At 41.1% G+C, this 114,855-nt stretch overlaps 5 protein-coding genes across 5 annotated transcripts; 2 read left to right on the top strand and 3 right to left on the bottom strand.

Moving 5' to 3' along the window:
- The first annotated feature begins 11,740 nt into the window (after positions 1-11,740).
- Positions 11,741-39,493, top strand: LOC139451098 (uncharacterized). Its single transcript, XM_071232896.1, has 15 exons — positions 11,741-12,220; positions 26,999-27,131; positions 27,956-28,089; positions 28,248-28,409; positions 29,082-29,237; positions 29,959-29,999; positions 30,201-30,278; positions 31,166-31,207; positions 32,385-32,464; positions 33,459-33,586; positions 35,739-36,061; positions 36,163-36,252; positions 36,392-36,456; positions 36,600-36,846; positions 38,194-39,493. Exons 1-15 carry the CDS (start codon positions 12,167-12,169, stop codon positions 38,312-38,314), a joined length of 1,854 nt encoding a protein of 617 aa, XP_071088997.1. The 5' UTR covers positions 11,741-12,166; the 3' UTR covers positions 38,315-39,493.
- Positions 39,494-43,103: 3,610 nt separating this feature from the next.
- On the bottom strand, positions 43,104-73,533 carry LOC139449959 (uncharacterized). Its single transcript, XM_071231571.1, has 14 exons — positions 73,434-73,533; positions 64,727-64,874; positions 63,893-64,041; positions 62,767-62,922; positions 61,929-62,084; positions 60,954-60,994; positions 60,408-60,566; positions 58,463-58,498; positions 57,614-57,658; positions 55,910-56,028; positions 52,404-52,531; positions 51,658-51,916; positions 49,803-50,049; positions 43,104-45,241 (listed from the first exon to the last, which is right to left on the bottom strand). Exons 1-14 carry the CDS (start codon positions 73,485-73,487, stop codon positions 45,121-45,123), a joined length of 1,818 nt encoding a protein of 605 aa, XP_071087672.1. The 5' UTR covers positions 73,488-73,533; the 3' UTR covers positions 43,104-45,120.
- Positions 65,947-69,687, bottom strand: LOC139450229 (uncharacterized). Its single transcript, XM_071231904.1, has 2 exons — positions 69,257-69,687; positions 65,947-68,285 (listed from the first exon to the last, which is right to left on the bottom strand). The coding sequence occupies exons 1-2, from the start codon at positions 69,685-69,687 to the stop codon at positions 67,613-67,615; spliced, it is 1,104 nt and encodes a 367-aa protein (XP_071088005.1). The 3' UTR covers positions 65,947-67,612.
- Positions 73,534-83,427: 9,894 nt separating the features above from the next.
- Positions 83,428-89,860, bottom strand: LOC139449832 (CCR4-NOT transcription complex subunit 7-like). Its single transcript, XM_071231381.1, has 7 exons — positions 89,749-89,860; positions 89,047-89,252; positions 87,909-88,102; positions 86,292-86,453; positions 84,973-85,150; positions 84,375-84,452; positions 83,428-83,708 (listed from the first exon to the last, which is right to left on the bottom strand). Exons 2-7 carry the CDS (start codon positions 89,158-89,160, stop codon positions 83,517-83,519), a joined length of 918 nt encoding a protein of 305 aa, XP_071087482.1. The 5' UTR covers positions 89,161-89,252; positions 89,749-89,860; the 3' UTR covers positions 83,428-83,516.
- Positions 89,861-90,175: 315 nt separating this feature from the next.
- LOC139450288 (vacuolar protein sorting-associated protein 37A-like) lies at positions 90,176-101,444 on the top strand. Its single transcript, XM_071231967.1, has 11 exons — positions 90,176-90,352; positions 90,491-90,568; positions 92,283-92,397; positions 92,653-92,738; positions 94,152-94,326; positions 94,758-94,825; positions 96,616-96,743; positions 98,847-98,905; positions 99,115-99,277; positions 99,748-99,797; positions 101,086-101,444. The coding sequence occupies exons 1-11, from the start codon at positions 90,249-90,251 to the stop codon at positions 101,164-101,166; spliced, it is 1,107 nt and encodes a 368-aa protein (XP_071088068.1). The 5' UTR covers positions 90,176-90,248; the 3' UTR covers positions 101,167-101,444.
- The last annotated feature ends 13,411 nt before the right edge of the window (positions 101,445-114,855 follow it).

The following is a 114,855-nucleotide window of genomic DNA, read 5'->3' as shown; positions in this document are numbered from 1 at the left end:
TCACATCGTAAACAAACCTTTCAGCTCAAACAAACTTCAGCAGTGCGTGTTCTAGAGCCGGCTCGCAAAGCTGAGTGAACATAAACATCCCATAAGAGCAAAGCTGAGCGATTTCATCAATGGGCGTTTGTGATCTGGGTTGTACGCCCACAAATACGTTTAACAAAACAGTTCAGTTCATTGTCGTACGTTCCTCGAGATTTTCACGCCTCTGGTTTCGTGGGTTTGTAAAGTGGAACACTACAATGCGAACGCTATGAAATGAAATTCGCGGAACTCGAGTATCTGGTATTGCTCTAAGACAGCTAAAGGACTCGTGACAAAACGGTTACGAAACATTCGGACTCGGTTCGCCCCGTCGTTTGTTTTCGCAACTGTACCTTATATACCGTTAGAATCAATCGTCCTCTATCTTCTACATGAATCTTATTTTAACAAGCACATGAATCAGTATACTACAGCTCCCAAATTCGTTTTGTGGAGTTACGTCCCTTGGGCATGCCGGAATTCACTGACCGTGGTTATTCGCCACAATTATAATTCTTGGTTGGTCCGGACCATAACGATGGTGCAAATGGGTTTCACAACAGTGGCGAATGTCTCGTTAGGTTTTCCGCCTTTATAACCATACTTTTCAAAGCGGCTAAAAACTCGACTCACTCACATACTCATCATTGCATTAAATACCATGTAGGATTGTTGATGTTGACCACGGACAACATACTCTCCTCTGGATACAAAACACGGGAACTATTCCACAAGAATACTCACTGGCGTTCTCGAGTGCGTCCATATAGCATGGGAGTACAGTCTGATATCCACCATGATGTAGTCGTCTGTGAACAGTTAATTTCCCCCTTTTCTTCAACGCATCTCCTTCGTACAATGAAGAAGCCATATACCGTTTCTAAATGTCTGACATCTGTCAGCACCCACAGTACGTTGTCCTCTACAATTACAGATGAAGGAGACAGACCAAGGTGCTCAAGTGATTGGATGCAATATTCCGAAACGCCACCCGGGATCTCCCTTCTGATACGAATGAGACCCGTTAAGAAGCCTCATTCCACCCTGTGTTGCCGATAAGTGTGTTGCAGCCAGGCTTAATAGAAAATAACACAATATTGATTTCTACGTTCATAATTGAAGGTGGAACCATGCATTCATAATAAGAGGTAGGGAGCAAGGTTGCATAACGTAAAATATATTATTGATCAGCTCGTTGCGTTACATGTGACACTGTTGATTGAGCAAGTACAATCAATCTTGTCAATCACATTAGTGTCAAAAGGGACAGAAAATTCAGTGACATATATTATTATTTAATTGGACAAAAAGGACAAGATCAGGTTTGTTGGCGTGGAGAGGTCTGAGGCTGTATACGCGCCTATTCCAAAGAAGTTTATGTTTATCATTTTTCATGACGCCCTCTACATATTCATGGTCGTATCATGGATGGACCTTTGTGTCAAAACCACAAGCATGGAGAAGACGGTAATAAAAAGATCGAGCTTCGCCATCATATCGCTTAAGATACCTTGTTTGTGCCAAAGCTGGGTATCCACTGACAATGTGTTGGAAAGTCTCATTAAATTCATTGCATAATCTTCATTTCATATTACATTTTGATGCAAAATCACACATTGACGGTTTAAAGTGGGAAGTGACTGGTCCCGAGCAACAAACAGAGTGTTTCACTGTTCAGGCCAGCCGATTTCATCCCAGCGAAGGACTCTGCAGGGTTGCTTTTCTTCTAAACGCACTGTACATAACTCGATGCAGTGGTCGTTCAGAATGCCTCTCCCTGAAAACTGCGTCTGGGCCGATTTGATATTGCACTTCGCTTGGTTGACACACATTTCTCTACTGTCCAGCACTACAGAAGCATCAACAATATTAACATCGACATTTACCATTAATAAGTGTATCATCAGCATTAGTAGTGTTGTAGCACCAACGTCAGTGGCGTTGTCACATCAACGTCTGGAGTATCATCAACGCAACTGGTATACCGTCAATGTCAGTAGTGTGCCATCCACGTCATTAGTGTGTCATCAACGTCAGTAGTGTGCCATCTACGTCATTAGTGTGTCGTCAACGTCAGTAGTGTGCCATCAAGGTCGGTTTTGTAGCATCCACGTCATTAATGTGTCATCAACGTCAGTAATGTGTCATCGACGTCAGTAGTGTGTCATTAACGTCAGTAGTGTGTCAAAAAAATGCTCAGAAAACCACTAGCCAAACCTAAAATCCACCCCTCTAAAAAATTGACAGATTAATTACAAAACTCCAAACAGGACACACGAACCTAAATAACCACCTAAAAAAACTTAAAAGACGCACCACAAGCAACTGCCCCCACTGCAAACAACCCGAAACCACAGAACACGCACTCATCCACTGCACTGACTACCAAACACACAGCACCACACTACAAACCACCCTCAATCTAAATAAGGTTCCTACTCTAGATCAAATACTAAACCCTAAAAAAAAACTAGAAAACTTCAAGGCCCTAGGCGTATTCCTAATCAAAACAGATCTAATTAAGCGCATCTAAAAACTCCTTAATCTACCAATCCAAAATCCAATAAACATACAAACACCCACCTCACCCGGCTCCCTTAGTTTCCTCCTCCACCCACCTCGGCATTTATTTCAAATTTAAAAATTCCAAAAATTCAATATAAGCAACCCCTAAAAGCCCCCTCTTGGGTTGCACACACCACTTTCACCCTTTTCGGAATACACTAAATGGCCCGGCCAGGCCCGTGTGCGAAATACGCTACAGTCGGAAAGCGCACGTTAAATCTCCTATATCAGTCAGTCAGTCAGTCAGTCAGTCCCTCATTCAGTCTTGCTTGATAACGGTATAAGGATCTATACCGAAACGTCGCTTTTTAGAGTATTAAAGAAGTTGTTATCCATAAAGTTGTGTCTACCTTGTCATCCGCCAATTTCTAAGTAATGAGTGAGTGAGAAAATGTTGCTTTAAGCCGCATCAGCAATATTCCAGCTATTCGCGGCTATCTAAGTAATGCCTATCAAACAATTTATACAGTATGACTGAACACATTTAACTGTATCTAGGGAATATTTTTAGATGCGCGACATAGGTAAAATCAACAGTTATTCCCGAAGTACTTGATGTCATTCATACACGCGTTCTGATTGGTTCGTCGTATTTTCGCACCTAACATTCGTCGATAGGGGGACGAGTCTTCTTGAAGGTAACGGAAAGAGACGAGTAGTGACGAATGGAATTGTATGGTCCACATGCAATGTTTCACGTGTGTTTGGGCGTTAGGTTTTTGTTCAGAAACCGTTCTGTGTTTCTGATCTTTCTTCTCACGACCGATCATAACATTTGTATTTCATGATCCCGTACTATTTTTTAAGTGTATATATGGCCAATACTATATGCCAGTAACACTGAAAAGGAAACGTTATGCGATAGGTAACCATGTCGTTTCGAATTTGTAACACACAATTCTCGAAGAAACAACATGACTCAAAAAGTATGAGGTGAGGTGAGATGAAATTGGGTTTAACGTCGCGTCCAAGATTATTGCACTTATATAGCGACGTGTGTTTGTGTGTATGGCTGCTTGTACTAGTCCGGACAGATGCCGATTTATAGTGCTAGCTCACTGAGATACCATGCCGCAGTTTAACACGAATACCCCACTCAGACACAGTATACTGACTCCGAGCCGACCAGTCCTTGTTTTAGACCCTTAGTGTCGAGCGCAAGACAGGGTAACAGTACCATCTTTTAACGTCTTTTGGTATGACGCGGCCGGGGATCGAAACCCGGACTTTCCCCTCTCCGGGCGGACGCTCTACCACTAGACCACGGAGGCGGTTCACGAAGTATGAATATCCTTACAAGACCAAGAGACTTTCAGGTTCTCTCGATCTTTTGCAACGATGGGTATCTGTCATAATGATTGAACTGTTATTAAACATTGTCATAAACAATCAGTTCCTTTGCTACATTGACTAGTATAGTCGCATACCACGTTAGACTATAACTGGAGTGTGGTGCAACGGCTTACAACAGAAATATGTTCTCTGTTGTGGTGTGGGATTTCTGAGAAATGTGCTACCAGTGTATATAGAGGCTGCCAGCCGTGTCAATTCCTCGAGAAATCTAAACATAGACGTACATGCACGTGGCTGGTAACAGCTGCATTGTTTGTGTCGGGGTGTGGTGTGGTGTGTTGTATGTATCCGTTTGAAAAAATTAATGTATTATAATGTCAGGTTCATTCACGGGTACTGAGGCATGTATTTAGATTCAAACAAAATAATGATAGCCAAATTTATAATGTAGATAATACAAGTGATTTGATGTTAAAACCCAGCCACCCCACCGCCAACACCACCATCACCCCCGCTTGGGGCTTGGGGCTTGGGGCTTGGGGCTGGGGCCTGGGGGCTGGGGCCTGGGGGCTGGAGAGTGTTGTCTTAATTGATGATATAACACTTATTCCACAGAGTTCAACATTGACCATTAACGTAGATGATTTATAATGACGTCGATTCACCAATTGCGTAGACAACACAGACGTTGATTGTACAACACTGACGATGATTATACAGCGCGTACGTTGAGTATACAGCTATGACGTTGATTATATAGCTATGACGTTGATTATATAGCTATGACGTTGATTATACAATACTGACGTTGATTATACAGTGCTGACGTTGATTATACAGCTATGACGTTGATTATACAGTGCTGACGTTGATTATACAGCTATGACGTTGATTATATAGCTATGACGTTGATTATACAGCGCTGACGTTGATTATACAGCTATGACGTTGATTATATAGCTATGACGTTGATTATACAGCTATGACGTTGATTATACAGCTATGACGTTGATTATATAGCTATGACGTTGATTATACAGCGCTGACGTTGAATATACAGTACAGAAGTTTGATATACAGCACTGACGTTGATTTTACAGTAGTGAAGTTGATTATACACCTATGACAATAATGACAAAACACCGCTGACGTTGATGATACACATTCCATCAAAGATACAACACCGTTGAGGTCAATGATAACATGCCTTGATAATACACAAATAAAATTGGTTTCACAAAATCTCTGACGATATGATACACCACTCTTCTTTGATGATACATTAATGACGTTATTTACGTCGATGGCTCAGATGATACAGCGACACTGACGTTGGTGATACACCAATGATGATTATTACATCCCTAACGTTGAAGATACAGCACTTTCGTTGATAATACAACATATATTACCCGGATGACACATTGCTGACGTTGATGACAAATAACAGACGTGGATGATACAAAAGTGACGTGGATGACACACTACTGACGTTAACGACACACTACTGACGTTAACGACACACTACTGACGTGAATGACACACTACTGACGTAAATGTTACACTACTGATGTAGCTAACACACTGCTGACGTAGCTGACACACTACTGACGTAGATGACACAGTGCTGACGTGGATGACACACTACTGACGTAGATGGCACTCTGCTGACGTAGATGACACACTACTGACGTGGATGACACACTAATGACGTAGATGACACACTACTGACGTGGTTGACACACTACTGACGTGGATGACACACTACTGACGTGGATGACACACTACTGACGTAGATGACACACTACTGACGTGGATGACACATTAATGACGTAGATGACACACTACTGACGTGGATGACACACTACTGACGTGGATGACACACTACTGACGTGGATGACACACTACTGACGTTGATGACATATTAATGACGTGGATGACACATCACTGATGTAGCTGACACACTACTGACGTGGATGACACACTACTGACGTGGATGACACACTACTGACGTAGATGACACACTACTGACGTGGATGAAACACTACTGACGTGGATGACACACTACTGACGTGGATGACACATCACTGATGTAGCTGACACACACTACTGACGTGGATGACACACTACTGACGTGGATGACACATAACAGACGTGGATGAAACAAAAGTGACGTGGATGACACACTACTGACGTTAACGACACACTACTGACGTGAATGACACACTACTGACGTGGATGACACACTAATGACGTGGATGACACATCACTGATGTAGCTGACACACACCTGACGTAGATGACACACTGCTGACGTGGATGACACACTAATGACGTAGATGACACACTGCTGACGTGGATGACACACTACTGACGTGGATGACACACTACTGACGTGGATGACACACTACTGACGTAGATGACACACTACTGACGTGGATGACACACTACTGACGTGGATGACACACTACTGACGTGGATGACACATCACTGATGTAGCTGACACACACTACTGACGTGGATGACACACTACTGACGTGGATGACACACTACTGACGTTGATGACATATTAATGACGTGGATGACACATCACTGATGTAGCTGACACACTACTGACGTGGATGACACACTACTGACGTGGATGACACACTGCTGACGTAGATGACACACTACTGACGTGGATGACACACTACTGACGTGGATGACACACTACTGACGTGGATGACACATCACTGATGTAGCTGACACACACTACTGACGTGGATGACACACTACTGACGTGGATGACACATAACAGACGTGGATGAAACAAAAGTGACGTGGATGACACACTACTGACGTTAACGACACACTACTGACGTGAATGACACACTACTGACGTGGATGACACACTAATGACGTGGATGACACATCACTGATGTAGCTGACACACACCTGACGTAGATGACACACTGCTGACGTGGATGACACACTAATGACGTAGATGACACACTGCTGACGTGGATGACACACTAGTGACGTGGATGACACACTACTGACGTGGATGACACACTACTGACGTAGATGACACACTTCTGACGTGGATGACACACTACTGACGTGGATGACACACTACTGACGTGGATGACACATCACTGATGTAGCTGACACACACTACTGACGTGGATGACACACTACTGACGTGGATGACACATAACAGACGTGGATGAAACAAAAGTGACGTGGATGACACACTACTGACGTTAACGACACACTACTGACGTTAACGACACACTACTGACGTGAATGACACACTACTGACGTGGATGACACACTAATGACGTGGATGACACATCACTGATGTAGCTGACACACACCTGACGTAGATGACACACTGCTGACGTGGATGACACACTAATGACGTGGATGACACACTGCTGACGTGGATGACACACTACTGACGTGGATGACACACTACTGACGTGGATGACACACTACTGACGTAGATGACACACTACTGACGTGGATGACACACTACTGACGTGGATGACACACTACTGACGTGGATGACACATCACTGATGTAGCTGACACACACTACTGACGTGGATGACACACTACTGACGTGGATGACACATAACAGACGTGGATGAAACAAAAGTGACGTGGATGACACACTACTGACGTTAACGACACACTACTGACGTTAACGTCACACTACTGACGTGAATGACACACTACTGACGTGGATGACACACTAATGACGTGGATGACACATCACTGATGTAGCTGACACACTACTGACGTAGATGACACACTACTGACGTGGATGACACACTACTGACGTGGATGACACACTACTGACGTAGATGACACACTACTGACGTGGATGACACACTACTGACGTGGATGACACACTACTGACGTGGATGACACACTACTGACGTAGATGACACACTTCTGACGTGGATGACACACTACTGACGTGGATGACACACTACTGACGTGGATGACACATCACTGATGTAGCTGACACACACTACTGACGTGGATGACACACTACTGACGTGGATGACACATAACAGACGTGGATGAAACAAAAGTGACGTGGATGACACACTACTGACGTTAACGACACACTACTGACGTTAACGACACACTACTGACGTGAATGACACACTACTGACGTGGATGACACACTACTGACGTGGATGACACACTGCTGACGTGGATGACACACTACTGACGTGGATGACACATCACTGATGCAGCTGACACACTAATGACGTAGATGACACACTAATGACGTGGATGGCACACTGCTGACGTGGATGACACACTACTGACGTGGATGACACACTACTGACGTGGATGACACATCACTGATGTAGCTGACACACTACTGACGTGGATGACACACTAATGACGTGGATGGCACACTGCTGACGTGGATGACACACTACTGACGTGGATGACACACTACTGACGTGGATGACACATCACTGATGTAGCTGACACACTACTGACGTAGATGACACACTGCTGACGTGGATGACACACTACTGACGTGGATGACACACTGCTGACGTTGATGACACACTAGTGACGTGGATGACACATCATTGACGTTGATGACACATCACTGATGTAGCTGACACACTACTGACGTTGATGACACACTACTGATGTAGCTGCCACACTACTGACGTTGATGACACACTGCTCACGTGGATGACACACTACTGACGTTAATGACACACTACTGACGTGGATGACACACTAATGACGTGGATGACACACTACTGACGTGGATGCTACAAAACCGACGTTGATGACACACTACTGACGTGGATGACACACTAATGACGTGGATGACACATTAATGTCGTGGATGCTACAAAACCGACGTTGATGGCACACTACTGACGTTGATGACACACTAATGACGTGGATGGCACACTACTGACATTGACGGTATACCAGTTGCGTTGATGATACTCCATATGTTGATGTGACAACGCCACTGACGCTGGTGCTACAACACTACTACTGCTGATGATACACTTATTGATGGTAAATGTCGATGTTAATATTGTTGATGCTTCTGTAGTGCTGGACAGTAGAGAAATGTGTGTCAATCTAGCGAAGTGCAATATCAAATCGGCCCAGACGCAGTTTTCAGAGAGAGGCATTCTGAACGACCACTGCATCGAGTTATGTACAGTGCGTTTAGAAGAAAAGCAACCCTGCAGAGTCCTTCGCTGGGATGAAGTCGGCTGGCCTGAACAGTGAAACACTCTGTTTGTTGCCCGGGACCAGTCACCTCCCACTTTTAACCGTCAATGTGTGATTTTGCATCAAAATGTAATATGAAATGAACATTATGCAATGAATTGAATGAGACTTTCCAACACATTGTCAGTGGATACCCAGCTTTGGCACAAACAAGGTATCTTAAGCGATATGATGGCGAAGCTCGATCTTTATATTACCGTCTTCTCCATGCTTGTGGTTTTGACACAGAGGTCCATCCATGATACGACCATGAATATGTAGAGGGCGTCATGAAAAATGATAAACATAAACTTCTTTGGAATAGGCCCGTATACAGCCTCAGACCTCTCCAGGCCAACAAACCTGATCTTATCCTTTTACATTAGTCCAATTAAATAATAATATATGTCACTGAACTGAATTTTCTGTCCCTTTTGACACTAATGTGATTGACAAGATTGAGGAAAAACATGGCAAATATGCAGACATCGCTTTCGAAATGTCACGCTTGCATCCCAATTCTTCTCGGTGCCTTAGGTTTGGTACCTCCCAATCTGTTGGCTGACATTGGGAGAGTGCCCGGATTTACTGTCAGGAATACAGCTTGACAGACAACCTGGGTATTGCAGAAGGCTAGAGTGAGTGAGTGAGTGAGTGAGTGAGTTGGGTTTAGCGCCGCTGTTAACATTATTCCAGTTATATCACGGCGTGTCAGCTTAATCTGGGAGGAAAGCCCGAAGTGATGCAGGTCTCAGACGTTTTCCACTTCGGTGAAACCCACGAGCACGGGTATGGTGCTGACAAACCTAGGCGGACCGGGATTCGAACCCACAATCATAGTTTTCTGGCGTGCCCAAGGGACCCAACTCTGCACAGCAGGTCACGGCGCCTTAGACGACCAGGCCACCCGTGCCCCCGCAGAAGGCTAGAGTGTTGGTGAAAAAGTTCGACACCATGACATACATTTACATACATATAAAATAAACTTTTCTATAATATAATAGCGAGTACCCAATAGCTTCAACAAAATAACTATTTCAATACTGAGGAAATGACGGAAGTGGCCACAGCCTGATAATAAATGTGTCATCGTTAATCAATATGTTATCTGTTCCAGGGAATCTTGTTTTTTCCAAGAAATGGTGTTGTTAGCTTTCGTTGTTGATCAATACATTATGCAAGTCTGCTCGTACGGGTCTCAATGCATAATGCATCGATAGTCGCTTCATTATCTGGTGCCTTTCTGACAGTTTGTAAACATGAATATCTGTCAGTGTGACAATAATGTCACGTCTTTGATCGTGTTTGTGACCCCGTGAAACTAATCTACCTAAATTCCCACACTATCGCTCAATGGATAGACCGTCTCCGTGGTGAAATGGATAAAGCGTATGCCCGGAGAGCGTAAGGTTGGTGGTTCGATCACTTGGTCGAGTCATACCAAATGAAGTTTAGAGATGGTATGAAGACACAGACACACAGACACAGACAAAGACACAGACAGACTCACACGTGCATGCACGTCGCTATATAAGTGCAATAATCTTGAACGCGGCTTTAAAACCACATTTCACATAACCCCACATCACACTGGAGATGGTTGTTCATCAGTACTGGGATTATATCAATTCCAAAATGCACAAAGATGTCAGTAGTACGCAAATTTGTTTAAGTATTTATTTGAGCAGCCACTTAATTTGATTGGTCCTGGAAGAATACCGTGTCGTTCCAGCAGTTACATCTCGGCGTGTCAGCTTGATGTGGGAGGACCGCCAGAAATGATGCGGGTCTTGGAGATTTACGATGGACCAATGATGCGGTGCTGACAAACCTAGAAATTTAATCAGGGGTAGCTGGGATTCGAACCCACGATTATTGTTTCCCGATGTCGACCCGAAGTGTCTAAAATCTAAAAAGGCGGTAATTTTGTGATTATTCAGTTCAGAGCTGATCTTGAATTTTGTGCACCAAGTACTTATGACAGTTCAGAGCTGATCTTGAATTTTGTGCACCAAGTACTTTCGACAGTTGGGTGTCGGTTAAGAATCTTTGCACCAAGTACTTTCGACAGTTGGGTGTCGGTTAAGAATCTTTGCACCAAGTACTTTCGACAGTTGGGTGTCGGTTAAGAATCTTTGCACCAAGTACTTTCGACAGTTGGGTGTCGGTTAAGAATCTTTGCACCAAGTACTTTCGACACTTGGGTGCTGTCTAAATACAACAAGACATACACATATATATTGCCACCGTTAAATAATTGAATTAATTTAACATATGTTTAACATGAAAACCCTACTCAGACACAGCATACGGACTCCGAGCCGACCAGTCCTTGTTTTAGCCCCTTGTTTTAGATGCAAGGCTCTCTTGGCGAACGCTCTGCCACTAGACCACGGGGCGGTCTGGAAGTCTTTAAACCGTCGAAGCATGCAAAACCCGACTTTGGACTGGGGACATGTATTTGTTTAGACGGGGTGATTGTGTTAAAACCTGTCACAGCAACTCCCGCGCATCGGCTTGTACTTGCTCAATCAACAGTGTCACATGCAACGCAACGAGCTGATCAATAATATATTTTACGTTGTGCGACCTTGCTCAATACCTCTTATTATGAATGCATGGTTCCACCTTCAATTATGAACGTAGGAATCTATATTGTGTTATTTTCTATTTAGCCTGGCAGCAACACAATCGAATGAGCCTTCTTCACGGAGCTGAAGCCTATCAGAACAGGGTGGGCGTTTCGGAACATTTCGGCGTGTATTTGAGTCTCGGCGTCTAATAGAGGAAATACTGTATGTTCAATTAAACTTGGCGGCAATAGAGAGTGGATTGAGGCTTCTTAACGGGTCTCATTCGTATCAGAAGGGAGATTCCGGGTGGCGTCACCTTCCTCTGTCATTGTAGAGGACAACGTACTGTGGGTGCTGACAGATGTCAGACATTTAGAAACGGTGTATGGCTGCTTCATTGTCGAAGGAGATGCGTTGAAGAAAAGGGGGAAATTAACTGTTCACAGACGACTACATCATGGTGGATATCAGACTGTACTCCCATGCTATATGGACGCACTCGAGAACGCCAGTGAGTATTCTTGTGGAATAGTTCCCGTGTTTTGTATCCAGAGGAGAGTATGTTGTCCGTGGTCATCATCAACAATGTAGCATGGCATTTAATACAATGATGAGTATGTGAGTGAGTCGAGTTTTTAGCCGCTTTGAAAAGAATGGTTATAAAGGCGGAAAACCTAACGAGACATACGCCATTGTTGTGAAACCCATTTGCACCATCGTTATGGCCCTGACCAACCAAGAATTATTATTGTGGTGAATAACCACGGTCAGTGAATCCCGGCATGCCCAAGGGACGTAACTCCGCAAAGCGAATTTGTGAGCTGTAGAATACTGATTCATGTGCTTGTTAAAATAAGATTCATGTAGAAGATAGAGGACGATTGATTCTAACGGTATATAAGGTACAGTTGCGAAAACAAACGACGGGGCGAACCGAGTCCGAATGTTTCGTAACCGTTTTGTCACGAGTCCTTTAGCTGTCTTAGAGCAATACCAGATACTCGAGTTCAGCGAATTTCATATCAGTGTATATGGTGAATAGCGTTCGCATTGTAGTGTTCCACTTTACAAACCCACGAAACCAGAGGCGTGAAAATCTCGAGGAACGTACGACAATGAACTGAACTGTTTTGTTAAACGTATTTGTGGGCGTACAACCCAAATCACAAACGCCCATTGATGAAATCGCTCAGCTTTGCTATTATGGGATGTTTATGTTCACTCAGCTTTTCGAGCCGTCACTAGAACACGCACTGCTGCAGTTTGTTTGAGCTGAAAGGTTTGTTTACGATGTGAGAGTTGTTGCTATGGAGCTATATCGATACACTGATTATCCAAGCGCGCCACAGCATTGTGTATACCACGTATAATACCTGCACGTTTTACAGCTTTTTTTGTGTGTGAAACTGTATTCCCATAAGTAGTATAGGTAATGGGGGTTCTGCCGCAACTCCACTGGAGCCGGATTTATATACCTATACCGCTACTATAGGGGGAATTTTTTATGCCAAAATGATTATGTGATTTAATGATAGTCATAAGTCGTATTAAAGGAAACATCAATATTAATTGATAATGAATAAAATTTACTATAGCCCACGAGGATATTGGAAAGGTGTAGGAGCAATAAAAAAATTAGCCACCGTGGCTAAGGTATCTAAAGATGTGGCCAAGGATTGGTTAAAGAAACAAGCGGTGTGGCAAATATATTTACCGCGTTATATACCGAGGAAGAAGTTTGATATTTTTACAACGAATGAAGTTTATCAGGCTGACCTCTTGTTTCTTTCCCACGATAAGGTAAGACGCAAAACGTATAAATATGCTTTAACAGTAGTGGATGTGGCTAGTCGATACAAAGAGGCTGAGCCATTAACCTCGAAAGATTCAACAGAAGTAGCTAATGCACTGAGTCGCATATATAAACGTGGACCGCTAAAATGGCCTAAGCTATTTCAAGTCCCGGTCACGAGTTTATGGGATCGATAACTAAACTCAGCGCTCAATAATGAAGTAACGAGATTAATAGGGAAGAAACCATCCGATGCTATCAAAATGAAATCTGTGACTTCCGAATCTTCAGCACCGAGAAGAGGCAAAGAACGAAAACTTCCGGATAGAGTAAGGGTAAGATATTTATACCAGCCCGGTGAACTCAAAGGAGGCCTACGTCGCGCAACCGATCCCATACGGTCCCTTAAGCCATATAACATTAGTAGATTGGTTATGAAAGAAGGAGAGCCTATTCTTTATTATCTTCAAGATGGACCGAGTAGGGCATTTGTACGAGAAGAGTTGTTCATAGTTCCTGACGGTAGGGTATTACCACCATAACCATAAGCATAGGTAGTTACACCATCCTTATCAATCCATCTCTTTGTATCTAAGGGGGATAATGATGTCTTGTTCATTCTTAATCCATATATCCTATGATTGTAACTTCTTAAAGAGTTCATCTTGTGTTTGAACGTTCTACCGTTGAATAATGATTCTTTATACTGTTCGTGTTTGATATGCTTTTTTACAACATACTTCTTAACGCCCTTAGCTTTTCTTATCTCCCCATAATCGGACTTCTTTATAGAATACATCTTAGGTCTTAATCCGACATACTCCGCTATAGGGGTCCCAGCACATTCATCCTTCATCTTACCTAACACCTTTTTATTTACTACACTGTGCAGAGGATTATCTTGTGGGTAATCGCTCGTGTCGTACATATCTATTTTTTCTGCCATATCTTTATACACATCCTCGGTTTGTATTTCCATCAACAAAGAATCTGTGTCAGTATATAACACCTCACATCTATCGCCGTATTGCTTCTTAAGTTCGTTGTAATAAAAGTCATACATTAAGTGTTTTGACAAGTCGAGAATACTCATACCGACATACACCGGTCTGTTGAATTTTATATTACTCTTCTGCATATGCAACGCGGCTAAGTCGTTATCGAATATCTTGCTTCTGTTAAAAGCCGGACTGGCTAAAAGTTTCCTAAGTCTTTCTTCCTCACTAGATCTGACTAATTTAACATCAACACGCTTCCTTAGATTCTCCATAGTTTTACCAAATACTGAGTTATTCATGAGCTTATACAGATTCTTTTCGAAATCGCTGGTAGCTATCTGTCTTAAATCTGTGTTCAACCTTATATAGGGCTCCATCCAAGGGCTTTGATCAAACTTTAGAACTCTGAGTATTTTCTTTAATTTCATACCTAACGATGGATATAACTGGAGATTTCTGTAGTGAACTATATATTTTGTCTTATCCATCAAATTTGGTACGAGTTTTTCTACGTTAGCTAACCTAGTATTACCCATCAAGGAGCGTTGATATTCCGACATCCAATCTTTATTAACCATTAATCTTTCGGGAGCTAGCGGATAACTGTTATGATCTTTATGTAACGAACTTGGATATTCCAAGTCAACTTCTAGCATGTACCCTTTATTCGCATCATTCACATTGATATCATCGACCCACTCAAAACCACCCATGGGTAAAGATTGACTCATAGCCCATCCGTACAAATTGTTAGCGTCGAGATATAATATGTGCGTGTCGGGTTTACTCGGATCATATCCTTCCACTAATTTATTATTAGCCTTAGAATACCTTTTCGCTGCCATCGATATACCCCCTCTTAATCCTTTCTCAATAAACAAGTGCATATCGTAATCTGTGAGTAGTTTTAGTTCTACGCCGGTCTTCTTCAACAATGCATCCCACGATAGTCTGGGACTGGAATAGTACCATGCCGGGTCCAAGCCGTATTGTTTTAAACATGTCTTTCTAAATATCTCGAATATATCGGCGAGTAACAGTACATCGGTTTTAAGTACAGATCGTGATAATCACCTAAATTCTTACAACCTAATTTATCCCAGACTGTCAGAGCGTGTTCATAATCGGTATCTGTTATTTTAGATTCTGTTAAGTTACTATAGAATGATTCGAGGGGTGGTAATTCAGTTTCTTCGAATCTAGACCAATCATCCATATATTCGTAAGGATATACACCTTTTCTCAGCAACAAATGACGAGTTATCTTATCGGTATATTGATTTGTTATCGCAAAGTCATCGGGATTGTTCGCATTAGCTAAATTGTCCAGGGAAGATAACAGAAACTGTACGGAGTCTATGAATCTAAGCCCATTACTTTGCTTTATTCTAGATTTCCCATCCTTTTCCCTATAATGTATAGGTTTAGTCAACGAGAACGATATGTATTTTTCCATATTATTAGGAATGCACGTTAAACCGCCGTCGGTCTTTGAGATAGCTTGCATAATGAGATGTGAATCGTATCCCCTAAGGTTATGAAACACAACGGGGATGGGTATTGTTTGAGAATTCATTTTTAGTTTCAAGTTACACTCGTTATGCGTGGTCCCCGATAATTACCTGTGACGTGACAATGATCTCTTACGGAATCCCCATTCAGGGGTTTATTACAAACATGACAACTCGTTGACTTCTTATAGGCCCTCCAATCATCCCTCGTCATACACATGGGTTTCTTACACGATAATTTTTCCCTGATTATTCTCTCTTCATTTTGTAGATATTCTAGGAACTTTCCCGCTGCATCGGGACCTCTGTAAATCACGAGAGTGTTTGTTTTCCCATCATACCTTACAACTATACATCCAAACCCACAAGGAATATGTTCTTGAGTTTTGTACGTAAAACTACTATCAGTATTGCGTTCAGTATTTTCTATGGGTTTGATAAGAGCTTCGAAGTCGGCGTAAATTATGTACGGTACTGGCATTTGATTACAATAATGTTCAAATTTTAATATATTTTTCCCCTCTTTAGGCACATCGATTCTGATAGCGGTCTGTCCAACACCTCTACAGTCTTCTTTATGTGCTTCTAATAGATCTTGTCTGCTGTACCCATGTAGGCATCTTTCGCAGAAATATTTCTTTTCTTTATGTTTCGTTTGATCGTATAATAGCCTGTTTAAACTCTTTATCCACGTATAATGATATTTTCTATCTTTTTCGATCAGAAATGAATTGATTCTGGAGATATGTTCTGGAGCGGAGCTTATCCTGTGTACAACAATTCCTTTAGAATGTCCGAAAACATTTATAGTTAAATTGTTTTGCTTTTCCACCTTATCAATTTGTGATATTGGTGTAGGTTTGTCTATACCATCGAAGTTGAGTCCATCGTTTTGGGAATAGCTAGAAGGTCTATTTGCAATTTTAGAATCTACGGGGAACAATGCAGATCTTATCATCATTCTTAAACAGTCATCGGATTTATTTTTTACGTTAATTATGGCTTTTTTGTTCTTATAATACGGGGGTAAATCTATATAAGATCCACCTTTGAAGGGCATATAATTTGCTATATCTAAATATAAACTATCGATTTTATCCACACCCCAACCCGAACCTCTATTAGTCCAACGTTCTAAAGTTTCCTGTATTCTCTGAATTTATGTATCTAATGATGCGTTCATAGTATCGGATTCAGTTATAACTTCTTGATTGCTATGGAAATATGGTTCGGTATATTCGGTGCTATCGTCTGTGTTACTTTTACTCAATAACATTTTAATCGTCAGCTGGTATTTTATACTATGTAAATCATCTAACTCCTCGTTAATTTTACTCGATATGATGGGCTTAATATCGTTAACATCCATGTTGGAATTAATATCCATCTTCCAACCTCTTAGATATTTACCAACGCCGGTGGATGTGGGTACAAATATTAATTCTTGTTGTTTATTCTCAACATCATTATCAATATCAACATTATTATCATTATGTTCAACATCATTATTATCTAGAAAAGCGATCAATTCAGCTCTTCTCATTCGAGAATAACCCCTCAGCCCAGTTTCTTGCTTGAGCTTTGAGTTCTCTAACAGTCTGGGGTTTGTTGTATTCCAAACCGAGTAAGGTAATCAATTCAGCTTTTCTCATTCGAGAATATCCACGCAGACCACTTTGCTTTGCCATAGCCTTCAACTCTCTGACAAAAACCATTGTGGTTGAATGGTATATGCAAAATGAGTCAAATGTCTAATTGGTTGTTTTTAATAAATCTAAATACGCATTCTCCCCAACCTTTTCCTCTCATTGATGTAATCTCTCTTCCTAGCATAAATAATCTGATTCCTGACCCTATCAGCACCGTGTTCCTTACATAAACAATAAAGACCTTTGACCCCTATCCCGCATACAGAACACGTATAGTTTATGTTTCCGCGCCTGATGTAATAATTGTGTATGACGCAGTAAATATCACAGCGTCGGTTACATAGAGTTTTTTTTACCCATGAGCGTAAATCTGCAATGATTCATGGTTTATACATCTATCATATCATTTGTCTAAATGCAAATCACATCTACACTGGTGAGATATTGATTAGGCAGTCAGCCAACTCTATTTATAGATTAGCTAACTAGGTCATGGTATAGCTGAAAATCAATACAGCAGTTAACCCCATTATCACAAATGCGACCTCGCGGTTTTTCTGAGCCTCTGACGGTGTATAAAACTGACTCATTGTTGGTCTTGGTATTGGGTCAAGTTTTTTCCCATAAGCGAGGAAGTATTCGTGCATGGCAGCTTCGACATCTTTAAACATTGGAATTGAATGTCCAATGTTACGCAGTTCTTCATGAATAAAATCTAATCTTAATGTCCTATTTCTGGCCCATTGTGACTGAGCTTTTTCTAGTTGTTCTAAAGCTTTATTATGTCTTTTCTGCTCTGAACCTCTCATACTAGAAAATAAAAAATTACTCCCTGAAAAAGCTAGAGTATTAACAATAGCTCCACCGACCATCATTGCAATTGATGCCATAGTATATGAATAAAAAATATTCAAATGTTTAATTAATTACTTCATTATGTCTTCCGGGATAAGCCCTTGTTTGATGAGTATATCCTTCGTTGCCATAGATAATCCAATATTCAGAACCATCATTCCGATATCATATCCATTAAAATCTAGCTTGGGAGGTGTGGCTTTAGTAATCATTTTAGCTATACGGGCATAGCCAATGGCCAAGCCGGTGACCACCGCTGAATGATACGTTGCGTTTACCAACATTTTACCGTCTGTAACTGGAGTAGTCATGCTTCTTATAGCATTATATGGGGGCTAACCTCTAATTGAACTTGTTGTTGCATTGGGGGTGACGTTTTCTCTTCTCCGGTCTTATAAAAGAACCATACAGCCGCTATACCAGCAACTCCTACTAGTGCCAATGTTTTAATCGGATTAATATTTGAATTATTTATTAATTTCGCTTTCCTCGCCAGCCCACCCTTTCTTCCTGCGGCTATTGTCAAAGGATTCTTTGTCACACTGGGTTGTTTTTGTGTTTGTGGTGCAATCGCTGGTTTCTCATTCACATGTGGTGGTTCCTCATTCACTCGTTGTTCCGCAATCTGTTGTTCCTCGTTCACTTGTTGTTGCGTTTTCACAATCTGTTGTGGTGTCACCTGTTGAGTCTCCATTATTATTAAGTGGGCACATATGTTTAAATTGACAATACCTAGCTGTTATTAAAGCTGTGGTGAACGGAACTAAGAACATTCCGTATCTATGATAAAACTCACAGCTCACTGAGCTTATAGCGTGTTCGATGAATGGGTCTTTCACGAGAGATTCGCATAAATACATGCGATGTTCTGCCGGGATAGGGAGAAACGTACTAGCTACGACTGTGTATAGTTGTAACATAGCCAAACCTATCGTTTTAGTCATGGTAGCTCCCATGTAATGCGCATACAGTTTTTTAATCTCTTCGTCGGTCATGTTATCAATTTTTTCGATGGTATAATTTTCTCCCAAATATTGGGAACATTTTCCACCAGCTACCAAAGCGGCAAGTCTTTCTCTATGTTTATCTAAAGATTTATCTACATTTTGATCTGCATCAGATTCTTTGAGCATTTGTTCGATGAGTTCGTCGCATTCCATAATGTAATACTTAAGGAGATATTTAAGTCTAACATAATATGATATGGCATATCCAATACATCCCGTAATAATGAACAGTTGTGAAAGAATGATGATTTCGAACCACATTTTATGTCATATTAACCGCTAATGTTCAGTTTGCTATAATTTTGCTATAATTTTGCTACATTTTGCTACATTTTTGCTACATTTTGCTATAATTTTGCTAAGCAATTGCATAAGCAGCTGTTTGATCGGTTTTTAATACGAGTTTACAGTGCTTCTTTGCCGATAACAGTTTTCTGACTTTATCTCGTTCGAGCTTGGTATAAATGACATCATTTTCGCGTAAACATTCCTTGAATGAATCTCGATCGTGGCAATGAAAGAGTGCTACCCATTTGGTCTGCTCTCTGAGATCTTTCAGGACAGAGTTGTATTTTTGACTACGTACCCAAACGCTATGCTGAGTATGCCGTCCGGAGAATGCTAAATACGAAAGCATATCTTTCTTTTTTGTGAGTTCTTTACTCGCGCTGCAGTCGTCTATTACGAAAAGGGTTGATTCTCCTTTGTATTTTTCGTGACATACTCGTAAACAGTCTTGTAAACGATCGCCCGGATCGACTCTGTGTACCCCGTCGTCATTCATTACCCAATCTCTCGATAGGTATGTTTTATTAACGCTTATAGTCGGGCACAGAATAATAATATGATCGAAAACGCCCTGATAATGACTTTGTAAAATATCTAGAATAAAAGCTTTTTTTTCCACAGCCCGTTTGCCTGCATATGATAGCGCAGTGCGGATCTTTAGGTAAAAGATTATTAATAGATTGCTTGCACGAATCTTCCATTCTGTATATTAAGTTGCACGTCCATAATCATGTACAAATATATGTTTAATTTACAAGCCGTTTCCTGGAGCTTCGTTATCTGTATAGTGACACCCTCGCTAGCATTTTCTATTCTCCTCCCACTGTCGTGTAGTTGGTCATCGTCCGTTGTTCGCATGTCTAGCCATAGCGCGTACTTGGTGGTGAGGTATTCACCCATCGATACACTCCCGAGAGACAAATCTTTCACGACCGCGATAACTTTCGGAAGGAAGTTTTTTAATCTCATCCCATTGGTGATACGCTAGCATTCCTTGGCTTTATAGTTGATTAGGAACGCCCTTGATAGTCAATTCTACTTTTGTAATCTTGGGATTGTAGAACTTCTCGGTATTTCTTTTAAATGCATTGGAGGGGTCCTCGAACAACATTAAAATACCCTTCAACGACCTTCATGGGGACGTTTAGATGGATATTCCACATCGTATCTTTTTTGTCCCTCGTGATCTTTCGGTGTCAAAGCACGCGATCGTACCAAATGGCTAAACTTCCTGTATAATGGTTACGAATTTGTCTGGCTAATTCGGGATCTGTTATCATATCGTACACCAGCGAGATATTGTCAATGGAATAGCTAGCATCTTCACCACCGGTTCTGATTACTCTACCGTAGTCATTAAAAATGAGTTAGTATTCTAACCTATCGCCTACGGATGCTTGATAAAATGGCATGTGGGAATCTAGTAATTCAAAGTCTAGGGGAATATAGAATCGGTTACCTAATGCGTCAGCAACGGCTTTATCTATTACGACGGTACCATCACCATTTTCAGCACCTACGCGCAGTCTCAATGTGTTCTGATTACAAATACCTTGGTACTGTAAGTTTTCACGCTCTTTATCCGTTCTCCAGAGATCCATGTAGCAATAGCATACATCGCTATCGTCGATACTCAAAACCTCATTACCGCTAATTTTAATGGTGATTTTCTTAATGATAGCACGACCTATGTTCTGAACGGGCTCCCTGTTAACGTCGGTAGAAGACAAAATAATCATAAATGCTAGTCGGACAGTTCCCAGAACTAACACATCATGGGCGCCGAGATTAGGAAAGCGAACCAGAAGCGTTTGATTCTGATCGATGGTACTAGGGTTATAAGTTATAGTTACAGACTGATGAATTGCTTTGACCCCTAATGAATCTCGAAGTCTACGTTGTGGGTTTAACTTGCGAAGACATTGTTATATTGAAATTATATCACCATATGTTTAATATAAAAATGACTGATTTTGATCTACATTATTTAGATAACCCGAATCAAATCGAAGAGGGTACTGATGAAACCAGCTTTACGAATCTTAACGATGAACTTTTGAACCCAACCGTAAATGATGAACTTTTGAAACCAGCCGTCAATGATTATTACGATACCTTTAAAGATGATAGTCCTATTGTTCGTGACTATTCAAAGTTTGAGATAGATAGTAAAGGAATATTGTGACTGCGTGGCTCTCCGGATATTGATCTTATGCATTCTCGTACTCGTAAGCCCCTAGCCTTGTCTACAATAGCCGGTAAACACGGTATCAGCACTGTTCGTGATAAATTAGGTTTTGTAGACTACTCACGACTTTCTGTGAAGACTACTAAGGTTCTTCGAACTGTGCGTACTGAACTCGTTAACAACACAGATAATTTGGAAGCTTCCTCGAAGGTGGACTCGGACGGACTTGAAGAAATCTTGGGTACCTACTACGATAATTCCACGTTCAGTGTATCACCATATTCGGAGTCCAGTATTAGGGAATTACGAGGTCTTGACAAGGCAATGTGAACAATGCGGGGAGAACTCACCAATAATATGGCCAAGATATCCGAAATCGACAAGCATATAGTTAACGAGAAAGCAAAACTTGAAGAGGCGGGCGATGAGTTCAGTAGACGCCGCGTAGCGGAAAGATTGTGTAACTTAGAAGACGAAAGATCGGCCCACCTCGAGGCTGCTTCCACTAATAGAGAGGCACTTCGTTCGCAAATCAGTCGAATTTGAGAAACTATCGATCGAGTCCTCAACGATGACACTACACTGGTTGATAAAATTAAAACATTGTTCAGAGAACAGGGAATAACAATTGCCAGTATTTTAACCGCGTTGGGATTTATTATATCGACTTTGACTCTCGCGTTAACTGGTGGCACAGGTGGTACAGGTGGTGGCAGATCACCGCCTACGTCGGATGGTATAAAAGAATGGATAAAAAAGCATTTAAAAGCATTAGGTTCAGCACTGGGAAAGCTCGCTGAGAAAGCCGTGGCCGCACTTCCCGGTATAATAGGGAGTGTTGTTTCCTGGCTATTGAATTTATTAGCTAAGACCACCACTTGGCTTAGTGGGCACTGATCGTAGCAATTGCAGGGCTGTTGTACGTATCCCCTAAGAACTATTTAACCAAATCAGTTCGCTAACCAAATCATGAGTAAACCAGCCGCGACTCCACCTAATACAAGCGCTGTTTTTTCATCGATATGTTGTTCATTTTTAGCCGCAATATGCGTTGGCACTTGTGCGTCAGTAGATGTTTGTGCGTTAGTAGATGGTTGAGCAATAGTTGGTGTTTGCGGCTTGACTATTCCCTTTTCGCCTGTGATTGTTTGCGTTATTAATTCGACGTTAATATCTGAATTAATACCTGGTTTTTGTTGATCGGTAGCAATAACAATTTTATTATTATAACCTATCACTTGACTGATCTTAAGTTCCATATTATTCGGAGACATGTATAGTCTTGGCGCATAAACGTAGTCCACTTTTTGATTGAGCGTACTGTAATACATCTTGAAAACGCTTTATAGACGATGGTATGTCAACTGGTGAATTAATGGCGTCCTCCACGTTTGCGACAAACTGTTTTTGCGCATCGAACGCCGTCCCAGTACCGATAATGGACGTTCGTGTTTGCGATTGTGCACGAGAATTGCCCATACATAAGTTCTTATCGATTCATTAAATGTTACAACTCCTGGGTTAGTAAATTATTTTCCGTTTTATCATTAAGAAATTCATTCCAAGCGTTTGCGGTATCGTTCATTTGTATAAATTTTGTAACAATATAAGCCAAACCACCCTTAAAACTCATAAGAGAACCTCTCCAATCGTTACTCGAAAGTTCCTAGCCATGATTAAGATTATGCAATCTTACAAAAAGATTGTCTATCTGTAAGAATTTAAATGGATTGAATGGTTGATGAGTTTTTTTAACTAAATCATCGCTGACTTCTTTAACAGTTCTTTGTCCGCTGTACGGAACACCTAGACCATGGTTTGCTCCTTTAATGCACCAATCTTTACCCGTAGAAACATTAAATTCATTACAAATACGCTCATACGCGGACCTATCATAATTATTATTTGTGGAATTCCACGCTCGATCCTGCGGTAATGGAGCACTAATTTCTTTAAGTATACGTCTAATCTGATAGTACACGTGAAATGATATAACAGACTTATTTAGTTCAAATCCTGGGGAATAAAGAGATACGCCACATCCCGTTGTGGCACACCATATGCCAAAGTTTAACTGATTCCGCCAAAATTGTATCGGATTGTGAAACCAATCGTGCACCATTTTATCGCTAGTTGCCGTGACTCTGTACTCTTCAAAGATATCAGGGAATTTAACGATAAATTCAGCACCAGAGGCAGTTACTATAATCAATTGATTAGTAATGTGTCTCGATTTCATATTTAAGTTATGATATAGTATCATTGTATATTTAATATGTATGTTACACTCCCGGGAATAACAAATGGCCAGTCTATTGAACTGCTTCATACTATCGATAACTCGGATGGACAACTCGAAGTAGCTCCATGCGATGTAACGTATTACCCGCTGTGGACCAATAAAAGTGCTGTGAGAGATAATAATAAGATATGGATATTAGATAAAAAAAATATTATTGAAAAATTACAGCGTATGCTCACTCAATGATGAAATTTTTAAGCCTAATGGAATTAGTCTAACACAAGATGAGTCGAATGGGACAGTGAAAATCAACACTGGAGAAAAAGGTGTACGGATTTTAGGGAACTTATCACCTATGCTTGGATTTGTACGCGGAATTTTATCAATATTCAGGTCAACATTTGATGGAGAGACATTGCCCGATTTAGTTCCCTATAATGAGTTGTGCATCCATCTTGACCAAATAAGCACGACGGATAATATTCAACTAGAAAGTCCTTCAACTCTGCTCAGATCTATTCCAGGGAAAAATGAAAAATATAATAGCGGTAGAACGGAATCTTTCTCACCATTACAATATAAAAAATTAAAGCGGGGTATTATTTCAGACCTTAAAATTTCTGTATTATATGTAAAACACCAACCTGTACATATAGGATACTTAAGTGTAACACTCCATATTATAAATAATGGTTGATTCCATATTTAAGTTATGATATAGTATCATTGTATATTTAATATGTATGTTACACTCCCGGGAATAACAAATGATCAGTCTATTCAACTGCTTCGTACTATCGATAACTCGGATGGACAACTCGAAGTAGCTCTATGCGATGTAACGTATTACCCGCTGTGGACCAATATAAGTGCTGCAAAAGAAAATAATAAGATACATATAGCTGATGGAGTTAGTTTTCCCGAAATAATTACTATACCTGATGGGTATTACAGCGTATGCTCACTCAATGATGAAATTTTTAAGCCTAATGAGAATAGAGCGAATAGACAAGGATAGGGAGTTGAGACTTGGATTGTATAAAAAGTATCGCAGAGCCGTGAATGCTCTGGACGGAGTTGACACCGCGCTTGTAACAGCTGGCATGGGACTCGGCGTAGCTGGTGTTGGTTTACTATCAACTATAATCGCTGCGCCTATCGTGCTCGGCATAGAAATAGCCGCTGGAGTCTCGGGACTGGCAGGAATAGCGATAAAATTCATTTCTCATAGGTTACAAAAGAAAGCATTAAAACACGATAGTATTCGGATACTCGCCAAAGCAAAGTTGAACAGCATTGAGGATCATATTTCGACATCAATGGTTGATTGTAAGATATCCGAGGATGAGTTTCGTTTAGTGTTGTCAGAACTCACCAAATACAACGCAATGAAGCAGGAGATTCGATCAAAATCTCATAAGACCAGTGGTATTAGCGAAGACGAGAAAAAAAAGTTCATAGAATAGGGGATGCAACAAGCGCGTCAATTATTCCGTGCCAAAACCAAAGAACTGGTTGGAGATTAAAAATAGATTGCTTACTATCGTTAGATCACATTTAGACAAATGCTTACATAAATATATAATAATGGAGAATTACAACACAACAATCGAAAAAGCTATTAAATGGAGAGAATTACCACAAAGTTTTTATTATATTAGTGATGTCAAACCAATCAATTTACAAGAAGAGTGTAATTATAAAGTCTGGTCTCCTAGTAAAATGAACGAAGAACTTAATAAAAATGTTGAATATCGCTTTATTGATAAAAATAATAAAGAATATTTTCATAACATTTAGGCTCATCTAAAGCAATGATTGGCCAATTTAACTTAATCTCATGACTATCATTGAATCACATAATCATTTTGGCATAAACAATTCCCCCTGTAGTAGCGGTATAGGTATATAAATCCGGCTCCAGTGGAGTTGCGGCAGAACCCCCATTACCTATACTACTACATATCTGATGGATCAATGTTTCGAAAAGCTGATGCACAAATTGTTTGGCTGGCTCTGTGTGGCCATGAGGTAAGGCTATATGTCACCAAGGAATAAGTAGGTTAAGTTTGATTTAAGTAGCACGTCCGTGATGCTGTGTCTTCAACGTCAGTAGTGTATCATCAACGTCAGTGGTGTTGTGTCGTCAACGTCAGTAGTGTATCATCAACGTCAGTGGTGTTGTGTCGTCATCGTCAGTGGTGTATCATCAATGTCAGTGGTGTTGTGTCGTCAACGTCAGTGGTGTTGAGTCGTCAACGTCAGTAGTGTATCATCAACGTCAGTGGTGTTGTGTCGTCAACGTCAGTGGTGTTGTGTCGTCAACGTCAGTAGTGTATCAGCAACGTCAGTGGTGTTGTATCATCAACATCCATGGTGTTGTATCATCAACATCCATGGTGTTGTATCATCAACGTCCATGGTGGTGTATCATCAACGTCAGTGGTGTTGCATCATCAACGTCAGTGGTGTTGCATCATCACCAACTTGGTGTTGTATCAAGGTCACTAGTGTATCATCAACCTCAGTTACGTATCATCAACGTCACTGGTGTATCATCAACGTAACTGGTGGATAATCAATGGATATATCATCAGCGTTTTGTATTAACATCAGTGGTGTACGCATAGCGTCAAGGCCATTTTCCGTGTTGAAAATGTGTTTTCGTTTGTGTGTATGCGACCTTAAAACTCACTCATTCACTCACTCCCAGCCAATGATTTTCCCTATTGTCATGCTTCGATGTTTTAACCGAACAGATCTATACAGACTACTATCTGACTGACAAAGAGATCCGTGCCTCCAATCACCGAGGGCGTCCCTGGGGCTATAATCGGGTGAGGGGTCGAGATGTGTGGCGGGATTTGCAGGAGAGACGACGGTGGACAATCGGTAAGTACACCCACAGAAATGTATAGACATGACTGATCTTGAGTGATACTGATTTTTAGAAAATGACTCAAAATGGTAAATTTGAGATGTGCGACGATGATTAACATACTATTAGCGTGATACACCTGTTAGGAAACAACCCAAATAACTGAGTTGAGATGTGAAAAAACGATTGACCATAGTCTTATACACTTGTAAGTTAAAAGCTCAAATGACTGAGTTAAGATGTGTGCATACGATTGACCTAGTGTGACACACTTGTTTTTTTAAACAACTCAAATGATTCAGTTGAGATGTCTGGTGACGATTGAACTAGTGTGACACACTTGTTTGTAAATAACTCAAATGATTCTGTTGACATGTGTGTTGACGATTGACCTAGCGTGACACACTTGTTTGTAAATAACTCAAATGATTCAGTTGACATGTGTGTTGACGATTGACCTAGCGTGACACACTTGTTTGTAAATAACTCAAATGATTCAGTTGACATGTGTGTTGACGATTGACCTAGCGTGACACACTTGTTTTTAAATTACTTAAATGATTCAGTTGACATGTGTGTTGACGATTGACCTAGCGTGACACACTTGTTTGTAAATAACTCAAATGACTGAGTTGAGATATGTGCATGCGGTTGACCTAGCGTGACACACTTGTTTGTAAATACCTTATATGAGTAGGTTGAGATGCTGGTGACGGTTGACTTAGCGTGACACACTTGATGTAAATAACTCAAATGACTGCGTTGACATGTCTGGTGACGAATGACCAAAGTCTCAAACACTTGTTAGTAAATAATCCCAACAATGTTATGACTTCAGCAAGCGTACCCAACTGGTTGCTGAACATAAATGTCAACACAAGGGAAGGGACAACCCGCAGCAGTGGGAACATCCCAAACGGACATCCTCATGGCATCTACTTTACAAACAGGATCAGACGTCCGTGCACAGGGGTGAGTACATACTGCTTAACAGGTGTGAATGTCGTGTTGCATGAAACTTCAGTGGGTCCAAATAACTACCACATGTTGGAGATACTAGTTGCAGTGTGTCAATGCACTCTAATTCCACGTGTTGAGGGACTGAATGTCCAATTTACGTTTCATTACAGGTGATTCCTGATCCGTATCCCTTTCTTAATGTGAATATCCGAGACGGTGTCTTCCTTCTTGAGGAGCGGGCCAAGTTGGAGCCTCTCGGACGACAGTCACCGTTCTCTCCTGCTGTCATTGCAATACACCTGAATCTCCCCGATGAGGAACCTTTCCTAAAGGTGTTTCTATTTACACTGAATTACCAGAAACAAGATCGATATTTTCATTTATTTACTTATGACTGTTAATTAAACTTACCCGTCTCGAATATAGCTTCGAATGGGTTTGGTAGCAGAGAGGGTCGGTGTAGCAAAGAGTTTGGCTTATTGAGGGCCTGGTGTATTGAGAATGTTTGGATTGTTTAGATGTGCTCGTGTAAACATTGTTGTTGGTTGCCAGAGTGTTGAGTTACAAGGGGTCTTTGTAGAGAGAGGCTCTTGTGTAGCAATAGTTTTCAGATCCCAGATGGGACTGTTTAGCGAGGTTGTTAGGATACAAAGGGGAATGTGTAGCGATGTTAAGGGTGACGCGGTGTTTTGTGTAGGGAGAGTGTTCAGTTTGAGGATTGAGAAGGAGTGTTTTGTTAACTGAAGTGTAGAGGAAGATGTAGCGAGGCGTTTGGGTTACATTGGGGGCGGTGTGGCGAGAGAGTTTGAATATAGAGATGGCGTTTTAACAAGAGTGGTGGTTTATTGAGGGGTTTCTGTAGCGAGAGTCGTCACTAGTGTGTTGGATTACTCCGAGGTTGGATTAAAGGGTACACACACCACTGAACAAATATCCAGCCATATAACCGCTTTTTTCGCCTTTATAAAATTACACGTTTCAATAGCAAAGTCTTTAACCTCCAGTTTAAGGACTTGTCAAACCATCTTGCCCGTGTAGCGGAAGTACCGGATGATAGAGGGTTCTTCTTCTGGTTCATCAAACGTCAGAGAGGACAATGGAATACACCAGTTAAAGACTCATCTCTTTATTTCATAGATTTCAACGTGAAACACTTGAAGGTATTTATATTTAGTGAGGATCTTGCGATTGATATTTAACACCGGACACTATTTCACCTGTATGATGGCGGCTTGTAAATAGTCGTGTGTTCGACCCTGCAAGTCAGTCATTGATATTATCAGCCATGATCTTAAAGGATAAAAAAAATGATATGTAAAAAATGTACAGCTAAGATCTATCGAAGATGAGTATATTTTTTTATTTGCCCCAAATACAATATTACCCGTGGTATATATCTCGAGTAATATTTCAGTAAAGCCCAACATATATCAATTTATTTATTTAACAGTAATGTCCACATTAAACTTTAAATATACCACAAGGGGGCACGGGTGGCCCAGTCGTCTAAGGCGCCGCGATTCGCTGTGTAGAGTTGCGTCCCTTGGGCACGCCAGAAACCTATGATTGTGGGTTCGAATCCAGGTTCGCCCTGAATATGTTTCTAGGTTTGTCAGCATCATACCCGTACTTGTGGGTTTCACCGAAGTGGTAAACGTCTGAGACCTGCATCACTTAGCTGCGTTAAACACAACACACACGCGAACATACCACAACTTATCTACGTATGTCTGTCATACAGCGTTAAACAAGACATCGTGTAGTTAATAATCAACCCCCATTTTTGAAATGTAATGTGTGCTGTTGTCTTATAGTAACAGCAGATACATGATTGATATTGAATCCCAGGTTGATGACAAATACATTGTTTTATGTTTACAGCACGAGTTCCACGCCAAGGATTGTATCAAGTTTGTAGTAGTGTGAGTAACAGTAGTGTGGACCATCTCTCTCGACGTAATTGGGCTGACACTCTAAATGCATGAACTTGATCTATCCTGGTATTATAGCCACGCATGGTCTCATTCTCGTGAGCTGAATCTACTCATAACATACATTCAATCACTTCAATCTTCTGAAATACATTAAACGATACTATAGATGAGCTTCATGTTCCTTTAAAGGATCAGTGAGAGGAATCCTTTGTCTTCTCAAAGCTTTTCATCGACGCCTTCTCCAACTTCTCAACCTCGTCGTTCCAGGTATCTTCATCTTGTCTTCATCCTAAATCTGACGATGTGTATGATAAATCAAACCGTATTTTACCTCCCCTCAACTGAAGGTTTAAGTGAGCGTAAATAAGGGCTGGTTTTACTTCATCTGACCTTTCCTTCATCCCGGTATGCTGATACAGTATCTGCAACATCATCTTGAAACAATACGGCCAATAAAGGCGAACCCCGCGGGGATTACAGGTTACAATACGTTGGCATAAGAGATCTAATACTAAATGGATCGGGTGGTCAAACTCGGTTACTTGGTTGCCATCATATAGCTGGACCATTGCTGAGTGTGGCGTCAAACGAGAAACACACCCTAAAGATCTTTGAGATTTGCCACCGTCTCCGTGATCTACTGGTAGAGCGTCCGCCCAGAGAGCGGAAGGTCGGGGGACCGATCCCAAAAGACGTTAAAAGATGGTACTTGTTGTTACCTGGCACTCGGATTTAAGGGGCTAAGCAAGGACTTGTCGGCTCGGAGTCAGTATACTGTGTCTGAGTGGGGTATTGATGTTAAACTGCGGCATGGTATCTCAGTGGGCTCGCACTATTAAATCGGCATAGGTCTTGACTAGAACAAGAAGCCATACACGCACACACACGTCGCTATGTAAGCGTAATGATCTTGAGCGCGACGTTTCATTATGTTTTGTTGTTAATGTTTAAGCCTGTTGTTACAACATTCTGACATTCCTGTTTATCCTTTATTAACCTTAAACTGTTAATGTTGCAATTAGTACAGCGTGAACAACAGAATACACTTGTGTCTGAATGAATACTTTATAAAGTTTGTGGGCGGTAAGGTTTTGTTATGATTTTATTTATTAAGATTTCTATCTAATCTTTCCTACTTTAATACTTGTTCACAGCATTGGCAGCAGGGATCCTCCACCTCCTCCTCCTCCTCGAAGGTAATCATTATCTTGTCTTTATCAATACCCGGGCAATACCGCGGGCTCGTGGGTTTCGCCAAAGTGGTAGTTTAAGAACCCTTTCATTTCCAACTTTCCTCCCACGCTATTGTATAACTGAAATACAAGAGAAAATATTTCTGTTGTAAGCCGTTGCACCACACTCCAGTTATAGTCTAACGTGGTATGCGACTATACTAGTCAATGTAGCAAAGGAACTGATTGTGTATGACACTGTTTAATAACAGTTCAATCATTTTGACAGATACCCATCGTTTCAAAAGATCGAGAGAACCTGAAAGTATCTTTGTCTTGTAAGGATATTCATACTTCGTGAACCGTCTCCGTGGTCTAGTGGTAGAGCGTGCGCCCGGAGAGCGGAAGGTCCGGGATTCGATCCCCGGCTGCGTCATACCAAAAGACGTTAAAAGATGGTACTTGTTGTTACCCTGTCTTGCGCTCGTCACTAAGGGGCTAAAACAAGGACTGGTCGGCTCGGAGTCAATATACTGTGTCTGAGTGGGGTATTCCTGTTAAACTGCGGCATGGTATCTCAGTGTGCTAGCACTATAAATCGGCATCAGTTCGGACTAGTACAAGTGAGTGAGTGAGTTGGGTTTAACGCCGCTTTTAACATTATTCCAGTCATAACACGGCGTGTCAGCTTAATGTGGGAGGAAAGCCTGAAGTGATGCAGGTCTCAGACGTTTACCACTTCTGTGAAACCCACGAGCACGGGTATGGTGCTGACAAACCTAGAAACATAATCAGGGCGAACCGGGATTCGAACCCACAATCATAGGTTTCTGGCGTGCCTAAGGGACACAACTCTGCACAGCGAGTCGCTGCGCCTTAGACGACTGGGCCACCCGTGCCCCCATATGTCATTGAAGACCCTGGTAAAGGATGTATTAAAGGGCATAGTGTATCTCCTTCCATCCTTCATCACCGACCGACATGTCTGAAGCAGTTATGTAGTGATGTACAAAAGATATGTTTCTCATAAAATTAATTTACGTTCGTTATTTATTTTGCAGGGTAAGTCCCCAAAACAGACAGACAGTATAGGAAGCCAGCAGGGACATTAACATAATTATTTCGACAATTTTCCTCATGACACGTCGATAATTTGCAGTGATACGTGAACCATTGGTGTCTGTAATAATATATATTCCAGAAACCAATATCCTGATCCGACCTTTTATGATGGTGAGGAAGTTCTGGCCCGATGGGAGGATGACAGATGGTACTACAAAGGTAAGAAGCATGGCTGTTAGGATTGGTTTCAGCATGCGGTTAGCCCCGCTGTGTCAGTAGAAATGTGAGAGAAGCCACAGTTATTATTTATTAGTGAAGATGGGATATGGCAAAATACTTTTTACAATTCTCTTCCATATTTTTGGTCAGGACTGATATTGTTTTCATTGCAATTATTAACTATCTGATAACGTATTAACATTGAAAGACGACTCGAAGTTGGATTTTCTTTGAGAAATATAGTCACGTGGCATAAGCTGCTGATGGGTGATAGGGTATCCTAGTAGTTGAAGCGATCGCTCATCACATAGAAGTCAGGGGTTTGATTCCCCACACTGATACGTTTCTGATGTTCCCTGTTGTGATAATGCTGAAAAATAAATAAACTTGGCTTACTCATTCACTCACTCACTCACTCACTCGCTCACCTGCTATGTTGCTTTTTGTCAATCTCTGAGAATAAACATCTTTGCTATTTAACCATTTACTTCCCATTTGATAAACCTACTATTATCTGTACCGACACGTCGCATTGCAGAGTTACGTCCCTTAGGTATGACAGAATCCTAGGATCGTGCGTTCGAATCCCTGATTCGCACTGATTACATCCATCGTGGGTTTTACCTGAGCCGTTAACGTATAGGATCTGCATTGATTAGGGATTTCCTCCCACGTTAAGCTGACACACCGTAATATATCAGGAATACTCTTCAAAGTGGCACGTTACCTAACTCACACCCTCATTCTTCGTCTTTAAAGGAAGGTTGGTTGGTTTGTTCCAGCTATATGATGGCAGTCTGTAAATAATCGAGTCTGGACCAGACAATCCAGTGATTGACATCATAAGCATCGATCCATGCAATTGGGATACGATGACATGCATCAAACAAGTCAGCGAGTATGACCACCCGATCCAGTCAGTCACCTCTTACGACAAGCATGGTGGCCTTTTCCGTCAAGCATGGGTTGCTGAAGACCTTTTCTACCTTTTCAGGAAGGATCGCCCGGCGCTATGATGTGAACAACTACTACTGCTTGAAAGATAGCACAAGCCAATGTGACGTCATTAATTGGGAGGATATCATCCGGGCAACTGACCATTACGACGCTGTGTCTCCTGAGGTAATAACGGAAGAGCTTTAGTGAGGGCCATTTATGTGAAACGTGTTAAACGTCAGACACTATCTTTTCCCCAGCGGCAAAAATCTAGGGTATGATGTCCCAATCGTCTGAGGCGCCACACTTCATTGTGCAGAGTTGCCTCCCTTAGGTGTGCCAGAAAGACATTCTCCTGGATTCAAATTTCCGGATTCAACAGAATATTTTTCTAGGTTTGACAGTACCGCCCGCTGGTTTCGCCAAAGTGGTTATGTCTAAGAACTGTACCATTTCCAACTTTCCTCCCACGCCATTGTATAACATAAATACTGGTCAACGGTTTAGTGAAGGTTATTTATGTGTATCTTGCAAATGAAACAATTGTGCATGTGCTTGTGTGTTTGTGAGTGTGAGAATTTGTTGTGGGCTAGATAGAGTGCGCGTTCATGCATATTTGCCTGTTGTAACCATATCATCCAGACAACTGACCATTACGACGCTGTGTCTGATATCAAGGTAATACCTCGACAGGTTAAATAAGGGTTATTCCTGTGTAACATGCAAGGTGACCGTTTATATGTGTGCGTATGCCTGTATGTGATAATTCCTTTGTGCAGCGTTCGTACGTATTTGTCTGATGTGAGCTTTTGTCGTTGTACGTTGTCTTATATCTGTCCTTCCGGTTGTCCGTACATCGTTATCTTTTGTATTTTTGACATCTTATCCGAAACTACAGAGATCATATGCAAATGTCATTTTTGGCCATTACCCGGTCATTTCTGCATGCATCATCTTAAAACTGGTTCTCTGCATGTGGTGTGCCGTCTACAATATTTAGATTTTTGCGGTCTGTAAATAATCGAGTCTGGACCAGACAATCCATTGATCGACATCTTGAGCATCGATTCACGCACTTAGGATACGATGACATGCATCAAACAAGTCAGCGAGCCTGACCACCCGATCCCGTTAGTCGCCTCTTACGACAAGCGTAGTCACCTTTTACGGCAAGCATGGGTTGCTGAAGACCTATTCTACCCTGGAATCTTCACGGGTCATGTATCCCCCGACCTCACACTAGCCAGTCATCAAAGTATATCCACAAATTGGGCATTATCAGACGCGGTTGCCATGGAAATCAGACTTAACTGTCGGCTGTCGGGAGGATGGTCCAGGCGAAGGTTAGCCATCCTATATTTTGTATTTCCAGAAAATAGAGAAGTCCAAACAGTCCCAAACTTCTTTATTCTCTATCTCCTTGTGTCTGAGAATGGTGTTTCGCGTATTTGTTAATTTGTTAGAACCTCTGTCGTCCCCCTGGGACTTCCGGGTTAGCAAAGGGTCCATGGAATGAGTGAGTGAGTGAGTATGGTTTTCCGCCGCTTTTAGCAATATTCCAGCAATATCACGGCGGGGGTCACCAGAAATGGGCTTCACACATTGTACCCATGTCGGGAATCGAACCCGGGTCTTCTGCGTGACGAGCGAACAAGCGTCCATGGAACAAATACCCGTCATACGGTGGGACTTAATGGATCTGTTTGTCTGGGATTTGCATGATTGCGTGTAGTCGTACCCCGGCGGCGAAGGACCATTTGTCACCACCGGCATCCTTTCGTAACCTTAAGGGGCCACGGGTGGCCCAGTCGTCTAAGGCGCCGCAATTCGCTGTGCAGAGTTGCGTCCCTTGGGCACGCCAGAAACCTATGATTGTGGGTTCGAATCCCGGTTCACTCCGATTATGTTTCAAGGTTTTTTAGCACCATACCCGTGCTCGTGGGTTTCGCCGAAGTGGTAAACGTCTGAGACCTGCATCACTTCGAGCTTTAGCTCCCACATTAAGCTGACACGCCGCGATGTAACTGGAATACTGTTAAAAGCTGCGTTAAACCCAACTCACTCACTCACTCGTAATCTTAAAGAAGTGGCATGTCCCTCAATTACACGGGTTGGTCATGAATGGGCGTGGAACGTTGCTTATAATATCAGTCACTGGTTTGTCTGGTCCAGACTCGATTATTTAAAGGCCGCCGACTTATAGTTGCATGGAATGTTACCGACCGCGTGGATAAACACACACCTTCATGAACTTGTTAAAATGTTCAACCATTTTCTTCCTCTGTGTAACCCGTACTTTGTGGAAACCACGAGTGAGTCAGTTCCCTTTTTATCCCAGAGAGACCGTGTCCGTGTGCTGGCCCCCCATCCTGTATATTATTGGAGCTACGCCCCTGGCCGGGTCATAGAAGCGATTGGTCAGAAACTGACTGTCCGGTTCTATGACAACAAGCTGACAAACATCGAGAAATGGGACGTGTATCCTGCTAGGAACCGGGAGAAATATCTCAAGGACGTGGAGGACATTCAACAGCGAGAGAAAGACTGGGAGGGGAAGGAGGCCGTCATCAGAGACGAGTCAGGGGTGTACAGACTGGGTAGGTCACCAGGAGATGCGTCAGGGGTGTACAGACTGGGTAGGTCATCAGAGACGAGTCAGGGGTGTACAGACTGGGTAGGTCATCAGAGACGAGTCAGGGGTGTACAGACTGGGTAGGTCATCATAGACGAGTCAGGGGTGTACAGACTGGGTAGGTCATCAGAGACGAGTCAGGGGTGTACAGACTGGGTAGGTCACCAGGAAAAGAGTCAGGGGTGTACAGACAGGGTAGGTCATCAGAGAAGAGTCAGGGGTGTACAGACTGGGTAGGTCATCAGAGACAAGTCAGGGGTGTACAGACTGGGTAGGTCATCAGAGACGAGTCAGGGGTGTACAGACTGGGTAGGTCATCAGAGACGAATCAGGGGTGTACAGACTGGGTAGGTCATCAGAGACGAGTCAGGGGTGTACAGATTGGGTAGGTCACCAGGAGAGGAGTCAGGGGTGTACAGACAGGGTAGGTCACCAGAGACGAGTAAGGGGTGCACAGACTGGGTAGATCACCAGAGATCTATCGAGTAGAACATCAGTATATATCGGAGCCTTATAAGTGCCACGAACTGATCGGCGGTTCATAAACAAATACCATTGCGTTTCTAGGTAGAGTAAACAAACAGATAGGATGTCAGCCGATGTACAACGTAACATGGCAGGATGGTCAGTGCGGGGAACAGATGTCCATCCACATCTATGGAACCTACACCAAGACGATCAAGTTCAAGGTCGGCAGCTACATCCTGGCACTCGTTGACAGCGACAGCGCGCATTTCCTTCCGGGTCAAGTTAGGAAGGTCACAACCTGTGAAGATGCAGACGTACTCGATGTCGTCTTTATCGATGGCCGAAGGTATTTCTTTATTTATTTGTTTGTCTGCTTTTTTTTATTTCCATGTATGATGTTTTTGGTTATTTTGTCTGTCAGGCAATTCAAAGTTCATGGATCAGAGATTAAAACATTTGCTTCATGTAACGTATACTGGAGAACGAGCAGGTTGAAGTGACAAGGGTCCACGAAGATGGAGATGGTCAAAGGCTTCACGTGTTGTTTGTCAACAGGGAAAGGTATTACTAGAAGATGTATAACGGATTCAGTTCTATCTTCATCAAGACACAGCAAATAGATTCGCTTTTTTATGTTAACACTTGATGCTGCTTGTTTGCTTCTCAACATGACCAATGTCGCTTGCATTGTGAAGTTACATTCCTTGTCAGAAACACAAGGCTGTTTTATTTCCGCCCATGGTTTTTAATTTAATTGTGAGCCAAAAATGAATTCATATTTGCCTTCGTTGATCATAATAAGATATAAGGTTAAACTGAGACATTGTCTGCCTAGTTCTAGATTCTGTAATTAATACCTGCACAAACTGAGACATTGTCTGCCTGGTTCCAGATTCTGTAATTAATACCTGCAGAAACTGAGACATTGTCTGCCGAGTTCCAGATACTGTAATTAATACCTGCACAAACTGAGACATTGTCTGCCTGGTTCCAGATTCTGTAATTAATACCTGCAGAAACTGAGACATTGTCTGCCGAGTTCCAGATACTGTAATTAATACCTGCACAAACCGAGACAGTGTCTGCTGAGTTCTAGAGTCTGCAATTAATACCTGCAGAAACTGAGACATTGTCTGCCTGGTTCCAGATACTGTAATTATTACCTGCAGAAACTGAGACATTGTCTGCCTGGTTCCAGATACTGTAATTATTACCTGCAGAAACTGAGACATTGTCTGCCTGGTTCCAGATACTGTAATTATTACCTGCAGAAACTGAGACATTGTCTGCCTGGTTCCAGATACTGTAATTATTACCTGCAGAAACTGAGACATTGTCTGCCTGGTTCCAGATACTGTAATTATTACCTGCAGAAACTGAGACATTGTCTGCTGAGTTCTAGATTCTGTAATTAATACCTGCAGAAACTGAGACATTGTCTCTGTGTAGTTCCTGGTGTTGACTGCTGATTTCTGAGAGACGCCAGCAGTGGGGGTCGAGGGACTTGAAATGCATTGCTGGAACTGCCAATTTGTACGTGCCAAGTCCTCTTTTAAAACGTCCTCCATGCTAAAGGTTTCTAACCCTTCTATGGGTATATATATAAAGACAGGGAGGTTCGTCGTCGTGGGCTACAGCAGTATTGTATGGAGGCGTACACACCTACTCTGTCACTCACTGATTCTGGTTTCAGGTCAAAGGATGCCCTCTCCACGGATAGTTACTGGATGAATGCGATGGCCTACACTGAGGCGGAGAAGGTGTTTCTGACGCATCACCCCGACAGTAGTGACGAGGAAAAGTTATCTCGTTAAGAGTCGGCTCCACTCAGCTTATCGCCATCCCACATATGTCATCTCGGAAAGCATCTCTAGAGGAATCTATATTAGAACTAGATGCACTAGTTTCACAACACACGTGACTATGACATAATATGGTAGGTGTCGTGCCCCTTTGAAATGCCTCCATATGAAATTGAATATCTAATTCATACGAACTACCTGTACATACCGAAGAAGTTTAATTAAAACTATGATCATAACTATTTTTCAAAAGCATCATGCCACAAAATATATATTTCAGACATTCAGATTATCCTAACATACAAAAAGAAAATAGTAAGTAGAGTAAAACGTTACAGACGAGGAAGAACGGGGCTGTGGTTTAACCTTTTGGTAAAAGCGTTCGCAGAAAAAGGGATAACAATCTTCTTTGCAATTTTATCAGGCGCGTTTTCCAAGAGCGTCACACGACTCTTGCTCAAAAGTTGTTTAATCAAGATTACAACATTCAAAACCCCAGTAATGTTTTCCAATCGTTTTATGGTAGACACGTGGAGGACATGTAGATGCTCTATGCAGTTCCCTATTTTGACTTATACCATATGTTCCCGTGTTTTTATCGGGTGACGATTGCCTTGCCTTTGCATGTGTTTGTGACGGGTTCCACCTTTGGGACTGGATACGTTCAGCTTTTCCCGAACACCTGGTGTCATCACTTTTTGATAGTCATTCATGAACATGTGCTCTTGAATCTAACATCTAGTCTCTTAGAGAAAAAAAACAGTCGTTAAATTATAGTTGTAAAATATAATAAAAAGGAGCCTACAGACTTTCTTCATTCTCATACTGCAGTAATACGACTTATAGACTTGAATGGGCTGTATTGGCTATATTTGTTTCAGGGTCTTTATAATAGACTAGTACAATTGACTGTACGTTTAATTTTTTAATAGAAAAGTTTGACTTCGTTTTGAATATCAGTAAGATTATCGAGCAAACGCCCATTTGAATTTTCTATTTTAGTGAATGATTTATTCAGAAAATTTCGCGACTCTAGACTCAGAAAATAGGAGGTTGGTTTTTCACCCTTTTCTGTCCAGGTTGCTTTTGCTCTTATCATTTGCCCTTGAGTTTTTACCCTTATAATATCTTCTAGTTCTAGTTGCAATTTCTTGATTTCGTTCAATAAAGTTTGTTTCATATCTTCTTTTTCACATTCGTCCAATTTAATTTCTTTACATTGTAATGTTTCCAATAGTTCCTGTTCTTTTTTATTTCTCTCTTTTTTCTTGTAAGAAGAGTACTTTATGGTTTCTCATATTATCATTAATAAAAGTGTTTCAAAGAAAAGTTGTTAATCGATCGAAAATTCATTTGCAGAATCACTATTATAATTTTTGTATTGTCGTATAGTTTCTGATATGACATTTCTAATTTTTTCACATAATCTGGATCTCTCAAAAGCGAATTGTTGAATTTCCAGTACCCTCTCCCCCTTTGCATATCTGACAAAGTGAATGTTATCGATACAGGGGAGTGATCTGACTTGAAACTGGGTTCACTAGATGTATTAGTTACAGATGATAACATATTGTGGGAAACTAAGAAATAGTCGAGTCGAGCCTGTTTTAGCGGAGTTGGTTGTCGCCAGGTGACTGTATCGCCAAGGGTCAATTAGGTCGAGTTCATCTTTGAACTGCTCAATACGCTCTTGGGCATTTTTATTATTCATCTGCTTGTAATTATATGGATCCATAAAGAAATCTTGGACTACATTCTAATCGCCACAAATTACAATGTGATCGCTGCTTAAAGATTTTGTCAACAGGTTCAGTTCTTCATAAAACTTCGTATCATCAGTATTTGGTCCATACAAATTTATCAATCCAAATTTATGTGTATCTATCGTGATTTCAATTGTAATCATATTGCCCTTACCATCACAAAAGATAGTGTCAAGATTAAACGCAAGATTATTTGAAAAGAGTATGGCGACACCACGAGCGTTACTTTTATATGAGCTAAAGAAGCAATGTTTGTTACCCCATTCTTGGCATATTGTCTGTTTCATATCTTCAGTTAAATGTACATCTTGCAAACAGTATATTGTGGACCTTTTACGCTTAAGAAAATTAAACGTCTGTTGTCTTTTAACTCTTTCATGAATACCCCTACAGTTCATTGATGTTATCTTGATCTTTTCAGTCATTGCAGATTTTGATAGATTCATGAAACATGGCAGACTGCAGCAAAGTGATATAATGATATACCGTAATTGTGGCCATTAATCCTTGTAGTAGCAATAAAGTGATGGAAAATATAACTATACTTTTTTCTTGGTTCATGTACATTTGAATGAAGTAGTGCAACAAAATGAAAGAAATAAAACAAAGTAAAAAACAAACATTTCATAGGTATCTGGTAGTTTTCAGCCCACGGATAATAGCAATTGTGTGACTTCACCAGTTGAAATTTTGATTTACTAATGTAACATCAATTGGATACTCACTGGTATCTTGTAGTACCAAGTCCATGTGAATCGAACATACATAGGAATAATATCCTTCAAAGTAGTTATTGATCCGTCTTTAATTCATAATGAATAATATCAGCTCCACCAGTGATTTATCCGTAGGAATACACATCGGGAAAGAAACATTGATACAAGGCCTATCCTCGGCCACGTGGTAGCAGGTAAGAAAAGCCCGCGTGAAGTTATCAACTCCCGACAGGAACTACTTTTCAGGCAGTATCGTCTAGAGTGAGTGAGTAAGTATGGTTTTACGCCGCTTTCAGCAATTCCAGCAATAACACGGCGGGGGACACCAGAAATGGGCTTCACACATTGTACCGATGTCGGGAATCGAACCCGGGTCTTCGGCGTGACGGGCGAACGCTTTGACCATTCGGCTACCCGACGGCGGTCTGTAAGTAATCGAGTCTGAACCACACAATCCAGTGATTGACATCATGAGCATCGATCCACGAAATTGGGATCGATGACATGCATCAACAAAATCAGCATGCCTGACCACCCGATCCCGTTAGTCGCCTCTTACGACAAACATAGTCGCCTTTTACGGCAAGCATGGGTTCCTGGAGACCTATTCTACCCCGGATCTCCACGGGCCGGGGCACATACTGAACATTCGTGAGTGGTCCGACTTAGGGCCTGTTTTATATAATACTGCTGCCACATATGTGCCATTGTATTGCCTTTTATGAATGTAAATCCTATCTTCTTCTTTTTTAAAATAATTTGTTAATTTTTCATTCATCTTGTGTCCTTTTTTACCGATTTCCCCAGCTAGTTCTGTGCGTACCCATGTCTGTGTTGACCTTCGTGTGTCAATTTGGGGATCAACTCGCAACAATTGCAACTCTAACATTTCTGAGAATTAACCCTGAAAGAAACACATTCCTCAAAGAGGTTGTCTTGGAGAGTTACGTCCCTCAGCATACCAGGATCCTCTGTTCACGAGTTTGAATCCCATATACACACTAATTAGGATCCTTTATCTGTCAGCACCATACACATGCCGCGTCAACGTTAATCCAGTTCCCGGGGGCACGGGTGACCCAGTCGTCTGAGGCGCCGCGATTCGCTGTGCAGAGTTGCGTCCCTTGGGCACGCCAGGTCATGTTTCTAGGTTTGCCAGCACCATACCCGTGCTCGTGGGTTTCACCGAAGTGGTAAACGTCTGAGACCTGCATCACTTCGGGCTTTCCTCCCACAAGCCGTCATGTAACTGGAATACTGTTAAAAGTGACGTTAACCCCAACTCACTCACTCACTAATCCAGTTCCCTCACTCACACAATAAACTCACACGCCGTGATTTTACTTGGACACTGATCATATTGGCGTTAAATCCAACTCCCTCACTTACTCAGTCGGCGGTTTTAGATAAACTACCTCTTGCAGAAATTGTTTTGCAATTTTAGCGGTTCCTTCTATCTTTATTGTGTTCAATATATAGGTTGATTGTGTAGAACAAAACTGAACGATCGACGAAAAACAAGTACACACCGGTAAGAGCAACAGCAAAGTTATTTCGTTTGTATATTCCAAATATACACTCTTGATAACTATTGAAATTAACAGCTGTGCATGTATTAATAACAATAATTGATACAATAAATGTTTTCAGTCAGGATCAGCTTCATGTTGTGAATCCCTGCTTCTGTCCGATTATGATACAGGGTGTTCTCACTATAAATGTCAAAGGGCTCCGTCACTTTGGTTTTCGACGTTAATCTGACACGTTCTGATTGGACGGAAGTACTGGTCAAAGCGGCGCTAAACGCAGTTATTCTACTCCCATCCAGGGCTCTTTGAAGATTTGGTTGGTTGGTTTGTTGTTTAACGCCGAACTCAGCAATAAGCCAGCTGTATGACAGCGGTCTGTAAATAATCGAGTCTGGACCAGACAATCCAGTGATTGGCATCATCCACGCAATTGGGATCGATGACATGAATCAACCAAGTCAGCGAGCCTGACCACCCGATCCCGTTAGTCGCCTCTTACCTCTTTGATGGAGGGGCGGTCGGGTAGCCTAGTGGTTAAAGCGTTCGCTCGTCACGCCGAAGACCCGGGTTCGATTCCCGACATGGGTACACTGTGTGAAGCCCATTTCTGGTGTCCCCCGCCGTGATATTGCTGGAATACTGCTAAAAGCGGCGTAAAACCATACTCACTCACTCACTTTGATGGAAAAAGAAGAAAATACACATGAGACACATTTATCAACATTTAAACTGTATTGTACCAATTTATTATTTTTCTTTACAAAATCTAAAAAAAATACATAACATCATGTCATATTTAACACCAATGATAATTTCTTAACACTGCTGCAACTATCATCAGACACGATCATGATTTACCTGATGAAAATACCTGAACAAAAATAGTTAAAAGGAGATAATAATATTGAATCACAGAATTGTTGTTTGTTGTTTAACGCCACACTCAGCAATATTCTAGCTATATGACAGCGGTCTATACATAATTGAGTCTGGAACAGATAATCCAGTGATTGATATCATGAGCATCGATCCAGGCAATTGGGATACGATGACATGCATCAACAAAGTCAGCGAGCCTGACCATCCGATTCTGTTAGTCACCTCTTACGACAAGCTACGTTGCTGAAGATCAATTCTAATCCAGATCTTCACGGGTCTCTGAATCATAGAATATTTAAACTAAGTGAATGTGTTTTACCACGGCTGGCAAATTATATTTATCACTACAGTTTTAGTTCTTCAACGTCATTGTGTTCTCACACAATGCGTCATCGCTTGTTTGACTGGGCTCCTGTCTACCTCAGTAGGTGATGTGAGGTGAAATGGGGTTTAACGTCGTGTTCAAGATTATTGCACTTATAAAGCGACGTGCATACACCCATGTGTGTGTGCCGATTTTATAGTGCTAGCCCACTGAGATACTATAATGCAGTTTAACATGAATACCCTACTCAGACACAGTATACTGACTCCGAGCAGACCAGTCCTTGTATTAGCCCCTTAATGCCGAGCGCCAGGCAGGGTAACAACACGTACCATCTTTTAACTTCTTTTGGTATGACGAGGCCGAGGTTCGAACCCCGGACCTTCCGCTCCGGGAGGACGCTCTACCAGTAGACCAACGAGTTCAACCAGTAAAACTGGTCGTGGCCTATTTCTTGGAGAATGCGATTGGTCGGCATTAAACATGGGTTTCATTGGTCTTCGGTATCGAATGACACAAGTTGCAGACTACCTATGAAGTTACATACAAACTAACACCAGCAGAGCAGAGGGTTTCGGGTTTCAGAAGGTTAGTCGACAGAACGAAACCTAGCGTACATCAAATAGCCGTATATATAACAGAGTTTAACCACATTCGTGTCGCCGCAGTCTGTTGGCTAAAATCGCAGAGCCTTGTATCAATGACTACCGCTGAAGTATAAATTGTATAAACTGAACACCCCGTAAACCGGACTGTAAAAAACGTCAACATATAGATATGTTTCTCTGTACCAAAGATTCCTAATGTATATACAGTAAACTACGTTTATAACGATCACGCTTATAACGAACTGACGGATACAACGAACATATTGTTGGTCCCGGGCATTTGCTGTATATATGCTTTTACCGAACTACGGTTATATCCAACTAAAATCAGTGGTCCCTTTGAGTTCGTTATAACCGTAGATTACTGTAGTTGTTTTTTCTAGAGTCCACACTGTCGGGATTAACGGGGTTTTAATGTCTATGATACTATCAGCAATTGGTATACAGTAAACTACGTTTATAACGAACACGCTCATAACGAACTGACGGCTATAACGAACTAAAATTAGTGGTCCCTTTGAGTTCGTCATAACCGTAGTTTACTGTATTTGAAAACCACCCCGCTTGATTGAAGTAGCAATGATATGTTCATACTCTCAAATGTACTGTTGACCATTTGTAAATAAACGTAACTGCTCTTCAACGTTTGTTATCGTGTTTCATTTAAAAAACTCGTTGATGAAACAGAGAAGAAGATGTTTTAACAAGCTGCATAGTCCATTCAATTCCACTCGGGAAACTCCGTCACCTACATAATACCTCGGGCAGCAATGGTGTAGATCCATTGCATGAATTCACCGTAGACCGCACACCGACTGATCCCTTGGCGAAAAGTTCGTACAACATGGCGGCCGATTTTGAGAAAGAAATTGTGCCATATTATTATGTCATAGTCACGCGAAGTGTGAAACTGGTAAATCTAGTTTCAATATGGATTCCTCCAGATGTTATCCGAGATGACATACATGGGATGGAGATGAGCTGAGTGCAGCCGACTCTTAACGAGAGAACTCTTCCTCGTCACTACTGTCGGGGTGATGCTTCAGAAACACCTTCTCCGCCTCAGTGTAGGCCATCGCATTCATCCAGTAACTATCCGTGGAGAGGGCATCCTTTGACCTGAAACCAGAATCAATGAGTGACAGAGTAGGTGTGTACGCCTCCATACAATACCGCTGTAGCCCACGACGACGAACCTCCCTGTCTTTATATATATACCCATAGAAGGGTTAGAACCCTACATCACGGATGACATTTTAAAGGAGGACTAGGCAAGGGCAAATTAGCAGCTCCAGCAATGTATTTCAAGTGGTTAAATCCCATTAGTAAGACATCCCATTAGTGAGAAACCCATTGTAAGACAGTGGAGTAGGTGGGAATAATTTATCAAACACAGCCAGTCTACCCACTTAACAATGGTCACAGCCCATGATTAGCAGATTAATTAATATGAGTAGGCCAGTAATTCTGTTTGAATATTCTCAGGAAATAAATGAGTTTATCATGGCAGGTCTGCAGCAGGTTGAGTTCATTACCAGTCAAAGAGGTACTCTCCAGGTCCCCTTTCAGGGATATCTCCACTACAAGAACAAAGTAAGACAAAATGGTACTCACTGGCGATGTACCGTTAAGACCTGCATTGGCAAATGTACAACAGTTGGAAATTTTGTCAGAAATTTCACTGTACACAACCACCCACCAGAAGACACCAGCAGAATCTAGTTTCTTGGTAGCTTAAGGAAGAGAGCAAGAGAAGAACCAACCACTCCTATGCCAGCCCTCTACAACGATGAGGTCTTGAGACATGATCCGGAGGCCGCAGCTATATTTCCCTCCTTCAGCTCAGTCGGCAGCGCCATGTACAGACATCGCACACACCATCCCGGAACTCCCTAAAACCAGAGCTGAAGTCGACATTGCAGCACCCTGGAGAGAGACCCATGATGGTGAGCGGTTTCTGCTTTTTGCCGACGGTGAAGAAAACAAGATGATGGTATTTGCAACTGATGATCAGCTTAGAGTCCTCCAGTCAGCTTCCATTGTCTACACGGATGGTACTTTCTCCGCCTGCCCACATCTTTGGAATCAGCTTTACATACTGCATGCACGGAAAGGAAGCATTACCTATCCCCTAGTCTACGCATTGATGCCTGATCGTCGGACTACAACTTACCAACGCCTCTTTGCTCAGTTGAAGGTCCACATCCAACATCTACTGAACCAACCATTCAACCCAGAGACATTCCAGGTGGACTTTGAAGTTCCTGCCATTAGAGCCCTCCAGACAGAGTTTCAAGGTTCAGACATCAAGGGGTGTTTCTTCCACTTTACCCAGGCGATTTGGCAGAAAACACAGGAGCTTGGTCTTGCTGTTGGATACAGAGATAACCCCCTTGTGGAACAGTGGATCCGACGAGCTGCTGCCTTGCCTCTGCTGCCTCTTCAACAGGTTCAGGATGCATGGATTGACTCCATGAACCAGTCTCCCGATGTACCGAATGCTGACGAATTCAACGACTACATATTACATGCTTATGAAGCCAGATTCCCCCTTCACTGTGGAACCATCACCAGACATTCGGCCCAAGTACCATCAACAACCTGGAGGGTTTCCACAGTCGCCTCAATGCATCACTGAATCATCGTCATCCTAATCTCTACAGGTTCATCGAGATCATCACGAAGATTGAGAAATCTGAGAGGACCAAGCTATCTCAGTTAGACCTAGGTGCAGCTCCACCAGCAAGAAAGCGTGTGTACAAGGAGAATGACAATCGACTTTCCAGACTGAAGGATCAGCTATCCCATGGTGTCAAGACACCACTCCAGTTCTTGGATGCGGTGGGAAAATTCTGAAGATGGATTAAGGTTGTGTCAGAGTGACAACCTTGATGTGAACTATGATGTGAACTGTGAAATTAACTTTAACTGAACTCTAAGTGGCGAATATTTTAAAACAATGGATTTAAGGGATGGGTGAATTAAAATGTTGAATGAAATAAAGTAAAAGAGGGTATCAAGCATCTTGGGTCATTTCTTTTGTCTATAATAAGACAAGTCCATTTTCATGATAGGGGTTAATTACCTGATTAACATGTGCAACCAGGTATGACATTGTTGTTTTAAGGTGTCTCACAACTGGGCTGTCTTACTAATGGGAGGAGACCTTTCAAGTTCCTCGACCTCCACTGCTGGTGACTCCGAGATCAGAACAATAAACAACAGGAACTACACAGAGGCAGTGTCTGCAGGTATTAATTACAGAATCTAGAACCAGTAACTTGGCACCAGATATCTGAGATTAGTTCCCCTTTGTCACATATTGACTATTACAGGGGCAGTCGGGAAGCCTAGTGGTTAAAGCGTTCGCTCGTCACGCCGAAGACCTGGGTTCGATTCCCGACATTGGTACACTGTGAGAAGCCCATTTCTGGTGTCCCCTGCCGTGATATTGCTGGAATATTGCTAAAAGCGGCGTAAAACCATACTCACTCACTTTTCACTATTACATGCTACCACATGGGACCGAAAACACAATTCGTGAATCGTAAAAACATATATATGTCTTATCTGCTGCTGAAATGGGTCTTTTGTGATTATTATCAGGCATCTATTGTATGACTAACGAAGGCAAAAATAAATACATTTTGGGCTCATAATTAAAAAATATGAGGCGAAAGTAGTAAAAAGAGCCTAGAGAGACGCAAAAGCTTTTAAACTGGTGGAATACGAACTGTGTGATTGGCATTTTTAGGAGTTGGGAAATAACAGTAAAGACAAGACCGAAACGTCGCATCATAATATAATAAAGATGTTGTCATCCATCAAATATCTTGTTTTTACTGTTGGAGTACGAATTGTTGGTAATATGCAGTACCGAAAATTGCATATACAGTAACGTTTATAACGGACACGCTTATAACGAACTGATGGATATAACGAACTGTTCTTGGTCCTGTCCGTTTGCTGTAATTATGCTGTATATGTGCTTATAACGAACACGGTTATTACGAACTGAATATAGTGGTCCCTTAAGTTCGTTATAACCGTAGTTTACTGTATAAGGGAAGCAATGATTTCTAATATATAACATATATAACATATATAACATTTAAGATACGGATACACACGAGTAATAATCTCTTTGTCGTTGAGTGTCATTCTTAATAGTGATGGATGTGTAAGGCGTATTTTCGCTCAATAAAGCAAGTTTAGAAACCGTCCTTGTAACGAGATAGGAGACAGCAACAAAACGTATCGTGTGCTGTTTTCCGATATCAGCAACTCGTGTTATTGTCTACATACACCTTACATACTCCTCTTTGGGATGGAAATGAAATTAGCATCCACTTGTTAATGGGATATGATGATGATGATGATGATGACGATGAAGTGATGAAGTTATTAGATGATGGTAATCCGTAGCTAAACATTTGAATCTGATCACGATAAGAAAACAAGATTTCAAATCTATACTCTTCAAAAAAAGAAACTTGACACTGACTTTCAAAATGTAATATAATGCTATTGTTTCAAAATAGGACACAGAAACCATAATTGAAACACTGTTTGAAGATCAATGTACACAATGTTCAAAACATTAATTGTGTCACCTAGACAGACACACGTACACGATACAGTTAATGTCACAGGGGTACAGAAAATGTCAGTATCGGTTGTGCCCACCACGTCCATCAATCACCGCTTGACACCGACGACCCATAGATGCAATCAAGTTGTCAATAACACGCTGTTGGATGTGCTGCCATTCATGCTGAAGTCCATCAAGAAGCGCCGGAAGTGTTTGGGGCGGTTGATTCCTTCTGCGAACGCGTCGATCCAACTCGTCCCACAAATGCTCAATCGGGGACAAATCTGGTGACCGAGCTGGCCAAGGTAATGTCTGGATGTTGTTGTGCTATAAGAAGTCCTGACAAACACGTGCAATATGCGGTCGATCGTTGTCCTGCTGGAACTGTCCGCCATGAACGTTGACGTGAGGAAGAACGTAAGGCTGTAGGATCAAATTTCTGTAACGCACACCTGTCAATGCACCTGCCACATGCACGAGAGGCGTCCTACCACCGTGATGAATTCCGGCCCATACCATGACACTCCCGCCAAATGGGACAACCTGCTGCACACAGTTGGGGGCGTAACATTCACCCCGACGTAGACACGTGCGCGCCCATCAGCACGTGTGAGTAGGAAACGGGACTCGTCAGTAAACAGTACATTTCTCCACCTTGCACGTGCCCATCTAACCCTCTGTTGGCACCAAAGCAGACGGTCCGCCAGATGACGTGGGGTCAATACATGACGTCGAACAGGTCTTCGTGCAAAAAGTCCAGTTGATGTGAATTTTTATACCCATTCAGCAGGGGGACCTGCATGCCCAAATGCAGGATCCTGTGCTGCACGTTTTTTACAGGCGGTTGCGTTTGGATGAAGCTGTAAAATTGATCCCCAAACGCTACGTTTATATGCTTTGCACGTGTTTTGGCGAATTATAGACACATCATCTTATCTAACACTTATTTGGTTCTCATTTAATGTAATTATTTTAGATATTTGGCAAAAAGCGGTTTTACATCTATGTCAAGTTTCATTTTTTGAAGAGTATATTTGCCGTGCTTTGATGAAAGTAAAACAAAATCCTTTATCCATCTTCTAGTAATACCTTTTCCCATTGACAAAAACCACGTGTAGCCATTGAACATCTCCATATTCGTGGACCCTTGTCACTTCACCCGGAAGGAAATAGTTGTTGTCAGGGTCAGCAAGTGCCAGGATGTAGCTGCCGACCTTGAACTTGATCATCTTGGAGAAGGTTCCATAGATGTGGACGGACATCTGTTCCCCGCGCTGGCCATCCTCCCATTTCACGGTGTACCTCTGCTGACGTCCTATCTGTTTTCCAACTTTACCTAGAAAGGTAATAGTATTGTTTATCGACCACCATTTCGTTCGTGGCACTAGCTAGGATCACGAAGCATCCCAATTATCAAAATAGTACAGATACCCACATCTTATACCCTTCTGTGTCTGACGACGTCCACAGGTTGGACATCTCCTGATCGTCTCTGGTGACCTACCTTGTCTCTACGTGTGTCTGGTGACCTACCCAGTCTGTACACCCCTGACTCGTCTCTGGTGACTTACCCAGTCTGTACACCCCAGACTCGTCTCTGGTGACCTATCCTGTCTGTACACCCCTAATGTGTCAGGTGACCTATTCTGACTCGTCTCTGATGACTTACCCAGTCTGTACCACCCTGATGTGTCTGGCGAACTATTCTAACTCGTCTCCAGTGACCAACCCAGTCTGAACACCCCTGACTCGTCTCTGGTGACCTACCCAGTCTGTACACCCCTGACTCGTCTCCTGGTGACCTACCCAGTCTATACACCCCTGACTCGTCTCTGATGACTTACCCGGTCTGTACCCCCCTGACTCTTCTCCTGGTTACCTACCCAGTCTGTACACCCCTGACTCGTCTCTGGTGACCTACCCTGTCTCTACGTGTGTCTGGTGACCTACCCAGTCTATACACCCCTGACTCGTCTCTGGTGACCTACCCTGTCTGTACACCCCTGACTCGTCTCTGGTGACCTATCCAGTCTGTACACCCCTGACTCGTCTCTGGTGACCTACCCTGTCGCTACGTGTGTCTGGTGACCTACCCAGTCTGTACACCCCTGACTCGTCTCTGGTGACCTATCCTGTCTGTACACCCCTAATGTGTCAGGTGACCTATTCTGACTCGTCTCTGATGACTTACCCAGTCTGTACTACCCTGATGTGTGTGGTGACCTATTTTAACTCGTCTCTGGTGACCTACCCAATCTGTAAACCCCTGACTCGTCTCCTGGTGACCTACCCAGTCTGTACACCCCTGACCCGTCTCTGGTGACCTACCCAGTCTGTACACCCCTGACGTGTGTCTGGTGACCTACCTAGTCTGTACAACCCTGGCTCGTCTCTGATGACCAACCCAGTCTGTACACCCCTGACTCGTCTCTGGTGACCTACCCAGTCTGTACATCCCTGAGTCTTCTCCTGGTGACCTACCCAGTCTGTACACCCCTGACTCTTCTCCTGGTGACCTACCCAGTCTGTACACCCCTGACGTGTGTCTGGTGACCTACCCAGTCTGTACACCCCTGACTCTTCTCCTGGTGACCTACCCAGTCTGTACACCCCTGACTCTTCTCCTGGTGACCTACCCAGTCCGTACATCCCTTACTCTTCTCCTGGTGACCTACCCAGACTGTACATCCCTGAGTCTTCTCCTGGTGACGCACTAGTCTGTACATCCCTGAGTCTTCTCCTGGTGACCTACCCAGTCTGTACACCCCTGACTCTTCTCCTGGTGACCTACCCAGTCTGTACACCCCTGACGCGTCTCTGATGACCTACCCAGTCTGTACACCCCTGACGTGTCTTGTTCGACCTACCCAGTCTGTACACCCCTGACATGTGTCTGGTGACCTACCCAGTCTGTACACCCCGGACTCGTCTCCTGGTGACCTACCCGGTCTGTACACCCCTGACCCGTCTCTGATGACGGCCTCCTTTCCCTCCCAGTCTTTCTCTCGCTGGCGAATGTCCTCCACGTCCTTGAGATGTTTCTCCCGGTTCCTAGCAGGATACACGTTCCATTTCTCGATGTTTGTCTGATTGTTGTCATAGAACCGGACAGTCAGTTTCTGACCAATCGCTTCTATGACCCTGCCAGGGGCGTAGCTCCAGTGATATACAGGATGGGGGGCCAGCACATGGACACTGTCCCTCTGTAATAGAAAGGGAACTTACGTACTCTATGTTATACTGCATATCACATGCATGCTGCAGATCAGGCTCAAATGAAACACCCAGAAATGGCTAAGTAACGTCAAAAAGGACATTTTCAATATGGCTACCGTGGTCCAGGAGACGCTATAGCTGGGATCATTCATGCAGCCTCATCAGCACAGGCATTGTTGTCTTTGAGGAGCCGGATGGACGTGCAACCGACAAGGCAGACAATGGACAAACCGCAACGACATAAGCTCGCTTGACTTTCAATAAGGTGAGCTAAACACATAGATATCACATAGAGGCATTCGCACAACCGGAAGGACAGACATAAGACAACGTACAACGACGATACCTCACATCAGACAGATACGCATGAACGCTGCACAAAGGAATTATCACATACAGGCATACGCACACATATAAACGGCCACCTTGCATGTTACACAGGAATAACCCTTATTAAACCTGTCGAGGTATTACCTTTATAGTAGACCCAGCGTCGTAATGGTCAGTTGTCCGGATGATGTGCTTACTACTAATGACGTCACGTCGGCCTGTGACATCCTCCACATAGTAACAGTCCTTATCATGGCGCCGCACAATCTTCCCTGTTTAGATGAAGAGTGAGTGAGTTGGGTTTAACTCTGCTTTGAACAGTATTCCAGTTATATCACGGCGTGTCAGCTTCATGTGGTAGAAAACCCCGAAGTGATGCAGGTCACAGACGTTTACCACTTTGGTGAAGCCTACGGCCATCTGGGCGAATCTGGGATTCAAACACAAGATCCTAGGATTCTGGCATGCCTAAGGGACGCAACTCTGCTATGCGACGTTTCAGTACAGATGACAGTATCTTTATCAAGTGGGTAGGAAATGGTTAAATAGCAAAGATTACATATACACAGAGATTAACAATAGTATCAAGAAGGATTGCAAAATGACAAGGCATGAAGTTTGATGATGACGTACATAGCTTAACAAAAGCAGCAAGCAGGATGGAAAAATGACGACAAGGGATGAAGCTTGAAGATGAAGCACAGAGATTAACAAAAGCTTCAAGCAGGATGGCAAAATGACGACAAGGGATGATGCTTGAAGATGAAGTACAGAGATTAACAAAAGCATCAAGCAGGATGGCAAAATGACGACAAGGGATGAATGAAGCTTGAAGATGAAGTACAGAGATTAACAAAAGCATCAAGCAGGATGGCAAAATGACGACAAGAGATGAATGAAGCTTGATGATGAAGTACAGAGATTAACAAAAGCATCAAGCAGGATGGCAAAATGACGACAAGGCATGAAGCTTGATGATGACGAACAGAGATTAACAAAAGCATCAAGCAGGATGGAAAAATGACGACAAGGCATGAAGCTTGATGATGAAGTACAGAGATTAACAAAAGCATCAAGCAGGATGGCAAAATGACGACAAAGGATGAAGCTTGAAGATGAAGTACAGAGATTAACAAAACCGCAAGCAGGATGGCAAAATGACGACAAGGCATGAAGCTTGAAGATGAAGTACAGAGATTAACAAAAGCTTCAAGCAGGATGGCAAAATGACGACAAGGGATGAAGCTTGATGATGAAGTACAGAGATTAACAAAAGCATCAATCAGGATGGCAAAATGACGACAAGGGATGAATGAAGCTTGAAGATGAAGTACAGAGATTAACAAAAGCATCAAGCAGGATGGAAAAATGACGACAAGGCATGAATGAAGCTTGATGATGAAGTACAGAGATTAACAAAAGCATCAAGCAGGATGGCAAAATGACGACAAGGCATGAAGCTTGATGATGACGCACAGAGATTAACAAAAGCATCAAGCAGGATGGCAAAATGACGACAAGGGATGAAGCTTGAGGATGAAGTACAGAGATTAACAAAAGCATCAAGCAGGATGGCAAAATGACGACAAGGCATGAAGCTTGAAGATGAAGTACAGAGATTAACAAAACCGCAAGCAGGATGGCAAAATGACGACAAGGCATGAAGCTTGAAGATGAAGTACAGAGATTAACAAAAGCATCAAGCAGGATGACAAAATGACGACAAGGGATGAAGCTTGATGATGAAGTACAGAGATTAACAAAAGCATCAATCAGGATGGCAAAATGACGACAAGGGATGAATGAAGCTTGAAGATGAAGTACAGAGATTAACAAAAGCATCAAGCAGTATGGCAAAATGACGACAAGGGATGAATGAAGCTTGATGATGAAGTACAGAGATTAACAAAAGCATCAAGCAGGATGGCAAAATGACGACAAGGCATGAAGCTTGATGATGACGCACAGAGATTAACAAAAGCATCAAGCAGGATGGCAAAATGACGACAAGGGATGAAGCTTGAGGATGAAGTACAGAGATTAACAAAAGCATCAAGCAGGATGGCAAAATGACGACAAGGCATGAAGCTTGAAGATGAAGTACAGAGATTAGCAAAACCGCAAGCAGGATGGCAAAATGACGACAAGGCATGAAGCTTGAAGATGAAGTACAGAGATTAACAAAAGCATCAAGCAGGATGACAAAATGACGACAAGGGATGAAGCTTGAGGATGAAGTACAGAGATTAACAAAAGCATCAAGCAGGATGGCAAAATGACGACAAGGGATGAATGAAGCTTGAAGATGAAGTACAGAGATTAACAAAAGCATCAAGCAGGATGGAAAAATGACAACAAGGGATGAGGCTTGAAGATGAAGTACAGAGATTAACAAAAGCATCAAGCAGGATGGCAAAATGACGACAAGGGATGAATGAAGCTTGAAGATGAAGTACAGAGATTAACAAAAACATCAAGCAGGATGGCAAAATGACGACAAGGCATGAAAGTGGAGGATGAAGCACAGACATTAACAAAAGCATCAAGGTAGGATGGAAAAATGACGACAAGGCATGAAGCTTGAGGAAGAAGCACAGAGATTAACAACAGCATCAAGCAAGATGGCAAAATGACGACAAGGGATGAAGTGTGAAGATGAAGCATGTAACAACACGATTGTGATAAGGTGATATTAAGATTCAACGGCTAAAAGCGAGTGAGTGAGTGGGTATGGTTTAACGCCGCTCTTAGCAGTACTCCCCCAGTATCACAGCAGGGGACACCAGAAATGGGCGTCCCACATATAATCATTAAGGGAATCGAACCCGGGTCATCTGTGTGACGAGCGAACGCTATAACCACTAGGCTATCCCACCAACCCTCGGCAGCTTATAAATGATACCTGACTATTGCAAATAATTGATTTTTCTTTCTGTATTAATACGTTCTCCGATATGCCGATAGTTGCAATGAAAACAATATGGTAATGACAAAACGAGGCCTAACTAAAAATACAGAGGAGAATTGTATGCTGCTTTCTGCAATATCGCTGCACCATATTTACAAATACACCCAGATGAGGATTCGAACTGAGACATTCTGTTTCAGGGTAAAAGGCACCTCCACTATGTTTCCCAAACGTGTTGAAATCAGAACTAGTATCCCTTAATGATAATATAATTATACAAATGAAATTTAAAGTATTTTCTGTTCCTGAGTAGAAAGAAGCCAATTAGGAGTGTATATGTTTCTGTATATGGTGATCATCAATATATATTTATGTTAATAGTATGATAAACGAAAAAAAGGATGAGTTTTTGCTTCACCTTTTCAAAAAATATGTCATAAAATAACATAAACAGCCGGACTAATAATCTGATGGAATTGAGATGAAGCATGCAGCATTTTTTATGCTTATGGCATAAATAACAAGTTCACACACAAAAAAGTTAATTTTATTTCACTATTTGACGACAAAACCTATAAACCTAAAAGTTCACCTTTTACTTTAAAATATGTATATATTTTTAAGATTTCATGTTTTACAGAAATTGAATCTGAATAGAATAATGGTTATAGCTTATCTCACGCTGATGCCGCAATGGAGCTAACTGTTTGCTGACACCAATCCTAACAGCCATGCTTCATACCTTTGTAGTACCATCGGTCATCCTCCCAACGGGCCAGAACTACCTCATCATCATAAAAGGTTGGATCAAGTACGACAATTGACGGTTCACTGGTTTGTACTTGTTTGTGGTTTTGGATCCTGGAACAAATGATATATTTTTAGAACATGAAATATTTTTAAAGAGACAATCAGTCCAAATATCCCCACTAAATCTTATCACGATGGGTGAAAATGTCCAAGGAATTATTGACATTAATGTGACACCTCGCATCCTCCATCGTTTTTATTTCTCTGATTCTGGTCTGTATCCTTCTTGTTTGTTTGTTTGTTTGTTGTTTAGCACCACACTCAGCTATATGACGGCGGTCTGTAAATAATCGAGTCTGGACCAGTGATTGACATTGTCTGCGCAATTGGGATACGATGACATGCATCAACCAAGTCAGCGAGCCTGACCACCCGATCTCGTTAGTCGCCTCTTAGGACAAGCATAGTCGCCTTTTACGGCAAGCATCGGTTGCTGAAGACCGATTCAAATCAGGATCTTCACGGGTCCTGTATTCTGCAACATAACAGCAAACGAGAACAAAAAAATACAACATTGTTGTACCTCACTACTAGACAGCGCTTTAGACATGTGGGTATTGGTATGACTGGATGGTAAAAACAATAGATACACAAGGCCGTTTTAAACATGCTTTAACACATACCTTACACGACATGTACGTTCAGAAATGGTATTTTGCTCACTCGTTTTCTAATCAGACAACCCATTATTTCGATATCAAATGTACCAGTACCATCGAGCAACAGACTGAGATCAATTTCGTGGAAACAATTACTCAAAGACTAATATTTTCTTGCCCCCCATATTCATAAGTTCTACATTCTAATGACAAATGACAGATATATGATTATCAGAAATTTAACAATGTACATCTTTGAAGAATTTGAAGATATCGAAACAGCGTTAATAGTGTGTCTACTGTATATGTCACAGTCAAATAGACGCCTTCTACTAGTTATTATATAATAGACCTATAGCTTCTTCAGTATTATGAATAAGTCGTGATTGAGAAATAACTTTAAACAGTGCTATAAATAGTTTATTTCACACCTGTTTTCCTCTGTCGTTTGATTTTGTCGGGTCTTTGTAATTATCCTGCAACATGAAAAAAACCACCATAAAGCATAAAGATTACTTAATTAGGTCGTCAGTAGAAAGTAATAGAATAAAATATATAGGAATTGTTGAGTTCAAAACATCATGCGTTAGTTAGCAAACGATCATTATCTGTGTCGCACAAACTTGAAGTATAGTTTCTATTATCAAGGCCTAGATACGTCTCGACTTACCGGTCAGTTTGAACCGTTATGTCCCGTGTGGGAGATCTGCAACACAACACATAGAATTATACACCTATAGGATGAAGGATAAAGGATGAAGGACGAAAGTTAAGCATCACCTCTTCTTCATTTTCACATATCTCGAATTTCAATTTGTAAATATCTAATAGGACATATCTACATAGGTCATTGATTTCATTTTCTAATGACAAATGACAGATATGTGATTATCAGAAATTTAGCAATGTGACTATATGTCACAGTCAAATGGACGCCTTCTACTAGTTATTATATAATAGACCTATAACTTCTTCAGTATTATGAATAAGTCCTGATTGAGAACTTTAAACAGTGCTATAAATAGTTTATTTCACACCTGTTTTCCTCTGTCGTTTGATTTTGTCGGGTCTCTGTAATTATCCTGCAACATGAAAAAAAAACCATAAGGCATAATGATTACTTAATTAGGTCTTCAGTAGAAAGTAATAGAATAAAATAAATAGGAATTGTTGAGTTCAAAACATCATGCGTTAGTTAGCAAACGATCATTATCTGTGTCGCACAAACTTGAAGTATATTTTCTATTATCAAGGCCTAGATACGTCTCGACGTACCGGTCAGTTTGAACCGTTCTGTCCCGTGTGGGAGATCTGCAACACAACACAACATGTAGAATTATACACCTAAAGGATGAAGGATAAAGGATGAAGGATGAAAGTTAAGCATCACATCTTCTTCATTTTCACATATCTCGAATTTCAATTTGTAAATATCTAATTGGACATATCTACATATGTCATTGATTTGATTTTCACAAATGACGCACTACAACATTAATCATACGACTTTGATACTTCACAGCAAACTAGTCAGGTTTAGAAACATTTATTAGACCTGACTTACTGAGTGGATGAGTGAGAGAGTATGGATTAGCACCGCTTTGAACAGTATCATATACCACGGCCTCTCAGCATGGTGTGAAGGGAAGTCCGAAATTATACGGGTCTTAGACGTTTACCACTTTGGCGAAACTCACGATCTCGGGTGCCGTGCTATCAACCCTAGAAATATGACCAAGTTAAATATGGGATATGTAATAGAATAAAATAGATAGGAATTGTTGAGTTCAAGACAGCATGCGTTAGTTAGCAAACGATCATTATCTGTGTCGCACAAACTTGAAGTATATTTTCTATTATCAAGGCCTAGATACGTCTCCACGTACCGGTCAGTTTGAACCGTTATGTCCCGTGTGGGAGATCTGCAACACAACACATACATGTAGAATTATACACCTATAGGATGAAGGATAAAGGATGAAGGAGGAAAGTTAAGCATCACCTCTTCTTCATTTTCACATATCTCGCATTTCAATTTGTAAATATCTAATTGGACATATCTACATAGGTCATTGATTCATTTTCACAAATGACGCACTACAACATTAATCATACAACTTTGATACTTCACAGCAAACTAGTCAGGTTTAGAAACATTCATGAGACCTGACTTACTGAGTGGGTGAGTGAGAGAGTATGGATTAGCACCGCTTTGAACAGTATCATATACCACGGCCTCTCAGCATGGTGTGAAGGAAAGTCCGAAATTATACGGGTCTTAGAGGTTTACCACTTTGGAGAAACTCCTAAACGGCTACAACCTTTATAGGTGAGGTGAAATTGGGTTTAACGTCGCGTTCAAGATTATTGCACTTATATAGCGACGTGCATGTACGTGTGTGTGTGTGTGTGTGTGTGTCTGCTTGTACTAGTCCGGACTGATGCCGATTTATAGTGCTAACCCACTGAGATACCATGCCGCAGTTGAACATGAATACCCCACTGACTCCGAGCCGACCAGTCCTTGTTTTAGCCCCTTAATGCCGAGCGCCAGATAGGGTAACAAAAAGTACCATCTTTGAACGTCTTTTGGTATGACGCGACCGGGGATCGAACCCCGGACCTTCCGCTCTCCGGGCGGACGCTCTATCACTAGACCACGGAGGCGGTCGAAGGAAAGAATAACTAAATATATTAATAAATGTAATCGTCACATCTCCTAAACGGCTACAACCTTTATAAAAGAAATGGAAGTGTTTCCAGCCTAATTGCAAAATTAAATCATGAAGGGCATACAATGGTAAATAAGAAAGTATTAAATAGGCCGTCGTGGCACATACTGTTGCTCATCACGTGCATTGAAAGCGAGCCGACCCATCAGAAGAAGACAAATAATATACATCAGTTCTCAGTATTATCCCATTTGGTAGATCAGTTTTGGGGATTTGAGATAATGTGTTGTCCCGACATAGTGAACAAAGCGACCAATAATGAGTGCAGATGATAGTTACTATAGCAGAAACTTATAATCACTATAATTTACATAAAGGTTCAATAGTTAAAAATAATTTCATTTTAATCAAAAGCTCTTTATCCATATGCAGTGATTTATTCTGTGTCAGCATCGATCTACGCAATTGTGATACTATGCGATGCATCAACCAAGTCAGCGAGCCTCACCACTCGATCCCGTTAGTCGCCTCTTATGACAAGCATAGTCGCCTTTTACGACAAGCATGGTTGCTAAATCGTCACTGGATAAGAGGGGCCGCATCATAGCAAGGGGTCATAAAAGAGTAAAATATCAAATACGTGATATCACATCAGAAATGTATGTATCAGAAACAACTGATTAGTTTCAAAAATAACATTTTTAATCTGGCTGCTGTAGCGGATTCTGTGATCAGACTAAGAGGATCATCGTTCTGAAGTTTCAGCTTCGTTGTTTTTTGTTTAACGCCACACTCGACAATATCTTAACTATATGGTGGCGACTTGAACATAATCGTGTCCCAAGCAATAGAGAAAGATGGCACGCAATGGACTAAGTCACCGAATCTGACCTCCAGATCCATTTAGACGGCTCGTACGACCATGCAGCACGTGTTGTTGGGGACCTGTTCTAAACTGGAATGCTCAAAGGCCGTATGGTTTCCAAGGAGATGTCGCACATACTTATCATTAAACCGGGGTGAAGGAATGGTCGGGATCAGATGACGTTTTACCCCCTTTGACATAAACTCACGTAAACCTTCAGTTGGGATGAGGTAAAATAGGTTTGTTTTCTCACACACATCGTCACATTTATGATGAAGACAAGATGATGGTTACCTGGAAGGAAGAGGTGGAGAAGGAGCTGGAGAAGGCTTCGATGAAGAGTTTTGAGAAGGCAGTGGAGAAGACGGAAGAGGTGGAGAAGGAGCTGGAGAAGGCTTCGATGAAGAGTTTTGAGAAGACAGTGAAGAAGACGAAGGATTCCTCTCACGGATCCTTTAAACAAACATGAAGCACGTGTCGATATTATCGTTTCAGAGAGTCGGTGAGTATGGTTTTACGCCGCTTTTAGCAAGATTCCAGAAATATCACGGCGGGGGACACCAGAAATGGGCTTCACACAATGTACCCATGTCGGGAATCGGACCCGGGTCTTCGGCGTGACAAGCGAACGCTTTAACCACTAGGCTACCCGACCGATCCTTTTATCGTTTCAAATGTATAATAGAAACATTGGAATGTTTAAATGTACCTTATGAACAGATTCAGTTTATGACAATGAAACCAGGTGTGTATATAATACCAGGATAGACCATGGTGATGCATGTATTGTGTCATCCCACTATAGTGTCGAGAGAGATGGTCCACACTATTGCTACTCACACTACTTCAAACTTGATACAATCCCCAGCGTGTATCTTGTACTGTAAACATAGAAAATATATTTGTCACCCAGGGATTCAATGTCAATCATGTATCTTCTTTTACTGGAGGGCCACAGGTTTATAGTATGCATTACAATTCAATGGTGGCGGTTGGTTATTAATTACGTTGTTTTGCTTAACACTGCATGACAGACATACATAGATAAGCTGTGTAACATACAGACCTGTGGACATTACTGTTTTAAATTTTCATATATTGTGGTTTACACGGATAATATCGTAATTGGGGCAAATAAGAAGGAAATGATACACATCTTCGACACATCTCAACTTACACATTTACTACCCTCTAAAATCTTTGCTTATAATAGCAATGAGTGATTTGTCTGGTCCATACTCGACTATTTACAGGCCGCCGTCATAGAGCTATAAATACACATCTTCATGAACTTGTTTGAAATGTTTAACTAAATATGTGTATAAATATCAGTGAGTGAGTGAGTTGGGTTTAACGCCGCTTTTAACAGTACAGTAAACTACGGTTATAACGAACTCGAAGGGCCTACTAATATTAGTTCGTTATAACCGTAGTTCGTTATAAGCATATATACAGCATAACTACAGCAAATAGTCGGGACCCAAAAAGTGAGTTCGTTATATCCGTCAGTTCGTTATAAGCATGTTCGTTTTAACCGAGGTTTACTGTATTCCAGCCATATCGCGGCGTGTCAGCTTAATTTGGGAGGAAGGCCCGAAGTGATGCAGGTCTCAGACGTTTACCACTTCGGTGAAACCCACGAGCACGGTTATGGTGCTGACAAACCTAGAAACATAATCGGGGCGAACCGGGATTCGAACCCACAATCATAGGTTTCTGGCGTGCCCAAGGGACGCAGAGCACAGCGACTGGGCCACCTGTGCCCCCAGTATAAATATCAAGCAAAATAACAAGATCCTCATTCAGTATAAATACCTTCATGTCCTCCCGTTTCAAATCTATGAAATACGCAAATGAGTCTTTAATTGGTGTATTCCATTGTCCTTTCTGACGTTTGATGAACCAGAAGAAGAACCCTCTATCATCCGGTTCTCCCACAACACGTGCAAGATGGCGTGACAGCTCCTTTAACTAGAGGTTAAAGCCTTTGTTATTTAAACGTGTATGTTTTCTGAAACGTGAAAATGTTATTATCTGTTACGAACTTTAATCAAACCTGTCGATAATCAAACATCCCAATGATCCCTCTCTGACCTAACACTCTCGTTTCACCGACCACCTAACACATTAGTTAACCAATCCTCTTAACCCCAGTAACTGAACTCTCCCCCCCCCCCCCCCCCCCCCCGTAACCAACAACATTGCTTCACATTCCTCCATGTCAACCAACACCTTCGTTGAACAAATCCATCAACTTTATCCCAAAACTTTTGCCAGACAGACCCTATAAACGAACAATCATCTTACACTAGCACCTCTATGATCAACCCTCTCTCTTCACAGACCCCTTGTATCCAAAAACTCTACATCATCAGCACCTCTCTAAGCTAAAACCCTTGCTAAACCGAACCCCCTGTGTAACCAAACCCCATCCAACTCTACATACACCTCTATATACGAGACAGGTTGGTTTCTGTTACAGTGATCAGTCCCAGAGTTTATATTTGTTTCAAAAACGGAATTATATTATACTGGTTGTATAATAAAAAGAAACAGTACACAGAAAGAGTATATATTTCGTTTACAGTCATCAGTAAAAAATGCAAATATTGATCTTGTTGCTGGTTGCATAATTTAGTGAACACAGAAACACCTTTGTGAAAGGTTCCTTGTCAGGGAGATCCAGGTGTATTGCAATGACAGCAGGGTAGAGCGGTGACCCCCGTCGGAGACGTTCCACCCTCGCCCGCCCCTCGTGAAGGAAGACACCGTCTCGGGTATTCACGTTAACAAGAGGATACGGAATCTCCTGTAATGAAATGTTAATCAGACATTCAGTCCATCAACACGTGGTTTTGTTTGTTTGTCTGTTGTTTAACGTCGCACTCAGCAATATTCCAGCCATATGACGGCGGTCTGTAAATATTCGAGATTGGACCAGACAATCCAGGGATGACATCATGAGCATCGATCCACGCAATTGGGATACGATGACATTCACCAACCAATCCCGTGAGTCGATTCTTTCGACATGCATAGTCGCCTTTTACGGCAAGCATGGGTTGCTGAAGACCTGAAATGACCCGGATCTAGGGATGAACTCATGAGCATCGATCCACGCAATTGGGATACGATGACATTCACCAACCAATCCCGTTAGTCGATTCTTTCGACAAGCATAGTCGCCTTTTACGGCAAGCATGGGTTGCTGAAGACCCGGATCTTCACGGGTGTCAACATTTGGCGTTAGGGTGCATTCACACTCGGGAACTAGTAGCTCGAACATGTGGTAGGTTTTTGGACCAACTTAAGTTGCACGTAATTCGACGTATACACGGAGACGAAGTCCAAGACCACACGCTACCATGTGTTTAATGCAAAAAAGATGAACTGTTCAAGTTGGACATCTTGAATGATGTGTGTCAGATTAAACTAAACGCCGACGTATTTCTGTTGGGAACCCACCATTTAATATTCTGGGGTGGGGGCGTTGGGATGGGGTCTAGAGGGGGGCTGGTAGTGGTAGTTGTTGTTGGTAGTGTTTTAAAGAGACCCTGCAATTGTTTACGAACATGTTACCGTTCACAACACATCTTTTTTCAGGACTCCAGCATGCCAAGAGTAAATTGTTGTTGTTGTTGTTGATGATAAAATCTGATGACAAATAATTAAGTTCCAGATCTTTTTTAAAGTAATCACTATTTTCGAAGATATCCTAAACATTTATTTATTCACCCCAAACCTTCTTAATCAACACCTGTTAAGCAGTATGTACCTACCACTGTGCACGGGCGTCTGATCCTGTTTGTGAGGTGGATGCCATGAGAATGTCCGGTCGTGATGTTAATGTCCCGTGTGTTCCCACTGCTGCGGGTTGTCCCTTCCCTTGTGTTGACATTGATGTTCAGCAACCAGTTGGGTACGCTTGCTGAAGTCATAACATTGGTGGGATTATTTACTAACCTGTTTGAGACTTTGGTCATTCGTCAACAGACATCTTAACTCTGGTGAGTTATTTACATCAAGTGTGTCACGATAGGTCAATCGTATGCAGACATCTCAACTCAATCATTTGAGTTATTTACATCAAGTGTGTCACGCAAGGTCAATCGTATACACACATCTTAACTCAATCATTTGAGTTATTTACAAACAAGTGTGTCACGCAAGGTCAATCGTATACACACATCTTAACTCAATCATTTGAGTTATTTACAAACAAGTGTGTCACGCAAGGTCAATCGTATACACACATCTTAACTCAATCATTTGAGTTATTTACAAACAAGTGTGTCACGCAAGGTCAATCGTATGCACACATCTTAACTCAATCATTTGAGTTATTTACAAACAAGTGTGTCACGCTAGGTCAATCGTCATCACACCTCATAACTCAGTCATTTGAGTTATTCACAAACAAGTGTGTCACGCTAGGCCAATCATACCCACACAGATCTTTCGGTGTACTTGTCAAAGAGTATCTGTTCCTGTTGTCAAATTGTTGATTTGCATTAAGTTTCTCTTAACTTTTTTACACCATACATTTACACTGGCAGTATTTGTTCCGGGTAGAACTAATTCCATGTGGAATGGTTCATCGTTGACATACTTACAGACCGCCCACCGTCTTCTCTTCTGCAGATCACGCCAGACATCCAGTCCCCATACCCGATCCCCGTCTCCATGACTTCGTCCGCCCCGACACCCTCGGTTTGTGGTGGCCTGGATGTCATTGCCAGCTAGATAGTAGTCTGTATAGATCTGTTCGGTGAAAACAACAAAACATGATTCTTGTGACAATAACAGCCTTGGAGTGAGTGACCGTGCGATTTAAGGTCGATTTGGACAGTTTGTCAGTGATATCAAGGTATATGTTGACTTACCGTATTTCCTCTATTAGACGCCCGGGCTTCTATTTATTTCGGACAAGCCTTTGACCCGGCGTCAATTAGAGGCCCGGCGTGTATTGGAGGCCCGGCTTCTATTAATACCCCCATTTCACTATCATTATGTAATTTAGTTCCCAAAAAGGGATCATTAATTGTATCAATTGATCGACACGGCGTCTATTAGAGGCCCGGCTTCTATTTTTTGCACTGAACAATTGACCCGGCTTCTTTTAGAGGCGGTAATCATGTTTATGTTGGACCCGTGAAAATCCGGGGTCGAAAGGTCTTCGGCAACCCATGATTGCCATAAAAGGCTACTATGCTTCTCGTAAGAGGCGACTAACGGGATCTGGTGGTCAGGCTCGCTGACTTGGTTAATCGATTGCGTGGATCGATGCTCATGATGTCATTCGCTGGATTGTCTGGTCCATATTCGGTTATTTACAGACCGCCGTCATATAGCTGGAATATTGCTGAGTGCGGCGTTAAACAACAAACAAACACATGTTTATGTTGGGGGATGATCCAAGTGATGATGATCTTAGATGAATGGTACTTTAGTAAAACCAACGAGCGAGGAAGCGGTGCTGGAAGACCAAGCATTATGTAAAGAATAAAACACGACTTTGTGGTTTTGGTCTCTTACCAAGGGACCGAGCTTCTGAAAGCGGTGTCACTGCTCTAAATGCACGATGTGGGTCACGTGCAAATACCGGTCCAGTCACATGACAAGGAGCACGTGGCATTTCAAGCTACGATAGATATGTCATAGCGACTGATTTATGACTACCATTGTCTGCAGTACATTTGACTTCAAGGGCAATTTACCCTGTAGCCATGTCTCCATAACTTAATTGTCATTACGTTTTAGGCGCTAATCCCCGTTGTTAATCCTCACCAACATTTCATTGTTTTGTGCCACAAACCACATGAAATGTATTACATAGCAGGAAGTTTTATTATATACAGATATTTACATAAACATTTGGCACAACATGGGGGCTGCCTCGGTTGCCTAAGAGACCCTGGGGTCGAAGTGACCCGGGTTGACACCCTGGGGTCGTGGAGACCCGGGTAAGATAACAATGTCCTGGGGTATTATGGACCCGGACTGTGTAGCTGTGAGAGGGATATGCCGGTCCTGGGGTCCGATGACCCGGACGATCCCTAGAGTTAAGCTAGTACTGGTCGTGCTGACCGGACAGTACCGAAATAGCGTAAGTTCTTTGGGGGCCACAAGCCTTCCATGCTCTGAGTATGGAGTGGCTTATGACGCCGAGGCAGCCCCAGGAGATAAGGTATCTACACAATATATATATATATATATATAGGTAGCCTGATAAACCGCCATGGAATGGACGCCAATACATGAGTACTAGCGAATGCACAACGAACCACGTTCGTGATGCTCGTGAATACCTTAAGCCATGAAAGACAGGAGGAGCTATGGGGTGGCTGGAGGGTAACGCAGTTGAGTGGCTTACGACAATGTAGAAAGTAGCCTCGTGCGGGGCTGCAGGGTTAATAAAGGTAAACACTGTGACGTCATGTCCGTCTTACTGGGCATGCGCAGACTGTTTAGAAGTGCATTGTGGGATGTAATTACTGTAACATGATCCAGACGGCATAAACAACACGTTCGGACGACAGAGTTCAGAAATCGTGTTGAATATAAACGTAATGAGGTGATTGACCTGTAATAGGTATATTAAATATGAACGCGTAAGTACTGTTGTTGTTGCACAAACTAAAATATCCAATTACCATTTTGTGCCACAAACCACATGAAATGTATTACATAGCAGGAAGTTTTATTATATACAGATATTTACATAAACATTTGGCACAACATGGGGGCTGCCTCGGTTGCCTAAGAGACCCTGGGGTCGAAGTGACCCGGGTTGACACCCTGGGGTCGTGGAGACCCGGGTAAGATAACAATGTCCTGGGGTATTATGGACCCGGACTGTGTAGCTGTGAGAGGGATATGCCGGTCCTGGGGTCCGATGACCCGGACGATCCCTAGAGTTAAGCTAGTACTGGTCGTGCTGACCGGACAGTACCGAAATAGCGTAAGTTCTTTGGGGGCCACAAGCCTTCCATGCTCTGAGTATGGAGTGGCTTATGACGCCCAAACGAGGTTAGCAACCGAGAGCCCCCAAAGAATTAATATAGGTAAATAACATGAATATGGTACTTAATGATGGTGACACATAGCCTTGTGGGCTTGCCCTAAGGTGGAGTCGGACGTTCTGATATACTTGGCGTAACAGTCCGACGTCCACCTGCCCATAGTCTTAATGAGGTGATCCTCGATGTGCACGGTGGCCGCCGTGGTAGCTGCTCCTATCCGGAATGAGTGCCCGGAGTAGTCGGCGGAGTTGTAGCCAGTCAACGTGAGGACCCTATCTAACCATGACAAAAACACAGTCCTGGATATTGGTAGATAGTCCCGACTGACGAACAGCGGATCCTGGTATGCAGCCCTGCACTGCGTTCTAATGGAATACAGTTTTGACAAGGCCGAGTAGGGACATGTCATAGTGTCAGTAGCGAATAAGGCAATGCGAACGCCTAGTCGGAAGGGATCAGTCTTAGACACTTTTAAGGTTATAACGCATGTTCTTTATGGTGTACAAAACTAATGTCGCTCATAGTTATGTTCCTACTGGGATCAAAGTTGGCTGAACATGTGAGTTCACCGCATCTCAAGAATCCGAAGAACGCTGCAAGACACATACATTCCATTACCAAATCGTTGAAAGGACCGAACACGCCATCCCTGAGCCGCTTGATGATGTTACGTAGCACATGGTAAGTGATGGGGAGTCTCTTCCTCCGCTCTGGTGTGTGGGCCCGTTTGTATCCTCTGAGTAGAGTTTGAATCCGATTTAGGGCGCCGGTGGAGACATCGTCAAACAGTGTCCTGATGCCCGCTTGTAGGTACGTAAATCTGATTCCCGCCAGATAGGTCTTCACGGTGTCATGTGAGAGTTTGAGGAAGCCGAAACAATGTGCAAGAAAGTACTGCAGGTAGGCGTCGTTAACTGGTGGCAGGCCGCTGCTGGCACCCAGTGTGGTGAACAAACTGAACTTTAACATGAACTTTAGGTAGCACTGAAATCCTGTAGAATATGCTGTTCTTGTTTGTCGACTGATCGCAGCTGACCACAGGGTGTCCAGGTGACGATTCAGGTCCACATCACTTGTGAGCTGGGTGGGCAAGGCGTTGGATGGAGGTCTGCGTGGGGCGCCAGGGCTCGGAATTTCCTGAACTGCAAACGGGAAAGTGCATCAGCAATGTTATTTTGTACGCCTGGAACATGTTCAGCTAACACAATAAAGTTATTTACAGCTGCTTGCCATGTAAGGGTCCGCATCAGAGCCATAATGTCCATACATTTTGATCTACCCTTTTTGATAATACCCACAGTAGCTATATTGTCACAATGAAACAGTACTCTCTTCCGTGTCCAATGTCGTCCCCAGAGAATGGCCGACACCACAATAGGATAAAGTTCCAACCAAGCAATTGATTGTGCTGAGTCTCGACTGTTTATAACGTCCTTAGGCCACGCCTGGGCGAACCATGCCCCATCAAAATATCCCCCGTGTCCTACACTTCCCGCTGCATCCGTATACAGATTGAGATCCGGAGCTGATGTGATATGGTCGTCATGGAAAAACGAGATGCCATTCCACTGGTTCAGAAATTTTCTCCACATGTGCATCTCTATCCGACATTGCTTAGATATTCTGATATGATGATGCAACTTGACCACAGTGGTCGACAGTCGAATCAGGTAAGATAGGAATGATCTGCCTGGTACCACCACTCGACAAGCATAGTTTAAATGCCCTAACAAAGACAGCAAATCTCTCTTCGTACACTTCGTCCGAGTAGAAAATGATGTTAACATATCCGCTATCCTTGTCAACTTGTTCTCTGGCAACCGCGCCGTCATCGAGACTGAGTCCAAGATAATGCCCAGGTATTCTAAACAAGTTACCGGTCCTTCAGTCTTGTGAACAGCGAGTGGAATTTGTAGTTTGTCGAACAAGGTTAAGATGGCATCCATCGTTGTGCTAGCTTCATAACCGGGAGGATCAATAGTCAGGAAATCATCTAACAGATGCAGAATGTTTTTAACGCCGTAGTTGTATTGCAATATCCAGCAAACTGCTTGTGATAGGGTATCGAAAATCTTTGGACTGGATCTGCACCCGAACGCCAATCTAGTGTAGAAGTAGTACCTATCGTCCCATCGGAAACCAAAGAACGGCCAGTACCTGGGGTGCAGCGGAATCTGTTTGAATGCGTCGGTAATGTCCACCTTACACATTTGTGCACCATGTCCCAGTTGCTTAATAACTGAAATAGCATAGTCTATGGTCACATACGAGAGTGAAGCAGATTCTTTACTAATGAGATCATTGATACTTGCGGTGTGTTCCAAGTTATGAGGGGCTGACAGATCAAGGATTAGCCTCTTCTTGCCCGAGTACTTGCCCGTGGCAACTCCTAAGGGGTTAATTCTGTACACAGGGTATGGAGCCCGCTGGAAAGGTCCGATAACGTATCCTTTAACAACTTCTGTTTGCACTGCCTTAGTCACAACTATGGGATCCAATGTAGCACTACGATTGTTGTTACATTCCGTTGTTGACTGTGGAACCTCCGACATTAAGGGGTCGAATCCATGTTGCAAGCCGTTGACGAGATATGTAGCAAATGGAGGATGGGGATGAGAGGCGAGTTCTGCCTGTATAGCCTGAACGTTGATGGGAGTGAGTTGTACTGTTAAGGTGCCTGCGTCCTCTTCTCCGGTTATATCCGGGAAAGTTAGTCAAACTTGGTTGTCCCGTCTCGATTTGGGAGCCTTGGCGCAAGTTGCCTGTCCGTGGTTTGGGGCATGACAATTGAGACATACATGAAGGTATGCACAGTTCACTCTCACACAGCCCTGGTGATTGAAATTATTGCAGACCTCCCTTCCGTTTGACCTAACTCTAGGTCGTCCCCTGGTGTCGTTTTTGTCCGTCGCCCCCATCCTGTCGGAGCTGCCACTTCGGTCCGAGAACGGGGTAGGCCTAACTGTATCAGTACGTCGCTCAGGACACAAGTCTGTACCATGGGTGATGCTGTGGCAAATTGCACACGATCTGGAACGGCGCCCCGAAGAACACAGCCCGTACAGACGTGTGTCCCTCATATCCCAGCGAATGCTGCAACCTTGTTCTGCGTAGGACGCCACTCTGGCAGCAAATAACTTGTGGTAGTCGTAGTGCGCAGAGCCCCCATACAACGTAGCCAGTTCGATGACAGTTTGCTCGTGTCCATCCAATTGTTTCCGTTTGGCGTTATTGATGTCACACAGAATGTCCTTGTAAATGCCAAAGGCCTGTATAAATTCTGCTAGTGTAAGAGTGCGATTTAGCCTAGCATCCTCCTTTAAATGATACACATTGCCATCGTACTCGGCCATTCTAGCGTCTAGCGTGTCTTGATTAGGTATCAATAGCAAGGCCAGGTTACAGTACTTGCCGTCTTTAATCTTCTTCTTGAGCGCCGGCGCGACTGTGTGGATGTGGGGCAACGAGTCTGACGGCAAATCATGGCTGAGTTGATCCGGTAGGCTTGTAGCTGCGTACTCGGTGGTCACTGCGTTATGGCTGGTCATGTTGGCTATCATGTGTTTCAGCTCTGCAAGTTCGCGTTGTAGACTGGCAACACTAACAGGTGACACGGAATTGGTAACATCGTCCCTGAAGTCCGAAACAACGCTGTAAGGTAGCGTGGTCCCGCTAACGAGGGCATCTGGGTTCCTGTGCTGTATGCTGGCTTCGACCACCCCCGGCCGTGTGGCCGCCGGAGACAAAATGGCACTCGGGTCGTAGCTGTCCGACGAGGTCACCGTCGCTGCTGCTGGCCGTTGTTGTTGGTTTTCTTGGAACAGCTGCAACAAGCTTTTCCTAGGCCAATTATTTGGAACCCTCACGCCTCGCTCTGCCAGTTGTTTGCGTAGCTGGGCCACGGTCAGATACGGTTGACTGCTGATTGTCCCTGTAGTACGGCTGGCACTGGCAGCAATGGCGCGGGGTTCGAGGCTATCCGGATTTTCTTCAGGCTGTGCGGAGTCGAGAACATTAACCCGATTGCGCTGACTTCTGGCTCGTCTATGTCTCCGCTCCGCCATTATTAATCTTGGTTCGCTGCGTATCGCAAAACCTGAGATCGGATGGCTTGACTGGACTCGTGATTTAGCACCGAAGCAGATGAGATTAACGCAGTTGAGTGGCTTACGACAATGTAGAAAGTAGCCTCGTGCGGGGCTGCAGGGTTAATAAAGGTAAACACTGTGACGTCATGTCCGTCTTACTGGGCATGCACAGACTGTTTAGAAGTGCATTGTGGGATGTAATTACTGTAACATGATCCAGACGGCATAAACAACACGTTCGGACAACAGAGTTCAGAAATCGTGTTGAATATAAACGTAATGAGGTGATTGACCTGTAATAGGTATATTAAATATGAACGCGTAAGTACTGTTGTTGTTGCACAAACTAAAATATCCAATTACCATATTTTGACTGTCAGTCAGCCTGGACTACCATATCATTTGCCTTTAACTACTGCATTTTATAGTATGGCATTTATTGCCTTAATTGATCATCCCCTGGACTGTGTCGGTTAATCACCCCCAATTGTCCAATGTCCAAAGCAACGTCATTTGTGTCTTTGTCTGTCCATTTTTGTTCATTACTATATATGTGCTACCATTACACAGTTACTGGGGTGTTAGTCAGGCTTGGTATTCCGAGTGCTGGCATAGGGACGACCTCGAGCAGGATATGCTGCTCGTAGGAAACGCCCTGAGGTGAGCTGGAGCTCCGCTCACCTCTTGTACGCCTGAGCTGGAAAGTCTGCTCATTGCTGTGTTTGTGTTGTCAGAGCAGGTATTCCGCTCATTGTGCAATTGTTGTTTATTGTTTACATGTTGTGCATAAAGCGTTCCGGGACAGTGATGTCGATTTTTTCCTTTATTCCCCCAAGAGCTAATTCCCCTTCAACATGCGCGTTGACAGATATATCACTCAGATCAGAAAACTCTCCGACGGAAAGGGTATGTTTTACTAACCAGGTCCCAACCCGAGGGTTTTACAATCTCGTCCAAGACCGAAGATGAGTGTTTTATCTGTCTTATAAACCGTCAAAATAATTCAGTCCTGAATTGTGACGTAATCTTGCGCATTATCGAGGCGTGACTCAAAGTGTTTCTATACAGCGATGCGCGGTATAAGGGGAGATACTACAGTGAAGCGGTGTCACTGCTATTAATCCATGCACGGGGTGCTTTTTGCATGAATTTAATGTTCATGCACAGCTCACAACTTGGATGTTTGCTTGTTGGTAACACGATACTAGGGCTGGGACGAGTCCAAATTTACTACCCGGGTACCCACACCCCTATTACCCTACCCTACCCGGGTACCCGCTGTTGGTATCAAGAGATAGATACAAATTGTCCGATTGAGAATAGTTTGACGGTAGCCCTGGCAGACTTTTTAGATACACCTATAAAACGATGTGGTCATGCATACACTGAAGTTCACTAAAGTTTTAGCTTTGTTCAAACATATTTAAGTTCGAAGGAACGTGTTCATAGTCATGAAGAAATGCGAACATTAGAGACTTAAATTTGTCGTGTAACCATTTAGTTATGTTGTGATTTTTTTTGTCATGAAACAATATATCACGTGACTAACCACGGGTCCGGGTAGTCCTGTGGGTATCCGTCCCAGTCCTAACTCTATCACATGCTTTTTAATGTAAACAGCACACAATGATTGTCAGCTCATAAAAAAACACTTTTTTTAAACCGTAAATAACACTAATGCAATGCCGCGGCTTGCTGAAAATCAACGTCGACGAGCCGTGGGCATGGTGTCAACTGGAATGACGCATAAACGAATATGTTTATCGATTCAACATCAACAACACAACCATAATTTGGTTAGTGCATCTACGAAATCGATTAAAAAAACTGCCACGTTAACAGCCATAACAGTTAAAACATGATCATATCAAACTTAATTGACGAATGACCCAGTGTTTGCGGAGTCACGTCCCTTGGTCACACCAGGATTCACTGACCGTGGTTTTGAAAACCCTATTCGCCACCGTTATGATCCTTGGTTTGTCAGGACCATAATCGTGGTGCTAACGAATTTCACGACAATGGCAAATGTCTACGACACCCGCTGCTTTAGGCTTCCCTCATATGACACTACTGCTCAGAGCTGCTTTAAAGTCGGCTCACTAATTCACCCTTGCATTAAATGCCATGCTACTTTGTTGATGGTGACCACGGATAACATACTCTACTCTGGATACAAAACACGGGAACTATTCCACAAGAATACTCACTGGCGTTCTCGAGTGCGTCCATACAGCATGGGAGTACAGTCTGACATCCACCATAATGTAGTAGTCTGTGATCAGTTTATGTCCCCGTTAAGAACGCTCATTCCACTCTGTGTTGCCGCCAAGTTTAATTGAACGTACAGTATTTCCCCTATTAGACGCCGAGACTCAAATACACGCCGGCCTCTAATTCGCTTTGTCTGACAAGTAGAAGCCGACCCTCTGTAAGACGCCGGTGAGTGAATGAGTGAGTTGGGTTTAACGCCGCTTTTAACAGTATTCCAGTTATACCGCGGCGTGTCATCTTAATGTGGGAGGAAAGCCCGAAGTGATGCAGGTCTCAGATGTTTACCACTTCGGTGAAACCCACGAGCACGGGTATGGGGCTAACAAACCTAGAAACATAATCGGGGCGAACCGGGATTCGAACCCACAATCATAGGTTTTTTGCGTGCCCAAGGGACGCATTTCTGCACAGCGGATCGCGGCGCCTTCGACGACTGGGACACCCGTGCCCTCTGTGAGACGCCGGGACAATCTCTTGATGAAATTAATGATCCCTGTCACATTAATTTCAACCTATAGAACTCGGCGTCGACAGATATTTTCCAAATCTCTTTATGTTTTAAACCAATGTGCTCTTGTGAGTTGTTGCACTTCGCGGGGTAAGGCCCGTTTGATAACAATATAGATCTTGATTATCGATCAGATCGTCTTGACCGGGCGCCGCCATTTACGAAGCAAATGCAAGTGATGTGAGAGGTGGAATCTGATTGGTCAAAAGGAGGAACATAGAAGGGACATAACTCGTAATAGCCACTGGTGGCGCTTTGATCGAGCCACGAAATTCCAGCCTTGTTCGGCAAGGGTGGAAACTGGACTTACATAGTCAGTTTAAAAAATGCCCTTGCCTCGGGAAGATGGCATTAAACAGAAAAGACGTTGGGTGAACGGCTTGCCCGAAATTATTAGAAGTCCATGCGTCTATTAAGAGGAAATACTGTATTCTCATGTTGACAAAACTGACTATGTGGGGCCACGCATTCACAATAAGACGCAGGAAGAAGGGTTATCAGCTCGTTGTATTGCATGTGACACTGTTGATTGAACAAGTACAATCTGCTGCACTGAAGTTGCTATGTCAGGTTTCAACACAATCAACCCGTCTAAACATGTCGTCAGTCGGTAGTCAGCTTTTGCATGATTTTTTCATCTCTTTCAGCATAGGCGAATAAACGTCGCGCCGCCTGTAATGTACGTGAAGTAACGGGGTCTACTATCTGTGTGTTTGAGACAGAATGTTGTTTAAGGGCTTGAAGACATACATTCTTATTTCTCTGAAAGGAGGAGCAATACAATTTCATAGAACATGTTTGTTTGTTTGTTATTTAAAGCGGCACTCAGCAATATTCTAGCCTTGTGACGGCGGTCTGTCAATGATCGAGTCTGGACTGGTCAATGCATTGATTAATATCAGGAGCATCGATCTAAGTAATTGGGATACAATGATATGCATCAACCAAGACAACGAGCCTGACGACCTGATCCGTTAGTCACCTCTAACGACAAGCATAATTGCCTTTTGCGGTAAGCATAGGTTGCTGAATACCTATTTTAACCCGGATCTTCACGGTTGTACAGAACATGTAGTTTGTCCTGTGATTGATATTATCAGGTGCGTAACAAATGAAAGATTCCGATCAGTTTCAGGGTGTTTGTTTTCCGAGAGGTCAAGGTGGAAGTTGTAAAGCTAGAGGTTTCAGATGTCGAAAATGCAGTAAAGCTGAATCAATAATGCATTACGGGGTGTGATGGTTAAATGTAACTTGATACAATAATCAAAGTATGACGAAACTCTTATTGTTATTCCGCATACTTGCTGCAGATCAAATGGCATGACATGCAGAAATGACTGATTAAAGGGAAAGGATAACATTTCAGCATGGCTATAGTGGCGGCAGTGTTAAAATGGGATTGGAATGCTTTTCTTAGAGACACCACAGCTGGGATCATGAGTGACTGTGAGTGAGTTGGTTTTTACGCCGCTTTTAACAGTATTCCAGTTATATCGCGGCGTGTCAGCTTAATGTGGGAGGAAAGCCCGAAGTGATGCAGGTATCAGACGTTTACCTCTTCGGTGAAATCCAGGAGTACGGGTATGGTGCTGACAAACCTAGAAACATAATCGGGGCCAACCGGGATTCGAACCCACAATCATAGGTTTCTGGCGTGCCAAGGGAGGCAACTCTGCACAGCGAATCGCGGCGCCTTAGACGACTGGGCCACCCGTGCCCCCTGCTGGGATCATGAGCTTCATGGGCCTTGTATTTTCAGACATGTCGAAAAGGTGAAAGTTGACGAAGCCGCAGCTATCAACGATGTAAACACACTTCTCTTTCAGTCGGGCTAGCTAAAAATCAATAAATTTTATAACTGAATTGCGTGCGATATCTCTTGTGTTACGCACAACTACCTTTTCGTGGTTAAGTGTTTGGGTAAACACTATCCTTTCGCTTCATTAGAAGTCTTGCTGGAGCGGTCGGGAGACACCAGACAATCAATGCAGCTATATATGGCTACTGAATTAATTCCCCGTTGGAGACGTTTTATGGTGAAAACAATTGTGACCTTAAGATCTTAAAACCAAGAAATGTAATTTTTCTAGCCTTAATGTTTTAAATTAATATTCTCTGCAAAAACAAAATAAAACGCAAAAGCAGTAAAATCGGAATATCTCACAGAGTGTTGCGGACATCCATACATACTTAATACCACGCAACAACGCCATCGGCCGACTGTTCATAGGAGATTCATCTTTGTCCGTAGTCCACGTAGCTCCAAGCACCATTACACGACTGTTGAACCGTTATCAGACACACGGGACAACACGGGACCTTCCCCGATCCGGTCGACCAGTGAGTGAGTGAGTGAGTTGGGTTTAACGCCGCTTTTAACAATATTCCAGTTATGTCGCGGCGTGTCAGCTAAATGTGGGAGGAAAGCCCGAAGTGATGCAGGTCTCAGATGTTTACCTCTTCGGTGAAACCCACGAGCACGGGTATAGTGCTGACAAACCTTGAAACATAATCGGGGCGAACCGGGATTCGAACCCACCATCATAGGTTTCTGGCGTGCCCTAGGGACGCAACTCTGCACAGCGAATCGCGGCGCCTTAGACGACTGGGCCACCCGTACATAGAATGGCTGTCGATCGCGAGCATAGTCATGACAATAACTGACTGTGTAGCCCAAACACAAACATATGAACGTTATGCATGATACCCTCGCGTTTAAGGAAAACACCTTGATCTGGATGCAAGTAAAGGTATGTAAAGTGGCAGTTATCCGATTGTTTAGTCAGTACATGTGACCATGACACGCAGGGGCCTGTTAGACACTCCGTTGGCAAATTATTGGCATGCAGGTATGCCATTCAGAGCCTTTGGAAGTCAACTTGGCCATGACCATACTGTCATCAGCGAGCACCTACCACGTGAAGTTAATGTCCGTCCACGACCAGGGCGGGGAGGACTCTAGCACCTCTTGTAAGGCGACAACGCTTTGCCATGAGTAAGGCTCTGAAAGAACAGTGGCTTCCCAAGAGACATCTGTCTAAAACCAGGTAAATAATTTAGGTTGAATTCCTGAAGTGTCATCAGACGTCCCTTGTTAACTGCTTATCATTAATGACTTCGATTGGCTTGGTGTATGGCTCGACGTCATTGGAATCCGAGGACGTGGCGACGGATCCCTTGGTGAAAGCAGATTTTTGTTGCACGTCATAGATGGGCGAATGCGGGTTAGGGGACACAGAAACACTGCGTATGCCCCAGGACTTTTGTACCAAGAGTCCCGTTTGGTGGAGGCCCCATCACGTTGTGGGGAGCAATACCTCATGAATGTAAATTGGACATGGCAACAGTATGAAGCAATCTCAACGGCGATCGTTAAATCAAGGACGTCCTCAATCCTGTTGTTGTGCCACATGTTGACAATCATGCACTTGCCACTCGACCTGTGTTTATGGAGAACGCTAGCTCGACCCTATCGTTATCGTGCTGTGACTGCATTTCTGAAAGGACAGTCATTGACACTTTGCCTTGGCAAGGCACGAGTCCAGATTTGAATCCAGTGGAAGATATTTGGAACATTCTTGGACGTCGGCTGCAGGCAATGGACCCACTAGTACAGAATGGCACAGCTTTTGAGGCTGCATTGCATCGTAAGTCTCACTTGGGGAATGAGAACGCTAAAATCTGTCATCGAGACACAGCTACTGATTTTCAGGATTGTGATTATCCTTGTAAGATAACAATGACCGTTTTTGGACAGGAATGGTCATTCATACCTGATCATTGAACTCCCCAGATCCAAAGTTTCCGTGGTTATCAATTTTGCTCTTGTACAGTACTGTCGCAACTGTGTTGTTACTGCAACTAAAATATTGAACATTTGCATGTGTTTTAGCTCAGGCTTGACGTGAACGATACCATATTATTGGACAGATATGGTCACAACACCAGGGCAGGGTTCTTAATTAATTTCTAGGTGTATACATAAGGTGACGATCACCTGATGCAGCACATCATCCTCGACTATCCAGTGTATCTCCATGCCCTTATGATATATGTTGATCTTCAGTGAACTTGGTAAGTGAAGGTGTCAGCATTTCGGACCTTCCGCCATCAATCTGACAATCCGCCAACTGACAAACTTTTAAAACTGCATTAACTACTGCTCCCAAGAGTGAGTGAGTTGGGTTTAACGCCGCTTTTAACAATATTCAAGTTATATCGCAGCGGGTCAGCTTAATGTGGGAGGAAAGCCCGAAGTGATGCAGGTCTCAGACGTTTACCAGTTTGGTGAAACCCACGAGCACGGGTATGGGGCTGACAAACCTAGAAACATAAACGGGGCGAACCGGCATTCGAACCCAGTAAGGTTTCTGGCGTGCCCAAGGGACGTAACTCTGCACAACGAATCACGGCGGGCCACTGGGCCAATAGTGCCACCACTGCTCACAAGAAGCAGTTGCAGGTCTCCAAGATTCTGAAAAGCTTTGTTCAGCGATTATTAATTCATCACCTGGTATCCTTCTGTGCTCAACTGTGTGTGATTCAGGGTTAGGAAAGGTGTTCAGTATCTTATTCCTGTCCCGAAGCGACTCCAGGATATTTAGGGGTCAGGTTCTGATTTGTCTCATTATGTGGCATTGTACTCGAATGGAGTGGATCATTGCTCATATTTTAATTAAATGGTTCGCCTGATTCATCATGACTTTTCACAGGCACCTGCATTATTGCAGGAATATTTGAGGACACCTTTGTCAAACCCACGACCTAACCATTTGAACAGGAAACAATCCAGTCATGTTGAATGATGTAAAATGAAAAGAAAAACACTTTGTTATGCTCATAGGAAATAAACAAAAGGACATGTCTGTTTTATTTACAGAATAGGATAAAAGACAAGAACAGCCATCTCCCAAAGTTATGAGCTCTGCCACAGATACAAACACTCGAACTGTTGAGGAAGTGCTTGTCTGGGTACCCAGAGAGGTCACACAGGATCCAAGACAGTCATCACTGTTTAGAGCTTAACAATAGACGTATCGGCTTTCCAGTTTAAAGCAGACAGTGCGATCCCTTAAGAAATTCAAGGAGAAATTAATTTGCAATTTACAAAAGTAAAAATATCCATGAAAGGAAATGATATCATCGTTCTGGAAGACAACTAGAATCTTGTGACTGTTCTGATCCTATGTGTCCTATACATACGCCGAGCTGACATACAAGATGGCACTCTCGCAGATCAACAGAGACAGACAGGTAAAATCAAACAATATTGGCACTTCACAAGATTGACGCAGTTAAAATAAGATTGGTTGACAGTCATCCGAAGTAGGTACATGAGCATATGCTTCAAATCACTTTTACACAAATTTTATATGCCTGAACATAACCTGCCGACATTAAAAGTTCCACTGCTTGTGAGTATTCTCAAAGAAGAATGCACATGACAAATACCTACATCAGATGGCTGCAAATGCATGCTAAAAGTAGATTCGAGTGTTACTATTTGCTCTACTACTGTAGTATGAGGGACTAAATCACATGATGCTGCAGGGTTGAAATGTTGGAGTCTAAATGTGCTGGTGAGATGTTAGCTGCCTTAGTCCACGACATGGGTGAGCAGTGAGGACCCATGAGACAACATTCTCAGAGATGACAACAATGACAATGGTCAGGCAATCCAAAAATCATTAGAAGGGGTACATAAAATTCTTAAAATCATTTTGTCATGAATGGAATGTACATGGTAGTCAAATTGCACCACTGCTCGAGTTAAAATTACTTGCCTTTACATCAAGACGTTGAAGGTAGACAAAGATCCATTTCTGTTGGTATGACAGCTGTACAGACATTACATTGTACAAGAATCATTTCAGTGCCAGATTGGGCCCTCGAATACTAACTGTCATTCGACATGAGATGTACAAAACGTATTCATGATCAATTATTAAAGCTTCCTGAAAAGTGTAAGTCACCATCACTCATCCGTGTCTCATTCAACCCATAACTATCGGACACAGATTATATTGGAAGGTACCTCTACAACACAACTGTGTACAGATGAGGCAATCACTGGGTGTCTCAAATTATCAGATAGCAACAAACATGTAACTCAAATACAACATATGGTGCAGTTCAAATTTTATATAATCTAAAAGATAGGCTTGATAACAAATAGTTCAGTCATTTCAATTACTTAAACCAGTACTGGCAAGATCCTAGCATTGATAGAACATAACACGCTCATAACCCAAAAGTTGACAACTGTAATGGGCATGAATGTCTTCTGAAAACTGAAACAGACACAAGGGCTGTGGTTACCTGCTTTGCAAATAAGGTGCTCTGACACTGTGCACTGTTTTCCCTATAGTGATACATCAATTCTCATATAACATTTTATACCTAGGTTGCATCACCAATGTACAAATGGTTTCAGAAATGTCCATAGCAACAGGTGGTCAAACACTGGTTTAGAAATTACATATACTTATATCTCATTGACCTTAGAGGAGACTAAAACAATTAAACATTTATCCACTTACATGGATGTATATGTTACAGATTTCTCATGTCAACAAATACGAAGAAATCCATTAACCTCTTTTGAAAAAAGACAATGGCACTTTGTCTTGAATATTTACTTGTACAAATGGTCACTTATCAGGGAGAAACACTAACCATGATCGACACTTGTCTTGAATCAGAATGTTCAGGCTCTTACACGATATGTGAAGCTGCATCTGAACATTGACAAAAATAGATGATTTCTGATGGCGAGAGCAAATGATGATACAGATATATCTTATTTTAATGATATCACAGTGATTAACCATGCTTTTCCATAAAATATGATGCAATAATGTATGTCATCAAATGATATAAAATTTTCCAGTATAACAGTTTTATTAAAAATACAATCCAGCTATAATAATGATTTTAAGCAATATGTACAACACCCAATGATAAAAGATGCCGAAACCATCGTCATGGAGATATGAGGGATGGTTTCAAAAGTTTGACCTTGACCCTGTTATTGCACTTGTCGGTCCAAATGGAAACAATCAGTAATGTTCAGTATTCCTACAAAACAGGTGCTTGAATAGCCAGTGATTTGGGAACTGAACATCACAATGTATCCATTGGGACTAAAATCATCTCAGTAAGGAAATCGAAGGCACAAACTTCTGACTAAAAACATTCTTAGTAATGTATGCATACCAGAGTTAAAACTAAAATAAGTGTGAAAATTGTACCCACAGCAACCACGGCAGGAGAAAGTGGCTTAGTATTAAGAGTTTAGCTTCAATATGATCTTTATTACAGCAAGCACTCCTTTGTTTCGGACTAAAATTAGGTCAGAGTTTGAGATTACAACTTCATCAATATGTAAATAGTTCTAAATATCAAAACAGAAGCTTCAGTTTCAGTTAAAACACTTAAAATACAACCAAAATCACTTGTTCTTTGAAAAGTATAAATTCAACAAATGTAATTTCAGCTACATACTTGTTATCGGTTTATCAAGATGTGAGTCCATCTCTTTGATCTGACCCTTCTTCAATGTTAAAACTACACTGGTCATACTCTCAGCTCGGACTTTGGTGCTTGCATATTCCCTTGTCACCAGATATCTTAAACATCTACACTGGCACAGAACTTACAGTAAGCATAATTCAGGCTAAAAGGTTCCATCTGCTTGTTTCTCAAGTTCAATACTGGCAGTGATAAATCTTTTCCCCCAAATGTCCCAAACATTCCTTGTAATGCTCCACTGACTATTGGCAATGGTCGACAATGGTTAACAATCAACAAATCAATCAGTAGGTTCAGGATTGTTAACTTGAAATGAAAATTCAATTTTTGTAATAAATAATGCCAATTTACGAGGAATTAAAAATGACACCTTCATTGTTAAGTTTTTGACAGATAAAAAACCATACATTTTAGATCACATTTCTTCTGGTTCAAACAAACTGAAGTGCATTTGGAATAGTAAATACTCCAAATTAGCTAAATTTGCAAACAAATAAATCATAATCATGATTTGTGGTCTCCAATAAACACAATTAGGATCGAAAGTTAAAACATTTGTTTGGTAATACTGATTATCACAGATACACAATGTAGTCAGGTGATGATCAATCTGGTGGCAAGGAAAAGGTGTTCACCTGTGTCCCATGTAAGGCAAAAGTAACAAGGTGAAAGCATGCTGTTAAAATAAAATACTAACATAGTTGAATGAAAGACATTAATTGAGGAGAGTGTCTTCTACTTGAACCCCTTTGCTTGTAACCGTCTAAAACTCATGCGTTACGTCTGGTGTATGGATTCGACTTATTGTAAAGACACAAACCAATTACTTTAAAACTGTTAGCCAGTAAAACAAAACTCAACTTTTCTTCGTGAAAATCATCTTACAACTAAAAGCAGCTTCAATCGAATTTTCATGTATAAACAAAGCTATCTTTCTTCCAAAGTATCACAAAGCTTAACTTGTTAAAATAGTTGCATTGCATCACATTTTCATATGCAAGCTGTAATTCTTCCTTACTTCATTAACTGGATTATTCAGTAGTCAGAAAATGTTGCCAGTATGTATTTCATAGAGATGATGGTTAGACCTCCTTTTTTATTACTTGGCTTAGAATTTTTTTTCCATACCATCCATTCTGGTTGAAATATAAAAAAATATATTTTATTTTAAGGACTTATTTTCTGAAAGAGTTCATTTCCACATTATTCTTTTAATAGAAATTACGACTGGGGATTTAATAAAAAAATTATTTAAATCCATTATGTCTGTTAACCAAGCAATAAAAAAAGAAATGCCTCGATGTGAAATAAACATAGGAGGAATGGTAATGGGCTACCAATGTGAACACGTTAGTCCTGCACCTCAATGTACCCTGAGATGTTCCAAATGACGATGACAGCAAGCCCATGAACATCTTGACATAACCTAGCCCATGACAAGAGTGACAGAGAACAACATAGCCTTCATATTGCGTATTGTCAGTGGTGGTATGACAGCTAGCAGATAAAAAATAAAAATATGTATCACATTTCTGTACAGAGTACCAACCGAAAAAAGAACTGAAAGTCTTAGCATGACTATTCTTAGTCATCGAGCTTCATAATTATTGGGTCTTGCATCACCTTCCTCTCAAGATGTTCAAATTGCGATCCTAGGTTCATATAACTTTGGGAGATGGCTAAAACATAAGCACTTTGTTACAGGTGACTTGCCACCACCCCTATATAAACAGCATCCTGTCATCAGCAGCGATGGCAGATATTGAAGCCTCGTCACCAAAGATAGACAGGACATTGTCCATGGAGACTATACAACAGCAGTAAGTCACCCATCCTCTGACCCACCCACCCTCATCCCATCCCATTCCATCCCATCCCATTCCATCCCATCATCCACCCACCCGCACCCATGCAGTCTCACTGATGTCACAGACTAGTGTGTTTAGTCATACCACCACTGACATGATTAAGCTAGTCCAGATCATGAAGTAGAAGCCTGCGTCATGGTCCCTCCTGAATCCTCTGCACTTGAAACTGGTGTTGAGTGAGAGTTGGGGGTAGAATTGTAGCTATTGTTCTCAAACGTTGAGGTACCATTCTGTACATATGATGTTCCCACTCCATATAAATGGCCGCAGTACTTAGCATCGTCTATGTTGTCTTCAAAGAACATCTGTGAAGATAGAAAGCACAGGCTAAAGATAAATGTGACCGAGTGATATGATTGATTTTCTACGCTATTGTCTTTGTCATCCAATAGATATTTTTTCAAATTAGGTAGAAGAATGACCTTTCAACATGTTTGAAATGGATAAAACCCAGAAGATGCCTCAATATCAGATGTCACCAGCAAAATATCTGCACACGTTGCCAGCATGAGCAGCAATCGATGCTTTAGGGGGAAGATGTCACACAATAAGCCAGGTCACATGTGACTAATCAATCCTCATTAGTAGACCCTTGTAATCATAGGGTACTGGCAACCTATTCTGCCCTTGAATCCCGAAAGGGTCAATCGGGTCTGGGCAGGACAGACAAGTCAACAGTGTGAACAAAGCTCTAAGAGTAAGCTGACACAAACTCAGTTTGGTCTTTCCTGGTGATCACCAATCAAAGTACTATACACACTCAGCAGCCATTTTGACCATGTAATACCATCTAATACCCTTCCTTCAAGCATGATGTACAGGTGACATACCTTAACCCTGAATTGTGGGGATAGTATCAGTAACACTCAACTTAAGTCACAGGACACGACATGAATCCACAGATCTTTGCATCTTTTACACAATTGAAATTGTACCACCATGAAAAGCTTCTTGACCCATATATTTCTTACCTCTCTCATTTTGAAGAAAGAAGACCCAGTAAGTAAACTGTCACTCCCTGCTTGATGCTGAGGTCCAACTCTCTGAATCTGGAACAAACATCACACTTATGAGAAGGCGCGTTAGTTGGTTGGTTTGTTGTTTAACGCAGCACTCAGCAATATTCCAGCTATATGACGGCGGTCTGTAAATAATAGAGTCTGGACCAGACAATCCAGTGATTGATATCACGAGCATGGATCCATACAATTGGGATCGATGACGTGCATCAACCAAGTCAGCGAGCCTGACCACCCGATCCCGTTAGTCGCCTTTTACAACAAGCATAACCACCTTTTACGGCAAACAAAGTCACCTTTTACGGCAATCATGGGTTGCTGAAGACCTATTCTACCCCGGAATCTTCACGCGTCAGAAGGCATGTTAACATAGTACTTTTTTAATCTATTACTGAAATAGCTCTAAGGCTACTCACTAAATGCAGAGAAGCATAGAATTTCCTCTTTATTTTTCTGTTTTACTAAATCAGGAGGATTTAGTGCCCATGATACATTATCCTAAGCTATCTTAAACTCATGCTCAGAAGTTAGGTCCTGATTTTTCACTCACTTCAAGTTGATCTGCAACCTCTTGCAGTCCCCCTTTTAGATTCTTGCAGCTTTTCATCAAGTACTTGATGTCATAGATGTTGGCAAAGTAAAGACGCAATAGCTCAAAGAACTCAGACTCTTCCGTGGGTAGATTGGAATTGGTGAGAATCTTCAGTAGGTAGCCGAAGTCAAAACCACTGAAACGAAAAGAATGTTGGTCAGAGAAAGCACACAAAATATATACATACTGCCACAATCATCTATTTCAAAAACTGTGATGACATGTTGTAGTGAGTGAGTGAGTTGGGTTTAAGGTCGCTTTTAACAGCATACCAGTTATATCGCGGTGTGTCAGCTTACTGTGGGAGAAACTGAAGTGATGCAGATCTCAAGACGTTTACCACTTCGGTGATCCCACAAGCATGGGTATGGTGTGGGATCCACCGTTACGGGGGCAGCTCCCGTGGTGACCGTCCTTCCCCAGAACCGTTGCTCCCGCTATTGGTTAAGGACCGCGTGGCCATGATTTATGACCTCTTTGAGGACACGCACAAGCCCCTGCCGGTACCGCGGGGAAACTCTTGTCTCTTCGCTATAGCAGCAGTTGTGGGAAACAACAGCCTTGGTATATCAATGGTAACGTATTACTTAATGTAATATATACATACTGCCACAATCATCTATTTCAAAAACTGTGATGACATGTTGTAGTGAGTGAGTGAGTTGGGTTTAAGGTCGCTTTTAACAGTATACCAGTTATATCGCGGTGTGTCAGCTTAATGTGGGAGGAAAGCCTGAAGTGATGCAGATCTCAAGACGTTTACCACTTCGGTGATCCCACAAGCATGGGTATGCTGCTGACAAAACTAGAAACATAATCGTGACGAACCGGGATTCAAACCCACAATCATAGGTTTCTGGCGTGCCCAAGGGATGTAAATCTGCAAAGCGAATCGTGGCGCCTTAGACGACTGGGCCACCCCTGACCCCAATGACATGTTGTAATTGCAAACTGATGACATACTACAGCATTAATTTCCAAGATTCTGTTCAATAGGAAATCATTTCCAGCTGAGGGGAGAGTTTAAAGTTGAACATTATTTCATCATATGACAGCAGGAACACAGAGAATAGGCTTCACACAGCAGGGGAATCAGCTGGTGTGGGGCTTAGGGGTGCGGGGCTTAGGGGCATCAAGCATGAGCTCAATTTTGATAATCGTCACCAGTTTAACATTTAGTCAATGTGCCTACTGATATAATCTTTGGCTACTTTTTGAGCTAAGATTGATCATGTTGATATCAAAATGACTTAATCTTCCTTCGGATGCAAACTTACCTGTGGAAGGACAACCATTTGATTTCATCCACGAGTACAACACCTGAAGTCATCAATAATTCAGCAAAGTCGCCGACATCAATCCCATCTTGTTCATGTTTCTCAAACTGTATCCCAGATTTCCTCAGTAAGTCAATAGACTCTTGAGCATACATGTCTTCCCTGTGGAAGGAAAAGGACATTATTTCTGGAAGTACACAAATGAATGCTGCCCAATTTTCAACTGTTTATTTGTTTGTTGTTTAACACAGCACTCAGCAATATTCCAGCTTTATAACGGTCTGTAAATGGTTGGTTGTTTTGTTGTTTTACGCCGCACTCAGCAATATTCCAGCTTTATGACGGTCTGTAAATGGTTGGTTGGTTGGTTTGTTGTTTTACGCTGCACTCAGCAATATTCCAGCTATATTACGGTGGTCTGTAAATAATCGAGTCTGGACCAGACAATCCAGTGATTGATATCATGAGTATCGATCCACGCAATTGGGATCGATGACATGCATCAACCAAGTCAACCACCCGATCCTGTTAGTCGCCTTTTACTTTTACATTGCCCCACAAGCCATATTTTCAAATTAAACATGATAAATATCAAATGTGGACAAGACAAATCAAGTGTGAAGTGAGGTGAAATGGGGTTTTATGTCATGTTCAAGATTATTGCACTTATACAGTGACATGTATGCATGTCTGTGTTTGTATGGCTGCTTGTACTGGTCCGGATTAACGCCGATTTAATAGCGCTAGCCCACCGAATTACTCTGCCGCAGTTTAACATGAATACACCACTCAGACACAGTATACTTAATGCCAAGCGCCAGGCAAGGTAACGACAAGTACGATCTTTTAATGTCATTTGGTATGACGTGGCCGGGGATCGAACCCCCGACCTTCCGCTCTCCCGGCGGATGCTCTACCACTAGAACACGGGGGAGATCCCAAGGCAAATCAAAATCTGAAAGGATTAGCCATCAGACGATGTGAGGTGCAACAGGGTTTTATGTTGCGTTCAAGATTATTGCATTTATACAGCGACGTGTGTGCATGAGCGCTCTATCCATGAGTCCAAGGAGGATGTGGGATGAGCTATTAAGTAAACCATTGTCTGCGATGACGTCACAAGGCCTGACAACCAGATCATCATTTGACTCATTGCTTGTGACAAGCATGATGTATTGGGGACCTGATTCGGAATTCCCACAAGGCACCACTGGTAATGATGGGTATTGGCCTGACTTCCATATTCATATTTATTGAAACATTACTTCATGCACTGCAATATGTACCACAATACACTGCATGTATTCTTTCATCTGAACTTTGATATGAACCCAAATAAAAATAGACCCAAGCATCAGACTTTCCCCAAACAGTTTTGACAAACATGGAGTCGTCCACCATTTTGTTGGATGTTGCTATGGTGACAACACATGCACAACAGATATACAGGTCACGAATAGTTTCACTTCCTCATTCACAGGAATCCGTTTGTAACTTCTGAATTTCTGAATATCAACTTAACTTGTCACTATTGTAAACTTTGCCAAGATGGAAAAATCGAATATTTTGAAAAACACCAATGGATATAGACCATGATAGACTATATATCATACTTACTGAAGATTAAATTTGAAATTGAACTGCCATGTACAAGTATTTGGTGGTCTGTTTCCATCTTGATCCATAAAAGTGAATCCAATTTGGATGATTTTGAGAAGATTAACATTACATCGAAGAAGTTGGTACTGATAGTCTGTCGTACTGCGGAATTCCCCAATGGGTCTTGCAACAACACCAGGGAACTCTGTGTCCTGAAATATAGTCATGCTTACTTTACTCCACACACTGGATAAGGGTAGATGACAAATACTACTCATAATGAGGCCAGATCTGATACAGATTTAAGATTACTTAATAATAATAATAATAATAATAATGATAATAATAATAATAATAATAATGTCTAATCTGCCCATATTCATGAGTGAGTGAGTGAGTGAGTGAGTTAAAGTTTAACGTCACATCAGCAATATTTCAGCCATATCGTGACGACCCCCATATTCATGATATTACCCAATAACCTAGTGATTGCTCATCATGCCCATAGTACTACAAACATGACAAAGAGATAAGACAAAAAACAAATGTCTTATATTGTCAAATGTCTTCATAGAAAAATGCTGAGTGATGAGAATTCCTTGAAACAGGCAGACTATTCCAAAGGAGATCTGATATGTGAGAAAATCATCCACAACCAAATGTCTGTATTTGAGCAGTTGGAACAGTGAGCAGTTAACTGTGAGCTGATCTGAGATTACTGGGCAATATTAATGACAAATCTTAATTGCTTTACTCAGGCATGAGCATTAGAATGATTGAAAATGATCATTTTGTAACACTGTAATTTTTACAAAAGTGTAGTACAAATAATACCGATATGTGGTCAAACTTTAACATGTTTAACACAAAATAAAAAACCAAACCAAACAAATGCTCCAACGAGTTGCTTTCACTCAACCAAAATAATACAAAATAATGCCATATCATAGTTTGTGCCAAAATCTTTATCAATACAATAACTACTAGCCCCAAAATCTTACACTTTTGGCAAAATTTCACGAAAATATTAACTCCACTGCACATGGATTTTGAAAATCAAAGTTTGCTTAGCTAACAGAAAAATTACTTTTGGCTGGTGATTACGGCACAAACTGATGATCTAATGAAAAAACTCCAATTATCATGTTAAACTTACCATAGCTACATATTTGTATTTCTGTACAATTTGTCGGATGTTTCTAAACTCTTCCTCCAGGTGTACTGCCCATACATCACGAATGCCATACTCAGTCTGTGCTACCGACGGCATTCTCGCAACATACCTTGCTACCCTCCTTCACTCTCTCTACCCGCCTTACCGAGATACAACTGTGTCTAGCAATCAGCTGTTGCAAGGATTCTCTGAAACGAAATATTTTGCAATCATGATAGGATTCACAGAAGTTTGGAAAGGAAGTAAAATGTTGGCAAGAACACATGTCAACAGAGCCTTTCTCACGGGTGCAAAATATGAACAGAATTGTTTGTAACAAAGTTAAGAAAAGGGTATCCATTACTACATGTCATTTTGGAAGACCTTGAAATTTTGTGTTTTGAAATACATGTCTTGCAATAACTATTTGTAAATTTATAAAAATATTTGACAGATTTTCTGAATGACACAGTGAATCACATAAACAAAGATATAGTCAGAAATCGTTGACAATTTCCCTTGACTTGTCGATTGACAGTGATATGAGAAAGTAACACATTTCGACATGGGTAGCCACAACTTTGGGCCAAGATGAACACCCCGTTCAGGTGTGCCGATGTATCAGTTTTTGAACTCAGAAATTGCACATCTCGTGTCATTTTTGCATTACACTGATCATGGCTGCGCTCTTGTTTATTATCTTACCCTTCCTAAGAGAGAAGTAAGAAGTTACAGACGTCAAAAGGTGATGGGACAATTTCCACCCAAGTCTACATTTCTTTGTACTGGGTCTAGTTCTTTTCGTGCTATGGCCGTAGCGTCTGCGCACTGACTGATCAACATTTACTGACAACCATTTCCATTTATTCGGTTTAGATATATGTTGGTCATTTTTATTTTAGAGATCAAAGTATTTCGTAAATTGAATAAATATGTAGAATAACATTGCTTAATCTGCCCTCTGAAATATGTATTTATATATTTGAATTGGCCAAAAATAATTCTTTTGGATACGGAATCTAGATTGTTTTTAAGAAAATAGCATTCACATGAAATACCGGAAGTTCAAACTACACACATTATGATGACGTTTTGTGATATCCGGGTATAGAAATATTGTCAGAATTAAAAATGAGTCAGCTGTGGACTGGATTTGTGGTATAAATTGCAATTTATTGTCAGAGACACACATACATCTTTTCAAGATGATGAACAGATTATTTGGTGGAAAGGGCAAAAGTCCTCAAGCAACCAATCTTCAGACTCAAAGAACAAAACAGATCGAGAGTATGAAGAAAACAAACTTGAGGCAAGTGTAAATCGAAATTAGGTTTTGAACTGATCAGTAGTCTTCTTGGTAAAAACTAGCAATAGTTAAATGATTTCGTGTCATAAATCTTCACATATACAACAAATAAATTATGTTGAATATGATTTCTTTTGACAGTGTGATTGAAATTGTTCGGGACGTCGAATACAGGGCAACTATTTCCAACATATCTGGAACAAACATCAATCTGATCATGTAAGTCTTCTGGTTCTTCTTAAACAAAGTAAATGTATGCCATATTTCCTCTATTTGATCCTGGACCAGCACCATGCGCCAACCTCTAATTGACACCTGGTCATACCTTCTCTCGCAAAAATGCCTCTTATTCTGTGATATGTTGGTGATTACTAATTACCGTTTACGGCATATTATCCCTTTGAATGACTGAAGAATGTGGGGTTCAGTAATGTAGTGAGTTGTCATTTTGCAGCATTAAACAAAATAGACCCCTTGGCCCCTAAAAGAGGCCGGTCAATGGCTTTGGCGAGTTTAATAGATGCCTGGATGTCTAATAGAGGAAATATAGCTCATGGTATAAGCCTGATTAACTAATTTATAATTAGCATGATTAGCAATGATGATGCATGTTTGGTTAAATGGGTGGTCATGCCCTGTGCCCTGTGCCCTGTGCCCTGTGCCCTGTGCCCAACAGCATGGGTCGTTGCTCTTGCTTTAAGTTATTGTTTTGCCAGCTGCAGGCTCAATAACTAACAGTCCACTGTGTTATGGATGGATAATTACTGAATATGGCAGTTATCAACATTCACATACTCAATTCACCCTCAGTAATGCCACAAATAGCAATACACAAACAGAGCTCCAGATAACTTTTTGAACAATTGACTTGTAACTCTGTGGTTTCTATTAAAATTGGGTTATTACAATTTTCATTGGGTAACCAATATTTTTTCACTCATCTATTCATCACTCTATTGGGTTTTTCCCCAAACTAGTGAACATTTTAAGATTTAAAAAAAAATGAAATAATGTTTTAGATGTATAGAACAGTTCTAAATATATTGGCTTGACTCGGAAAGTAAATTAGCTTGTAATTGTGTTTTGGAAACTAGCTCCTTTTTATGCATGCTGAAAGAGCTTCATTGGGTATCAACGAAAGCTGTTTTTAAACATTTGACGTTTTCATTTTTTCAAGTTATTGAAAGGAATTGGGTTTTGAATAATTTTGGGAGGTATTTTACTCAAAAAGGCTGCTTATCTGTAGCTCTGCACAAAGTGAAATGAATTATATCCAGGTCTCATGCTGTGATATCAAACCGTATGATTTAGTTTGTTTGTTAGTTGTTTAACGCCACACTCAGCAATATTCCAGCAATGTGATGTTGGTCTGTCAATAATTAGGTCTGACCAGACAATCTGGTGATTGACATCATGAGCATCAATTCACATAATGGGGATACGATGGCATGAACCAAGTCAGCGAGTCTGACCACCCGATCCTGTTTGTCGCCTCTTACGACAAGCATAGTTGTCTTTTACGGCAAGCATGGGTTGCTGAAGACCAGGTCTTCATGGGTTTTGATTTGAGGTCAGACGTCTTGTTCACATAGCCATAGAGGTTACAACATCAGCAAGCTGACACTGAAAGAGTGTAATCTGTGGGAGACTCGTTTGGCTTGTTCACTGCTGCATGCGGTACAAAGTTTTAGGTTGCAATTGAATTTAATCATGTTTCACTTTCAGAGTAAGTTTTTGCCATTCTTTAGGTAAACAAAGGGATAAAGGGATAAGTTTCTATATAAGAACATCATGATGATGATGAATGATGATTCAGGATAGTTTTATGCTCCTTTTGACAATATGTCTTCACACATTGTACCTATGTGGGCAAGGGAATATTCAATTTGAAGAAATATTGTTATCAAATCATGTTATTTTGTTTGTTTTCCAGCACACTGTCTCCCCAGTTTCCCCAGGACAAGCCATCAGTGACAGTTCAGCCTCCCCTCACCCATCCCTGGGTGGACATACAAATGAAAGTTGTCGGCTGCCCAAATATCAATAATGTACATATCATCTCTCTTCTTACTCTTTCTTCTTTTAACCAATATTATTACAAAGAATTTGTTTGCAGCCCCCGTCCCTAGAAAACTGAAAAGTGGAAATAAATAAATCTGAAAATTTTGATTCAATAATCATGATTTTGCATACAGTTATTATTTAAAAGAAAAAAATGTTTTCTGCATAATCTCAACCTAGACTGAAGGCTTTTTCTATTCATGAAATATATGTTTTTCAATCAACAGACTGATTTCTTTCAGTTTTCCATGCACTCGGACCTTGGTGTTGCAATACAGACCATAGTAGAAGAGTTTAAGAAGACACCTCCAAGGATTTTACCTCATCTGTAAGAATAAAACACTCCAATACTCATCCTCATGTGTTTATCAACACAAGTTGATTAAAGTAGCAATGTATGCATCTTCCCAAGGCAAGGGAGTAAACTGACCAGCTGACTATAAATCCAGTTTCCACCTTTGCTGAACTAGGCTGTAATTCCGGTGTTACTGTTTGGCTGGACTAAAAAGTCTATGCATAGTCAGGGTATGAAACTCTCAAAAATTTCAGCCAGACCACAGGACTGGCTAGCTGAAATACTTGCCAGCCCTGACCAAAACCTGCCTGCCCACTATAATCATATGTTTCTCAGGATAATTTAATTAAAAATATGAAAACTGATTGCTTGTAGCTTAAGCGCATCGCTAAATGTTAGGTTGTCTTTTTGGTTACATTTTATCATTCATCTTTACATCTGAATTAATGCTTATCATCGGGAAATATTTAGAATATTTTCACCTATGAAATATGACCTGACCGTCGGTCAGGGGGATTTGAAAATCTCTCAGCCCGAGTTGAAATCAACCCATCCCGGATGATCGGGCTGGCAGGTTTTTCGAACACTAGCATAGTCCAATCAAAATTGCGAATTGAACAGGACATCCGGTTCGTAAACAACAATGTGAAGATTTCAGTCGAATTGCAAGATTTGCAAAGCATGTGTATTGTACACTCAGCGTTGACAGATATTTTCCAAATCTTTTCATGTTTCAAACCAATTGTTGAAGTGATTTGTTGCATTAAGTTGCGAGGTAAGACCCTTTTGATTATGATGTAGGTCTTGATTATTGATCAGATTGTCTTGACTGGGCGCTGCCATTTTGTTCGAAACAAATGCAAGTGATGTGAGAGGTGGAATCTGATTTGTCAATAGGAGGGACATAGAAGGGTCATAACTTGTAATAGCCACTGGTGGCGCTATGATCGAGCCACTATATTCAAATCTTGTTTGTCAAGGGTGGAAACTGGATTTATATAGTCAGTTAATGCCCTTGCCTTGGGAAGATGGATTGCAATGATTTGCAAAGGAGGTTGCCATTTTTATTCACAAGTATTGATATATACTACTCAAAAGAAGTTAAGGATCACCCGACTCTCTCATATTGGTTATGTTAATCTGTCATGGCATTAGAGATTAACTATTGTAATATGGAAGAATCAGGTAATCCTTAACTTCTTTTGAGTAGTATATTTGCATCAAATGACATGAGTGTAACATGTAATTAACCAATATAAAAATATCATGAATCAATAATTGTTAAAACAATGCTTCAATTCGATGATAGCATTGCTGTATCAGGTAATCTTGAAACTTTAGGATTAAATCACTGTCAAGAAAATATCAACTGCATTTCTTTAATTGAACTGAAACTTAGCTAACCCATAATAACATTTGTATTTGAATATTTGGAATATTTTGCAGTGTTGGTCAGCAGTTTGGAGCCCCTCAGCCCCCAGTAGCTCCAGTGTCAGGGCCTGGCTATCCTTTGTATGGGAATCCACAAGCTCTGTATCCCCCAGTAGGACCCCCACCTCTGCCCCCAAGGGCTGTGGAAAATGGAAGGGAAGGCCCACCGATTTTGTCAGATCAGGATACTGTGAGTGTTCTGCTTTTTGGGGAAGTTCCATGAAGATCCGGGGTAGAGTAGGTCTTCAGCAACCCATACTTGCTGTAAAAGGCGACTATGCTTGTCGTAAGAGGCAACTAACGGGATCGGGTGGTCAGACTCGCTGACTTGGTTGATGCATGTCATCGTATCCCAATTGCATGGATCGATGCTCACGATATCAATCACTGGATTGTCGGGTCCAGGCTCGATTGTTTACAGACTACCGTCATATAGCTGGAATATTGCTGAGTGCAGTGTTAAACAACAAACAAACAAAAACTTAATGTTGCTACTATTTTCTGTCCAGTATATACAATTTGGAGCAGTGGGGTAGGTTGTAGATTATGGGATAATGGTAAGAGCTGCAAAAACATCAACGCACCTCACCAACTCACCGTACATGTTGGTGAATGTTCCAGAATGCCTCCAGTCCAGCATACCCTGTGCCAGACATAATGAAAGCTTATCCCGAGCTCAAAGAGAAAGGGTAAGATAAGTGCTTGTATTGTTTGTAAATCTTAAGAATCTGATACAAACTGTATACACTAAACCTTTGCTGGTCTCAAAAGGCGACTATATCACTGTAATACTGTCAAAAGCGGTGTTAAACCCAATTCACTCACTCACTCACTTACTGTGATAAAAGTATCAGATTCTTTGAGGTACGGATACAAAGTTTAAGTTTATGTATTCCTACGTTTTTGTAATGGTCCGGGAACAACAAGAAGACATTCCACATTGTATATTTACTAATGTCAGTTTCTGCCTTCCAATCAAGATAGAGAAAGTTTTTTTAAATATCTACTTAGTACTAGTGCCTTTTCTCATTTTGTGGTATCTTATTTTCATTTGATGCCTCTGACTGACCAATCAACATTGTGTATTTGATATGATATCACTTGAAACTTCAATCATCGAATAACGTGCAACTTAAGTTGGTCCAAATAACTACCACATGTTCGAGCTACTTGTTCTTGTGTGTGAATGCACCCTAAAGCCAAATGTTGACACCCGTGAAGATCCGGGTCAGAATAGGTAATCAGGGACCCAAACTTGCCGTAAAAGGCGACTATGCTTGTCGTAAGAGGCGACTAATGGGATCAGGCGGTCAGACTTGCTGACTTGGTTGATGCATGTCATTGTAACCCAATTGCGTGGATTGATGCTCATGATATACATCGCTTGATTGTCTGGTTCAGACTCAGTTATTTACAGACCACTGGAATATTGCTGATTGCGTAGTTAAACAAACAAACAAACAAACAAACAAACAAACAAACAAACAAACAAACAGCCTGTTCCAGCATTGTGACATTGTTGTTATGTTATATTATTATAGGCGTATAAGTGTAATATATATTTAGATAATTAACAAATAATTAAAGTAATTAATGAAGCATTAAGATACATACTGATTATATAAAAGATCAAGAGGGAGAGTTGGGGTCGGTAAGTCATATATGTATAATACAGGCAACTCTGGTTAGCTGAAGACTAGGGGAGCATGTGGCCACGAGCATCCAGGGGTGAGTGCAGAAGGTCGAGGGCTATACATTAACGAAAAATGATTAACAGATGAGGTAATAGATAAAGGGGTAGAATAGAGTTGGGAGGTACGGGAACGTCAGGGACTTGGGACATATATGGTATGGGGGAGAATAGTTCGAATTCCGAAGGGTGAGGAGCTACATTATGGCAAGTCCGAAAAAGGTTCTGGATATTAGAGAAGAGTGGGGAAGAACGACCTAAGGTAAGGGGGGAAAGGTGTTTGACCAATGGAATAGGAAAAAATGGGTAAAACCTTGACGTAAGCTGGGGGGTAAAAAGACGGGGAGACCCAAGGTTCGGGGAGACTGGAGGATCCCAATTGAGCAACACGATCTCGACCTTACTCTGAAAAACACCAGTTTATACCTCCAGTATTTCGGCCAGGGCTGAAGCTTCGCGGCTAAAGTCCATAAACCATCGTGACTAGAAGCTGGTGATCAATCTTATGTGATTGAATAAACAGTCATCAACGAAAGAAAACTCTTTGTGCTCATTGGGAGAACAACGGTAATTTATCCAAGGCCCTCGGGTACTGACTTTGTACCTCTTGCTCATCCCGGTCTGTCAGCACCAAGAACGAGGGGATTGCCGTGGTTCAGGTGAGGAGGTAACGACTGTTACACTCCGGCTAATTAACACCAATTAACACCTATAATTAAGGTGTTAAAAGTACCTTGGATAATATGACATTGCCATCGAGAGTGTACACTGCAAGTGTTTTGCTTTCAGATTGTTTGAGCTGCAGGAGCTGGTTGATAACGAGGAGAAAGTGCTAGACTTACTGCAGGGTCTTCCAGAGCTGGCAAGGTTCACTCAAGACAGGGAAGATATTTCAGCTCAGTGCGTGCAGCTTGCAAGTAGGTCACACTGTCATCACATCACCAGAATAACACTCAGCCACAAATCAATCTGGCACATCCTCATGTGGAAATGTGTTTTCAGATTTGTGTGCTTTATTGAGTACATGATGCCATGAAATTCAAGTGTTTAAAATGTTAAAAAATCGGCAACATTGTAAATTGAAGAAATTCTCTTTACTTTTCCATAGCACCCTCTACCTAATAGTACATAATGAGCTATGAGAAACCCACTCTTGAAAGCCATGAGGTTGTGATACAAAGTATAGTCGAACCTCATTATCTTGAACCTTGTTATCTTGAATGTACCGATATCTCGAACCTATTATCCAGTCCTGACTCACTCTCTATATGAGTACATCTAAATTAATAAATCTTGAATTCAAGCTAAAAATAAATAGCAATATCTCAAACCCTGGACCAGGTCCCAGCTATGATTTTACTTTAGAATTTGGTACCTTTACTTCAGAGTTGGCACTTGTCCACACATTTAACATGGCAGTAAACGTACAGTGGAATTTAAACCATTTTTCAACCAACTGTTTTCTTATCTTTTAATTCAATTGTGATGGTAATCCTTTTTGACAAATAAAACATTGTGTGTAGACATGAGTTAAAACACATGACAGCACTTCCTGGTTTCATCAAAAAGTGTGAATCAATGTCGGAATAAAGGAATCAAACGTGTGACGCAATATCCAAGCTGTGAATTAACAAGCTTGAGGCGAGAGCGGCACTTTGTTGTTTTTGTCAAGTGGATAGACTGAATAGTGATTGCTGCTATGCCTAATAAGGTACATGTTCACAGTACATAATTTGTCACAATTGTTATTGATTTATTGCCAATGAAATACATTTCAATTTGTCATCACGTAAACGTGCTCGGCTCTTAATTCCTCGTATATGCAGTCGTATTGTTATGTATGTAAAATTCTGTTACGTGAACTGAGGGGATGTTCATGCCTCGTTATCTCAAATGTCAGGATATCGCAAAGTTACAACACAGCCCTGCTAGGTTCAAGATAACAGGGTTTGACTTCATAGACTTCCATGGCCCAGTCGTCTAAGATGCTGCGATTCGCTGTGCAGAGTTGCGTCCCTTGGGCACACCAGAAACCTATGATTGTGGGTTCGAATCCCGGTTCGCCCCGATTATGTTTCTAGGTTTGTCAGCACCATACCCGTGCTCGTGGGTTTCACCGAAGTGGTAAACGTCTGAGACCTGCATCACTTCAGGCTTTCCTCCCACATTAAGCTGACACGCCGTGATATAACTGGAATACTGTTAAAAGCGGCGTTAAACCCAACTCACTCACTCACTCACTCACTCACTCCATGACAACTGAACTAGAAAAATCAACCAAGGCGAAGCGCTTACTTATATAAATATAAATCAAATGCACTATATCACAAATACAATGTTCCTGATACATGCTGGGAAAAAACATATTGTTAAAAAAAATGTTAAAAAATGAACAAATTGGTCACAATTGTGTTGTGGGTAAAAATCAAACGTTTGATTCCTCCTTTAAGCGAAAAATTATTACTTGTCTTTAGGAAAGTCAGAAATAATGTCTGACAAACTAGCTGACGCTTTGGGGGTTCCAGGGCCCCGTTCCACAAAGTGACCATTGCGCTATGACCGTCGTAAGTCCATGTTAAAGTATGGGAGTTTCGATCATCTTAGCGCTTCAACCGCTTTGTGGTGCAGGGTTCAGGATACATATTCCCAGCACAAAATTCTTGTAAGAGCTGACTTAAAGAGGGATCTAGGGGTTACAGGGTAGGAATGGCTGAAGGTGTGTCACGGATATCAGAGTGACATCAAAAAGTTTGAGTCAAACATTTTGAGACTTCTCGACAGCACAAGTTTGTCATTATTATGCACATACTTTACATAACGAAATAACATGAAAATATCTTGTCTAATGGCGCTTTAGAGTGTCTTTTGAATCAATACTTATCACATGGATTCAGATTGTTCCCAGGAGAAACTATGCCCAACTTTGGATGGTTCCGAGAATTGATAACCTTGTTTTGGGTACATTTTGAAGTTAAAATGTTCCTGGAAGCATTGATTAATGATGCTGATCGTTGTTCCAGGAGAGAACCTCACCAAACAACCAGTGGTGGAAGAACTGAAAGATTCTGTCTTGAAGAAGGTCAGATATGAAAATATAATATTGTAAATGTTATGATAGTAAGTGAAATGTCATGTCTCTCCTTTTAGCTCACCTGACATTTTTAGATAGCTCAAAAGTGACATGTAATGTAATTAAAATTGATCTGACATCAAAACTTGTAAGTAATGTTTTGCAATGAACTAAATTATCCTATGCTCCGAGAAAGTAAGTCTTTGTTTACATTTTAGATGTCCGAGCTTGATGCTATCAAGGGGGAGTTTGAAACTCACTGTGAGCACCACCTGACACTGTCCGACCAGTTCCATCCTGCCAACATCCAGACAAATCTCAAGGTGGCTGTCATGGAGGCAGAGGAGGAGTCGGAGAAGATAGCAGACGACTTCCTGGATAGTGAGTATCTTGTACCTGACTTCCTGGATAGTGAGTATCTTGTACCTGACTTCCTGGATAGTGAGTATCTTGTACCTGACTTCCTGGATAGTGAGTATCTTGTACCTGACTTCCTGGATAGTGAGTATGTTGTACCTGACTTCCTGGATAGTGAGTATGTTGTACCTGACTTCCTGGATAGTGAGTATGTTGTACCTGACTTCCTGGATAGTGAGTATGTTGTACCTGACTTCCTGGATAGTGAGTATGTTGTACCTGACTTCCTGGATAGTGAGTATGTTGTACCATATGTGAGAAAACCTCACCTGACTTCCTGGATAGTGAGTATGTTGTACCTGACTTCCTGGATAGTGAGTATGATGTACCATGTGTGAGAAAACCTCAACTGACTTCCTGGATAGTGAGTATCTTACACTTCCTGACAGATATTGTCTTATGATTGTGACATATTTCCTTTTTTTATTTTCCAGAAAAAATTGACATTGAAGAATTCCTGCAAACATATATGCAGAAGAGAACAGTGAGTTAAATTCTTCATGTTGTCATGCCGATTCAAATGTTTTTTGTATTTGGGACCAAGAATTGGTTCTTTTTAACAATTTTGGAAAGCTTCCTGTTTTGACAAATACTAATAGGTCTCATATTACTAATAACTGCCGAAATTGTGAAACCATTGGTTGTGCAATCTCATTTATGTAAAATCTTGTACTATGAAACAATTCCTCTCTGCATCAAGACCTGACTATCACCCTATAACATTAGGTCTCCAACGGGTACTTAAGTACTCAAGCACAGGTCCGGTGCGGATAGATTGGAGATCATTACCAGGGGAGATAACTCACATCCTCACTTCCCTAGCGCACATGGTGTTGACATGGAGAAGACACTGTACAATGGCTGGATGCATTTTGACTTTGATGATGCTAAGAAAAAAGAGACAAAATGTTGATTGTGTGCCATATTAATGTTGCATCCAGGGTAATCAAGCCTGATCCATTTTTTTAGAAACAGGTAACAATTTTTTTCTATACTTGAACCCTGAGTGAAATTTCACTTGAAAATCAAAATGAAGGAGGACTATTTTTCAGTCAATCAGATGACAGTTTTCTAAAAAGATTTCAATCTTTGAAAGACCAGACAAATATTTTCCTTGTTCGTACACTCTTTAGCTATAGGAACTAACTGTTTTAGTCCACTAGTCTTTAAAATTATGACATTTAGCAAAATCCATAAAAATGGCAAATTTCTACTAGTTCTTATAATACATTAACTATTGGGCAGTTTGGCAAAGACTATAGGACTAGTGCCAGTTTCTAATGCTGATCTTTTAGATGAAGATCAGAAGCAACAGAAATCAGATAGATGCTTCTCTCGAAACTTCACTTGCTTTTTTCTTGACTTTAGGCTAAAAAAAACAATAGTCTTCATTCTCAGGCACTGCCCACATCATCATAAAGTTTATTGCACGTTTCATTTTTTCTTTCCATTTTCCATTTTTTTTGTGCATTGTGTTTAAGTATTATGATTTTTATATTTTTTTGAAAATGGAAATAAAAACAACACGGTCGGCAGACTTTATGATGATGCAGCTGGTGCCTGAGAACTAAGACGATTATTTGTTTTAGTCTCAGCAGCCTTGACCTGATTGGCTGCTTAGAAGGTATACCTGACGCGACTTCTGGTTCGATGGAGGGTTTGTCAGATCAGGATGCAGAGAGGTATTCTTTAGGATAAGAAGATCAGATTTGATGAAGTAACAGGTTGTGGAAAATAGTTTCACGTGGTAACCATCACTTGTTTGTCCACAGTTGTGTCACATGAGAAAAGCCAAAGAAGAGAAGCTGAACCAGATCATCATGGCATCTGGTGGTCCTGGATCACAATACTGAGACTGAATATAAACTTTCGAGTGTCTAAAGGCCCTGGACTTGGATACACAGAATATATATCAGGATACTGAGGTTGAATATAAACTTTGGGGTGTCTTATGGCCTTTGACCTGGATACAATGAATGTACATATATTTCACTTAGTCTTGGGCCTTGCACATTGATACGGAGGATGTGTGTATATACTTCAAAGTGACTACGCATCATTTAGATGGAAGGATGAGAGATATGCTTCAAGGTGATGAAGGCCCTGAATCTGGATACAGTGAATAGATGTATACTTGAACAGGGATGAATACATGTGGCTTTTTGGGGAGATGTAATGAATCCCGAGACAGGAATCCTGGCATCAAGAATTCCAGGATTGTTGTATACCATGAAATTGTGTTTAACTGGGTGGCATTATTCCTAGTGAATTGTCTGGAATAAAAGATTTCCAGATAAGTGAATCATAGGTACGCAGTAATACAGGGTTAGAACTAAACTTAAGAGCTTTACTAGCCGGGGGAAAGAAGAAATACTCCATTTGTCACCACTCGCCCCTTTCTGTAACCTGCAAGAAGACTCGTCCCCCTATCGATGAATGCTATGTGCAAAAATACGACAAACCAATCAGAATACGTGTATGATTTCAAGTTCTTCGTCAAAGAATCTCTCAGAAATAATTTTTGATTTTACATATGTCCTGCATCTGAAAATATACCCGAGATACAGTTAAATGTGTTCAATCATACTGTATAATTCCGCATGTCCCGTTGACCTTTAAATTGCATCTGAAATATATATAATTTATGGGGAAATATATGCGAACCAGTGCGCAACGAGTTGACAATTGTTTTAGGTATGCCCATTTGCGCTAAGACGGAACCTGGTCGCAAAAATGGCCATGAGAGGGGCACGAGTTGCTACCAGTAATCGGCTTGTCCCGGAATAACACGAGTTGGTCACGAATGGAAATACCCTTGTAATGTTAAAACAATGAGAAATTTGTACAAGCACGCAGGAATTTGTTCTAGCCCCATGCTTGTGGGCTTGTGTTAAGTTCTAAATCTTAATGTCCCATTAATTGTATTGTACCGTTCCCAACAGAAATTGTCCAGATTGTGAGGTTTCCAGACAAGATGGGTTTGTTTTCTATAAATATGTATCGTGCCATCTTTCAAGGTTGGACACATGCTTGTCTCACGTGCCAACAAAGCTGTCACACCTTGAATCCCTCCTCCTTCAAAGCTGCACAGACTTGCCTTGCTATAATAACAGCACAAACAAAACTATTTCACTGTTGCTATGGTTATCCAGCGATGTGCCTGATGTAAAGATTTTATCACATAGAGGATGCGTTCTTTCATGCAGTGGCAAGTGGTCATTGATATACAGGGTCACAAGTGTCAGGTCGAGAGTGCTCTCCCCTGATCTGTACATTCCCACTGCTTTTAACTTCCACATTGTTCTGCGACATTTTATGCACATGGGATACAAGCAAAGCATTGCACGCATTGCACAGACTGCTATTCATGCCCAATATGTTGGGTAACTTTCATATCCTAAGTAGATGGTGATGTTTTCCAAGTAATGAGGAATGCTTTTTTCCAAGTCTGTGAAAATATGCTAGAAAGGTTTGCTCTTCCATTTTTATTTTGAGTCATATTTTATTAGATGTGCTCAGTTATGATCTGTTTGTCATGTTTGTGACTTACTTCAATTTGACGTTAAAAGATTGATGGAAAGTATAAAGGTCAGGGATGCAACAACTTGTTTTAGTTACAAGTATCTGAAAGATTGTTTCCATCAGACAGACTGATATTGACTGCTTGTCATCAAAAATGTTCGGGCAGATTCTTTTCATATTTGGTGAAAGTATAAAAGAAAGATGTTCTATCAAGGTAATGTTGTGAAATGTCTTAATGACATTAGTCATGATCCAAATCACTGTTAAATGATGTATGTATGATGGGAAGATGTGTTGTTTTTACATGTGTTTTTAATGTTTTTTCATTTTTAAGAATAATTGATTGGGTGGGGTTTCCGCTTCTTTTAGGCTTACAAAAAATAGGAATTGGCTCACAGGCAATAACTTTTGAAAATATGGTGCGGACAGGTGGTTGTTTTTTTTTGCTTGTTCAAACTAGTTTGTAACCAAATAAACAGTTGTGTACCATCAACCTGGGAAAGGACATACAAGCATACAAACTCCTATGGCCGCCATGACCATAACACAAGATGAGTGCATGTAAAGGGAAGTAACTGTGTGCTGTTTTAGATCCATTGTTTTTAAGTAAAAGGATTTTTGGATTTTTTTGGAAAATGGAAATAAAAACAAAATGTGCGGCAGACTTTATGACGATGCAGGCGGTGCCTGAGAACCAAGACTTATGTTTTTTAGCCTAAGCAATATTACAGAAATGACGGCAGGAGGCACTCAGAACTGGCTTCAACATTGCCCACATTGCTCTGTATTGCATCAACTCAGATCAGGGTTTAAAGATCAGCTCATCATGCTGGAAACCTAGGTTCATTTCTCCACATGGGTTTAATATGTAAAGTCAATCTTGCTGTCCCCCAGCCTTAATCAGGTCTTCAAGTTAGCTTTGATACCTTCATCAACAAGAGGTATCACATTTGAGGAAAGGACCTGATTTTATAAGATTGTGCTGTGCCCAGCATTGATATTGCTAGAAATTAGAGTTGTCCTCAAAACAGCATAGAACCGTGAACAGATTTGAGCAGGACAGGTTTGAAATGATATGATGTTATCCTTGAGGGAATATGGCCCAGTGCTGTATGAACAAGTGTTTTGGTCAGCATATCCATGAATGAATATGGACATGATTATGGAAAGAAACTTTTCAAAATGTTTGGTGAAATTTGTCATATAGCCATGATAACCAGTGTTATGTTTATATGGATACTGGTCAATAGAAACACATGAGTTGAAATCAAATATAAACATGGTTATTTCTGCTGGAAGAGAAAACAATATTCCTGAAAAAGAACTTTTATGTTTCTGCTCTTAGCATACTTCGTGTAACTCGTGAATGTGCCAATGTTTTAGCATAGACGAAGAGGACAAGAATCAAAAATGTTTTTTAATTTCATAAGAGACTCGTCTTATCATATACGTTGTAGATCAGAACTTTTTATATGGAATGACCTTTCCCCAGAATTTTTTAAAAAGTTTTTTTCCTTTTTCCTTTCTCAACACATAAGGACTAATCAGATTCTCATCCAACGTTTTAAATTATGTAATGCGGGAGGCATTTTTTATTTATTTATTATTTTTTTACATTTGTTTTAAACAATCTGTTCAAGGTATCCATATTAATGACGTCAACGGATGTGATTCAGTTGAAGGAGGAATGTTGGTAAGGACTGTGCATAGTGTGGTGTATTTCAATCTCTTTAAAATCAAATCTTAGTTCTTGCTTCCGCTAAACAAAGATCAGAGGACATCCCATTACGGGTCACATCAGACCGACCTTGCACGAACTTTGACCATTCAGAAGGGAGCTTTCTTGTGCTTTACGGCACTAATTTCAAATTGGCGACTACGCTTTGAAACATATTTTGAAAAATTCTTGAATACAATTTTGAAACCTGAACAAAAGAACATTCTGGAATCGCTAATAGATGGTCTAGATTGTATGGATTCTGTTGTTTAACCCGTAACTATCGTTCAGAATGCCCCATGTTAAAGTTTTCGAGGTTGCATGACTAGAAATCACAATCCGACTGTCACTTTCATAATCTGGTAAGCGAAGCTCTGATTAGTCGGATGAAAGGTCGATCTGACGTGACCCCTAATGGGATGTCTTCAGATCTTTGTTCAGTGGTAGATTGGTTCATGAGATTGGGTGTATTTCATCATGTAAGCAGGGGCCACACACTGTGATAGTCTTCATCTGTTGGCACTTGGACTCATTAGAGGCAAGAATGTTATGTCAGGGTTTGGGGGTGAAAATCTGACAATTAATCTATTATGGCTTAATGATGAGTTCTCAAAGTAATGTTGATGATTAAACAACCCTGCTAAGTCTTGCACGTTTTATCCTCTTAAGCTGCAAAACTTGCATATTTTGTCAACTTTAATCTAACTATTCTGTCCCACTCCCCTTGTTATAGTCCATGATTAAATCAAATTGTCTCTGTGTATATATATGAACTATAGTATGTATTTAGTGTAATTGGTGCATGTGATGTATCATGAATATTTATGTTTGTGGAGAGTTTTGTAAGCTTGTCTGTGATCTCCAGCATTCCATCGTCAGGCTTGTGTCTATCACTGCAGTATTAGTGTATTGTCTGGTGCCAACATATCTTGTATTGTAGACGGGTTCTGTTTGCACCTATATGAACTGTGATTCTACAGTGTTGTATATCATATACTACCATTTTTATAAAGCTATCCTTGTGTGCTAAGATGGTCATAACTCAAAGCCTCCTTCCAGGAAGAGATCTTAGTGCTGAGATGATCATAACTCCCATCCTTTAACATAAGACTTATTTTAGTCGTAATGCTTCCGTCGCTTTGTGGTTCAGACCCCAGATCGCTGCGGTGACCGCCTCTCTGTGCTGCTCCCAATGAACGATTCTGACATTGAATTGTTGCTAATCAGTATCAAAATCGGTTATAGGGAGCAGCTGAGAGATGGCTACCACAGCTGACCCCAGGGTTCCTTACAGTATTGGAGTTAGGACCATCTTAGCGCTAAGATCACTTTGTGAAACGGGGTCCAGGGCCCTGTTCCACAAAGCAATCATAGCGCTAAGATGATTGTAACACCCATACTTCAACATAGTTACAACAAAGCGTAAAATTCTGCAAATTGCTGCCCTTAGACATGACAGAATCCTATGATCGTGGGTTTCGGTCCTGCAGACGATCTCTGATTATGTTTCCACTTTGTCAGCACCATATCCATACTTGTGTGTTTCACCAAAGTGGTAAACGTCAGATGACGGAAATACTGTCGTGGTGTGACACTCAACAAACACACTTGTCTGGTTTGCATAATCACCATCACCATGGTAATACGCAGATATGGCGAAAACGTTTTAATGGAAGATCACACACAGTGTGAGCAGTAAATGGGATGAGGTCACTTATGAACGTTGTTATGTATTAATCATCTTCCCGAGACAAGGGAGTTAACTGACTTTAAAAGTCCAGTTTCCTCTCTTGCTGAACTAGGCTGGTATTATGGAGTTATTTTTCGGCTGGACTGTCCGTAGTCCAATCAAAATCGCGTAACTAAATCAATATCCGGTTCTTAAACTGTTGTGCACATTTCGGTTGATCGCAGGATTTGCAAAGCATGTTCTCCGACAACTTGATGTCAACAGATATTTTACTAATAGTTTCATGTTTTTAATCAAGGTGCTCATTTGATTTGATCCACTTCGCGATGTAAGACCTGTTTTTTCACAATACAGATTTTGATTATTGACTGGGCACCGTTATTTTGTTTGAAGCAAATGCAAGTGATATGAGAAGTTGAATCTGATTGGTCAATCGGAGAGGCATAGTAGGGACATAACTAGTAATATAGCCACTAGTGGCACTACGATCCTAGTTTGGCAAGGCTGGAAACTTGATATTACAGTTAACTCCCTTGCCTCGGTAAGATTTGTATTTCTGAGCCACTGATATCATGAGAATAGACAAAATATGCATTGATTTGACGATAAGAATGATCCTATTTTAGAGTGTGTAAGAAATGGGTTACTTCACTCATGCCTGTCATATTTATTGTTAAATGCACCAATACGTGTGTACTTAATGTTTAGAAGTTGATGTAAAGTTGCTGGTTTTGACCCAGCCACAAGTACAATCAATTGACTAGTGAAAATCAGGAAAGACTACTTGTTTATTCCACAAATTTACATGGACGTCTAGTCCCAAATGAACTAGTGACCAGTTGGTTTCTACTTATGGTGTCTACGAAGCTGAACATCAGAGTGACTGTCATGGGGACTACCCAGACTCGTGGTTAGTCACGTCATATATTGTTTAATGACAAAAACACTATAGCTCAGTGGTTACACAACAACTTGCTAATGTTCGCATTTCTTTCTGGCGATGCACACATTCCTTTTAACTTGTATATGTTTGAGTATAGCTATAGATAGATAGATAGATAAAGCTTCAGTCGATGTCAGTGTACGTATGATCTGATCGTATTATACATGTATCTGAATAGTTTTTGCCAGGGCTCCAGTAAAACTATTCCCAATCAGACATTTTGACAGCGTGTACCTGGGTAGGGTTGGGTAATAGGGGGTAGGGTACTGGGGTAGTAAATTTGGACTTGTCCCAACCCTACAGCGAATTACTTACATTCGTCTATCCGTCTAGTATGTTAACCTGCGATAAACAGATTCTCATTTGCTCTATACACGCTTGTGAGGGAAGGCTGCATGCAACTGATGGAATAGGCATGGTCTTCCATTTTGGTACACTGAATGAAAGATCAACTGCCCATGGAGAATCATGTTGTATAATAGATTCACAATAAGATACATCTTGTACGGATCATCTTCCCGAGGCAAGAGGGTTGGTTAACTGACTTTAAAAGTCAAGTTTCCACCCTTGCCGAACTAGGCTGGAATTTCTGGTCTTGATCGTAGCGCCACCAGTTGCTATTATGACTTATGTCCCTTCTAAGCCTCTCCTATGGACTAATCAGATTCCACCTCTCGTATCACTTATCGTGTCGTGCTTCAAACAAAATGGCGGCGTCCAGTCAAAACCATCTGATCGATAATCAAGATCTATATTTTAATAAAATGGGTCTTACATCGCGAAGTGCATCAAATCACGTGAGCACCTTGAATAAAGACATGAAAAGATTTGGAAAATATCTGTTGACAACGAGTTGGCGGTGTATGTGGTTTGCAAATCCTGCAACCGACCGAAACCTGCATGACAGTTCACAAACTGGATTTCGATTTCGTTTTTGATTGGACTATGCATAGACTGGTTAGTCCAGCCAAAGTCTAACTCCATAACACCAGCCTAGTTCGGCAACAGTGGAAAGTGGACTTTTATAGTCAGTTAACTCTCTTGCCTCGGGAAGATGTGTACAGATGTGCCCCAACGTAGATCACTTTTCCCGAGCAACAACCACGATCACAACAAAACAGGTCATGAGTTGCGGGACATGACTGTTCCGTTCGTATGCATTTTCAACATTGAAACCTAAATCAGACATACCATATTCGATGTAATAAGCGCCCTGCTTTAATAAGTACCCACGTCAATATTTGCTAATATATTGGCTAGTGAACAATCCCAATTAACACCCCTTCCGATTGATAAATATACACAAGACTTATTTATTCGCGTTTAATACGCACTTGTGTGTTATATGCACCCTTAATAATGAGCAACTTATTTCTGGAATAATATATAAACTTTTCAGGCTGTCAGCATAAACCACGAAATATATCTTTCAACTCTGTTTTTCTCACGAAAATAATATTCTAATAAGAGCCCCCTATTTCTAATTTTGAGAGCGCCCTGGTTGCTTATTACATCGAATACGGTAACTGTTTACCATGTTTACCATACTTTAGATTTCTATGGTCTCTATTGATACATGTAAATGGATTGTTTTGAGGTTTTTAAGATATTTCAAAGTATACTCATGTCTTTCAGTCTTATGATGAGAATCCTAACAATACAATGTTAATGATTTTCTAAGGTCATTCTTACAACATGTTAAGACACAAACTATCTTCAGGTGGGTTTGTGGGGGACGTTTGAATTTTGTTTTGTCAACAAAATATGTTTCTAAATGGTGCAATTTTGATTACCAACTAGAAAATGTTGATTCTTTCATATTACTATAGTTACTCTGTCATGGTATGACAGATCACTATAGTAATACGAAAGAATCGGGGGTTCTTTAACTTCTTTTTCGTAGTATATTTTCATTTAATGTGTGAATCTCATCATTTTCAAGTGAGTAATAATCACAGTTGCCAAAACAATGACTTTTCATCGAAACTGTTTCATATTTGACTTTCATAATGATTAATATTGATTAACTATAAGGAAGTACCTTAGTCCTTCAAATGAGCGATATCAGATTGTTGTATTTACATCATGTTTCATACTGAACTAGTTCCAGTAGATTACTTGTGTTAACTTTGTGTGTACACATTGATTTAGTGTGTACAATGATTTTATAGGTGCTGCAGAAAATGAGTTGTGATTTATGTGGTTATGTCAGATCAATTTATTTCAATTTATGTAATCCCCATGGTGACGAATAGTCTTGTCATGTGCTTTCCTTTATTAGCTAACCTGGCTTAAAGCATTTTAATGACATGTTGTACGACAGATTTCAGCTGTTGCCTTTCTCAGTCAACTTTTCACGTGCTCATCTAAGGCTTTTTCAATACTTTTTTTTACATACTTTTCAAAAAATGTTATTACCGTAATCTGATTTTTTAAAATGTTTTGTTAGTCGGATGTAAATCGGAAATATGTGTATAAAAAAGAAAGTGGTATTTTTTTATGATAAAGTGTTAATCTCATTCCCACACAAACTTACTCTGAAACATACAAGATGGTGAGAAAATGAGTAGATTTTGAAATATTTAATTTTATTAAATTTTTGTTTTTGTTTTGGTCATCAAATCTTTAAACCAAGTATCTAAAAATTAAGACATGTATGTCCAAATTCAAAAAATTGTTTTGATCTTTAAGGTTTTTTGGGACTTAATTACCATTCATGTTATTGGTTGGACAAGTTAGAATCTTTTATTGTGCACAACTTTATGTACCTTAAATGCAGTTTGCAGTAGGTGGAATAACTTAATTTTTTATATTTTTTTATTTTTCCCCCATTTTTTTTTTTAGGATTGATGGATCTGTGAACCAATAATGAATATGTTGAAAAAGTATTTCCTTGTTTAAACATTAAATGTAATTAAGCCAGGTAAGCTTTTAAGCTATTTGCTTTATTTTGATTTATATATAAACTATTTTTGTATGATCTAGTGTATATATGGATGTTTGTATATTTGTAAGAATATTATACTGACATGAAAACATGTTATGAATCACACACAACTGATTATGATTATGAAGTTATTACAATATAAATATGAATACACCATATGCATGTTGTAGTGGGTCAACACAAATTTCATTGTGGCATCACATACCAATAAAAAACTGACATCATTCAAGTGTCAATTTAATCAACTCATTCCGTTGTCACCCAGTTTGATTGGTTTGATTAGTATATCCTTGGTTTTACATGGTATCTTTCACATATTATTTTAACAATTAAGTCATTTTTAATGTCAAACAAGCTAAGGCAACACAGTCATCACTGTTGATACTTCACAGGCTTTTATAGACAATAGTCTGCAATCACCTAGGAATATATCCGGCCACCATTTAATGTCATTTTAGTCTGCTACTGCTAAACAAAGATCTGAGGACATCCCATTACTGGTCATGTCAGACCGACCTTGTGTGAATTTTGACCGACCAATGGAAGGACTGACAAAAGGTCGACATTAGCCAATCAGAAGGCAGCTTTCTTGTGCTTTACGGCACTAATTTCAAATTGGCGACTATGCTTCGAAACATATTTTGACAAATTCTCAATTAAAAATTTGAAACCTGAACAAAAGAACATTCTGGAATGGCAAATATATGGTCTAGATTGTATGGATTCAGTCATTAAACCCGTAACTATCGTTCAGAATACCCCATGTTAAAGTTTTCGAGGTTGCATGATTAGAAATCACATTCCGACTCACTTTCATGATCTGGTAAGCGATGCTCTGATTGGTCGGATGATAGGTCGTTCTGACGTGACCCGTAGTGGGATGTCCTGAGATCTTTGTTTAGCGGTAGCGAGAACTAAGATTGATTTTAATGAGATTGAACCTTTAGTGAAGACTCCCATTACCTGCTACATGTGGAGCCGATGGCTGAAGGATATGGCTGTTTCTTTATCAGACTTTATTTAACAGGAATGCTCAACAAGGGAATGTCCTGTCAGTTAAAAAAAACCAAACATTTTTGTCAAATGTCAATTTCAGTTTGTAACTTTTTACTACAGAAAATATTCTCATATATCATTCAACATGAAATTTGTTCCTTAACCTCTTTAAGCTGATTTTTGTTCTCTCTACACCCCTCTTGCTGTGACTTTATTAGTTAAGTGTCACACAGCAGCAATATTTATTCACAGATGGAGGAATATTGTGTATACTATCCTTTAAAGTATTGATGATGTGATGGACGAACATATTGTACACAGGCATATGAAGTATTGATAAACTTTTCTCTTGTAGAAAAAGATAATACATGTAATATGTTTTGGGAAACTTTATTCAATTAAGTTTTCTTTTTTTTAAAATACAAGTTTCACATAGAGCTATGCTTTTTTTGTAAGGGGTCTTGTAAAAGCATTGACGTGATGACAAAAGATACACATTATCTAGTTCAGAGGAGTGTTAAAAACCAATTCAGTTCAGCTGTTCATATGTGTGTCAGTTGACAAAAACAGGCATCGAAATTGCTTGTCATGATAGTAAAACAGACTTTTAAAAAAGTACCAATGATGATCCATTTTACAAGATCCCCCAAATACTGGATAGAATCATATCGGTTGCAGTACATTTTGTTCTCTATATATTTCAGTGAATTAGTTCTATTTGAAGCGTTATGATCGTGTTTCTATTTGTAACAGTTTTATTACTACCGTATTCGACATAATAAGCGCTGTGCTGTAATAAGCGCCCATGGTGATATTTGCTAAGATATTGGCTAGTGAACAATCCCACTTAGCACCCCTTCCGATGGATCAATGTACACAAGACTTATTTATTCATGTATTAAATGCACTCGTGTGTTATATGCACTCTTAATTATGAGCAATTAATTTCTGGAAAATATATCTGTCGTGTATGATACGCACATACTTTTCTTTGTATCATTTCAGGCTGTCAGCATAACTACGAAATTTACAATCTTTCAACTCTGTTCTTTTCTCTCACCAAACTTATATTCTAATAAGAGCCCCCTATTTCTAATTTTGAGATCGCCCGGGCGCTTATTACGTTGAATATGGTATTGTTTCAGTTGTTTGGCAGTCTTGAATTGAGTGGAATTTGGATTTTTTTCCTGCACATAGGTGACAGCATCGAGAATGTTTAGTCTTTTTCGAAGGATGAAACTAAATATTTACACTGACAGGTTATACACATTAAAAATGATACATAAAGTTGATTACTTTGTGGTTTAGTTTGACATGGTGTGAATCATGAAACCTTTGCACGATGGTTTCCATATATAATCAGATTGTTATTTACATTCTTATTGTTGAAACTTTTAAGATAATTGATGAATCAAATACATGGTTACATACAGTTGCATGTATTTCATGAATCTAGTCAGTAGATGTCTGGATGTGTTACTGCTTGAATAAAACAGATACACAATTTAAACAATGCCTCGGTTTCATTATTCACCAAGCCGGAAGACTTTTTGTTGCTACAGATCCTGGATGGATGGAGCCACATCAGAAGACAAGCATATGACTTTAAGAATGGCAAATGAGTTTTGTGTATTTATGTTTTTGCCACACTTAACAATATTTCAGCTGTAACACATCAGCCTGTGAATAATCAAGTCTGAACCAGACAAACCAGTGATTGATATTATGAGCAACGTCCCAAGCTGTCGAACTGCCTCCATGTTCGAGTGGAGAGAGTGTCTGGAGCGAAGTTCCCCACCTCCCCCCAGGCTGACAGAAATCTGTATTAAAATCAGACCTTAGTTCTCGCTACCCTAAACAAAGATCTGAAGACATCCCATTAGGGGTCACGTCAAGACGACCTTTCATCCGACCAATCAGAGCATCACTTACCAGATTATGAAAGTGACAGTTGGAATGTGATTTCTAATCACGCAACCTCAAAAACTTTATTCCGAATGATAGTTACAGGTTTAACGACTGAATCCATACAATCTAGACCATCTGTTAGCCATTCCAGAATGTTCTTTTGTTCAGGTTTCAAATTTTTAATCGAGAATTTGTCAAACTAACAAACACCAAGTCTGACCACCCAGACTCTTAAGTCATTTTTTTTTACAATGGCAAATAAATGAAAGGAGATATATGGCTGCAGGGGAATTAAATCCTTGGTTTTGTTGGTTTGTTGTTTAACGCAGCACACTCCTTTCATTTATTTCCATTGTAAAGAAAATTGACTTAAAGAGTTGGGGTTGTCAGACTTGGTGTTTGTTAGTTTGTTGTTTAACGCCGCATTTAGCAATATTCCAGCTATATGACGCGGTCTGTAAATAATTGAGTTTGAACCAGACAATTCAGTGATTAATATCATGGGTATCTATCCACTCAGTTGGGATACAATGATATGCATCCACCAAATCAGCGAGCCGGACCACCCGATCCCGTTAGTTGCCTCTTACGACAAGTATAGTCGTCTTTTACAGCAAGCATGGGTTGCTGAAGACCTATTCTACCCCGGATCTTCACGGGCCAATCCTGTGAAGTAAAATAGGTATTGGGTGGTATATATGGGACCTAAGTTATGACCTTCACCCTTCAGAAGCTGCAATGCTGCTGATGTTGCTTCAGGATGTCTACCGGTGTGATGTGTTCACTTTACAACTTGAACTGTAACTGGGAGTCCTTTCATGTCAATTTTTGCCAGCATCAAGCTTTAAAACACTCAACATCACATCAAAGATATAGTATTATCTATCAAACTAAAAGTGAATTAATAAATTTTATAACACAAGTTTGGTTTCAGTTCAGATGTGATTAACAATAACATTAAATTAAAGTAAATTTTATGTAATTTAAAGTATCGACTTCATATAACTTGACATAAACAGTCTATAAGGTGTGTAATTGCATCAGTACACATGCTCCCAAGGGGTAACATATATTCCTGATATATGGTCAAAATGACCAAACCTGCCAGTCTTAACGAGAGGTGTAAAATATCAGATGAAAAATAGAGACTATATTTAACTTAGATTGACTATAATAATCATATTGTTTGGTGTATTTATTATCATTGTTTTTACTATTTCAGTTTTGATACTTTGCAACAGATATTGTGCATTTCTTCACTCACAAATGCATTCATAAACACACACAGACATTTAGCCTGGAAGGTAACTTAAAGTACCGACGTTTACTACAATATCTGAAAAACTATCGGACCTACTCCAGTCAAAGTTGGTATGAGATTATTAAACAGTCATACATAACTGGATATTACAGGATCCATATTGCATGAATAAAAAATCTGTCTATTTAGCTATCACTATATTTCATCAACAACCAGACCTGTTCGTCACGGGTGGAACGAGCATTCATTGAAACAGCCATCTGCATAATGCTACCGCTGCGTCACAAGGCCAAATGACACAGTTGAACCAATCAACTCAACTCGAAACAGTGCACGGGAATCACGCACGCACGAATACGGTGTTAAATGTAATATCCAGATACAGTAAACTACGGTTATAACGAACTCAAAAGTACTACTAATTTTAATTTGTTATAACTGTAATTCGTTATAAGCATATCTACAGCATATAGTCGGGACTAAAAAGTTAGTTCGTTATAACCGTAGTTTACTGTATGTATGACTGTTTAATAATCTCATACCAACTATGACTGGAGT

This window comes from Haliotis cracherodii, unplaced genomic scaffold (genome assembly GCF_022045235.1).
Source record: "Haliotis cracherodii isolate W230 unplaced genomic scaffold, xgHalCrac1.p SCAF_8, whole genome shotgun sequence".
Classification (NCBI taxonomy): Eukaryota; Metazoa; Mollusca; class Gastropoda; order Lepetellida; family Haliotidae; genus Haliotis; species Haliotis cracherodii.
The sequence above is the reverse complement of the archived record's forward strand: the minus strand, read 5'-3'. Positions and strand labels throughout refer to the sequence as shown.

Excerpts from the sequence above, each read along its gene's own strand:
- LOC139451098 (XM_071232896.1), top strand. The coding sequence starts at position 12,167 with ATGGTGGATATCAGACTGTACTCCCATGCTATATGGACGCACTCGAGA. Across the intron at positions 12,221-26,998 it reads GGACGCACTCGAGAACGCCA|ATCTATACAGACTACTATCT; the intron begins GTGAGTATTCTT and ends TTAACCGAACAG. Across the intron at positions 29,238-29,958 it reads TCAACGTGAAACACTTGAAG|CACGAGTTCCACGCCAAGGA; the intron begins GTATTTATATTT and ends TTATGTTTACAG.
- LOC139450229 (XM_071231904.1), bottom strand. The coding sequence starts at position 69,687 with ATGTCGGAGGTTCCACAGTCAACAACGGAATGTAACAACAATCGTAGT. Across the intron at positions 68,286-69,256 it reads GGTTTCCGATGGGACGATAG|GTTTGCAGTTCAGGAAATTC; the intron begins GTACTACTTCTA and ends ATGCACTTTCCC.
- LOC139449959 (XM_071231571.1), bottom strand. The coding sequence starts at position 73,487 with ATGGTGGATGTCAGACTGTACTCCCATGCTGTATGGACGCACTCGAGA. Across the intron at positions 62,085-62,766 it reads ACAAGGAACCTTTCACAAAG|TTAAAGGAGCTGTCACGCCA; the intron begins GTGTTTCTGTGT and ends TTTAACCTCTAG. Across the intron at positions 50,050-51,657 it reads GTCAGGGGTGTACAGACCGG|GTAAAGTTGGAAAACAGATA; the intron begins GTAGGTCACCAG and ends TTACCTTTCTAG.
- LOC139449832 (XM_071231381.1), bottom strand. The coding sequence starts at position 89,160 with ATGCCGTCGGTAGCACAGACTGAGTATGGCATTCGTGATGTATGGGCA. Across the intron at positions 86,454-87,908 it reads AATTTCAAATTTAATCTTCA|GGAAGACATGTATGCTCAAG; the intron begins GTAAGTATGATA and ends TTCCTTCCACAG. Across the intron at positions 83,709-84,374 it reads CTTTCTTCAAAATGAGAGAG|ATGTTCTTTGAAGACAACAT; the intron begins GTAAGAAATATA and ends CTATCTTCACAG.
- LOC139450288 (XM_071231967.1), top strand. The coding sequence starts at position 90,249 with ATGATGAACAGATTATTTGGTGGAAAGGGCAAAAGTCCTCAAGCAACC. Across the intron at positions 94,826-96,615 it reads CCCGAGCTCAAAGAGAAAGG|ATTGTTTGAGCTGCAGGAGC; the intron begins GTAAGATAAGTG and ends TTTTGCTTTCAG. Across the intron at positions 99,278-99,747 it reads AGCAGACGACTTCCTGGATA|AAAAAATTGACATTGAAGAA; the intron begins GTGAGTATCTTG and ends TTTATTTTCCAG.